Source organism: Netta rufina (genome assembly GCF_964035555.1).
Source record: "Netta rufina genome assembly, chromosome: 11".
Lineage (NCBI taxonomy): Eukaryota > Metazoa > Chordata > Aves > Anseriformes > Anatidae > Netta > Netta rufina.
Genome location: NC_140134.1, coordinates 16,429,624 through 16,571,687, shown reverse-complemented (window position 1 = coordinate 16,571,687; position 142,064 = coordinate 16,429,624). Strand labels below are relative to the sequence as shown.

General features: G+C 48.3%; 3 protein-coding genes across 8 annotated transcripts; 1 reads left to right on the top strand and 2 right to left on the bottom strand.

The window, feature by feature from the left end:
• The first annotated feature begins 34,101 nt into the window (after positions 1 to 34,101).
• Positions 34,102 to 58,603, top strand: RGMA (repulsive guidance molecule BMP co-receptor a). 3 transcript variants are annotated; one of them, XM_084293413.1, is made up of 4 exons: positions 34,102 to 34,226; positions 40,429 to 40,544; positions 52,447 to 52,958; positions 55,420 to 58,603. In XM_084293413.1, exons 1-4 carry the CDS (start codon positions 34,213 to 34,215, stop codon positions 56,128 to 56,130), a joined length of 1,353 nt encoding a protein of 450 aa, XP_084149539.1. In that variant the 5' UTR covers positions 34,102 to 34,212; the 3' UTR covers positions 56,131 to 58,603. The 3 variants fall into 3 exon arrangements, with proteins under 3 accessions (XP_084149539.1, XP_084149540.1, XP_084149541.1); XM_084293414.1 differs by lacking the exon at positions 34,102 to 34,226 and adding an exon at positions 40,196 to 40,213; XM_084293415.1 differs by lacking the exons at positions 34,102 to 34,226; positions 40,429 to 40,544 and adding an exon at positions 46,050 to 46,354.
• A 2,699-nt stretch (positions 58,604 to 61,302) lies between these two features.
• Positions 61,303 to 115,943, bottom strand: CHD2 (chromodomain helicase DNA binding protein 2). Of its 4 annotated transcripts, none has more exons than XM_084293460.1 (39): positions 115,426 to 115,943; positions 114,961 to 115,094; positions 101,559 to 101,790; positions 98,789 to 98,875; positions 93,292 to 93,353; positions 91,822 to 91,944; positions 91,384 to 91,533; positions 90,322 to 90,455; positions 89,431 to 89,656; positions 88,516 to 88,616; positions 87,844 to 87,888; positions 87,501 to 87,676; positions 86,668 to 86,792; positions 85,935 to 86,151; positions 85,262 to 85,351; positions 84,193 to 84,383; positions 82,969 to 83,157; positions 82,461 to 82,623; positions 81,923 to 82,075; positions 80,701 to 80,772; positions 79,478 to 79,627; positions 78,757 to 78,905; positions 78,127 to 78,223; positions 77,344 to 77,436; positions 76,695 to 76,868; positions 75,588 to 75,763; positions 74,116 to 74,157; positions 73,357 to 73,496; positions 72,520 to 72,658; positions 72,225 to 72,375; positions 70,818 to 70,940; positions 69,814 to 69,942; positions 68,922 to 69,062; positions 68,276 to 68,410; positions 66,696 to 66,874; positions 66,202 to 66,301; positions 65,756 to 65,972; positions 65,151 to 65,400; positions 61,303 to 65,011 (listed from the first exon to the last, which is right to left on the bottom strand). In XM_084293460.1, the coding sequence occupies exons 2-39, from the start codon at positions 115,020 to 115,022 to the stop codon at positions 64,678 to 64,680; spliced, it is 5,517 nt and encodes a 1,838-aa protein (XP_084149586.1). In that variant the 5' UTR covers positions 115,023 to 115,094; positions 115,426 to 115,943; the 3' UTR covers positions 61,303 to 64,677. The 4 variants fall into 4 exon arrangements, with proteins under 4 accessions (XP_084149586.1, XP_084149585.1, XP_084149587.1 ...); XM_084293459.1 differs by having other exon boundaries at positions 115,430 to 115,943; XM_084293461.1 differs by lacking the exons at positions 101,559 to 101,790; positions 115,426 to 115,943 and having other exon boundaries at positions 114,961 to 115,017.
• Positions 115,944 to 118,200: 2,257 nt separating this feature from the next.
• Positions 118,201 to 132,083, bottom strand: LOC311213640 (uncharacterized protein). The gene is made up of 5 exons (XM_084293770.1): positions 131,627 to 132,083; positions 128,965 to 129,036; positions 128,156 to 128,246; positions 124,124 to 124,176; positions 118,201 to 118,603 (listed from the first exon to the last, which is right to left on the bottom strand). The coding sequence occupies exons 1-2, from the start codon at positions 131,965 to 131,967 to the stop codon at positions 129,033 to 129,035; spliced, it is 345 nt and encodes a 114-aa protein (XP_084149896.1). The 5' UTR covers positions 131,968 to 132,083; the 3' UTR covers positions 118,201 to 118,603; positions 124,124 to 124,176; positions 128,156 to 128,246; positions 128,965 to 129,032.
• Positions 132,084 to 142,064: the final 9,981 nt, after the last annotated feature.

Sequence of the window (142,064 nt, the reverse complement as noted above, 5' to 3'; positions counted from 1 at the left end):
CATCCAGAGAACCCAGCCACTTTGTCATCCCTCTGGAGCTCTCTTGTACTCAGATCAAGCCTTCCACCCTGTTTTCCAAACCAAACTGGTCTCTTCCTGGCTTCTTCCAACAATAAGAAAAAATTTATTCAGCAGAAGTCCCAATATCCTAACATTTGAAATCAAATTTGCCTGCCTCAGAAGAGGACCCTCAGTCTCTGTAGACCTCATGCAAGATCTTTGCTGTCAAACCCCAAGAGAAGCTGAAGAATTCCTCATTTCAATAGACTGCCATTCTCAGGCATCACCTTTTCCTAGGACTAAGGGGGGAAATACGAAGCAAAACCACAGGCAGATTTTTGTCTCTGAGCTGCCAGATGTGAAAGGTTTAAAGGGAAGGATTTACACAACCACCTTGCCAGGCCAGGCTCAGGTAAGACACACGAAAGATCCCTGTACCTCAGTTTCCCTGCCTGCTTTAATTCACAGATGAAAGAGCTGTTGACTAATTAATCTCACCTGTAAATGAGCTGCACTCCCAGGATAAGGAGTCTCCGGAACTGAAGGTGGGGTATTAACCCAGAACAAAGGCAAACAGACAGTAAGTCAGATAAGACAGAGCTGACTCCATTGTTTCTCGTGGAGTCTCTTACTTGCAAAATAACCCTAATTCACTGCACGTGTTCAGCTTGGAGGGGCCACTTTCCTCCTAGATACAGTCATGCAACTGCCTTACGTCCTGCCCATAAACGAGTGGCAGTAGAGACAAATTTGAACTGGAATTTAATGAATCTGGCTAATTCATTATTTGAAAGACTCTTATAATGTTTTTCAGTTTTATTTCATCCTTTTTTTTTTTTTTTCCCTCCGAGCCAGGAGCACCAGATGGCCAATACCAGTCTCATTGCTAGGTACTAATCAGCCACTTCCATATGATATTTGCCATGAAGAATTAATACAATTAGGTCAGGATGTAAAGACATCATATTATTCATGGCAATAAGCCCAGATTTACTTTTTATTCCTCCTGCAACTGCCTGCAGCCTGAGTGAGGTCAGCATCCAGGTCCCTCTTCATTGCAGTGAGCTGAGCTGCTCCACATCTCATTGCACAGCATTTCTCTTTGCAGCCCTGATCCCTGTTCCCTTTCCAGAAATTCAGTCAATCTCAGCTTCAGAAAGAAACCTTCCTGAGAGCTCTCCAAGTGCACGCTTAACAAAAGGACAATACCTTTATATTATCTCTCACCTTTATATAGATATATACATAATATAGAGATATATTATTTTTTTAAGTTTCATTTTCCTTTCTTTTTCAGTCACTACAAAGGATGCAAGCAATGTGAATTGAGAGCTGGTGACAATGCTGGGCAGCCAGTACAGGAGGGAGGAGAACTACCACCATTTTCTTATACACCCCATCACAGTGCTGCTCCCTGACTGCTCACCCAGAAGGAATTAAACAGTGACTTCATTATTAAATCATTGTGGGGTCTTGCCTTCCTTTTATTTTTATCTAAGTCACTCATAAGCAATTCATGCCATGGCAGAGGCTAGCCTGATAGGATGTAAGTTTGCCTGGGAAGGACATTTCCTATCTGCTCCCTCCTCAGCACTTGCCCCCAGTTCTCACTCACACTGAATTTCATTTACTTTAGTCCTTTTTCCTCTCTAAGGCTGTGAGCATAGATGGGATTGTCCAGGAGCATATGGCAGATCAAGGCTTAATTCTTCTGTCCAATAAATACATGAGACTTGCTTTTGGCCAAGTTGATTTTTTTCCCCCATGCCACAGTCTCCCTGTCTATCAAAAACTCCAGCCAAAATCACAAACATTCACTGTGGCAGTGAATGGGGAGGCAACCACAGAGCAGAAAGCTCCCAGGCTGCAGGACAAAGCCAGCCTGGACAGCTGAGGCGCCGTGACAAGCGGCCAGTCCCAGGCAGGGATGCCTTGCCGTCCCCAGAGCTCCTTCCCAAGCCAGGCACCACTGCCCCATGCTGCAGCCAGCATCCCAATGGGGCTGCCCGCAAAGCAAAACCTCTCCTGCATCCTACACGATGGCTCAGCTCTGCTTCCTCTGGCTACTTAAAATTCAAGACATCTGTGTTTGCTCTGTGACCCCTAACGAAGGGTTGTTTTCCCTGGAAGGGTTCCATCACTGCCTCTCGCCTGGTGCCTACCATGTGTCCACTTATTTCCCCCTCTCAGGAAGATCTGCATGCTGCTATTTCCAGCACCCTCCCCATGTGCTAGAGGCATTTCATACTTTGGGACACATGGCAAGGGCTGCGGAAATATTTCCTGTTGTTGCAAGGAGAAGCTTCTCTCACTAACAAAAATCCATCACCGTGCTTCAAAGACCCGCACTGCAACGTGGCTGGATCTCCCCTTGCCTGGAAGAGGGAATTATTCTTTCCTTTAAAATCTTACCAACTGATATCATCTCTCCCAGCCTGAACCCCACTCTCAATTTTCTGGAATCATATTTGGGTAGAGAAGTAGGGTGCAGAGCCCACCTGAAATCCAGCAATAGGATAATGTGGGAATGGGAGATTACCCATGCACAGCACAGTGCACTAGGCAGAGAGCGATCAAAAGCAATTTTTTATTCCTTCGTTGATAACACAAAGTGAATAAACTACTGAGAGACAGAAAGCTTAGCACGTGGGTCACACCACCTATCGCAATACAATTTCTAAGGCAAAATATATTCTGTATTACTGCATTTTTGTTACACGAGGGAACATGACCCATCTCTGGGTGGAGCAGACTACCCTAAATTCTCTGGTCATGGACAAAACCCCCCAAACAGCTCAGCCAGCCTTCACAGCCAGTCCCATCTCCTACTATCACACAAGGTAGGGAAGGCACAGCCCCTCGTAGGACAGCCAGCCCTCACTCCTGCAGCTGAACACGCCTTCATTTTTCTCCTGTCTGACAGCAGGATGACCGAGTTGTCATCTCATCACCTCCTGGTGGCAGGACACCAAGGGACACTAACTCACTGACCGGGCCCAACCTCCTGAACTAACGTCCCTCACGTTCACATAAATCCTTTCTCACTCTTCCAGTCCACTTTGTGACCCCCAGGGGGGATTAAAAAACAAAAGGCCAAAGCGTTTCTTGTTGTTGATACTATTATGGTATGGCGGGGGAGATGGAAAGGGTAGGAACTGGGACTCAGTGGAGCAGGATGGGTGGGAGAAGAGTTTGCGGGGTCGAGCAGCTCAGGGAGGACAGGGACCAATGAACCAGGGGTGGGACTGAAGCCTGCCAACCCTCACAGCCTGGCAGGGGAGGTTTGTTCCCTTCCTCTCCCTTTGGCCCTGCACTGACATTCCTCACCGCTGACAGCGGGGAGGTACCGGGCTGGGGCTCCACACAGGGCCAGATCCCCAAAGCAGCACGTGTGTGTGGGGAGGGAGGGCTTTGTAGGACGACAGCCTCAGGTGCAAGCGCTGACTGCAGACATTCCTGCGGAGCAGGGGCAAGAGATTTGTTACCTGCAGAGGGCTGATGCCTGACGAGTGATGTCTTCATCGAGCTGTCCAAGTGGGGGTTGCTCTGCCTGCAGGCAGCTTCTGCTTCACCAGGGCCAGGAGCCCACACGCTCCTAAGAGGCTCTGTAAGGTCCTTAGGATGTCTGGGAAAGAGGAGGGGGAAGAATTTGGTAGGGAATGGGCGCCTTCCCTGTTCCCATGTCAGCTGGGTGCTGCTGGGGGGTCACAGCAGGCATTCAGCCTCCCGCCTGCTCGCACACTCCCAGCACGGGGCCTGCAGGAACGTGTTCCCCCTAACGAGCTCATGTCACTAATTTGGCAGCCTGCCCGCCTCAGGGGAGTGCCACGGCTCTGGAGAGCAGTGGGACACGTGGAGTTTTCAGTGCTCACCTGATTTCCAGACCTTTTTTTCCATGGAGCTGTGTTCTTTCACATGGAGAACACTTGGCTAACGACGATATGCCTTGTTTTCTGAGGAACTCCTCAAAGACAACTTACAAAAAAATCAGAGGGAGGTTTATTGGGAGAGAATATTTGGGTATGTTGTGGAAAGGAGCAGGAGACTGAAGCTCATCCCACCACCCGGGACAGCCAGGCTCCTACATTTCATACCACCTGTACTGTCAGATGGTCCTGTGACTTCTGAAAGTGAGCGTGTTACTCCGTGCTTCTCTCCTGTTATCTTCAAATTCAGAATTCAGGCTGGCTCATTACTACTGCATTTCAGAGTGAGCACACGAGGTTTAATTTATTAGAGCCCATAAAATCCTTCACATTGCAGGGAGGGAGTTTTCTGCAGCCCAGACCTCACTGCTCACTGCCTCCTGCTGCTGCCAGAGCACACGCATCACTTCTTAGTCTTCACCAGACCACAGCCATTGCCACCATGGGCCAAAGCAGGGCACTACGAGTGCAGGCTGAAGACTGGATAAGAATCAGATGAATAATATATATTACCTGACACTGGGAGGAACCAGAGAGGGCCTCACGCTCCTCAAATAGATTCCAGCTACAGGCTTGATCAAGTCCCATGTCTATTCCAGCAAATACATCTCTAGCTGATGCAATCCCCTCAGACACATGGAGGCTCAGGCAACCAGAGGACTCCCGGGACTCACGCAGCTCACCCCAGGCCATCCTGAGGGGTTAAAAGGCTTCACAGACAGCCCATTGCTCTTCCTTTTATCCCCATCATGCCCAGCAGGCAAAGGAGATCTGGAGGAGGTGGGGAGAGGGTTAAACTTGAGGGAGGCAGGAAAAGAGGCTGGCGGTGGCTTTTAGCACAGCCTGCCTCCGGGGACTATTAAGGGACTATGGTGACTTTCATCTCCAGGTCACCAGTTCAAATCTGGTCCAAGGCAGGGACAACAAAGGTATTATGTGAAATTAATTGCCAGTCTCAAGTCCAATTCCTAGTACATGTGTGACCATCTCAGTAAAACTTGCAGCAGCCAAAGGCCACTCGAGCACAGGAGCAGAGCAGCAGAGAGCGATGAAGCTCCTGCCTCATCCCCAGATGGAAACCTGCCTTTGGCAAAGGTCAGCATGAGCAAGCAGCACTTGTCCTGTTCTCTCCGTTTCCAGAGGCATTCTTCTCACACCACATACACTTTTGTACAGAAATAATTTCAAGATGTGTCTCAGATTCACATACCCGAGATCAATAATTCAGAGTAAGATGTAATCCCTAATGTGATGCTGGAATTCTGCTTTCCAGGAGAAAAATGGCTGAGATAACAGGATGGAGTTAGACAGGGAGATGTAGAGGACACGAGCAGTCTTTTGGTTCTGATTTTGCATAGCCAGCAGCATAGCAGCCCCTGACCCACGAGTGCAGACTGAAGAGCCCACTCACTGCTTTGAGCCATAACAGGGCAGCACTGCTTCAGGCTCTCATGGGGGAACATCAGTGCTCTCACTTCATTTTTCTCTCATTTCAATTTTCCATTGAATAAAAACACTTGAGATAAATCCAGGTGTTTAAAAAAAAATAAAATTAAATATCAACATATTTTTAAACTCATTTTCATGGAAAACCGCCTGAGCTGCTTTAACAGAGCTAGAAATTACTGGACACAAACAAGAGAGTCCACAGCAAACTGGAAAAAAAAAAATAGCAAACCTCACCCTTTGGGCACCAGATGGTACCTCTGTACCACCACATGGGTCTAGGAAAAAAGAAAAAAATAAAATAAAAAAATGAGCCTGCCTTAGTTGTTCCTGGGGCATCTTTAGGGCTGCCAGAAAGCAGTGGTTCTGATACAAAAGGACATTTTGTAGTCTTCCTGGACAGCATGCTCCCAGACAAGGGCCAAGCAACAACTTCAAGAGCTCACTGCTTTTATTTTCCACCTTTAAACTGGGCCACCCAGGACACTGGCCAGGATCGTTGCTGGTGTAAGCAGTGGAAGGACTGCTCTCCAGCCCAGAGGATAGACTCATCCCCCACCACGCTCACCCACAACGAGCACCAGCTCCCTCACGCTAACCAGAAGCATTACCTTGTTTAATTTCTCAGTCCAAAATGACAGCAGATGGTCTCAGCTGGGAAATGCTGCTTGCCCCTGGAGTTACAGCTGCATCTCTCCTCTCCCAATTAGAAGCAAATCTGCCTCCTGTCAGGCAGGGGTTCATTTTGCACATACAGCCCGCCCCATATTGGCTTCCATTTAAAAATAAAAGATTGCCTTTCCTGAGCTGCTTATTGCTGCTTGCACTGACAATAATTCTGTGGAAATTGGTCGTTGCCACTGCTGATGACCATTAGCATGCTGACCTGCTTTGACTTTGCCATCAGCTTTGAATATCAAATCAGTGATTAATGACCCCCAGAAATGACCCTGCCAGGAGGATCCCTGTGTTTCTCCAGCAAGGTACTCTCTGAACTGGATCATTACAGGAGCTTGTCATTTGTCAGCAATTTAAAAGCTGATAAGTCAGCAGCGCACGCTCTGGGATGAGACTCTGCTGGCTTCCTTGATGTTTCTGCTGTATTTTGCTTTTTTCACCAGCAGAGGCACATACAATTAACATGGTTATGGCCCATCTTGTTTGGTTAACAGCATCTGAGAGAATACTGTGAGGAGAATCACTTCTTGCTTGCCCCCTTCTTATCCTTTTTTTTTTCCCAGAGCATCTATTATTTATTGCCTAAGGCTGTGACTCAAAACATTTCTTGCCACAGTTATAGCTCAAAGACATGAAAAAAGCAGCATGGAGTCTAATAAAAGCTCATTTTTCCAGCTCCAAAAATGGTGACTAATTCTAATAATAAAGTGTCTGTGTTGCCTTGGACTTCCTAGGTACTGAAGAGTAAAACCAAGTTCTGTACACACCAATAGATGATCCAGTCAGACCTGTCACTGACTGGTCCAACACACAAAGCCAGCACGAACAATCATGGCACTACATCCTCAGAGGCAGGCTGCTGGGCAAAGCAGACCTTTGGTCTGCCCAGCTACCTTAGCTGCTCATAGAAAAATAAAGCCTTAACAGCACAACAAAGGCCAGGCCAGAAAAGAGCATCAGAGGCAATATATCCCCCTAACAAAAATATCCAGTCAGCCCTTTGATACTTTTACAAGGGCTTCCTAAAAAGCTCCCTGGAGTTGCATCAAGACCAAGCGCTACAGAGAGCAGGTGAGCCATGCTTGGAGGCTGCCTTCACATCTGCAAGTGCTTTATGGTCCTGGTGAGAAAAAGAGAAAGGAAGAGGGGGATCCTCTGTAATGAGGTTGTTTCCAGCGCCTGGCACCGCAGCAAGGCTGTATAATGCCTGCTGCATGCCTTCCTCCCACAGGAAAGGAAAACGCTGGGTGGGAAGGACTGAAAGGAACAACAAAGTCTCCACCAGCAGATGCACTTGCATGGCTGAAGACTTTATTTATCTGTCCAAGAAGAGGCTAAATTTACATTTGCTTGACTGTGCTTTGTTCATGACTTCTCCATGACTCAGTTTCCTTTTTACTTGCCTACGGTTGACTCTGACGGACTCAAGGACAAGCAGAAGACCAACCCTATTTTCTTTGGTTCCATCTATCCCTATAGTGAGCACAAAGTGAAACAACCAGGCCGCAAGATGAGGGAAGCCACCTCATTTTGAGCCAAACCTGCTACCCACACCAGCATCACCAGCGTGCTCAGAGCCCGCAGGAGGAAGCTGCTCTCCTGCTGACCCCATTTCTCCGTGTAACACCAACTCAGAGCCCTATACTTCACACAGCAGCAGCCCCAGAGCCATCCCAAGCTCAAGCAGGCATCCTCACCCTAACATACTAATTAACCATATCTACAACACCACCTTCCCCGCCTCCTGTGGTTTCCCCAGGCAGCACCGCTCGCTGTGTGAGCAGCACAGCAGAAGGGGAGGTGGATCTCCAGCTGCTCCTTGCCAGCAGCTGAACCACGCAGCACCTGCCAGCAAATACTGTCGAGACTCCTTCTCCTACCTGCACCAGACAGCTTCCCTCCATGCTGAAGATATTTATTCTAAGCAGTTTTGTGTGCTCCACTGCAGCCCCATTCCCCACCCCTCACAGAGCTATCTTTTGGTTTTTAATCCTTCCACTTGCTTTGCAGCATATTTCTAAATCGTAACAGGGAAAAAGAAAAAATCAATAACCGCAACCTTCCCCCCTTTTAAACAACAGCTATTTCCTTTCCCAGCCTCCTCAGTGAGGAGCCAGCACCCTCCAAGGACCCAACCAGAGCTTCTTCTCAATTAGGGTAATTGTCACCCAGCTGAGCCTGTCTCCCAATTGGGACCCATTAACACTCAATTAGGACAACCCCAGGCACTGCCATCCTCCCTGGCAGAGCTCTTCAGTCCACGTGCATGGGCCTGCACACAAAGCCCTCTCAAGGCAGTGCAGAATTGCCCTGTAGTTGTCCATCCATAGGATGTCTGGAAAGGCATGGATGATGGTAATGAGTATAATGAGCAGTTTGTGTTCTCAGCACATGGCTGCTCTCCTAGGGCCTGAGTGATGCAGTCAGCCTTGTCCCCATGTCCCCTCCCACCTTCTAAGGAAAAGGTAGAAATCTGAAAAGTGTCACCACACAGAGCTAGCTTGTTCTTGGTGACATCAGGCTGGGGAGCAGTCCCTGGTGCCTTCTGTTATCTGCTAAGTCCGATATATCACTGACTGAGATAACAGCACCTTGATTTCTCATGGCCCAAATCACCTTTTCAAGGGCTTTTTTTGTTGTGTGTAATAAAGGTCAGAAAGCAAACAATAGCAACCCAACACATGGGAAACAAAAGAGCTCGATAATATTCCTTAACCTTGGGCTTTCTTTAAGGTCTTGATACACTTCGGCTGGCTGTTTGAAGCTGATGTGTCGAAACACCTTCACACAGCCCGTCGAGGCAGGGAGCTGACCTGGTTGTCCTCTGTGTCCTTCCCTCCACTGCTTCCCGAGCAGTCTCCTCCATCCACGAGCACCTCCAAGGATGTAGCCCCTGTTCAGCCACATAACCTCAGGGAGAGGAGAAACCAGCCCTCTCCCCACTTGAAGCTGTCAGCATTTCGTTGCTCCCCCTCGAGCTACTCCCTAAACACGCCTTAAAAACCCTGTCAAATCCCCAGAAAAATTATGGATGGTCATTTTGCCCCTAGGGTTTAACCCACATCCACCTGCCTGCCTGTTCAGGCTGCGGGGCAGGAGCTGTGCCTTGCTCTGTTGTGTAGCCCCAAGCAAACCAAGGCTGCTAGGGAACAGCACACATGCCTTCCTTTCTCCCCTCTGTGATTTATTTTTGTGCCACACATCTCCAAACAGCACGTGAACTTTCAGTCTACTTTTAATATATACATTAAAATCTCCATGTCTGCATTTCCATGTGTGTATAAAAATGCAGGGGGACAGGGAAAGGGAAATTTGTCAGATGACCTAGCAGCTCCAAGCCAGGCAGAAGGCATTACTTCTCCCATGTTTCTGAAAATAGCTGATGCACAGTTGACTTCAAAGTAATAAACAGTACAGACATTTTCCAGCCATATTTATATCACTGTAGGAGGACTCAGCAGGAGGCTGGGTTACTGAACAAGTTTTTCTCTTTGCTGCTTGTGCTCTGGATGAAGCTGAAAGAGGATGTCCGGAGAAATCACCTGTTCTCAGGCACAAATCACTTTTTCTTCCCCCACTCTCCTCTGCTGCTCAGGGAGGTTCAGGGAATACACATCAGCACCAAGCAATAGTCCTGCCATGTCACTGCTGGGACCCAGCCCACAGGAGAGGGAGGGCCTGGCGATGCTCTGACAGCTGGGTTTTCTGGCTCTGCCTGGTGTGTGGATGCCATCTGTCCTAAGTGTCTGAAGTAATTTACTTCTAATTTTCGAGGTGTTTGAACTGATGATACTAATTTATGCCCAGGGTATTAGACACCTAGTGATTCTTGTTGGGACTGACCTTGTCATCACTCTGCTAGTTAAGCCTGAAAATATTCTGCTCACGTTTTGAGATCAACCAGGGTATGCCTGAAGCCTACCACAGCCTTTGTGAGCAGTCTCCCAACTGCCACTTTGTTCTGTGCTTCCAGATGCCAGACATCCCACCAGCATGGGCATCACACTGAGAATGATCAGGCCTTCCCTAAGCGATGGTGAACCAGAGAGCTCATTCACAGGGAACAGACACCCTCAGATAAAACCCCTCTCAGGAATTTTGCACCAAACTGTGTCTCTGAGAGTACTAACTCAGGCCTTGTACAACAGGCCTGTGATCATCCCTCATCTTCATGGGCTCTGCTTTGTCCATCCTATACAAAGAACAATAAAAGATGACTTTATGGATGACTATATGTTTGTGCTGGCCTGGAAATCAGCATCTCCTGAGATCTATAGCCATCCTCAACACTTACTCTTTCAGCAGTCTCAGGAAAGCCATTTAACCATCCTGCCCCTGGTTCCTCTGTTGTCACAGAGCCCATCTATCACACCAACAGCAGCAATCCAGGCTGTTCAGCAGGTGACTGAGGGATGCACCCTGCTTTGCCCTCTGCTGAGGCTGCCTGTATCAACTGCAGGGTGATAAGCATGGGAGGCTGAGCCCTCCTGGGTGGCACCGCTGAGTTTTAGCTTGTTTTTTAATGATGAAGCAGCAGCAGCTTCTAAAAGTCACGCCCTAAAAGCCAGCTGAATTATCAGCCAACCCAGCCACCAAAAAGGACAAGTTCTGCATAAGCTTTCCTCCCATATGTATTGCTGGGAGGAGGAATAATTCTGCCCCTCCTGCGTGAAGGTAGGAAATCATTTATAGTTTTTAATTAAAGACTTTTAAGTAGTTTTTCAAAAAGGAAAACCTTTAGCTGTTGCCGAATGGCAGCTATTTCTAGGGAGAACTTGGCCAAAGAGCCGGCTGAGGACGCATCGCGCTGCTCCTCCGCAGGGCAGAAACAGGTGGAGGGGCCATCGGTCACCACATCAAAGAGGGGCTGGCCCCTTTGTAGTGCCCGTGAATGAGACTTATTTTGTCCTCCTAACAAGAGGGCCCTGGGCGGAAGGTGGCCACATCTATTCCCCAGCCTCTACTTTTAACGGAGGCGGCAAAACCAATCAACTTGGTGTCATCCACGGCTTTTGAGAGGTTGGCCAAGGATCTCCGGAGGGCGCAGGGGACAATACAACCTGGAAAGTCCTCCTTCCTTTCAGCCTGCCCTGCACTTCCCCTCGCCTTGTTCTGCCTCTCCTCTTTATTAAGCTGCCTTTGTGGGCTTTCACCCATTCTCTCCGACAGTGAAAAAGTCCTAGCGAGCGAATCGCCTCCTCCTTTTTTTTCCTTTTTTATTTTTTTTCCTTTTTCTGGCATCCTTTTTCAAAGGGGTGCTTTCAGGGGATCGCAGGGCTTTCAGCGAGCCGGGTCCCCGCCACGCCGCTTTGTTGGCTGCCCCAGCATTGTGCTTCCCAGGGCAGTGCAGGTGCAGCGGGGTTTTGTCTGGGTGTTAAACGCGGGCTAATTAGCCAGAGGGAGGGGAAGGGAGATTGCAGCATTCCTTGCACAGAGGCATTCAGGTTGCACAGGCCCCGGGATTTGCCTGGTTAGCGCGATTTCTGTCCCCACTGCAAGAAGGGAGAGCTTTCGGGAGGCAGGAGCACACCCTGCGTGGGCTCACTCACTTCCTCTGTGCTCTGCTATCAGGGATGGGGAGAATAAATTGCAATCGGCTCTCTGCAACACTTCCACGCCCCAGGAATTGCGAAACAACACATCAGCTCAGGCAGCTGGGGAAAGGAAAGCGCAGAGCCAAAGCAACCCAAATAATCCCTGCGTGAAAACACTGCGTGCAGCCCTGGCAGTGGGGGTAACGAGTGAGGGTCTGCCCGGACTGCAACAGGTTTTCTTCACAGGCTATCACAGAAATAAATCTGTAATTTACACCACATGCATTCACTCTGGGTATTTGTTTTAAAAGACGAGCCCTACCTTGGCTTCATTCATCACTATAAAAGGAGAAAAATAAAGGGATTAAAGTAAGCAAAAATAGAAGCATTTCAACCCAGACCAAGAACACCAGCGGCAGCAATTTCACCAAATAACAAGCAGAATTTTCATCCCAGGTGCCAGCCTGTGCTAGCTCGGAGGCTCAAGGCAGCACGTGAGCTCTCACCAAGCAAAACTACAGGGACAGCCCGGGAGCCAGGGCACAAACCTCTGAGAGCTGGTAGAAAAAAAATGGGGAGCTGCTGGGATCAGCCATCCCCTTGGGCCCTCTAACCTCACATTTCCAGTGTGATGGTTTCTCTGTATTCACGTCTCCAGGTTGTGAGCCCAGCCAGGTCAGAGCAGATTCCATGTTGACTTAGCAGCATTTTATATTTATTTTGGACTCACTTGGTGCTGATGCGATTAACTGCGTCAGTATCAGAGAATCAGGGGAGCAAAGATGTGCAAAGATGTGCAAGTGAAGCAGAATAAACCGTACCAAATCTGTAAGGGAACAGCTCCAAAGAGTCAGTATTTTTGATCTACAGAAATCATGCATCGGCATCAAGTCTTGGTCTAGGTAAAAGTTGCCAGATAACTGCCATGGGTCAGGTCACAAATTAAAAATCTCCTATTAGGCTTCCCCCGTCAAACAAAGGACAAGTTTGCAGAGATCATGTTTGTGGGAGTTTTCCACAAAGGGTTTCAGGCAACATAAAATGTTCCTGGCAGCACTTTCAGCTGTGTGTCCCAGAGACACTTAACTCTGTACTTAATTCAGGTTTAATAGGCTGCGATTATGTTAAATAAATACCAGCTGAACTGATTATTTAATACCCATTATAGCTCCTTAACAGCCAAGCAATTGACTGTTACATCTCAATAAATGTACATTTTTCATCGATCACCTGGCATTTTATTTAACATCCCATAATTGGCCTCTGCAAGCCTCGGACCTTGGAAGCCCTGCTGGGGGTCACCCCAGTCTGCTGCATGCTCCCGCAGGTGGCAGCAGGAATGGACCCAATAACTTCCAAGCGACTCCTGGCAGGCAAATGTGCTTCCCCCTTCCTCTCCTGTGTGTTTTTTTGGGGGATGAAGGAGGTTTCTTCGCATCTCTCCCGACCTCATAGAGCTGCTCGGTGCCGGCAAAGCAGCTGTGTCCTTCCACCCCAGCGCTGGCCTCCCCTCAGGAAGTCGGAGATCATCCTGCTCTCAACAGGCTGTAAAGAGTTTAAAGCTTTGAGAGGCTCTAGAAATGGCTAATCCGGATTTTTATACTTTAAAATTCATAGTCCTGTGCCTGTTGGTGCTTTCAGTTCCCCGGCAGATATTTTTGTTTTCCCCTTCACTATCCTACAGCTCCTTTGAAGACGCTCACCCAGCTAGGAAGCATCTTTATTGCAGCGCTGTCAGGCATCTGAGATGATCAGAAGATGTCTAAATAAGAAGTTGCTTCTAAAACCTGCCTCCATTCGCTACCCAGCGAAGTGAATAACAAGCTGTTATTAAAAGCACATTTGCTGAGATCTGACAACTGCACAACAGATACACGCCGCTTCTGCTGCCGAGCTGTTTAACCCAACTAATCACTTCACAGCTCAAAAGGCAGTGTCAAAATACAAATGATATGTACCAGCATTTAATTACTTTCTGGTGTTGCTATGAACAAAACGGGGTTTTAAAGGATGCATTTTGCAGAGGCTTTTATCTGAGCATCCCCAGGAACTGTGAGCAGTGCCATTTCCAAACAGCAGAACCACCAAATTTCTGTGCTTTGTCAAAAATTCCAGGGCGCACAGTAAATAACAGGTTATTTGTCTGATTTGTGTGTGTCAGTGCAAGGTCAGGGAGCCTGAAAATATAGATGTCATTTGAAAAGTGAAAAAAAAAAATAAAGTGTTTTTGTTTTTTTTTTTCCCCCCCACTATTTAGTGCTGCCTACCCTTCCAGAATAACAAAGACAAACCTCTCCACATTGCTGGCTGGTGGGAGCTGCTCTTTCCTATTCAGACTGCAGCACTGAAGCTGGTAGTTATAAATGCTCAGGAGCTAATAAACACTTCTCAGGATTTAGCACTGGAGAACCACATGGTAAGGGATAGACAATTCGTTATCATCATCGTATGCAGCCCCCTTTCCTAAAATGCCCTGACATGACTTCTCAGGCAATAAATCAGCTTTCTTTTGCCAACATGCTAAAGCCCATCATAAAAGCATTTTTTTTTTCCATATTCCATCTCCGTGTGACAGCTCTATGTGCAAGCAGGCACATGTGCATGCAAGAAGAAAACACAGATCTTACATCTCTGATAAATCGTTCTTTTTGTGAGCTAATACTCCTTAGAGCAAGTGGAGAAGTCTTGTCCTCACCCAGACAGCATGGTCTTCATTTGCTCTATGTTTTCCTGACCCTGTCACAGCTCTGCACCATTCCATCATATGGTCGAGGTATTAATTCACTGTTTCCTGCATTATACAATCCCCACTTCCTTTCCAGTTTTCTCACTCTAATGATGCTATAATAAAAAACAGAGGTAATAATGAAATTGGAAAATAGTGTAATTTCTAGCTGGCAAAGGGAGTTGCTGGAATAGAGTGCGGCTCTGGAAGCTGCTTTGCTACTAGCTTATTAGATGAGGGGTTTGAACAGTGTTTGAATGAGTACTTGTGAACTGCCTCGATGACCTGCCAGAGCAGCATGCTGGATCCCCAAACCATCAGGTACAGAGCTGATTGCCAGCTAGAGCAAAGAAACAACAGGGCAGGTGGAGTTATATTCAACATGAACAGAGAAAACCCCTCAAATTGTTTCCTTTTTTTTTTTTTTTTTTTTTCCCCAAGGAGGTTAAGCTAAAAGTGTTGCGTGCTCCCAAATGAAGGGCTTCAAGATGCAGGGCACTGCTCTATCAGGCACAGGTTTTCTTCAGGGGAACCACTCTTGATTGCACTTGAATAAACAGGATCTGAATCAGGCCATTAAAATGAAGTTTTAATGAGCAATTTGGAGATAACATTTCAGCACACCCAGAGACACACCTTCCCCTTATGCTCTGCCCCTCAGCTGATTCTTAACACTTCATTCATGTGCCTGCAACAATCCCTTGTACGGATGCCTGTTCCCAAAAGGAGTCCTCATGATGCAGTGACAGATCCCTATCAGCTGTCTGGCTTCAACTTCTAGAACTCCTAACACCAGGCAAAATGACATTTCAAAAGCTGCGTGCTCTTGGGAAACACAGCAATATCCTTCAAACCTTATTTGTGGGCTGAGTTTGTCATTGGAGAACTTGTCCAGACAATGTGAAATGCAAGGGGCTTGTTTGAGCTCTGGACAGGGGGTGGCTGAAAGCTGCACAGATTGTTGCTGCAGTGTTATCAGCATGTCACAGAGAGCAAAGAATTTGCTGCTTTAAAGAAAAGCTGGACATTTCCCACACCAGTGGGCTCTCCTGCATGCCCTGAGAGCTCACATTGAGCATCCAGACTCATGTTGTGTCCCAGACAAGAAATCCTTGTTGGGAAGACAGAGGGAGAGCAAATGTCATCTGTCCCAGTGAAACAGGAGTCTGCAGCCAAGCCCTCGGTGAGCACCGCCTGGCTGAACCCCTGCTATCAGAGCACATTTGGGGGCAATAAACAGCACCCAGCCAGCTGCAGCACAGCCCCCAGCAGTCAGAGGTTGGGACCTGGAGGCTTTTAAAGTCCAGCAAGAGTCTACTTAACAGGAGCAGAATTTACACAGGTGATGGAGGGCTGCAGCTGGGCATGGAGGACGGGACAGCTGGGTGGGTGATGGAACAGAGGTGGGGACACCAGACCCCAGTGTCCATCTCTCTATGCCTACAGCATTCTCCAGCAGCATCAGGAAAGGACATCCCCTGCAAGGGGAAGCAGACCCCAAACCACAGCAGGTACTGGGCAGAGCAAACAGAAATATGCATTGCTTGTTTTTCCTCCAAAGGGAGTTTCACGGCATTGCTTCTGGTTTTTCACCCAATAGCTGTCACCTCAAAGTGCCAGAGTTTCCAAGCCAGTTACAGCCCCATTCAAGACCTGCCAAAATGCCCCATGGCTACAGGATCTGAGTGACCCGACCTTCCAACCCACTTCACCTCGGCTTTTCCATAGTCTGTGTTCAGATGTGGTGGTGGTTTCATTTGTTTGGGGTATGTGGGCAGATAGGTGTCTGTCAGCTGATGATATCAGGTTGCATAATTTGCTTTTAATTTATATCTGTCCTCGCAAAGAATATCTGGTGGGGGAATACAGAGATCTGAAGACAAAACAATGGCTGCAGGTGGGAGGGATGCATGGAATATGCAGTCCTCTCCCTGCAGCACAAATTGACCACTGCTAAATCCCTTAGCAGACAGCAACAGTTCCTGTGGGCTTCAGACCATCAGATAAGCTAGAAGAGGATGTCGGTAGCCTGAGTGGTTAGAGCCAAACTAGAACCGGTTTGAGAGGAGGTATCCAGAGACAGAGAAAGGCAGTTGTGCTAAAGCACAGGGCTGGGCTGCAGGGATGCTCAGGGGACAAGGACAAAGTGACAGGGGAGCAGCTGCAGCAAATGGCACATCACAAATGCATGAGTAACTGGTGGAGGTGCCCAATTATCTCTGCCAGCGATGGGGAAAGGCTAGTCCCAGTCCTGCCAGGCTGATCTGAAACTAGTTTGCCCAATAGTCTCCTCCAGACAGAGATTAATAAACAGTCTCCCCTCAGGATGCTTGTTAACTGCAGCTTGCTGTGTTTCATCTACAGCTCCTTCTACTCTGCAAACACAAGATCGGCCTGTGTTAATTAATCCCGAAATGCTATGAGTTTCCTCAGCCTCTGCACAGTCACACTTGACCACTGCATCCATGGAAAGACTGCCCCCTTTTTAATGTACTTACTACTAGATTTCATCCCAACCTGCCTGTGCAGGATGGGCCCTCTGGAAGCAGCACGAGTTGTTTCCTTCCTCTGAACTTCTCCCTGCACCCACACCAGCAGCTCCCCTTCCTCCACATGGGGGAAGGGTTCAGCCCTGCGCCTTTGTGTGTGCAGCCACCACTTTTCATGGACATACGAGTAATGTCAAATCCAATCACAACAAGCAATGATCCTGTGCTGCTGTCCTTCCAGCATCCCTGCCTGCTTACCAGAGCACTGGCTGCAAACAGATATCTGCATCTTCTCCATCCTGACGTCCAGTTACTCCAGTACATGAAGGGTCAGCTGGCTGTGTGCTTCCTCTATAGCTGCTTTTTAACAGCAGTGTTTCAATCTCAGCCACAAACTTTGTGTTCAGTTGTTGCTATGCACAAAACCCACTTACACCTGCAGTTTTGCCATGCAAGTCTTCGTTGGGCTTGAAATTCAGTTACAACTGGCAAGAGCACTGTACTGTTTTGGGTGGCAGCAATGTACCAGATTCTCATTCACATTTTGAATTAACTGCTCCGAATCCCAGTACAGACAGGGGAGCCAGCATGGGAAAAGCCCCAAGTAAAGCAAATGCTCCTCCAGACTGATTTCATTGCAACGCCTCCGTTCATATCAAGGCTTAGCTGGAATCTGCATGCTTATTGCCAGTGCAATAATTAGAGTAAATCTATCTCAAAGAGTCATGGTGAAGTATTCAAAGCCACCTGATAGCACCAGTGTTCCCTCCCAGCTCCATCCCCTGCAGCAGGAGGAGGACAAAGCCCTTTGCCTCGCTTGTCCCCACACAGTCTGGGGGCACAGCCAGGTCCTGCCAGCAAACCCTGTCCAGCAAGGAGAAAACCCATCACCGAACCTCGCCGTGCCTTCAGTAAGGGGTTTGACTCACCAGGTTATTGCCAAGGGCATGGAAGTCATAGCTGAAGGCGAGACGTGCAGAGAATTTGTGCTCCAGAAAGAAAAAGCTGCTTCAAAATGCTGTAAGTGTGTAGAGCACAGAACATCTTTCAGTCCTGAGAGCCAAGGCCTTGCCCTTGAGTACCAAGATCTCAATCTGATAAAGAAACAGAGAGATCCAGAGCAAGACCAGTTCCTGATGACCACCCATTGGGCTCTGCATCCCCGTTCAGCAGGCAGAGGCATCACATGGAGATGGGCTTTGCAAGAGGACGGGACACTTGGCCATAAAGAGCAAAACTGGGATGTAAGCAGGGACAGCTAGGAGATTGGACTGGATCATATAACCACGGTCCCTCCTGGTCTTGTGAGTGGTGAATACTGGATCCCAAGAGCAGGTCTCCCAAAGTGAAGGACCCCCACACCTTCAGATTTGTTTTTCCAACATGAGCAAGCCTCAGGAGAGATGGGGTGGGGGAAGCTGTTCCCTGTGTAAGGTGAGGTCAGTACTCAGCATTGCCATTCAGTTATTCAGATCCAGGAACAGTGGGAAACCTTTACAAACTTCTCCCTGGGGTGTCTCCACTAGTTACCTAGAAACCCAGAGTGAGTTTTATGAGCAGAAAATATGTTGGGAGGCATGTTTGCCTCATCTGCTTTAAAAAGGAGCTATTTTCCCCTTTTCCCCACCCAGCAATTTCATTAGCTGAGAACTATTTATGGGCTTTAACCCTCCCTCTCTTCTTTGCAGCCCACATTTCCAAGCCTCAAGAGCATCCTGGCCCCTTTTACTTCCAGGTTTATGGCCTCACTCAGAAGAAATCTCTACAAGCTCCTGTGGTATCTACAGGGCTTTCTGTGAATAAGAAGCCATTTAGAAGCCTAATACCTCTGCGGCTACCCGGAGCCCTCCAAAAAGCCAACCTGAGGGATGGACTTCGCCTGGGGCTGGATGGCTGTGGGGGTAGGGGAGCCCTACCAAACCTGCAGGAATTAAATTCCAGACCATAATTGAGCCCGGCGAGTTTTTCAGCCGATTGTCCCCTCCTTTTGTCCGCAACCTTGCTGAGTTTCTTTGCAGCGTGTTTGCTGAATATCGCAGAGCAAACAGCCCAGGAGCCAGCACATTGTCCCCACACGACAAGCTGGGCTTTCACGTTTCATTCATCATTTATGGCTTGCAGGAGCCATTCCCCAAAGTTTGCATGTTGCCTTAACAAAGCAAAGGGGGCTCAGTGGCATGCAGGGAGGCGAGTGCATTAGCCTTTCACCTTCCCAGGCCTTGGCTCAAATCCTGGCTCAGGTTACCAAAGAAAGTGAGTCTGATGGGCTCTGACCACCATCTGCAGGGCTGAGCAAGGGCTGCCTCCCTGAAAGCCAGGCAGCAGATGGGAGCATCACATCGCACCCAGCCCCACAGCAGGGATGGGGACAGGGCTCGTACCTTCGCAAACCACCCCCATCTCTTGGGAGCATTACACAGGCAAGCAGTGGTGGGAAGGTGAAGGCAGGATGGGGAAGGATTCCCCAATCTATCTGCCTCCGCTCAGGCTGTCTGGTCTTCTCCAGCCTAACTTGACCAGCTTAAAATTGATCCTTTTTCTCCTTGCCATTTTGCCTCTCTGTGTGACACATGATGCAGCTAGAAGTAGAGGAAAAAAAATAAAATGATAATTTAACTACACTGCAAAATAGCTAGGATCATCACTTTTCTTTGGGGGGGGCTCTGCTCCGCGTGGAGCTGAGCTGCGGAGGGATTTATTTCTTTAATTACACAAGGAGGAAGCAAAAAGAATTGATTCTGGAGAGAACCCAGGACCCAAAAAAATCATCTCAAGCGCTTCATACTGTTCCTGGAGATAAGGCTGAGCTTGGCACTCAGAGGTGTATTTTTAGAGAAGTTTTGACTATTCCTCCTTATATTTAACCATAACCACCAGCTGTGAGTTTCTGCAGCAGCCTTCCAGGAAGAGTATTGGGGACAAAAAACACAGCTTTAATGATGAAGGCATAGCAGTTTATGAAAGTTTAGGGTGTGCCTGCCAACAGGAGAGCAGAGTTTTTAAATTCATCTAAGATGTGGCCTATTTAGGGATCTGAAGTACGCTTAAATTACTCATGTTTACAAACCAGTAATGTTCTGCTTCAACTCAGGCAGAAACAAAGCTGAGATCCCCAGGAGCTCTCAAAGAGGACATCATCGAGGGCAAGCAGACTCAACAGCACTTCTGCAAGAACAGTGGTGTGCCCAGGCCTGGTGCACAACGAGGGCAAGCAGCCACACCAGTGAAGGATGAGGTTGGGCCAGCAGCTGGGTTTGTCTCCTCACCCATTCTCAAGGCCAGACTCAACCACCAGGCACAAAATCAGCTCCCGCACTTGTGTGTTAGAAGGAAACAGCCTCAGGTGGATCAAGAACCTGTACACCAGAGGCTTGGTCCCCCTCCAGCACATAGCTTCAGACCCTCAGCAGCTCCTCTCCCTTACTCACACCCCACTGTGGGCACCACCCAACAAACATTGGGTACAGACAACCCAGAGCCAAACGGCATGAACAGGACACCTCTGGTTGGGGGATCCAGGTTTCTGAGCCCATTTACCTTGACCATGAAGGCACCCCAGTGGGGCTGAGCACAGGATCATGTTTTCCCCACCCTCCTCACCTCGCTGCTGCATTTCCAGGAGGCAGAGACCACCACAGCTGCCGAGCAGACACGATCCACTGGTGCTATTTTCCCTTTAGGTATTTCTTTTCCCTTTGTGGGGTTAAAAAACAAATAGAAGGCCCTTTGCACCTGGTGAGGAACGGCTGTTTGTTTAGACAGCCAAATGAAGTCATCGCTGAGAAACGATGCCCTCGCACCCTTTTTAATGCTCACTTGCCAGAGACCATAATGGAGTGAAGTGACCCATTGCCACCCACAGCTGTCCATGCACCCCACAACGCTGCTGCTGCTTCCATCCCCTCCGACCAGACAAAAGCCGCATTGTCCTTATCACTGGCATTTCATAAAAAAAATAATGATCTCCCCTAGGATGAAAGGGAGGTGGAAATTACTGCCCAATTTCCCTTGCAGTTTGCCCTGAGAGCACCAGGACCACAGCCCCAGCAGCACACCAACCCTCAGCCCGAGCAAAGTCACCCTAAAGGAGCTCCGTGCTGTAACCCTGCTCTGCTCCTCGAGACAAACGGAGAATGAAGCATTTTTAATTTGCATTTTAAAACAAAGGCTTCTAATATCCAGACCATTAACTTGGCTACGAGGCTCTCACAGCAAAACTTGTTACACGCTATGCGTTCTGGTGTCATTAAGGTATATTAAATGCTATTAATTGCAATGCCTTGTAATTATGCTATTTGGAGACTCGCCACAAGCCCACTTCCACCTAAACCTGTATTATGCTGTGAACCTTGGAGGCATCTTACACATCTCGTACAAAATTCATGAATGTGAAAAGGAGCCTGCCTTCATTTCCAACAACTTGAGGGGCCAGGGAGCCTGCCCAAAACCCAGCTCAGTCCAGGGCTGATCCCCAGCACCAACAACATCTCAATCCAACCAGCCAAGCCCCCACTCGAGCCCAGATGATTACCATGCTTTATATGCACCTTCCTTCTAATGAATATAGGCTTACGGACACCTCATGCATTATTTACCAAGGTGTGCTTATTATGATTGCAATGATTTAAGGCAGTTTGTTACAGGCACAGCTCTGAGTGATTGCGATCGATGGAAGAAACAAGAAGAAGCCAATCTGCATGGAACAACAGTCCTGGTCCTCAGGGGCTGTGCTTCCCTGCTTAACCCTTCCCAAGCTGGCAGCAAGAGAGGAGAGCGCTCCTCTGACAGATGCACAAAGCTGGTGATCCTTCCTCTTGTCCTCCCTGCTGCAGTCTAGAGTGAAGATGCATCTGAATGGGTGATGCAGCTCCTCCAGCTGCTTTTTAGGAGGCAGGATCCCTCCTGCTGGCACAACATCCTACTGGTATTTAATGTGTACATTGGATGTGGCTATAATCTGCTCACTAGCACGTGTCCTGCCACCTCCAGACATTCAAAAGCCTTCATCTCTTCTTCAGGATGGAGTTTAGAAACAGAGCAGCTTCTGCTGCTTGCTGTGGGGATCCAGGTTCGGTCAGTGGGGATGAGCAAAGTAGCAGAGACAAGGCAGTTTGTGCAGACAAGTAGCTGGACACGCTGAAAGGAGGAGGGAACTTACTTCATAGAAACTAGGAGGAGGAAGGGAGAAGGATAGGGAGCAGCTCTGCTACCTCCCAGGTTTAAAGATAGAGCAACCCCAACTCTGTGCACCTGCTACCTCTTCACATACCTAACTCTTACGACAAATTACAGCTCAGCATTTGCTCTGTGTACCCCAGGAGCTGCACCAGATCCCTGAACAGGCCAGGATGACATGCTGATGTCGCTGTAATGTCCCTCCAAAGCAGTGTGAAGTCCCAAATGTCAGAAAGTTCATCCCCGTACCCTGAGGAGCTGACAGCTCTGCCCCCCTCCCCTCCTCAGGATGGGGCAGCCCAAGGAGGGTGCCTTAAGGGCAGCCAGAGAACACTGTTCTGGATTTATCCCACAACTCCTCACACGAGGCATGTCCAGAGATGCCTTTCCCCATCAAGGACACACTGATCCTAGCCTGATGCTTAGCTTTTGCACGGGAGCTTTGGACGGGACCCGGCGCACAGGAAACATATTCATTACTTCAAAGGGGAAGCAAACAGGATGTCTGGACAAAGCACCAAATAAAAGGCTAATGACACAAATGGATATTTAATACAATGACTTCCTCCGATTATCCTATAAGGAAACACTTCAAATGCTGCCCATTTTGTACATCCTGCAGCGCTGCAATACGCTCCAGAGTCTTGGGGGGAATTTTCCACACCGTGCCCTGGCGAGGTGGGGCTGTGCTCTTACCTGTCTGCAGACAGCAGGGCAAGGAGCACAGAGCCTGTGCAAACTGCTTCCAGACCTGGGATGCTCGGCTGTGAAGCAGGACCCTTCCTCATCATCATTCTCCCCCCTCCCCCTTACTCTGTCCCCATCACAGCCAGCAGAGCAGCAGGAGCTGGGGATGGAGCAGCATGGGGATGCCACCACTGGGGTGAAACCCCAACACTCAGCCTCTCCAGGACCATCCCACAGGCTAAACCATCCCCAGATCAGTTCTGTGCTGGGGGGCACTGCCCAGAGGTTAGCTGAAATCCCAGCTTAGCTTAAGCCAAGACAGGATTTCATTAGCACAGCGCTTGTTCCGCATGCTGCTGTTCATCTCTCTGGAGAGAAAGCCAACTGAAGCCTCTTGCTTTATGACAGGAGGGGAGGGGAAAAAGGACAAGAAAAATAGTTCAGTTTAAAAAAAAAAAAATTGTTTCCAGAGTCACCGTGACCTGATGATTGCTTTGGGTTAAAATAAATCCAACCCAGCATAATTGGCCAAGAGGCCAGCGAGAGCAATACATAGGAGAACTGAGATTAGGCTCTTTGTTGCTGGAGAGAGAGAAGCCTGAAAACTCTTAGAAAATGACTTGTCATTTCTCTTTGATTTTTTGATGCTAAAAAAATATATAATCAAGTGACAATTGAGATCTATACGGTTACTGAATAGCAAAATTACAATCCCATTAGGAACACAAAGCTGAATGATTGAGAAAAGTTCCTTTCTAGTTTAAACTCATAGGTTTTGCTAACAGATATTTCACTCCAGTGCCTAGCCAGCACTTTGTTTAAAGGAGGTCTTTGTTAATATTTTGATTAAGTTAATAAACATTATTAGGCAAACCTACCTCTTCCCCGCCAAGGAAGACCTCCTAGCAAAAATCAGAGAGAAAGTTTGACAGTCCTAGAAATTCTCCGATAAAGAAATAAGCAGAAGAAAAACAATGGAAATTCCTTCAACCTAAACAGTCTTTAACTACTTCAATGAAATTAAATACATAAATAAAATAAAGACTGATTAAACAACAAATTCCATTACGGGCTGTTTTCAAGACACTGTCCTTCCATTAAAGGAAAGCCATAGTCTGGGGAGGAAAAGAAATATTTCCTAATGCCTTTTGAAATCTGACTTTCTTCCAGCAATTTATACACTGCTTGTCAGGATGATTCCACCAGGAAAAAAAAAAAAAAAGAAAAAAAAAAACCCTCCTATTCTTCAATAAGAAATGTATCCCTGGAAGGAGGCTTCTTTTCCTGATGCAATAAAGATAGCTTTGACCAGTCCAGCCATCCCTGCTAGTCATTAAACTCTGGTATCTTTGAGCACGGTGTGAATTATTGTTATTTCTGTATCAGTGATGCAATAGCAGCTCTCTACCCATCTCAAGTTGTGCCTAAGCTCGAGGGAAAGGGGCTCATTCAATCCCATCTTTGCTGTACAGCTGCTTTAGGAAAGAAGCCAGTTAATGTTCCGTTCCTGGCCAAGAAAAATAATTTTTAGGGATGAGATAAGACAGAATCTGATCCTGTGTTTACAGCTCCCATCGCAACTGAGGCCAAGCTCACAGACCTGTGGGAAAACCTCGTTGTCTCCCAGAACATAGGTGTCACCACAAAGACAGCTTGTCCCACAGGGCTAACGCTGCTCCCCACCAACCGCCTTCCCTGGGGCAAGGCAGGGGATTAGCTGGTCTCATTATTTGACAGCTCACAGCTCCCCATTGATTCCCCTGTACCAATGAAACTCAAAAATTACAATTAGTTACAACCCATGTTCACAGTGGGATGAGACCCTGGCAGCATCCTTAGCAAGCAGAGGTGAAGCCTGGGGACCCATTACCTGCTCAGGAGCACCAATGGAGAAACCACGATGCAAAATCAAAGACCACCTTCACCGAGATTCAAGGTCACCTCCTCTCACAAGAGCCCTAGCCTCCACCACCTCCTCCAGCCGAATAAATAAGCTCTGCTCCCTTCGCTAACAATTCGGCAGGCTGATGCTCATCAGCCTCGTCAGCATCCACCTCCAGCTGCAAGCAGATCACCCAGCGGAGGAGGTTAAGTGTCACTGGAGCTCGGCAGCAAGATTGGACCTGCCCTTCTCCAGCTGCATCCGTTGTGCTCTTGGGGCCGGGCCAGGCTCAAGACAGAGGATCTGATGGGGTGGAAAAGGAAATTCTGTGCATTCCTCGTCCATAGCCTACATGCCAAGTGAAATGCAGCGATGAGCAGCCAGACCGGAGTGCTTGTCTGAGCCTTCGCTCGAGCTGTACGAATTGCAATGGGTTTGCAGCAAAGCTGTTGAGTTGGGTCCAGAGAAGCCAGGGCTGTGAAATCCCTGCCCTCCTGTGCTAGTGTAACAGGTGAAACATTAAGGAGATCGTAAATCCTGGGGTACACCCTCCCAGGACTGAGTTCTGGCTTAGGAAAAGCACCTGCCCTGAAATGTTCTGAACATGTGAATTTAATTTTCTTTGACCTTTTCATCTCTCCTTAGCCAAGCACAAAAATATCCTCCTCAGAGAAAAATTCCTGCCTGGAAATGATGGCCCTTTTTTTCCCAAGGCCTTTAAAAAAAAAAAAAAAAAAGTTGCTTGTCTTCCAGAAGGCTGCTGCAAGCAAGCGATGCACCAGCTGCCTATTCAAAAAAGAACAAGTTCTCTTTTTCTATCAGTGCTCCTCCATGTTCGTACTAGCTATGTCCTAAAAACACAACTGTAATGAAATTTAAACACAAAAAGAAAATCCAACATGATTTGATGATCAACATTTGAAAAAATCAGATACAGGTTCCCCTCTCCCTCCTGGTGGTGCATTATGCAGGGCTCACAGTCAGGGTTGTGCTCAGAGACTTCTGACAACTTCACCTCTGATTCGGCAACAGCATTAGGATCGGAGGCCTGGCATTTGAAAACTCCCCAGCTGAGCTAAAATCCCTCAGGAACATAATATGGCTGGGAGATGGTGCCAGCAGTGAATGTGAAACAAGCTGCTCAAAGGAGTCTTTCAGGAATTTGGTTGAGTTTTATTGGCATCACCCACACCGTGTTTTCTTCACCACAAAAACAATGTTTCTGCCACCGCTACCACTAATTTCACTCCACCGCTTGTAAGGCAGCTCCTGTCTTTGGAAATCTGTTTCCTGAAAGGGTTCAAACCCCTCCCGTTTGCACCGTTCGGTGTGGGACCTGCCTCAAGCCACAGGGCAGGTGAGGGACCCAGATGACTCCAGGTGATGCCTGGAAGGAAGGAGGATGAATTTGAGGGTGGAAAACCCAAGGGCAGCAATATGGGAGGCACCATTATAGGACTTCTCCAGGGGTTGGTGAACTCTAAGTAACAAAGTACCAGAGCATAAATTATCCCTGAGCAGAGGACCTAAGAACACTTCTGTGTCCTCAAGAGGAACAGTTTCAGGCCGAGATGTCTCTGAGCTCCAGCCAGTCGGGCATCAGTCCTGTTAGAGAAATGGGTCACAGATTGCACAGGAATCCCAATGAGCAGGAAACAGTTGGCAGAGATGTCAGACAGGGACATTTGTCCACTGAAGGGCCTAGTTAACATCTGGTGACAGTGGCCATGTGCTTCATATATTTGTGCAGCATAAATGGCTTTTGGTGTTTAAACATGCCTGCCCAACACTTTTTTCAGCTGGATATGATTCTTTCAGCATCCTTCCCAAACCATCCCTCAGTTCAGCCTGCTACACGCTGAAGTCGGTGTCCATTAGTGATTGTTTCTACTGAAACACTACTCAAATTCAAAGTCAGACTCTCCAGGCCTAAACAGACAATGTTAAACTCTGGGGTAAACAACACCAACAATTTTTTGCTCCTTGGGTAGAGCGGAAACTTCCCCGGGGAAGTTTCCAGCCCACAGGAGCAGGAGACATTGCTCTTGTTGGGTTGGTGCAGGGGCTGCTCTTCTGTTAGGGGACAAGTGGTCCCCAGACCCACAGCTTCTCTTCCACATTTCTTCCCAGAAAACATCTGTGGTCAGGAAGAGACTTGCAGCACATGTGCTGAGGGTAAAAAACTGCACTTCTTTTAAAGCAGTTTGCAAATGGGACTACAATAGCGTAGGCCGAACTCAATGTCCTAAAGGAGTTTTTTCCAGCCCTGTGTCCCCTGCTCCTGTTCCTTTGACCTTGCCTTTCTAACGTTAACACATACCACACATTTTTCAAAAAGCAACCAGCAGAATGGGACGTTTCGCTGCATTTGATCCTCCCAGGGAGAGAGGAGAACAGAAACTCCTAATGCATGCTAATCCCATCACCGGAGCGCTGCTGAAAGACGGGTGATACTTGGGATCAGAGCACCTGCAAGGGCAGGGAAACCTATGGACCCGTCCAGGCTCCCACATCCCACCCCAACAGTGGCTGCCTGTCAGCAGGTAGTGAAGAAACTCTCAAATGTAAGTTGTCCACCATACATAAGCCCATAGCAAGGCTTATTCGTGGCCACAAAGGAAGCAGCATCCAAGGGAACTTTATCAGCCTCTTGCTAAGGGAGAAGAAGCCCCCTAAAAAAAGGAACAGATCTTTTTTTTTAAGCCCAAACAGGTGACGTCTAGATGCGGGTGACACCTTTAACGGGAGGAAGAGAGAGTCAGGCAGCAATTTCCATCCTGGGGCTGGGGCAGGTGGCAGCAGCCGCCGCGGGGCTGTGTGCAGACTTGTCCTCATTTTTGTCCTTTGACCCGCTCCCCCCAGCTGCCCGGCCTCATTTACCAGCATTTGTCAGCCCATCTCCTGTTTCCATTAACCCTCGGAGGAGGTGAGGGGGAGATAGGAACGGGTTTGTTGCGTGGGCAGCGAGCTCCTCTGCCAGGATGTGTTGGTGGGGGCAGCACGAAGAAAGCCTCCTGGCATGGCCTCGATGCTCTGCCTGGTGCTGAGTCTCTGCAGCTCTTGCTAGCTGGGGTGGGACTGAAAAATAAATGCCCTTGAGCTCTGCACCCAAAGCAAAGCAAAACAGAGGGAGAAGAAGTGTTTGTCTGGGTGGAGAGATGAAAGCACATCGCTGAGCAAAGCCCCTTGGCATGGGAAGAGCGGTCAGTACAAGATCAGGGTAACTCCCCGCAGGTGGGGGCAAGCAGCCACAGTGCCTATGGGGTGCTCCCCAAAACCCTTTATCCCCCCCCTTCCCTCTCCAGCTGCTGTCCCTGGGCACCAGCCCTGCTCTGCCCCCGGGCTGTGTTTGTTCAGTGCAGACAGACATTTTCAGAATTCCTCCACCAAGTTGAACCTTCAGAAAAAAAAAAATAAAATAAAACCCAAGGGAGCTGCCCCCGCTGGAGACCTCGCTGCCCATGGACAACCACACCCCAGAGCTTAAATCCAAGAGTTCAACACGAAGCCAAAGGGAAAATATCCTCCTGCTGTCAGTCACTCCAACTAATCTGTGCCACTGCTGGCCAAAGAGAGCAGATGAATGAGACCTGCTGCAGGCAGGGGCACTTGCACTCTGCCCCTTCTGTCTCCCCCTGACAACCCTGAAGTCACCAGAGCTGTGGCTGGGACCTGGGCTATAGCACAGGGTTGTCTGTGCTGGGACAGCCCCAGAGCAGCCCAGCTACAGTCCAGGCCAGTGCTGCATCATGAACGCCCAAATAAATCCTGCTCTGGGGAGCAGAAGTCTAAGGGAAGCCCTCCCGAGTCTTCTTGTTTTCAGTCCCTAATGGGAAATGATCTCTATTTGCCCACAAGACAATCACGTTTTAGATACGTGGAGTATATGTTATTGAGTTTGAGTTTTATCTTCTTTTCTCATTTCTCTTTATGGAATTTACCACTGGCAACAAAGAGGAAACTTCCTCTTTGCAATACAGCCAACTGCAAGGCATCAGCCCTTGGCTTGGAGAAATCCCATCGCCCATTTACAAGATAAATGCTGACATTGAACCTATTGTCGAGTTGCTGCACGGCTGTTCAGGATGGATAGATGGACGGACTGTGCCTCCCTGCACGTTTCGGTGCAGCTGCAGCCAGCCAGCCAGGTATATTTGTCATTAAAGGCACCTGAATGGCAGCGAAGGGCACAGATTTATCACAATTCCTGCAAGCACAGGTTCATTCCCCACCTTGCGCCTGGGAATTACTGAATGCCACACAGGACAAATTGAGGATTAAAAGGACCCCATGGCCCCCGTAATGCCCTGCTTTGCTGCTAGCCTTGGGGACAGAGCTGTCCCCTTCTCTTTGTCTCTGATCAGGACTTGGGCAGGTGGCAAGCCCCTTGCTGGACCGGAGCACAGCCTCCCCTGCCTCCCTGCCAGCATCGAGCTATTAAATATCCATCTAATTGGAACCAGGGCTTCTCCAGGCCAGCCCTCCAACTGGAGAAATTAGCTGGTTTATTCCAATAAAGATGCTAATACGGGAGGCTTTGTGCAGGGCGAGAAACTCCCATTGTCATTCAGAAGCAATTTGTAGTGGATTTGAAGCCTTTGAAAAGGTGACGTGCTGGTGGCTGGGTTTGTATAATTCCCGTCCCGAAACTCACAGCTGAGCGTTCTCCCCCTCCATCTGGCTCGGTGCTGCCCCGTCTGTGTTCCCCTGGCGAGGAGGTGCCAATTTGCTGGAGCTCCTCCATGCAGCTCCTCTGGTTTTGGGAGCTGACGTCTCTCTTTGGTTGGGCCCCGTGTGCTGGTGTCTCGCACGATGCATGCAGTGGGGCTGAGTTATTCAGGGAGGGTTCGGATCTCCAACCCGCCTGGTACGTGATGTGTTTTGGGCCTTTTGTCAGTCAAGGAATGACAGCAGAAGGAACGACAGCCCGGGCTGCTCCCCAGAAGCCCAGAAGCACTCGATTCCTGTCCATCTCGCTGCCTATATGACCTTATGTGTGCACAGCCTGGCACCAAATTTAGCAGATCCCGTGGATAACATCGCTTCATTGGGTCCATGTAACTGCCAGGGGGTGCTCAATACTAAATGCTGCTCTGAGGGCCCCACTCAGCCTGATACTGCAACACGTCCCTAAATCTGAACACAGGTTGAACCCGAGGAACAACGCCCCTGCCTGCTGCAAATACCCAGAGGCCAGATGGCGAGGATGGCCCTCATAAGAGCTCATGGAGGAGGATTCCTTGCTGCAGTTGTAGCTGGTCTCGTTCGTATCGATATGAAGACCACCAGCCCTTTGCACAGCATCACCTCTAACAGCAGTCACCATGTGATGGCCAGGGAGGCTGGCAGAGGAGCTTCATGCCCACGGCAGTGAGCTCCTGGTGTGGCAGAATTATAAATTCAGTGCTGGACCACGGCCTGAATATTTTCTCTGGGAATACCTGGCAACAGAAATGACTTCTGGCATTCCTCAGTTGCCGTGCTGTGCATTTACTGCTGGGGCTGCAGTTGCACCGCTATCATTTTCTTCACGCTTAAAGCAAACATCAGATTAAAATAAGGGAAGAGTCTTAATAAATGGCCTCATAGGAAAAAAAGAAAAAATGAATTCTGGTCCGCAGCCAGGGCAGCTGATGCATCTGTGAGGTTTTGCTTGGCCGTGCAGCCTGTCCTGCTGCGGGTCTCCCGTGCGAGCGGCGCAGACGAGTGGTGGCCGGAGCGGGAGCAAGGCAGTGGGTGAGCTCTGAAATGAGCCCGGCTGAACCCTAAGCCCCCCGAGCAGGGATTACAGAACCTGTGAGTGATCACAAGTTGCTGCAGAACTGTAACTGTACGCTTCTTGTCTTATCGCACTTGTAATGTCGATCTGAATTTTAATGAAAATGAGGGGCGGGGGGAAATGTTCCTCGGACATTTTGGCCAGCTCCGCAGCAATGCTTTGCGTTATCTCCCCAGAAAGAATAGCTCTCTTAGCACAATAGCCTTTTTTTTTTTTTTTTTTTTAACCTCTTGGAAAAGCTGGAGTGAAGATGCCGTTGTATTTTCTCATTTCCAGTTGGCTTCGTTTCCGTCTTGGGGCTCAGAACTGGGGAGTTTTCCCTTGTCCCTGGCCTTTGGCTGGGACAGGGCCATGGCGCCTTCCTCCCAGGTGCAGCAGGAGAAGGAGCTGGGAGAAACCAACGTCACCACAATGTGACCACCAAACCTGCACCACTTCAGTGCTGGGCTCCATCCTGGAGATGTCCCTGGCCTCCCTGCAGTGAAGAAACCCCACAGAGAGCTCGAAGCACCCCACAAAACACAGGCTCCACTGCTCACCCGGTGTCAGGTCTCACCTCCTTGCATAGGGAACACAGCCTAGATGTTGTCAGCTTCATGGCACTTGGGGAATAAAAGTGTTTCTTTATTCCCCAGCCCTTTCTCTCCTTGGAGGTGAGACTCTCCACCATGCTCCTGGGCACCCCATTTGGGTGTAGGCCGTGATGCACCAAAGGGGCTGGAGGGAAAGACGTCCTTCCCCAGACAGACAGACGGTCCCCAGGGAGAGGTTCTCAGTGCCGCCTCTCGCTCACCTTCCTCCTGGTCTTTGTCCCAAATTTTTCATGCTCCAAAATGAAACAGGCATGGGGATGTTTCCACCCCAAGGAAACCCATCGGCACCGGTCACTTCTCTCCCCTTCCCCTCCTTCCCTTCCAGGGCCCCGAAGCTTTCCTCTGTGCTTCTTCCAGGATGAAAAGAAGCAACCATTGATTGTGTTAATAATTCAGAGCCCAACCTCACAGACGGGTTCACGGCCCAAGAGGTGGCAATCTTTCACCTCCAGATCGGGATCAGCCAGATCCTGCAGAGGTCAGGGAAGAGAGCTGCAGCACAGAAAACGCCTTCAAAATAACAGCTTGAGGTGAGTCCTGCAGAAATGGGAAAGAAAAGGAGAAATCTGTGTGTCCTGCAGCATCCGGCAGCCCTGCAGCTCACATCCTGTGATGCCCATGAACCCTTGAAGCTGATTTCCATTGATTTCACTGAGCTGTGAGCTGTAACACACCCCAACCCGCTAACGTGCCCCAGGTGGCCTGCACCTTCCCGCTGCTGGGGCCAACCACCTGCCTGCTGATGGTGGCTCCTGCCCCAGCATCCTGCTTCTCCCCCGACCAAGCTCCTCCTCTAACGGCCGCCCCGGCTGTGCCAGTGCAATTGGTTGTGGAAGGACAAAGTTTACTGGCACTGCTCGTTTGGTTTGGTTTGTGGCCAAGCAGGTCCTTGTGCGGGGAGAAGGGCAAATTCGTGTTCGGTGTGACCAGGTGAAACTGGTCACCGGCACTAAATTGGGGACGAGCAAAGGAAAAGGAGGGCTGAATCTCCCAGCTTTAATTTCCACCTGGCTGTACTTCACTCACCAGGAGCAAATTTACACCAGCACTATCGATACCAATACTCTCTTCCCACCGAGCCCTTCTCTTCTCCCACCATGTGCATCACCCAGGGTCCCACGATCCCATGACCTGCCCGGGGTGAAGCTCTCAGGGCCGGATCCTTTCCCCCCACACCTCGCTCAGCACCGCGCCGGCCGCTCGTGGCGCAGGAGGCAAGGTCGCAGGCACGCACCTTGCACTTGGAGCTGAAGGTGCCAGCTCCTGCTGCGATGCCAAAGATTAACGGCACGCTGATAAGGGCTGGGGGAAGTGGCCGGCAGGGACTTCTGAGAGCCCTCGCGAGTGAGGCTGTGCCTGGCTGGGAGCCTCTCGTGGTTCCCAGCCTGAATCGAGCTCAGCACCAGTTCCCTGCTGCTGGGATGCTCTGCCCCCGTCACCAAGGCTCTTCTACCACCCTGGGCATTAACATTTCTTGGTCTTGTGCTTTGTCTTCTCAGCAAAGCACTGCTGCAGGACAGCCGAGACATGGATTGGTGACAGCAAACCCCATGCTGTGGTAGCACCATGCCCAGGGGCTGCACCAGCAGCATTTCGTGGTGTGGGGCTCCAGCCTGACCCACTGCATGCACCCGCAGGAGGGCATGGGCTCGCGGCCACTTGTCCCCCATCCTCTTTGTGGCTCACTTGGGGTCCCCTGCAGAAGCTGTTTGCCTTCCCCGAGGTGGGATCTGTGCCTGATTCCCCTCCTGTGCCATGCCCCAGGCCCGGCAGGAGCAGCTCTGCTGTGCTGCAGCACCCACACACGGTATCCGGAACAGCAAACGGCTCCGGGCATCAGCGCTGCGGAAAGAAACGGCTCCTTCTGTGGCTGCTAACTCAGGTGGCACGCATCGGACTTTCCCCCAGCCTTTTCTCTGTCCTCGCTTTAACCATTCATCCTCACAGGCGCTGTTCCTTTGTCAGGACTACGCACCCATCGCACCCACACGGAGGGAAAAGACCTCTTGGACAGCAGGGTTACGGCAGCAGGGCTGGTTAGGTTCGTTGTGATTAAATCCCATCCATTTTCTCATTTGTACCTTACACACCCTCGGCTCCCTGCTCAAGCCTGAGCCATACGGGCACATTTTGCCTTCGCTGCTGACTTAATCAAGCAGCAGAGAGCTGCTGTGTGTGCTGCAATTGTTGTCTCTGGCACCGGGGAAAAAAAAAATAGAGAGAGAGAAAAGGGGAGAAAGAAACACTTTGCAAAGGGCTGCTATTATCCACGCACGACGGCGACAGCATATTTAGCACGTCTGTGGCGCTGGGGCTGCAGTAATTAATTGCACGTCTGACACTCTGGCTGGCACAGCCTTGCACCCAGAGCTTTCCCAGAAATGCAGGCACCCATGCGGGCCAAATCCAGCCCCCCCAGAGCTCCGTGGGAGCTGGGTGCCCACCCCAGGCTCACCCCGATGGCTGGAGGGGGCTGCAGGGGCTGGCTGGGTGCTGGTGCTGGCAGGGATGGGGGCTCCATGGGGGGCTGTCAGGGCAGCCCAGGGTCTCCAGCCCTTCCCTGGTGCCTGAAAGCTCTGTGCAGAGCATCCCCCTCCCTGCCCAGACCCCAGCCCTCCCCTCAACCCCCCATTAACAGAAAGATGCTCTCAGTCACCATCGAGGGGTATCCCCCCATGTCCCCCCCAGTCCCCTTTCCCCTCCACACCCCCCACTGCAGGTGGAGCATCCCCAAAGCTCCCAGGCTGGGGAAACCATACAAGCCCCCCTGTTCCTCCCCCAGCCCCTCTGCCTGCCAAGGAGGTGCCAGAGGGGGGGGGATTCAGTGGGGACCCCCCCATCTCCACCCTGGGGAGGGGGGGGCAGCTCCTGCCCTCCCTCCCCAGCCGCCTGCAGCCGAGATGCTGCTCCTAGTGCAGAGGGAAGGAGGGAGGAGGGAAGAAGGGAGGGAGGGAAAGAAGGAGGGAGGGAGGAGACCTCCCTATCTGGCTCTATCTCCTCTGCTGCCTCTCACATGCTCCGGGAAGGCGATGCGGCTCCCTGCGTCCCGCTGAGCGAGGCCCCGCTGCACCCCACCGGGGCTGCGCTGCCCAGGGCAGGGGGGGCCACCCCCCCCTCCCTTCCCCTTCCCCTGCCACTTCAGCTCTTTGGGCTTTTTTTTTTTTTTTAATTTTATTTATTTATTTTTATTTCATTCCCTCCCCCGTCTTCCTGGAGAAATACTAACTAATAATAAGAATTCATAATAAGAACAAGCCACCGCTCCCTGCGCCAACCCCGCGGCGGGCTGGAGAGGCTGATGCGGCCGCTAAGGTAAGGGGAGGGGATTTTGGGGGGGCTGTGCGGGGCCCCCCATGGCTGCATGCTGCCCCCAGCTCCCTGCATGGCCCTGGCTCCTGCTGTGGGACCCGGCGAGGCCGCCAGCCTCCAGCTGCCTCCTCCTGCTGCCTCCGCTTTTATCCCCAAACCCGGCTCTTCTCCCTCTTGCTCCGAGCCCGGCATTTATTCCCCGCTGGTGGTTGCCACCCAAACTGCTCCCTCCTGGGCTCAGCCCAGCGAATAACCCCTTGCTAATTGGAAATATTTCCCCTCCCCGCCAACCCTCCCCAAATATTTTCCCCTTCCCGTTATAACGGTGGCCGGTGGCCGGCAGCAGGACGGGAGTGCTTCATTTGCGGAGCTCTCCCCGAAGCCCTGGGGTCTCAAAGCTTCAGGGCGTGGGTTGGAGAGGGGTGACAGCTGCCCAGATGTGGCCACATCCCTTTGCAGGGGCAGCTGGAGCCCGGCTGGCCTTACTCCTGCTGAACCAGCCCCGTAAAAAGCCCCAAACCCCAGCTGGGAGCGGCGTAAAGCTGCAGGATGTAGCCCCGAGGCAGGACACTCCGGAGGCACCAGCCCGAGCGGCCCCTGTCGAGGCTTGCTTCCAGCCCGGGACCTGCACGCTGCTCTTCCTAACCATTATGTACGTTTCGGGCGAGCGGGCTGCTTTTGCAAGACAGGTGCTTTTTGTTGTGGTGGTGGTTGGGAGGCAGGAGATGAAAGTTTGGTGTTGTTTTGATGTGATCCTTGATTGCTGCCTGTTGGAGTAATTGCATCGCAATTGCTCAGAGGTAGAATCAATTTCCCCAAATTGAGATTTTAATGGGAGCTCGCGAGCTGCTGTTATGTCATGTGGTTTAAGGCGGCGTTGGGTTGCATTTATTTTATAAACTGGATACTTTTGCAGGCGGCGCAGGGCTAACAGCACCACCCAGTGGGGCCCCAGCCCCGGCCGCCCCCAGCTGCTCCCCCGCCACAAAAGCTGCTGCCCGGCCCAGCTTCATTTCTTCCAATACCTACAGAAGGGCTGGATTCTTTTTTTTTTTTTTCTTTTTCCCCATAAGGAGCATGTCTTTCCCAGATATTCAGGAAAATATTAAAAATCAGGCGGTGCCACTGACATTTAGCATCTCATAAACGAGAGGCATCCCATGGGGGCTGGATTGCTGGCCAGGAATCGCCAGAGAGGGACCTGGGCAAGGTGCTTGGGTTTCACCTGGGACCCTTCGAGCTCCCCTTTCTCAGCAGACTGAAGGTGCAGATTTGCAGATGCTCAATGCTGTGCCCCACCTTTAACGGGGAGCCCCAGGAGGTGTCCTTGGCTGACCTGTCAGGTAGAGGGGCGGAATTAGGGAGCTGTGTTTGCGCTTTCGCAAGACTCCAGTAGCTGTTAACAGCAACAGAGAAAGACAAGGCTGCCTCGCTGTCCTGTTCCACAGCCTGTTTCTGTCTCCGCTGATGAACACCCAGGTCTGGGTGCGAATCCTTCCCTGCTGTTTATTTTGGGGCGCCTGAGGTTCGCCAACCTTTCCTGCTGAGCTGACATGTGGCCATTTCAACTTGCTCTTGGGCACCTCCCAGCCCTTCTTTTTTGTTAGAGAAGAGCCTAGACGTGCAGGAGATACACTAGAGAGACAGTACTGGATATATTTACCCCAAAGTGGAGGCCAGGCCAGCAAGAGAACTAAATCCACGGGAGGTGAAGGCCAGGCAGTGCCCCAAACACCACTGAACACAGGAGGGCTGCCCCGCGGAGGAGTCCAACCCCACCAGGCTTTTGCAGTGGGAAGAAGCAAAGGAACGCCACCAGCCAAAAACAAATGGACGTGATGACCTCGATCACACTGAAAATATCCCTCTGTGTCCCACTTTCTGTCATGGTGAGACGAGAAGCTTTCCTCCAGCCCATCTTCCCCTCGCCTTGCGCAGCCTGGTGACTTCGAGGTGACTTTGTGGCACTTGGCGGAGCAAACCCGAAACAGGATAAGCCCCAGCGACTTCAATTAGGGCCGCTGTTAATTAGTCACTCTCAGCAGATGCGAAGTTGCAAGTCAACAGCGCGCTGTTTCTCCTTTATTTATTGGTGCTACAAAGCCATATTTAATTCCACCTTCGACCCGCCGGCCTCTCTTTGCATAGGCAGATCGGCGAGTCTAATGTTCACAGAGGCAGCTGCGGACCGGTGGATTATCTCAGCCGGGCAACTCTTTTCTGCACTTTGCCACACAGGAGCTGGCCAACCTGCAAAGCCCAGCCCATGCCACCTCCTTCGCCTGCCCCACGAGGTCCCTGGGTGCTGGGGCATGGATTTGGTGACACCTCGGGGGGACGCCGGGCTCCTGGCTGCTGCTGCAGGTGTCCCAGAGCAGGGGCAGGTCAGGAGGGCACTGGGTTTAGACACTTGGTTGGCAGCTTCGAGGTGCCCAGCTCAGGGAGAGCTTCCATTCTTTCTGTCAGCCAGGAAAACTATAAAATAATAAAAGAAATTGGAAAAATTAGTAAAGGGGAGGTCTTTGAAATGAGCTGCAGTGTTGGCCAGCATCACAAACACAAAAGACGTGGAAAGATGAAGGGTGGGTTTTTCATTATTCTTGTTCTGAGGTTTTTTGCTCTAATAAGGGAATCTTTCAGAGCACAGGTGTTTGCTTTTAATTCCACGAGCATTTTGGAATCGGTTCCCAAACCTCCCCAGATAATCATTTGGGGGTTTCCACTACAAACTTCCCTTCCTCCTTTAGGGAGTGATTAGCTTTTTGCTGCTTAACCCAAGCACGTATCAACACCGAACGCCTCAGGATTAGCTTCCTGCCCTGCTGATCACAGCTTACCCCAGCCAGGACACGAACAGCACCCGCTGGACACCTTGTCCCGAGGCAGAGAAGTCAAAGGCACACATGCTGCAGCTCTGTGGGGTTCATTGCATGAAGGGAAGTTCACGGGAGAGTCAGGAGCAGACCAGGAGTCCTCTAACTACTAGTTACACTCCTCAGAAATACCCATATTTACTATTTTAGCCATATAATTACAGGTGTTGAATAATTCCATTAGGAAGGCAGCAAGGGGAGGCATCGCCTATAAACCTTAGGGTTCAAATTAGGCACATTCCTCCAGCCCCGCTGAAGCCCACAGACATGCATGGTGTGGCACGGGGCAGAGCGCCCTGGGAAAGGGTCAGAAAAGCCAAGTTCAGACCAGCGGTGTAGGCTGAGGATCCCTTGGGAGCTGTGATCTCCCTGCAAATAGCCAGCAGGATGCTACGGGCTCACACTGGCCATGATTCTTCCGCACGTGGCACCTGGATGCTCAGAAGCTCGCACCCCTCTGTAACGAGGTTAAATGTGGGAACCGAGGTGTGGATGCCCACGGATGTGCCTTTGCCCCCGAGCAGAGCCTCAGAGGTGTTTGCAGTTCAGTGGCGGGTGGTTGCCCACATGCTGTGTGCAAGGAGCTCCGAGTCCAGGCTCCATGAAGGAAAGAAGTAGGGGAAAACGGGATCAGCGCTCCCCAGTTCTCCAATTCCAAGCTGAGACAGCCCCATCAGGCAAGGCAAAGATCCAAATTTCGCCCAGCCTGCATTTCAGTGGGTTCAGCCTGCATTTCAGATTTTCAGCCCAGGTCTTTGATCCAGCTATCAGAAAGGTGAAGGTTGTTTAAAAAATGTGGAACGGGGAGCGGGAGCTGCAGAAGCGCACCTTATTTGGGGCCTTTTCCTGCTCTGCAGCTACGGCTTGAACACATCTGTTGTTTTCTCCAGCGAAATCCACTGCTTTGATCGGTGCCAAAAACAGCAATCCCATTTGCAATGCGTGATGCAACTGAGCAAAATCAAGGAGCAATTGCTTTACGAACTGGAGCCAGGGGCACCGGCGCACGGCTGTGCAGCAGCGCGCTTCTCCCGAAGCCAAAGGCAGAAGCTCCAACAAGGATCTGATTTTAAAAACAACGCCTCAGACTGGGTCCCAGCTCATCATTTCAATGCCTCGGCTTGCCACAAGACAGCAATACCAAAGGGGGGCTGGAGGTCAAATCCAGCTGGAGGTGCTATTTAGCAGCTGGATTTGAAAAGTTGGCCATGCAGCCCGTTTGCACCTTAAAAACAAATAGATCACACTGTATGTCACCGGCCTGGGGAAGAGCAGGAAGGATATTTTCACAGATCGAACCAAAATCAAGGCTTGCATTGCAGGAGGGCAGGGTGAGAGCAAGGGGAAGGCATTTGGGGCCTACAGCCCCTTCCCCTGGCTTCCTCGCGGGCCCCCTCCAGCTCCAGCTGCCCACACATCCCCTCGGCAGGCATTTCTTCTTGGGTGGTAGCAGCAGCTGGCAGGGCTTGGACATATTTGCCCCTGTTTGACATCCCCCACAAAGAGGTGCTTGGGGTAGGCGTTCCTCCCACACTGCCTCTGCTACAGGTCTGGATGCGGCCTGCCAGCTTTCATCTCCTGCCCGGCTCTGGCAGCGGTCCCGCACACGCAGCTCCCCCCGACTCCGGTGGACATCACCCGAGCGCAGCTGTAGGAGGATCAGGACCAAGACAGATCTCCCGTCAGGCAGGCAAGGCCCCAGGAGTTTTGGATCCCATCTGGGTCCCAGATGGAAAAGCTTCAGCAGTTTTAATTCCGGACAAGGCCCCAGCGAAGCACCTCCTTCAGCTGCAGCACCGGGGCCAGACCTCCGTCTCCTCTTCCTCAGCTCCCTCTGCAGGGATACCTCTTGTGGCTGAATCACGGGGAGGAAAGAACAAACTCCTCTTGGAGCTGTGGAGCTGCTGTCACGCCACAAAGCGTCCTTGAGGCAGAGAAGGGGATTTCCAAGGACAGCTGGAAGCGAGTCAAGGAGCACCCCTGGCCCCTGACACCCGTGGGAGGAAGGCCCCTTGTCAGAGGGGTGGCGGAGAGCAGCCGGCATCCCTTCCTCCTTTGTATAACACCCCCGAGAGAAAGGAGATAAAACATTAGGACGGCGAGGGGGCACTCCATCAAAGGAGGGCTAATGATCTAAAACAAGGAAGTTAAAGCGCATTAATTAAAGCGTATTACACCCGTGGGCACTCTCATTCAGCACTGGAGTTTGTCTTAGCTCGCTGTGGCTAAAGCATCCTTCGAGGGGAATTTTAAGCAGACCCAAGTGGGCTGCTCGGGGGGTGCTTCCCTCCTGGCTTCGCCTTTTGCTGGGTGGAGCAGAGCCCGGGGACGGCTGCAGGTCCGACCTGCTCGCCTCGTCCTGCTGTGGCATCGCAGGGGGAGGAAAAGGGCAGGATTTTGGAGCCCAGGAGGCAAACACCCGTGTGCTCCCTGCTGCTGCTCCATCCCTGTGGCTGGGGAGCAGGGAGGGGGATCCCGGCACTGCCACCTGCCCCCTGCTGCCACAATGAGACCCCCGGGACCACCATATGGGTGCAGCCGGTGGGATTTGTCCCCCCAGAAGCAAAAGGACGGGCTGCACGCCCAGGGCACAGCTCTGCATGACCTTTTGCATCAGCCAGCGGCTGGCTGGTGGCTGGACGGGGGGGTCCCACCAGCTGTCCGCTCCCAGAGCTCCTAAATTTGCCGTTTCCGACCCATTTGGGGTTTTAAAACACCTGGAAGGGTGGCAAAAAGCTTGCACCCACCCCGCAGGGTGGCACGGAGCAGCTGCGTGTGCCACGGGCGAGGGCACGGCCTCACCTTCCCCAGCCCAGCCTGCCCCACGCCGCACCCCCAAGTCTCATTGTAGAGGGGCTGGAAAAAAAATAAAATACACATCCTCCCATAGCGGAGGCTCTCCCCAAAATGCGTGTACCCGGGGGGGTCTCTCCGTGCCCCCCTTGCCTCCCTCCCATGGCCGCGCTGCGGTGCCCGCCCCTTCCCCGCGGCCGGCGGCGCGCATTGGCAGGCGGCGGGGTGATGGAGGGGAGGGGAGGGGACGGCGGCTGCAGGAGGGGAGGGGAGGAGAGGAGGAGGAGGAGGAAAAAAGGAGGAGGAGGAGGAGGAACAGGCTGGGTAATCTCGCAGTGCAGAGGCCACCGGAGCTGGGGCCACCCGTCCCTGCATCGCTCCGCGGAGCCATGTGGGGCTTTTGATTTTTGTTTTTTCTTCCCCGTTCCTTCTTTCGATTGATTTATTCCCCTCCCCCTTTTTTTTTCCCTCTCTTCCCTTCTTTTTTTTTTTTTTTCTTCTTCTTTTTTTTTTTTTTTTTTTTTAAACTCTTCTTCCAGGGAGAGGATAGTGGTTAAAGCTCGAGCTGGATGGATGGGTATGGGGAGAGGGGCAGGATCCACAGCCCTGGGACTTTTCCAAATCCTCCCTGTCTTTCTCTGCATCTTCCCTTCAGGTAAGGAACGGCCTCGTTTTCAAGATTATTTCCCCGTGTTTCTCGCAGACCTCCGGCTCAGTTCCCCTGCCCGTGGGCCTCTTTTCTCCCTCCCTCTCTTTGCAGCAGTTTGCCACATGTTGAAAATAAGCCGGGAGAGAGGGGGGGGGGGGGCTCGGATTTTGGTGCTCCCCCTGCCTCCTCCCCAAGCCCTGGCGGAGGCTGCTGCTCCCTGCCCTCACCTTCTTTGTCTCCCCGCTGTCTCCTCCCGGGAAAGGAGACGGTCGGAAAAAGGAAAAAAAAAAAAAAAAAAAAAAAGGAAAGGGGAAAAAAAAAAAAGAAAATCAGAAAGAAAAAGGAAAAAAAGAAAAAGGAGGGGAAAAAAAAGGGGGGGGGGAGAGAAAAAAGGAAAAAAGAAAAAGGAAAAAAAAAGCCCCAGCCAAGGGGCTAGAGGTGACAGGGGCCAGGCAGGTTCCGCTGTGCCCATCCCGGGGGTGCGATGAAATTTGGGGGTTGGGGGGGGGCAGATGAACGCCCCCGGTGCCAGATCCGTGCCCGTGCGCGCCCCGCCGGGGGCTCGGAGCGGAGCCCCCCCGCTTTGCGCTCCGAAAGGGGCAAAGCAGAGAGGGCTCGGGGAGGAAAAGGGGGGCGCTGCTTTGGGGGTTTGGGGCAGGATCGGGCCCGGAGGAGGGGGGGGCACAGCCCTGAGACCCTCCCCGTGGGGCCGCGCTGCGCACCTGGGGCCGGGCGGCGAAGGATGCGCGGGGGGCGCGGAGCGCGGTGTGACCCCCCCCGGCTCCTTCCCCGGCCTCTCTCGGGTTGTGGAGGCTTCGCACCGTGTTTTGGCTGGGAAAAAAATAAAATTAAAAATCCCCCTTCCCTTGCCCTAGTCGAGGGGGGTGCAAGCAAATGGCTGGGGGGCACCCAAGGGCCCCCCCCCCGCCCGCGCCTTGCGCCTCTCGCTCGGCCCCCGGCCCGCATCCCCCGGTTGTTTGCATTGTGTCAGAAAAGGAGAGAATTTCAGAATTACAGCTGAAAACGCCATCTGTTTCCAATGAATCCCCCATAGTTTTTCACAATGTTTTTGGCAGATCTCTGCCTGCAAATTCCTTCAAGCCCTGAGTGCTTGTTTTTGTTGGGGGAGGGGAAGCCGAGTCCACAGAGGCGGATTTGTTCCTTCCCAAACTCTCCAGTTTCTTTACCTCCTTTTTTTTTTTTTTTTTTCTTTTTTTTTTTTTTTAACATTTGCAAAGAAGGGGGGAAAAAAAGACCCGAGCGAAAGCAGGAGGGAGAAAGAAAAACCCTGGCGCTTCACCCTCCCGGTTTGTTTATCTTCTCGTTTTAGCCAAACTTTCCCTTTTTACATTTTTAACTCGCCCCTGCCTTTCTTTTGCATAACCGTAGGTGCAGCAGTCTTGCACACACATGCAGCAAATAAATAAAGAGCTGCTCTACGCCCTTCCTCCCCCTTCTCCCTCCTAGCCCAGATGCAGGAAAGCAAACCCGGCCCGTGCTGCGCTTAGCACAGGGCTGCCCCCAGCCCCGACCCTGCTGAAACCACAATTTTTTTGGGGGAAAAAACCCTCTTGGTGCACCCATAATGCCCTTTCCCGAGCGGTTGGGGCTGGGAGATTTACGGTGCAAGAAAGAACTTGATAGGCGATCTGGCTGCCTGCTTTGTTTGATTCTCCCTTCAGCAGTCAAATAAGGTGCAAAGAACTGGCAAAACGGGGCGATCCGGAGCCAGCGGGAGCGGGGCGCAGACGGAGCCGGGGCTGCCCGTGCGCGCTGCTGGGGGGCTCGCTGCCAGTTTGGGGGCTGGGAAGATAGGGAAAGGGGGATGCTTCCCTGAAGCTTCCTTCACCCTTTTTGCTTTTTTTTGCCCCAACGGGGGAGTTTGCGGGCTTTCAGCAGCACCCCAAAGAGGCAGTGTGACCCCAGTGAAACTTCGTGGCCCCCCAAACCCAAGCTGACAGGGGCTGCTCGAGGCAGCCCACGCGGGGCCCGGCGTGTCGGATCAGTGCCTGGCCGAGTCCTGCCCTATTTATTTATTTGCTTAACCCCCCCCTACGCGCACAGCCTGGGCTGGATTCCTGCTTGTGCTGCTTTCACACCAACAGCTTCACCCCAGTCTTGGCGCCAAGCACCCTTGGGTGCTGCCCCCCTGGGGTCAGGGTGAGTGGTGGGCACCTGGGGGTGTCCCACAGTGGTCAGCTGTCCCCTACCAGTGCCTCCCAGCTGGGGCTGCACCGAGTTTTCTTGCAAATCCTTTTGTACCCAGCCAGCAAAACCCTTCTGAAAACCAGGCTTCAGGCTTTGCTCTCCCCCTCGTCCTCTGGCTCGCTTCGGCTTTCCCGGGCTGTGGCTCTCCTCGGCTGATTTGCCTGCAACACGCCGCTGCCTCCAAAAAACAAAATGGGATTTTCTGCCCTTGGTCCTTGCAGGCAAGGTGGCCGATTCCCAGTAAGGACCCAGCCCTACTGGAGGTGTGCAGATCGGTTATAAACGCCTTTTGTCTCAGCGGCAGGGAGGGATGGGATCACAGCGTTAAGCCAAAATCGAGGAAGGGGGCTCGGAGGAGGCTGCAAGCAGCTCCCCTCCAGCGGGGCCGGGAGGATGGCGCCTGTGCGGGACATTGTCAGGGCAGGGAAAGGAGGGAGGGATTCAAACGTAAACCTGGAAATATTTTGGCTTCCCTGTTTTGCTGCTTGCTGCTCTCGTACTTGGAACGGGGAGTCCTCTGCGACTGCCAGCCAGGCTCGGTGTGAGGCTGAGCGGAGGCACCGGGCTTTTAACGCAGATGGGGTGGACGCCTTGCTTTTTGTCCCCAGAAGTCGCTTTCCTGAGATCCCAGGCCCTTGCTTGCTGGGACCGGGGTGGTATCATGCATGACTTCAGGTTTACAATGGCAGCAGCCAAGGTTTCTCCTCCTGTGCGGCCTAAGCAGCTGCACCGAGACGGGTGTGTGCGTGAAAGTGTTCACAGAGCTGTGCAGCCCTAAAAACTTCCTGACCCCGGGCTTCGCTGGGGCTCTGCACCAACCTGCTGTCCCCAGAGAGCTGGGCCACAGTGACAACGAGCTCTGTGGGCTCCCCTCAGGCTCAGCCCATGAACCACCCATGGCTCTGGCAGGGCTGCGTGTCCCCCCCCCCAGCTCCCTGGGGGTGAGCAAAAAATAAGGAAATTGAAAATGAGGGTGTTTGGCCCGGTTGGATGGGTGTCCTGGGGTGCTGCTGGGTTTGGTTTGTTTTGCCTGTCGCAACAAACATGCCAAACATGGAATGAGGGGCAGCAATAGGGAGTGTGAGAACCCAGGACCCAAATTAAAATTGGGGTTCCGGGTAGTTTGAAGGGGGCTTGGTGGCCTCAGGGTGGATACAAACCCAGAGGAACGTGGGGACGGATGGAGGATGCTTGGAGATGCAGCTGTGATGGGGCAGGTGAGGAGACCCCATCCTTTTCCTGGCTGTCCTGGCAGATCCTGTCCCCATGCTGCATGTCAGGAGGGAGCTGTTGGGGCACAGCCCTGCGTGGCACCAGGAGCACGCTTCCAAAAGGAGAGCCTTTAAAAAGCTCTGCAACCTGCACTTGGCAACTGCTCGGATTAAAAGAGCTCCCGTCACCACCAAGACATTTATTCCCTTGTCCGTGAGCTCTCAAAATAACAGGGCGTTCGATTGCAGCCTGGAGATTGCTTTGCACTCAAGTGCAGCCGGGTTGAGTAAATCACTGCTTCACCAGCTGAAATTCCTGCAGCAAGGGGGAGAATTGAATTATGTCCAACTGCAAAACCAGATGCCATCCCCTTGATGAAGTCATAGGGCTCTCGCTGCGGAGAACAAGCTGGCTCCTACACACACGCACCCTCTCAGGCACAGACTGAGCAGCTCTGTGCAATGTCCCGGCCGTGGTGCATGGGGCCCAGAGGCCCTGGAGATACAAGGACAGCGAGGCCTTCAGGGTGCATTGCCAGCAGGGTGTTGAGGTCTCCTTTCCACTTCTTGAGCATCGAGGAGAGCTTGGCTGTTGAGTTCCCAGCAAGCAGAGCTCGCCCTGAGTATAAGGGGGGTTTTGTGGGACAGGCAGAGAGCAAGCTTCACGTGAGCCCAAAGTATTTTCTGCTCCCTGGGTTTTCTCTCCATCCCGGACAGCTGTTGATTTCGGTCCCCAAAGCTTTAACAGCAACCTGTGGCAGTTTGGTTTGCTGACCAGTTACCTTTTTTCTTGCTGTGTGATGCTTCTGAGGTGACAAGGACGTGTGGCAGGGACAGATCCTGGCGCTGGGCTTTGCAGCCCACAGGAGGCGAGAGCACATCTCCGGCCTCCCAGGGATGGGAAGATGAGGCTGGGCGGTGGGGAGCTGCAGGACAGGAAGGGATTAGGCCAAAAGTTACTCTAAGTTGCTTTTTCTCATAAAAGATCCACGCAGGCAGCTCGGTCCCTGTGCATCCCAAGCGTAGCCCCAGCATTTGTTTGGGTGCCCACCTGGGTTTTGGGTAGACTTGTGGGGCCGTCACAGCTGCCGTGCCACCCCACGCCCCGCGCGCAAATCAACGCCTCCGACGGAGATGCCGCAATTTTTTTGGCAGGCGTTTAATTGTATAAATTTGCCTCATCCAGATTTATGTGCTCCGGGCTTTTCTCCATCTCCTCATTTTGTGTCTCATTTACCTCTGCGTTTGAAGGGTTGAAATTTCACAAGAGCACGGCGGGGATGATTATTCCTAGAGGGAATCCACACCTGTAAGCATCAAGCGCTTCCCTGCCAGCCCTGCCGCGGCCCGGGCGAGGAGGAGGAGGGCGAGGGACCCGCTGCCACACCTGGGGGGCCCGCGGGCGCTGGTGGGTGGCAGCTGTGCCTTCAAACGCTTCTCAAAGGCACCCTGGGAAAACGGCTTCGGCGCAAGGTGCTGGAAACCCAAACCAGCCCCGTGGGAGCCGTGCTGGAGGGCTGCCCCACCGCGGGGCTGGTGGTCGGTGGAGGTGGCCACAGGCTCCTCGTGCAGCGTCTGGGTACCGATGTCCTTTTTCTGGAGGGCTGGGGACAGGTGGTGGTGGTGGAGGGGGCTGAGGGTGATGCTTTGTGAAGAGGATGAGAAAAATACCTTGCTCCCCACTGGGCTCGTCTTGAGTGAATCCTTGCATGGCCTCAGCGTCCTCACCTGTAAAATGGAGTGCTCCCGAGGAGGTTTACATGCTCCCAGGAATGGTTGGTGTTGGGAGAGCAGCTGGGTCCTCTCAGGGAAGGCCCAGGTGGGCAGTCCTGGCACAACAGAGCCCCGCTTCCCATCCTGTTGTGAGCCGTGGTGTTTGTTGGCATCCTTCTGCAGACGAAGACTCGAAGAAGGTCGCTTCTCTCCCTCCTCTTCCTCCATCCACCAGCTCTCAGTCTGCATCCGTGGAGCACAACCTCCCAACCCGCCACCGTGACCCCAGGCTGCTTCTTCAACAGCTGTGGCAAGGGCACTGCTGAAGCCTGAATCCCACCATGAAGCTGAAGAGCAAAACGAGCCAACCTATAACTCTGTTGCTGTAAATGCTTGTCCTTCCTTCCAGTCCATTGTGCCTCCCGAACTCATGAAGATTTGCTGATACCTCAGGGCAGCATCTTCAGCTTGCCACAGCCCCAGCTGTGAGCTCCAAGGCTGTGGTTGCTGCCCCCTCCAGTGGTGCCAGAGATCCCATCTCCCTGCGGGGGGATGCTGGGGTGGACCTGGAGGAGCGATGCTGGCCGGGCATCACTAACGTGGCCAGCAGGCCTGGGGGAGATGCACTTGCTCCTAAGCACGCCGTGTCTGCAGTAAGAGGATTCCAGGAGCCAAAAGAGCTGAGTAAGTGACAGGAGTGTCACGGGCTTCTTTGACAGCATCCATCGCTTTGTGCCGTGCCCGGTGAAGGCACTGACTGACTCTGCTGTTTTCCTGCACGTGCTTGCCCCGTGTTGCTGCGATGCCGGGAGAGGGGAGGTGGGGGACCACGAAGTCAGCACCGAGGACACGAGGGAGGTGCTGCAGTGACAGAGACCAGAAAACTCCTTCTGCGTCCTCCTTTTTGACAACCTGGTGAGGCCTTTCCACAGCATCCTCTTGAGCAAGATGAGGCCTGGGCTAAAAGAGAGACGCTGCAGATTCACCCAGAGCTCCGAGCACACCCTTCACCTGCCTTTAGCACATCCTCAGCCTTTGCCAGCGGGCGCACAGAGCCCAGGCCCTGGCATGGAAGGTGCCTGCACCGAGCCAACCTCCCCATGCCCAACGCCCTGCCAAATGGCAGCTCCAGCCCTTGGAGAGAAGCAGGTTTATTTTTCTCCTGCAGCTCTGTCCTCCTGGTCCTCCTCCCCCCGCTCCAGTGCAGCTGAAACCTGAGCTGATCCCTTTGCACATGGGTAATTTATTGGTCTATTGGGCTTTTCTTGATGGCAAATTGCATTGTCTTTCTTCCTGGGTTGAGGCTTTGGAGCAGTTTGCTGCATTCCTGCAGCTCTTTTCTCAGGGCTGATCTTTCACACCCCCTCTGAGCACAGTCAAATCAGTTTTATTGGGCCTCTTTGTTATGCAAACGAGGCAATAATAACCAGGCTATTATTCGGCAAGATTGGGTCTGATTAGCAGTTCAAAGGAGGTCGCTGGAAGAGCCCGGCATGGCCAGCAAGGCCGGGGACGGGTCGTGGGGCTGGATGCAAGGGTGAAGCACTCGTCCCCTTGGGTCTTACCTCAGGCTCTCAAAATCTTGAAGGAAGAGATCCCCTCAGCAGTGTTTTGAGGAGCAATCTGGATATTTTTTTTAAAAAAACTTTTTCCCCATCATTCTTTTGCGAGCGGTGGCCAGCCAGGAGCTGGAGCTGGTAGAAGTCGCTGGTATTTAGCACCTCCGAGAACCGTGCCTTTCCTATTGAGGTGTCAGCATAAATATGTTTATTTAGATTACTTAAATAAATATCTGTTTAGGAGCCTAAGTCTACGTGCTCAGATGTGAGGCCAAAGGTAATTACGTTTTACTGTGTTCTCCGAAAAAAAACCCTTTTACTGCATGTGTGAGGCTTGCACATCTACACCTCAATCCATGGATTTGGAAAAACGCAGGATGATGTATTTGCATCACATGTGGGTGATGAAATACTTTCCAGCCCGTTAGTAACCAGGAGGATATTAAACAACATCTCTTAGCAGTGAACGCTTTAAAATTAACAGGTCTGGTTAACATGCACCCAAGAGTCTTAAAAGGATTGGCTTTTGCTTACTGAAACTAATTTCCAGTAATTCTCATTGCTAGAGAAATTACAGGGGAAGAGACGAATTGTTGGTTTTGTGCTGGTTTTCTGAACGAGCATGATTTGGGTAAATGAAATCCCGGTAACCTGACACCAGCCGAAGGGAAAATAGGGGGCACTGATAATTAGAAGGCTGTTAAAGTTTGGCTGTTAAAGTTGGATGCGTGCGTGCAGTCGGTTTGAACGCTTAATTTAATAGCGTGCAGTCTAGCGGAGATGTGCTGTAGGGGAGCACAGCGTGGCTCTGGCCGGCACCTCCAGATGTGGCCACGTGCTGGGGCTGCCTGAAGGCTGATTTTTTGGAGCAGGGGAGCGAGCTTCATGCAATGCAGAAAAAGAAAACTGCGATTTTTTTGTGCCCAGGCAGGGGCGAGCGCACGGCCCACGTCCGCAGCACCCGTCGGGGCGGTGAATTTTGCAGAGAAACCTCCTGCCGTGGGGAAGGGAGGCAGCAGGCTGATTGTAGGGCTGGGCAAACACCTTCCAGTGGGAACTTAAAAGTGCAAACCGTTTAGCTTATCTGGAGAATTGACAAGTGACTTGATTGCAGTGTGTAAATATCTTTGCGGGGAAACACGCTGGGTACTAACGGACTTTTTACTGCTTTGGAGAAAATTGCTGGTTCTTTTTATGTCCTTACAATGAAGTCAGATAAAATCCACTTAGGACCAAGACCTACGTTTTGTAGAGGTGATAAACTCCTGAAACAGGGGCAGCTTTTCAGCCCGCAGCCACCTCGGGCTGCGGAAGTCCTCGGGGAGGTGCACTTGAACAAACACAGGCACCAGGCTACGTGCAGGCCGACTGTCGTGGGCTGGGTGATTTAATGTTTTTTTTTCCTGACTTTAAACCTTTCTAAATTGCCAGTCTCCAGGTACTGAAGGAAATGTCATGCCTTGTTTAAGTGGCACCGAGTCCCCAAAAGGAGAAGCGCTGAGGCTGGGGAGGTGGCTGGGCTACCAGGGGTTGAAGCCACACGTCGGAGGCACCGTTTGGTCCCTGGGACAAAGGTCCCTCTGCGGCAGACTGGGGTGGCAGTGTCACCCAGCCACGAGAGCGTCACGCAGGTCCTGCAGAGCCTCGCTGGGTTCCTGGTTGAGAGGGGTTCGTTTCCGTGCTAAGTCATCTGTGGTTGAAAAACAGATCCGTTGTGAGTAGATGGAAAATAGATTACGTGAAATTGAATAAACATCGCTCCTTGGCCCGGGTACAAATGAGCCTGCACGGCCGTGCCAAAGCTGCTGCCAGGGGACAAGGCACGGCGGGGAGCAGGGCACGTTTCCTTTCCTCTGAGGTGGCTTTTTGCTGCGTCCCCAGCACGGTGGCAGTGGTGGCAGCCACGTGGCTCAACCCGAGGCTGAGTCACGCAGGTGCCTGTGAGCCCGAGGTGCTGCACAATCGCCACATTGAGCAGGCGGGCACAGGAAGACCGAGGCTGTGCCAGCCGGTGACTGGGAGCAAAGCCACACCGAGCCCTGCCTGCAAACCCCCGGCCATCCGACCCCCAGTCCCCATTCCCACCCCGCCACAGGGAGATGAGGAAGCGATGCCCCTCGTGCAGCCCCCCAAGGCTTTGCCAAACCACCGGGGCGATGGGAGAAGTGTCCATGGGAAAGCACAGGCGTGCACGGCCCCGCTCGCACACCGCCCCTGCGCGCCGCCGCCAAGGCACCTGGCTTGGAAATCTGGCCTTATATGGGGCCATGAGCAAAACAGCAAGAAGGGGACCGGTGCCAAAACCCGAGCGATAACATCTTAAAGAAGAACGCTCCCCCTTCAGGCCCAGGGAGGAAAGAGAGAGGCTTCCTTGTCCTCCTGTTAGTTTTGTTTCTTTTAAATTGGGACCTTATAAAGTCAGGAGTGACCCTTGGTGGTGCGGCAGCGTGGGATGCTTGGCGCAGGGACGTGTTTGGCGCTGGGTATCGGGGGCAGTTCTGCAGCAGGGGCTGCTTAAGGGGTCACTGCCTGCTACAGTGCCATGGCCCCAGCTTCCTCTGTGGTGGTTTTACAGAGACACGTTGCTTGATGTCCCACCAGGAAGGTCATCATTGCTCAGAGACAGGAGGAAAACCTCTCTCCCCTGCAGCTCAGCCAGCCTGCTCTGTGCGTAGGCTGCCACAGGTCATGGCTGCATCTCCCGATCCAAGTAAATGAAGCGTGCCCTTCAAGAGCAACAGGCTGTGGCTTTATTCCTGCTACAAATCCCATCAGAAGGGCGGGAGCAGCCCACAGGCTGGGCTGCCCTGCATAGCTCATCCCAGTGCCTTGCTAAGAGTAGGGGCTGGTGGTCCTGCCCATCCAGGGATATGTCCTTCTGCTCCTCCTGGGGCCGTGCTGCTGCCACGTCTGTCTGCAGGGGTGGTGCATTGGGTTTTGTGCAGCCTCAGGGCACCCCCAAGCACTGCATTAGGTATAACTGCTGGGAGAGCAAGGCTCCTGGGGCCATAGGTAGCTGGAGTAGCCGGCAGTGGCATGGTTGCACTTCTCCATGTTCTTTTAGCTTGTACCTTCCACCTGGAGGATCTGCAAAGCCACGCTGCGAGTCTCTCAGCAGAGATGCAATTTCCTTATTTCACACCTCAGTAAACCAACATCCATCCTGCTTGCACTCCCCGTGCCAGCAAACTGACTTGTTCCCATCATTCTGATGGTTTTACCAAAACTGTGGCATGTGTGGGATTGCCTGTGTTAATGCCTCCGTTCCTCAGAGCGGCCGCCTCGAATACGCTCCTTTCCTTTTCCCTCTGTGTTCAGGCACTGTGTTAGCTATAGCATGCTGTAGCAGCCATATGCAGATGTATATCCTCCAGAGCCAAGATGCTCTGCATCGGGGATCCAGGCTTTTGTGTCTGTGGGTAACAAGCCGTTCCCAGCCATCTCTCATCCAGGAAAAACACCGAGCGAGGCACTGCACTGCGAGTCAGCTGGCAGCGATGGCCCACTGATAAGCAAAGTGTCCTTGGTGGAAATCCAAACGCTCAGGGCTGAGAAGGGAGGGAATGTGAATTTATGAATTCTTCTAAATCTGTCCCATAAATGCAGAAGGCTTAGCAGAAATGCCAACCCCTGTCCCAGACTTGTTATCAGGTCACCTCCGGCTGATGGCAAGTGAAAGCAGGACACAAAGGTCTCCATTCTCGCAGGTTTTAATTGGACACTGCCAAGATGAAACAGCTCCTGGGTTTTCAGAGCTGTTGCTAGCATCTGAATTTATTAAACATGTATTTTGAAACTGCAAGGAACCTGTCACCGTTTCCTATTTGCACTTCACTCTTCTTGGAAGGAGAGAGCAGACAGGCTTCCTTAAAGCTGGACTGCTGGGTACTTTATAGCCTTGGTGTGCCCTCCTGATTTTCCAGCACCAACTATGTTTAGGTTTCCAGCACTGCAGTGTTTGAAACTAAAACATACTGTTTTCCCTGCAACAATGCCGGGTTTTGTAACTTTCTCTTTAAACAAATCTGAAATTATTTTGGCACAGATACGTTGCCAGCCTCCTTCTAAACAAATGCCGAGACAGGAATATACGTGTATGCCTGCGCGAGGCACCGCAAAAGCATCTGGAAATGGTGGGGCTTTTTCTCTTGTTGCTCCGCTGCCTTTTGTGCCTGATCCCATCCAGTCTGCAAGCCTTCTGAAGGGGTTGATTAAGAGGAGAGGAAGGAAAACACCATGAATTTTAAGTGGTGTGAGCCCGGGTTCACCCAGCAGGGCTCCAAATTGGCACAGGCAGAGAGCAGTGTCTGTGCGACGTTCAATGGAGGCCATGTGCTTCTGCACAGCTGCTTTCAACTCTGCTCCAGGGAAGCCACACAGCCCTGGGGAATAGGCACTGGGGAGGGAAAAAAAGCAAAAAAATAAAAATTCAGGATCCAAATTTCCTTTGCTTTCCTCTGGCTTGCCAGCAAGTACTGAGCCCAGCGGAGCTCTGCTGCCTTCGGCTTCTCCATCTGGAGAAAGGCGGGCGGGCGAGCGGGGTGGCTGGCACCCTGCACCCTGCCGTGCCGGTTTTTCTCCTCTGCGTCAGCCTCTTGTTCTCTCCCCATGGGCCGTGGCAGGGAACAGGCCTCCCGCCTCGTCCCTGGGCTCCCCCAGCACCCGTGGGGCGCAGCGTGCAGTGTCATGGGGGATGCTGCAGGAGAGAGGCTCCCAGGGGTCTCCCCAAGCCAAAGAGGAGGAGTAGGAAGGCCTGCAGATTTTTGCTGTGGTGGAACTAAACACGCAGTAATTCACAGAGTTTTCAATGTCAAGCCCTAAAAAAGCATTAAAAAATGCCACTGCATCTCTCACCACATTAATAACCCCATTCTATATCCTACCACATTAATGCCCTGGCCTTATCTTGTTAGTGAATACATCCCATTGTTCCTCACCCTGGTTTTCCCCCCAAGGAGCATTCATCTAAAGGCTGGTTGCTCTTTCCCTTCTTGCCTTCAATTGGGGCAGATCCTGTTGGTTTCCTTGGCTTTGAGGAGCCTCCCATAAGAGCCAGGTCATGTGAGAGGGTCACATCTGGTGAGCGAGGTCGCATCACGCGCTGCGGCCAACATCAGGAGGTCGGGCTGTGGGAGGGGAGCACCAGCTTTTTGCCGGGAACGGAGTTGGTAACTCAAACGTTGACCATTTCATGTTTTCCTCCCACCCTCCACGCAGTGACGTCTCCATGCAAGATCCTCAAGTGCAACTCTGAGTTCTGGGCGGCCACGTCGGGCACCCACCACCTGGGCGCAGAGGAGGCCCCCGAGTTCTGCACAGCCCTGCGCGCCTACGCGCACTGCACCCGCCGCACCGCCCGCACCTGCAGGGGCGACCTGGCCTACCACTCGGCCGTGCATGGCATAGACGATCTCATGGTGCAGCACAACTGCTCCAAGGATGGCCCCACATCCCAACCCCGCCTCCGGACATTGCCCCCCGGGGACAGCCAGGAGCGCTCCGACAGCCCCGAAATCTGCCACTACGAGAAGAGCTTTCACAAACACTCGGCCACCCCCAACTATACTCACTGCGGGCTCTTCGGGGACCCTCACCTCAGGACTTTCACGGACACCTTCCAGACCTGCAAGGTGCAAGGGGCCTGGCCGCTCATAGACAATAACTACCTGAACGTCCAGGTCACCAACACGCCAGTGCTGCCTGGCTCCTCGGCCACCGCCACCAGCAAGGTGAGCCTCGGGCACAGCCTTGTGAGGAGGGGTGGAGGTACTTTTGCACACCCTTTCTTTCCATCATCATTCTCTTCCACCATCTGCACATCTCTCTAGGGAAGTATGAGAGTGGATAGGAGCACCTCATAAACACGAGCACATGACCATAAATGTCAGATGCCCATCCAGACTTTCTTCTTCTGTCCCCACTTGTATTTATATGCCCAAGGTTTCTTCCTGGGCGTGCCCAGCCCCATCATGGTTATCAGGCTCAGGTGCTGCAGTTCAGAAGGCAATCATGGCCAAAAGAGGGGGATGGCAAATTAAGAGGGCTCCCACCTGAGAGACTCCAGGTGCACAGACAGACCAGGAATGATGGCAGCACTTACGGAGGACACCTGAGATCCAAGTAGGGAGCTAGGCTCCTCCAGCTGCCTTCCTGCTGCCCAGGCTTGTAATTGTCTCTCTGGTTTGCAGCCAGATTGTGGCATTTTGCGGGGTACAGTCTGCTCTGGCAGTGCTGTGACAGCCTGAGTAAACATCGCAGAGGAACAGAGTGAGCGCTGAGAAAACCCAAGGGCAAACACGCAGTTGTGACACAGCAGGCCTTGTGTGACAGCCTCAGGTTCAGGAGAGACCAGCAGCTGACATGCTGTCACGTTGCCCTGTGGTGTGTGTGCTCTAAAGCTGAAACCACTTGTGCCAAGATATGGAAGGCTCAGGAGGAGACGTCTTGCTCCTGGAAGGTGTCCTGTCCCACAGTGCGTGGGAGACCTGCTGGGCCCTGAGCGAGGGGAGAGCTGAGTAGCATGAGCATGACAGGCAGTGCAGTTCCCAGAGCCACCGCTTCTCAGCTCTGCCCATGACCATTTCAGCCTGAGCTGGAGCTGGCATTTTGGTCTTGACATGTCCCTAATAAACTTCTTTAGAGATGACTGATGCTCTCAACTCCTTACCTACCCAAGTGCATTCAAAACCTGCTGATGCCTTGCAAATAAGTCTGGCTTGAGGGAAGTGGTCCCTTAAGGACAAGGGGACCTACGATTTCTAGGCAGGAACTCAAGATCACCACTTTAATTGAGCCCTTTTTCTGCCTCACGGGCTTGTGGTGAGGAGAAATTAGTCATGAGATCTGCAGCACGAGCTATGGGAAGCGTTACTGGGTCACTGCTAGAGGACCATGTGCTGCTGGAAAGGACGGGAGCCTCTTGGTCCAAGGGGCTCTTTGTGTTTCTGCTCGAGAGTCTCTGACCTTATCCTTACTCCTTCAGGCAGAGACAGGGCTGGACCTGGAGAAGGACTCTGGGAGGAGTAGTGCAGCCCGAAGACCAGGGCAAAGTGGTGCCTCAGGACATGGCTGAGGAGGGGACAGCAAGGCTGCCGTGGGGCTGGGAGTGTCTGTGTGCTGAGGGGAGGAGTGCTGGGAGAGAGGGATGTTGCCAGAGCTCTGTTCCTGCTGGGATCACAAGTTCTGGAGCCACCACTGTGCTCAGCCCGGGCCTTGGGGTGCCTCCATTTTCCCCTTTGTACCCTGTCCTTGGCCTATCTGCCACGTGGCTGCAGGAGCTGCCTCTCCTCCAGCCCTGCCCTGCTCCCCACACAGCAGCTGGGTCTCAGTCTGCTCCTTCATGGGGGGTGTCCCCCTTCCCATTCCTCCCTCAGGGAAAGAGGAGCCAACTCCCATTTTCCTCCTCCTTGTCAGGCCTTCCCCACAAAGCCAGGTTGGCAAGGGAGGAGGAAGGGCTGTGAGGTGAGTTATTCACCGAGGGACCCAGGTTTGAACTGGTTGATGGTGGGGAGGATGTTGGGCTCAGTCTGCACCTGCAGCCCTTCCAGGAGAGCCTGCCCACTTCAACACCCTGAATGCACGTGGGTCTGCGTGGTTGTGATGGAGCACAACATGGCCCCGGGGGGCAGGGGAGAAGACCCTGTTGGTTCACAAACAGCCAGGGAGGGGAGGAGGCTGGGCCTGTGGGATGTAAATACCATGGGAGCCAGAGAAGCTCCACCACCTACAGGAATCAGGGCTCGTCCCCCTCTGCTGGCTGCCAGGCCCTGGAGGCAAGACGGCGCTGCGTGCTCCGGCATGCCACCACAAGCCTGCGACTAGCGATACTCCAACCAGCCCCAGCTGCATGGGAGCCACCGTGTTGGGCCTGCTGATAACAGCACGGATCCAGGGGGGACATCACGTCCAGCCTCTGAGGCTTGCCTCCATGCATGGTGTCCTCAGCTCTGAAGCGGGATGACCGTGTCTGAGTGCCTAAAAGCTGGGGCAGCCACCTATGGGTGTATAAAATTTGGGGCAGCTTCTTAAGAGGAAGTGTTTACCCATGAGCTAGGCTGTGCTCCTGGCTGGGTTGAGCAGACAGCTCCTCCACCTCCCACACTGATCCTGGGGGTGGCTGTGTGCTCTTTGGGTGGTCAGCACTGGTTGTAACCCTCTGCCTTTTTTTTCCTCCTTTCCTCCCCCTGCCAGCTCACCATCATTTTCAAGAGCTTCCAGGAGTGCGTGGACCAGAAAGTGTACCAGGCGGAGATGGACGAGCTCCCCGCTGCCTTTGCTGACGGCTCCAAGAACGGTGGGGACAAGCACGGAGCCAACAGCCTGAAGATCACTGAGAAGGTGTCGGGGCAGCACATCGAGATCCAGGCAAAGTACATCGGCACCACCATCGTGGTGAGGCAGGTGGGCCGCTACCTCACCTTCGCCGTCCGTATGCCGGAGGAGGTGGTCAACGCCGTGGAGGACCGGGACAGTCAGGGCCTCTACCTGTGCCTCCGCGGTTGTCCACTCAACCAACAGATTGACTTCCAGACCTTCCGCTCGGCTCAGGCAGCTGAGGGTCGCACTCGCAGGAAGGGGCCCAGCCTGCAGGCTCCCCCCGAGGCTTTCACGTACGAATCGGCCACGGCCAAGTGCAGGGAAAAGCTGCCCGTCGAGGACCTCTACTTCCAGTCCTGCGTCTTCGACCTCCTGACCACGGGGGACGTCAACTTCATGCTGGCTGCTTATTACGCCTTTGAGGACGTGAAGATGCTTCACTCCAACAAAGACAAATTGCACCTCTATGAAAGGACACGGGACCTAGCCCCGGGCAACGCGGCTCCCTCGGGGCTCCCCCGGGCCCCTCCTGCCCTCTGGGTTGCACTGCTGTGTTTGAGTCAGTGTTGGCTGGGTTTGTTATAGAGGTTTGCTCCCTCGCACTGTGGGGAAAGGGGAGCAGGAGGGGATGAGGGACAAGACAGCAGCGCTGGACGAGGAGAGTTTGGATAGGGGATCCAGTGAGGAGTGAAAGGATCGTCCTCAGATCTCAGCCCCTCTCTCCAGCACCTGGTCCTCCCCAGTTCTTGTCCAGGAGGAACGTGATGCTCCCAGGACCAGTCGGGAGATTTTGCTGGACTGCACCTCGAGTAGTCCTTCCTCACCTCCCATCATCCTCATCCTCCTCCTCCCTGTAGTGAGGGTGCTGGGGAACCCCACCTCCTTGCACGGCACCCCTATGGTCCCGAGAATGCTCGTGGTGACTGTGATGTTGGAATGTGTGAACGTGGCTTTGTGTTAGGGAGCCGTGAGCATGACGGGGCTGGGCTCCGTTTTTTTGGGCTGTGCACATTCACACAGCCCCATCGCTGCAGGAGGCGATGCAAAAGCAGCAGGTAGGGGCTGAAACGGTGGGGCTAGCCACAGAGAAGAACAAGGCACCTTCTGGGTAGAAGGAGGACATGTTCCTCAAGCTTTGGCTTGTGTTCTCTGTGGTTCAAAGGGCATCTCCAATTTTAGCCACTTCTTTCAGCTGATTCACTCCATAGTTCTATTTCTGGCTCCCTTGTCTCTGCCCAGACCCACTGAGGACTCTTGATTGCGACAGGAGAAACCTGGCCAGTATTCAAGTGATTTCTTTAACTTCTGCCTGGCGACGGATGAGCTCCTTGCGCCATTTACTCCCCTAAAACTGGCAGTGGGGAGGCTGCTCAGTGGGAGACCCGCTCCGTGCCCCCTCAAGCCCCACAACCCCTTGCCTGCCCGCGGATCAGCCAGGTCGTGGAGCAGGAACGTCCCTCTCTTGTTTGTTTGCTGCTAGGTCTCTGCTCTGCTCCTCGTCCTGGGGCCGTGACTCACAACCCCATTGCAGACCCGTTGCACCTTAAGCCCTTCTGGGCTTGACTCTGGAATGGGGCAATGTTAGAAATCCAGCCAGGAGACAGGATGCAGCAGAGGACCCCCTACCCCAACAACCCCCAAATATCTGTTCCCTGCCTCAAAATCGTTGATAATCTCCCTTCCCCACCACGTTGTGCTGCCCAACCTCTTCCTCTCCATGTTCCTCTGTGGTTCACCTCATTGCTCACTGAACAAACAGCGAGACCACCTTTGGTCTGCATCTTGGAGACCTCTTTATGGATTTCCCCTCCTTTCCTCAAGGGGAATTTCCCAGAACTCAACCCCAAAATGTGTCACCCTTGGGGGAACCTCCTGCTCAAGGGAGGTCTCTGGGCATGACGAGACAAGCTAGCACCAAAAGAGGTGGGAATAGGCTACATTTGGCAGTCTGAACTGGTGCCAAGAGGCAGCCTGGTGTAAATACTCAATGTGACTATTCATTGTGTCCTAACAGCTCTAGAGCTCCATTTGTAAAGCAGCAGAGAAATGCAAAATTGTGTCAATGGATGTAATTTATATTGTCTCTTTAATATATAGAGCCCTGGCATTGATCTCGTGTGACTGTACAGATGAAGAGATGTAATTGGTTTTTAAGTGTTTAAGGAAAGAAAAGAAACAAACATACAAACAAAACAAAAACAAAAAAAAAAAAAGATGTGTTTACTACTTTGCTCCTTGCTTTGTTTGCTGGTGCCCCAGGTATTCTGTTTAGGCAGATTTTAAAATAAGGATATCACAGTTTGGCAGCACTGAGGAGACCAACCACTGGACCCCACGGCATGGGACAGTTCAGCTTCCTGAAGCACTAATTGCTCAGCCAGGCTGATTTGGACTTTTTGTTTCCCATATTAAAGAAAAATCCAAACATTTGTCTCTTGAAATTCAAAACCCAAGTTTTGAAAGCCTAAATTTCTCACTGGCTATGGGGAAACACTTGTTTCTTGCCATATTACCCCATAGATAACAGCTACTGTGCAAAGCATCCCCTCTGAAGACATGCTGCTTCGCAAACAGCATCTAAGCTGGCCAAGCCACAGCATGCCAATAAGGCCATCCTTCCCATAAAACCTCCCTTTCCTATAAAGCAATCACCCTCTTACACATTTGCTGTGGCTCGGGGGTAATTTAAAGCCAAGGAAATTATATTTGATTACCACATGGCTCAGTCCCACTGTCCAGGTGAGCGCTCCAGTGGTGGTCAGCTGTCGTAGGGTGGTTGGGGTATCCCTATTTTAGAAGCAAACAGTGAAGCACTTTATTTTGGTTGTGTTTGACCCAGTTCTGGTTAAAGGTGAAGTGTGGCCAAGAAAGACCCGATACTTGGAAACAAAAGAAATACCTAGGTAAAGGGGGGACATTATGAGAATGTCCCCCACCTCCTCCCTGCGTTCAGACCCACGGGAGTGTCACCACGTGTATATACTGTAAATTATTTATTGAGAGAAATGCAAGTAAAGTTTGAGGTTTTTTTGACAATAAATTAGTGGGTCTCGTTTTGTTCCCGGTGTGTTGTATGGTGCTGTTCACCACTCGCTGCAATTGCTATCCCATTTCTGCATTCCCTCTGAAGCAGCTTGCTTCAGTCCAAAGACACCTTGACAGCTCATCTCTGTCCAAAATCTCTCATAATTTTGCTCTGGGGTTTTATTTATTTACAGCCAAATGAGAAAAGGGGATGGTGCGGAACAACTATAGCTAATAAACCATCTGAGCCTGCCTCTCTGAGCAATGGAAGGAGCCAAGCCAAGCAGGGTGCCATGGCCCTGCTCCTCCCTCACACATCGCTCTTGGCTCCAGTCGGGTTTGTTAGTGCCCTCTGATGAGGGAAACCAAAACTGCACTTCTCTGGTTCATTTTCCTCTTTGAAAAGCTGACCTGCCGCCTGATCCAACAGCAGGAGCTGGGAGGCTGCGAAAACCGGGTGGGACATGGGCACGGGCTGAAGGTATGCACTATTTGGGTAAATTCACACAAAGACATCAAGCACCAGAGATCTGAGAGAAACACAACCTTGCTCTCTGTCAGAGCCCTGAGCAGCTGGCAGGGGTTGGAAAGGGCATGGGAGGCAAACCCACCCGCTCAGCCACCACTTGCAGCAGCTCCCAAGAGTTCAGCAGGTGGGACAAGGGGTCAGTGCCCCCCAAGTGGCCGGGATGCTCCCATCCTTGCTGCTCCTGTGTGGCGCTGAAGCTTCCCCATGAGAGGAGCAGCAGGAGGAGGCACAGGCCGTGCAGGGACACCACGCACAGGTGCAGCAGTGACCCTGCCAAGGGTTCCTACTGGCTCTGGGTGAAGCTTGCAGGCTGAAGCTCTGAAGTCAGGGAGGACACAGCCATAATCCCTGTGGGCAGCTCCTTGGAGCTCCAGATTGGGGCTGGGGCCATTCCTAGAGGAGGGTCGTGCCAGCTCAGCTCCAGGCCCGTCCCATCCTACTCTTCTCCCATCCAAAGCACAGCGTCTCATAAGGAAAAGCTGCTAAATTCCCACAGCCTGCTGTCTCAGGCATGGTGTCAAGCCCTGTTTTGGCTGTGCCTGCCCATCCCCAGGCGCCAGGCCGGGGTTTCGGCTGCTCCGAGCTTCACGTCCCGCTGCTGGGGGCAAGCAGCCCACCACGGCCACCCACGGGCCTGGCAGCCCTTCGCACGCAGGTGGCTGCGAGGAACCACAAGCACAAATATTGTTCAGCGAAATATGGCTTTTCTCTGGGAACCGGCTGCCCTCTAGAGGGTCCGCTCTGGCATGGCGTGAAGCAAAGCCGGGCCTTCCCGGCCTCCCTGCCGCCATGAGGCAGGGCTGGGGGTCCTGCTCCCACAGCGGCGCGATGGCTTTGCTGGCCACCCTGGGCAATGGGTCCCCTTGCCAAAAAAAGCCAAGCGAGCTGGCAGGAGGCTAAAAAACAAGTTTTAGCCTGCATCATGCAGACACAGCCCAGCCCCAGCCCTGTCCTGCCCAGCACCCTGGGATGGCCAAGGTCTGCGTCCTCAAGGAGGAGATGCTCCTGTGGGACCACCTGCAGGACTTTGTGACCTGTGTGGGTGTCCCTTCTAATTCGGGATATTCTGTTATCAGACCTGCCTGACTGGGAGATACAGGGAGTTGTATCACACCAAGGGATCATTTCTCCTTCAGCTTGCACAGGCACTCAGGGTTTAAGAGTTCACAGCACGGTGCTGATGTCCCCAGCATACAAGTGCCACAAGCATGCCCCCCATGCCCATATCCTTACCTGCCCCATTGCTCTGGCTTGCCAGGCCCATGCTTCTCCACCTTTCCCATGGGCACCCCTGCATAAGAGATAAGTCAACGCTGAATTAAAAAGATCCCTGTCTCAGGTGCACTCATACCGCTGTGCTCCAGGCAGGGACACCAGGACCAGCACCCCACACCAGGGCCTCCCCCCCACCGAGTCCCCTGTCGCTGCCACAGCTGACAGCCCTCACTCTTTCCATTTGGAAACCCATTTTTCAGGGGCACATAACTCAGCTGTGAAATTTCACTCCCGGCGAAAACTTGGCTCGGTTCAGCAGCAGAGAGGCTGGAGAGGGCTGGACGTCGTGGCTACAGGTGTGAAAAGCAAAAGCCCTTTTTACAATGAGCTCTTATAACTCGGGAGAAATGGCTTCAATCCCTGCACTGTGCCTTGCCAGGGGCCAGGTTATGTGTGGGCTCAGAATGAACGGGTGAAGGGGGGAAAATCAAATCCAGCAGCCTGCGGGATGCCATTGCAACCCACCTGGGGAGAGGTGCATCCTGCCCAGGAGGTGTGGGGAGGGAGCAGAGAGCTCCACCAATACACTAGGAACAGGGAAAAGGGAATTCTCCCAAGAAAGGGTCAAAAAGAAGCTCACACATCCAAAGAGATCTAGAAGAGTTGGAGGCTGGATGCACACCGCTACCATCCGGGGTGGAAATCAGTGAGGAAATGTTCAGTTTTTCCTGATCAGGTGGAAATTCCCATCCGAAGCAGGTTCCAAGTCTGGATCAGCCCTCTATCACCGCAGACTGCAAAATTATGTAAAACAGCTGAGAAGAACATGCTTATTCCTGCACAGTGAAAATACCCATCCTGGCATGCCCAGGGCTTGCAGGAAAGGGCCCCACGATCCTGTGACAACCCCGGTTTTCGGCACCCATCCCACCATAGGCAGGGGCTGCAGGACAATCCCCAGACACACCACACTGGCACGGTTCTGAAAATCTCAGGAACACTTTTTAATATACAAGAATCAAAAGTACAGCAGTTTTACAATGTAGGAAAATTTAATACATACTATATAAACAACATATTTACATCAGAAATCACTAGGACAGTGGCATTTTTTTTTCACAAATATAAATTAATATTAATTACTGTTTTTTTAGTCAACAGGTTTAAAAGTCCACATTTTTACAGTAAGAGTCCTTCTCTCCCCAGCGGGGAAGTGGAGGTCGGGAGGAAATGAGTGAAAGCAGAATAGTATTTGTGTGTGGATCACTTAAACTGTTCACGTAAGGGCTTCAGAGAGCTGTTAAGTACCCACCCTGCTTGGGCACTGCATCACCTGTCTGCAGCAGGTTTTGGTCTGCAGGATTTCCATCATCTGAATTCAAAAGGTTACACCATTTCCAAAGGGGTCAGGCTGAAAAATTCTTTTAAACAAAGAAAGAAACAAAAAACCCACAGCATTTTGCTACTTTCTCCTGCAAAGAGGCTAGAGGGAACCCCGCAGCTGGCTCAGAAGGAAGAGCTGTACCAGGTGCTGACACAGACACTGCAGTAACATTTTTGGCTGTGGACCTGTCCCCTCTGATCCCATTCATACCCAAGTGACTATGTCAGGTTATGGTCCCTATTTTGATGGGACATAAAATGTGCACGCGTACGTGTGCTTGGGGAGGACTTTCCCCCAAATCGAGTTCTCCAGCTTTATTAAAGTCCAACCCAGTGAAGAACCCCCCCGCCTTGTGAGCAAACCAATCTAGGTGACTGTTCAGTATCAGGCCAATGTGACAGTGGGGACCACTCTTTGCTGGATATAGACAAAGTTTTCACTGTTGCACTGGTTTCAAGAAGGAAACCCCAAACCACCTCACCCCTGTAACACAGGACGAGCAGAACACCTCACGTATGGACACAGAAAACGCCTCCCATTGGGGTTTGGCTTTCCTGCACCAACCATAACACTGGTCTGGCCAGTATTGCCTCTTGCTACGACTTGTATGGCACAAACTTTCCATCACGATAGCACCACGTTGTGAACGAAAAGAGCAATTTCTCTTCGCCCCTCTGAGGTTTCTTCCATTTTCACATTAAACGCTAATACCTCTGAAAAGAAAGGACCTCTTTGTTGAATACCACAGCAAGCGCGCCTGCAATCACAGCTCAGTGAAACACGCGGCGTTAACACGCTATCTCAACACCTCCTTCCCCCCGCCAGCCCCAGGGGCCCCGTGGAAGACTTGCCTTCACCACCTCCTGTGCAGATGAGCACAAGTGTAACACTTACTCGGGGCAGCGCAGCGCTGCCCATGCTGGTTCCCCCTCTACAGAAGCAAAACTGCTTCTGGGGAGTTTGGTGAAGTCTGGCAAAAGAAGAATAAAATACAGGCTCTGGTGTCCCAGAGCCATGACTTGATGTCTCTATATCCACGCTGAGCTTGGCCCCAAGAGGCCTGGTGCTTGCCCAGCACGGGGTTGTGGCTCCTGCTAAAGCATCACGGTGGTGCTGGGCGCTGTTCCGAAGGCGCAGTGGGACACAGCAGCGGGCTCCGAGCAGGGTGTGCACGCCGTGACTTCAAGGGACCCAACTCCTTCGGCTCCGGGCAGAGGGGAGAGGCAGGGGATTAGTGTCAATTTGTGTGCGCCTTCCAAAGCTGGTTGGAGCGGGGAAGCCAGCCCTCAACACCCCTCAGTCTTTCAGGAAAAGGACATCACAGCTTATTAGGGTCATATACTGGCATCTTAACAGGATCCCCAGCTTCTGCCCCCCACCAAGAAGAGCAGTTGGGAACGGCCTGATCTTTAATACTGAGCTCCAGGAGATGACGCATCCCCAGACACTGTGCTCTGGGCAGCCCGGCTGTTGGAAGAGCTTTGTAGTCTGCAGGGACGCGACTCTACTACCCAAGACCTCGAACCTAAAAAGAAATCACCCACTTGACTTCTGGCCAGCAACCTGTGCATAACCACTCACACCACACCACCAGCCGGGCACTGTTCTGCATCAGATGCAGTGACTCGAACACTTGGAGGAATGTTTGCTCTGAAGCCCACCGAGCTGGGCTGCAAACCCCTCTTCTCCCTCTGCTACGCTGGGCTTCTAAGACGTGCTCCAGGGATTTTTAAGTACCTAGTGCTGAATTCCTCATTTTCTCCCTGCTCACTTAAGTGCTAAGCTCCCGGGTACGTTTCCGATTCAGACAGACAGCAGTAGCAGTGCTGTTACTTTCAGCAATTCAGAGCTACTGCTGAACGGTGGCAGGAAGACGACAGGTGACAATTCCCCGGACAGAGACCAGTCTCTGGATTCCCATTTAACTCTGCTCTACCACCCCTTACCTTTCAGCTGTAGTACAGGTTTGTGATCACTGTTTTGTGAAGCACAGAGAGAAATGCCCAGAAACCAGAGAACTTCAGTGGCAGGGAGAGTAGGAGCTTCAAGGTCCCCAGATGCCCAGAGCCATCTTTTGTCCTGGTACCTTGCAGCTCCCAGCTAGCATCTGTGTTAATGCCTGGACATCCAAGCCGCCCATGTCAGAAGAGAAGAAGAGTTTTGTTATGAATTCCTGAGCCCTGTCCACTGGCAAATACTGCTCTCACCCCATTCTCTTTCCTAGTCATTAGAAGTGAACTTAGCTTTTGCTAAGGAAGTCTGTCTTTCTTCACATATCCCAAAGACTCCCAGAGTCAAGACTTGACAGTTCCAGCCCTGGATCCCCCACCCCTCGTCTGCTGCAGGGGACGCAATGGCAGTCAGAGCAGTTTCTTGAAATGGTTAAAGACATGAGAAATGACAATGTGGCCAGAAAAGTGATGGATTGTCACCAGCAAGGCTCCTACTCCTTTGGAGTCACTCTGAAGTGACACTGAGCCCCTCTTTCAACCAAGCCCTGTGACAGCGACAGCTTGGCTGCTGAGGGACCCTCCTGGAATATGTCCTCCCAGTGTCCTGTGCTGGTTACACACAAAGCCCAGCCCAACCAGTTTATCCCCAATCCCAAAGCAGCATCTGTCATGTAACATCAAGTCAGCGCAGGCACACAGCCTTCTGCACAATCCTAAGCAGCAGCAATCCGCCTTCTTGGTTTTGGGGAAACACTGGGGTTGGGGAAAACTCCCTTGCGCCCATCGGACTGGGGGAAACAAAACCAAAGCAAAGAATGAGGCAGTAAGTCTGGTTCCAACGTTCAGTGGGAGAAAGGGGAGAAAGGAAATGGGAATCCAGAACAGAACTGAGAGCGAGGGAGAGTCTTCCACCTGCTCCCCCAAAATCCTCCTTGACCCAGCAAAGATGATAGCAGCATGTTCCGAGCTTCTGGCTGTTGCATCAGACCAAGTATTTTCAAGACGAGAGCTTCCCCCCCTCGGTCACTTTATGTTTTCCGAATGTTCCAGTTATAATCTGGATTGTTTTTCTGTTCTAACGACCTATCCAGAGGTGACCTGTGATCGAGGGGCGACTTGGAGTCGTGAGGAGATTTCTGAGAGGGGGGCGAGCGAGGGTCCGACACCGTGGGGTGAGGTGGAGGGAGAGGCTGTTTGTAATCTCCCGATTTGTCTGTGTGGAAGGACCGGTAGTGGTCCGAAGGTCCTTGGCCATGGTATCCCATGGGTGGCCTGTGATCAGACATCCGTCGGAAATCCTGCTGGTGGTAATTCTGAGGCCTGAACTCATCGGATCGTCGGCGCTTGGAGTCGTGGTGGTGCCTGCCGAGAGAAAATGGACGGATATGAGGGAACGGATGGATTGGATGGACAGAGATCAGCTCCCCAAGCACCCTGTCCACCACCACTGGGTGTATCGATGTGAACTCCTCCCACCCTCCCCGAGAGGAACGAGAATTACCTGTCATAATAATCTCGGTGGCCTCTGTGGTCTCGGTCACTGTTGTACTGTTCATAGGGCCTCTTGCGGGAGAGGTTATTTGGTCTGTAGTTCCCAGAGCTGCGGTGGGGGTCTCCACGAGATCGCCGGTCCCCGTAGTGGTGGTCCTTGTACCAGTGCTGCTCGTATTGGTGGTGCCGCTCCCCTCCCCACACCTGGTTGCTGTTGCCGCCGTAGTTGAACTTTCGATCTCTCTGCCAGTCTCCCCTGTCTGCAACGAGGAAAGCATTAATTAAGTGTCATTTATACTTTAGATTAAGCACATTATTTCTGTGTTGAATTCTCAGAGAAATTATAACTATTACCATTGGAACTTTCTCCTCCCTAAGATACATGGACCTCATTTTATTCTTTTAATTCCTTTACCATTATTCTGTCTGTCCAATTCTTAAACTTTTGACCTCTCCATCATCACATTTTCTAGTCTAGCAATATACAGTGAAAAAATGTGTTCCACCTCCCCACCTTCAAGCCTGACCAGCCACAAATCCTGGAATTATTTGTGTCCAGCAGCAAACAGCCCGTAGGTTAAGCGGGATGCTTTCCTCTGGTTCCCCAGGGCTCACCTGTGTTGCTGAAATGCCTCTTGTTGGGATGGCCGTAGTTGTCACGGGGGTGCCCATGCATCTGCTGTGGGGTGTGGGAGGGGGGCAGGTGGAGCTTCTGGGAATGGGGATTGTGAGGCACGTGGGACTGGGACATCACAGAATCGCGGCTGGAGCCTGAAGGCTCGGGGCGGAACGGCTTCTTCATGCTGGACACGTCTTCCTTCTTCTTCTGCTCCTGCAAGGGGAAGAGAGGGTTACAGCTCAGCTGCTCTTCCACCAGAAGACTCAGACTAGGTGAGCAGTGGCCCAATCTGTCAGGCTCTGGGTTGGTCTGGAGATTCCCCACGTTGTGGGCCCCCTCCTCATCCTGAGGGCTTTGTCAATCAGCTGTGCCCAAGCGTGGGCAAGTGCAACAAATTTTAAAGAGAGCAACCAAACGAGAGGGAAGGCACTTGAGATCTCACCTCCTCTTCCTGCGATCTTTTCTTATGAGCCATCTTGTAGAGTTTGTGCAGTTTTCTGGCATCAAATTCTGTGAACTTTGACACAAATATCCATAGGTTCCTGGAAGGACATAAACTTTTCCTGTTAGTTGCTACATGAGCTGTTCAACTGCCATCTGCTTTCAAACCAACATTAAATCACTTCTACCCTCCCTGGAAAACAGTCTCATTCCAGCTCAGGACCGGGTGTTTCAGGAGAGTTGGAACCAAGCCCTTTGAAGAAAAATAAAGGATTTTGCACTGGTTTCTCTAAACTAACTCTTAAATGAAAGAGCACAACTTGCAGACAAAACCCTCGCCTGAGCCTGGCCAAGGACCGAGTGAGCTACAAAACATGAGATTTCTCTTTTAAAAGCATGTTAAATAAGAGGTGTCATTCACATAAAACACAGCAGCCTCCAACTGTCATTTTTAGATATCACAGATCAGCCAGACAAAACAGAAGGATCCCTCACCTCCTCCATAGCTTGATAAGATCCTGGTCAGTGTAGGCTTTAAGGCACTCAGAGATGCGGTCCCCGATTTTTAGGAGGCAGTTGCGTGTGTGCTCCAGCTGTTCTTGAACCGTCAGTCCCTTATCAGGCTTATCTAGTTGCTTCAGAGCTTTTTTCACCGGTCTCATCCTTTCCTTGCACTTGTAAAAGCAACAGAAAGCAGAAAGTGATTCACTTGGCACAGTGCTCTGCACTGCTCCCTTGTTAATCAGACAGAGCTGAAAGAAGTTTAATAGCATGAGATATTAGCTTTATCTGGCCATTAGGCAAGGAGGAATCAGCTATGAAAACAGCAATTTGTTAGACACGCTGCAGAAAATAATCGGGAAAAGATGAGTCTCTCCATCTCCGCTGTCCCCCAGCCTTTTAGAGGCAAAGGATTTGGTTTGCAAACAGTAAACGCACACAGGCTGCTCTTGCACTGAGTCTAGGGCAGGCAGGGAAGCAAAACCAAGCATCAATGTGCTGAACGAACAGCCCCAGCTGAATGAGTGCTCTCAGGAGCCTCCCTGCCCACCCCTGTGTGTGTTCACTTCCATCTATTGCTTTTACTGGGAGATGTAAGATGAAAGCACCTCCTTTTTCTGCTGCGTGCATCAGCACTTTGCACAGACAGTAAATCAGACAGGTTTCTACTGCCTGACTGGACCTTCTGTGCACCGTGGAGGGAAAATAAAATAAAACAAACAAATAAAGATAACACAGGACCTACAGGGGATACACACATTTGAAATTACAGAACTGTTTTTTTAAATATGATATTTCAGCATTACCCTATGCAATCACGCGAAGGAGCATCTGCCATGACAACTTTCACTAAAAGGCTATTTTTACAACAAGCCTTGCAGGCACGTTTGCTGCGAGAGCGTTTACACAGCTAGGGAAATGCTCACAGCTCAGACAACTCCGCACCAACTACACCATACAAGGTCACCCTCAAAACCCTCCTGTATTTTGCTGCGTAGAAGCTCCAGTGGCTCTTTGGCTCCTATGGCAGAGAGACTGCCACATAAGGCTGCAAGATCATCTGTAACCTGGGGCTGTCAAACGAGTAGTGGCAACTTGTCAGCTGAAGAAGAGAGCCCTTCTGCATGCTTTGTTGACGTGGTGCCCTCCTCTGCCCTGGCTGGCATCCCCTGGCAGAGACAGGGGACAAATGTGTGCGCAAACAGCAAGCTGAATGTTGAAGAGAGCTATCTGAACCCTTTAGCCATGCAATTGCATGGTGAGAATTGGGAGTTGAAGAGCTTTGAAATTTCTTCCAGCTGATGTGCTATGTACAGCAGCCAGCTGGTGGACAACTGGTCCAGCTGGTGGGCAGGTGGACAGCTCCAGGTCAGGGTTGTTCTGCCATGCTGTGCAACCAGCAAGACGAAATTGCTGTCGGACACTACAAAGAGGTTCTCTCCCTGCCAAAGGATCAGTGCTGTGCACACACCTTGACACCTAAAACACATCCTTGGATAAAGCACAAACAAACCCTTGCTGCTTTAGTGGGGGTCTCTGCCACTGCCATCCCATCTCCCAAGGAAAATACTCACTATGCTGAATGTTTCTTGGTCCAGATCGTCGTCCTCATCTTCTCCAATGGGGATTGGTTCACTCCCCGCTGTAATGTGGACAGGACCTTGTGATCTCTTCCCTTTACTTCCAGATTTGGCTTCACCACCTTTAGGCTTTACAAGGAGAAATTACACACATCACATGATGAGCCAGACTGACAGATCCCCAGTGATCCAACTAACAACCTCCACACTATTGATACTGGCAGTTATTAAACCCTGGGCACCGCTCCTACAACTTTCCTCCCAAGATCTCAAACTGTTTTGCTGTAATGCCTCTGTTTAGCTTTATGTCATCCCTGAGGGAGCAGAGGGAAGTCAGAGCCAACGTTTTGGACATGGTTATACTCATGGAGAGAAAAAACAGCACTGAAGACTTGGAAGAGAGGTTAAGCTAAAGAATATAAGCCCCTTGCAGAGGACAGAGCTCAGAGAAGTCTCATGTCTATGAAAACCTGCAACTTCATGAAATTCAGGAGGGCTGGAAAAGGAATAAGGCCTTGCCCCACAGTGCTTCGTTGAGATCTCTTTACACAGGCCCTTTAACGAATCATAGGACTTACAGCTTGCCCTTCTGCTCAGAGACTTTCCTATCTCTTGAACTGCTCCTGAAAATACTTCTTACCTTCTCTTTCTTGTCTTTTGTCTTCTTCTTCTCTTTATCACTTTCCTTTTCTTTCTTAGTGCTTGTCTGTTTTTCCTTGTTTTCTTTGTTCTCTTTCTTCTTCTGTTTCTTTTTCACTGGGCTCTTTTCCAAGCCATCCTCCTAGAAAATCAGTCACACCACAGTCAAAGCTGGAGTCCCTCAGCTCACATACATGCTCTTCCCCAAAACATGCATCCTTGAAAAGCAATCGTTTGTTGAGGCTCATCCAAATTTGCCCTCACACCTCTTTAACCAGACAGCAAGACTGGCACTGCAGTCCACCCAACTGAACAAAAGGGCATAAAACTTATACAAGCCCCAGTCTGTAACTAACTGGCAAACTGCAGATAAGCACCGCTTTCCTCTGCCAGTTGTGCTGGAGAACGCTCAGTCCATAAGGTAGATACTGATCAGAACATGAACAAAAAGCTTCAGACTACAAGCCAAACCACTCAGTGACAGGCGGCTTTCTAAGCAACAGCATGACCTTGGTAGACTCCAGCTTCACCACTGGCTGATGTACTGAAAAGGAGAGGGAAACAATTCTTCTTTCTCTCCTTTATAAGGGCAACGGGCTTTGTCCTGAGACAACCCTTCCTCCAAGTTAGCGTGTGGATGTGTGTGGCCGTTCTAGCATCCTCCCAAAACATTTACGGCACTAACCTAGAAGAGTGGGTGGGAAAGGTCCTTCCTTCACCCCCACAGGTGTATATATGTTTTTGTAAGTTTGCCAGTCTCCGGTGGGAACGCATTCTGTAGCTCCCCTTAACTCCACAGGGCATTCGCCAGCAGGGTGCTTCTCAAGTTGAGCCTCTGTAGTAGCAATATAGCTCAAGGAAACCTGGAAAAGGTGCTATCCACCTTGACTCACCTTGACTTCACCCTCTTCTGACTGGTTGTCTGAGTGCCGAGGAGAGGAGAGTTCGTTCCCATGCTCATCCTTGACTTTGGGAGCCTTGTTCTCTTTCTTTACTCGTGGTTTCCTCTTCTTTAGCTTGCCCTGGAGAAAAGACAGGACAAGTCAGAGCAAGCAAATCACTACAGCTGCTTGCTCGAGGCATCCCCCTTCTGAACATCTCGCAACCAGCTGCAGGTCCTGCAGGGTGCCAGGAAACCTGAAGAGCTGCAGGAAAGCCTGCTGGGCCCCATATGAAATTAGGTAATCAAATTGCAGCCAGCTAGAGGGATTGCCTGTGAGATTTGAGAGGTCAAGGGGGCATCTCAAGCATCTACAGACTGGTGCACACAGAACAATGACAATGAGGTGACAGGGCCAAAGCTCCCTGACTCCCCCTGTCACCACATATGTCATGGATATTTAACAGAGCACATCATGGCGCAACTCCCAGGTGGGAGAAAAGGAAGGCCAAATATATTTTAAGACAATTTATTCCAAGTTAATTTATGTCCTGTCTGAATAGCTTGAAGCACTTCTGGCTGGGAATTGAGGGAGTTTTCACCACCCAGTCTTGTCTATTCCATCTTTTTTTTTTTAAAAAAAAAAAAAAAAAAAAAAACTTTCCTAAATTGCAAGCAGCATCCACTTCTCAGAAACTGCTTAAAGAAAAGGGCACAATGTCCCCTGCTTTCCCTCAGTGGTTCGCACACTCAGCTTGCACAGCCTTTTTGTAAGTGACCAAGTTGAAAATTTAACATGGGAATAGAGTCATACTGAAGACCTTCAGCAAGTGTAATAATTAATAACTTGTCCCCCATCGATTATCATTTCAGTATCACAGTGCAATCAGACAACAGACAAGCCCACAATCTCTCATGTAGAAGACACTCAGTGACCTGGCATCACAGCCTGTCTCACCTCCCACCACCAACCAACCACTCGTCCTGAAAACCCCAGAATCAACAGCCTCATCTCACCTCTTCCCCATCTTTCATGTTTTCTTTCTTGTCCAGATCCTTCTTCAGCAGTTTCAGTAGATAATCAACTCGGGTCTGGAGCTGTTTTCCCTGAGGTTTCTTATCTGTCTCAACAGGTAGGATCTTTGATAAAGAAGAAAAAAAAATACACCCACATGCACCTATCAAACCTTGGTAAAAGAGATACACTATCAGCAGTCCCTCCAGATCCAGCAAATGCTTGGAGATGCTGCACCTCCAGGAAGGTTCTAGCATTTCTTCCAACCTGTGCACCCACACAGACTCTCCCTGCCTAGCCATAAGCAAAGATCCAAGCCAGAATCCCTCCCCCTTGGCCTTTTGCAGGTAAAAGGACCACAGCTCTCTAGATTCTCTACGAACTTTTTTAGATTAGGGGGAGGAGGGAAGGAGCAAAATATATTTGGGACCTTGCATTGCAACATTGAGTCCATTCTCCTCGATGCACCAGATTTGCTTGTGACAGCCTTGTCACAGCAGCCTTGTGCCCTCTGGTAGCTTGAGACATTGGTACAGCAATGGTAGAGAAGAATTTTTATTGGAAAACGAGGCTGCAAGGTACCACTTTGTGGAGGAAGCACAGCAGCTCGCCAGCTAAGGTTACCTTTTCATTTCATTGGAACTTGGGTGGCGTGTCTCAGGCAGTGAGAAAATTGCCTTTCTGAACTTCACGTAGGAGGGCTCCCAACCACAGTCTGATCTTTGCTAAAAGCACTCGGGGGGATGTCATGGGAATGCAGCATATTGGCAGCCAAGCAGATGTACAGTCCCAGTGTTCCTCAGCCTGATGCTGCAGTCCACCCTCCTTCCACTGTGCTGACACAATGGATAGCGGCTTATTTTTAACCTGGATCATTTCAGCATGGCCCCCATAAACAGCTCTTATGGGAATGACTGAGGAACAGAGGAACTAAATGGAGGCTTTCCAGCTGGCTTTGCTGCCAGAGCCAGTCGTGTAACCATACCCTCAAAGCTAACACAGACCGGTCTTGACATAAGCAGCGTCAAATCTGTGAAAAATTATTTCCACACAGAACTCAAGCTCAGCTTCTTGTGAGATGCTCAAGGAAATATCAAGTCACGATTATGCAATGCAGCCTCTATACCGTGCATGTAACCACATATGTCAGCATTACTGTTTTCTTCCTGCAGCACTTCAGTGTGGTGCATATGGTACCGTTCAGAGAAAATTTACTGCCAATCAAACAAGACAACTCTGCTTTCCATCAAGCATGCAGCATTCCGCAGAGGTCAGTGTTTTCCTCATTATTATTTATTATTATTTTTGGAGTGGTTACAAACATAAACATCTGTTTCTGGAGCAAATCAAACATGTTCTCTATGAAGACCATAATGGACCCAATGCAAGCAACATGCAAAGCAACCTACCTTATCAGATAACTTCAATTCCGGATCTGTTTTAATTAGTTCCCAGTTTCCATAACCATGCTCGTAAATTCCCACTAACAAGCGAGAATCCTCCTCCACTCCCCAGTCTACATCAAAATGGGCAGCTTTGACACGGCACGTCAGGCGGTACCTGAAGGCATTTCAAACATGAGCTACTTTTAATGCTGCGGGGAGGTAAAGCAAATCCACATATCTAGGCTAGTTTCTTTCGACCACAAAATCCAAATTCCCTGAGCCTCTTTCTGCCACTGCCTGCTTGACTATTCAAACTCACTTCTTTCTTTCCTCTGGGTCTGCGGGGATGGATTTGTGCAGCATTTCAAACTCCTCTTCATGCTGGATGATGGATTTCACGTTGACTTGGACACCAGAGATCTTGATAGTAGGACCTCTTCTTTTCCCAGGTCCTTTCCCTGCTCAATAATAAAACACAGCAGCTAAGAGAACTCTTACAGAAAGAATGTTTATGTAAAGAAAAAAAATGTGAGACATACAGAGATCAACACCTTGCTCCAGATTCCTAAGGCCATCTGCTGAGGTAGGCCCCCAAAATTAGTTAACTTTCACTAATTGACTTAGATCTGCAACCCAAACACCTCCCAGTATCATCATGATCTTAAAAATACATCTAAGTACACTGAAGCAGTTGCTTCAGTAGTTCTGTTCACCTAGAGCAGGCAGAAGTACCTGCTTCAAGTGTCAGTGGCACAGAACAGCCACACATCGAGTGTGACACCAGCTCCAGACCCGGCTCCACCATGGAACACACACCACACATTTGATTCCCACTCCCTGAAGCCGTTAAAATACGATCCTCCTGCATTGGGATCCAGCACTAAATAAGCTGATGACTTCAGCTTCTCCCCAGGAAAACTGACATTCAGCAGAAGCTAACAGACCCAAATGGCACTTGCCAGGTCAAGCAGAAGGTTCATGGATTTCTCTCTGCTGGTAAAAGCTGCCTGGCAGAGATGGGATGATTTCAGACCATGCTTATTTTTCTTGCCTTTGCAATGTGGCACACCACCGTCCAGCAAGGGAGTGCCTTGCTTTCATCAGCTCCACAAAGCACCACCAAAACCATTATAACAGCAGCAAACGACCCTCTTACCTTCACTTGGATTTTCTTTCAGCTGCTCCTCATATTCTTGCATTGCTGACACACAGCTGTTGTGGATGAGCTCCCCTAACCGCTTCAGGTCAGCTACAGACTTATCCACCAGCTCCGCATCCCGGGCGATGCACTCCAGCCTGGGAAAAGGCGAAAAAAAATTGTAAGTTTTGTATCTGATGCAGCATTTCTCCTCCTGGTCATTCTCTGAGCAATTGTTTCACAGCTTTCAATCGTCAACGAGCACTGTGTATGTGCAGAGCTGGTGCAGGAAACAGTTTTAGTCTTTTTTTAGGCCTGACAACTGCACCACAGTGCAGATGCAGTATAACTGGCCCAATCCTTTGGATTTTTTAGTCTTAAAAAGGTGAGAACTGTCTATCTTGGGCACACCTGACTCTCCAGCGTGCTTTATGCCCTCCCAGTGCTGTCTTAGCGACATTCAGTGCTCAGGAGCTGCCATCTGCTGTCCCTCTTGCCTGGCTGAGGTTCGTAACACTAAGGCCCATATACAAGCCTTGTGTTTCCCAACCAAAGAGTACAGCCAGCTGAAAAAGCAGTCATTTCTCAGACAACAGGGAGCTGAGGGACTGTGTGGCAGTGTTTGGGTTGCAGAGCACGTGACAGCAAACTTATCAGGACTGGTGCTGCGTGGGGAAGTTTTGTCAAACACTGACAGCAGCGGGTGCATGGCAGGGCTTACAAATACAACATTGCCCCCAGGATAACTCTCTGAAGCAAATCCAGGCTGAGACTTACCGTTCAAGAGGCAGTCCAAACTTCTTGTAAGCCTTGATAAACCTAAGCAAAAAAAAAGAAAAGAGGAACTAAAGTAACTGCCATAAAAACGGGTCCAATATCACACATACACTTGAATATATTAATTACAGCCTGCCGCATTATCAACTTCACATTCCACTCTGATTAGTTAAGCATCACTCAGGACTGGGAAGTTTCATCCATTAACCCTCACAAAGAGTTTTGTGACCTCAGCTGGAGAAGAACACGACGTTATTATGAATGTTGGATGTTTGACAGATGAGGGAAAAAAAAAAGAGGAGAAACATAACCGTAAAGAAAAATTAGAAGAAAGCATTGGCTCACACCATATTGGTAATTATTAACTTCATTTTCCAAGGAGAAAAGAGGCATTAAATCAATGTCATTAGTAATTTCAAGCTCAGGCTATAAGTAACAACCTGTCACATAAGAGCCAAATGTAGTGCAATGCGTCACAGAGCCTAGCAGACAAGGATTGTTATTTATTTTTATTTCTTATTTTTTATTGTGAAAATCTCTGCCATTACTAACACACAACTTCAAGGCAAGAGTCAGACATCACTGCTGCAACTGAACAGGGCTTTGTGCTGGAGTAGACCCAGTGGCTTCAACTGCAGAATATTTTTAAATGAGTTAATTTTTTCCCTTCTCTTTTTCATCGTGCACTCTTTCAGCCTCTTTCTGCTACAGAACTTTAACCTAAATGGCTGCTATATTCACATTGCAACACCTCCTTCCTTCTCTATGGTTTTGGGGCTGGATATGGGGCAGCTACCACAATGCACCAAGTTTGACCATTTCCTATTTAAAAATGCATTTCTCAGAGACTGAGGCAAGGAAAACTCACAAACCCTTTTCCATCTTTGGCTGAACCTCTGGGCAGAGCCTTAAGACAAAAGCCTGAGGGAAAGGCTCAAAAATGAGAAGAAAATACAAGAAGAAAAGAATACTTTGGAATTCAGCCCCCAGCTGACTTCTGGAACACAGTGCAGAGAGGATATACTACTGCTCTGATTGACTGGACCACTGCTTCTCATGGGGTTATTTTGCCTTTAACTTCAACTTGAATTGTCAGGACTACAGACAGAAAAAAGACGGGAATGCCAGAGTTCTGGGCTTCTCCAGCTCCATCTCATGGCACATAAAATCTTACGTCTAATACGGAATTAGCTCAATCCACTCAGCCCTGCTGATCAGTTGCAAGGATTAATTTTAGGAAGGTACCAGTTTCGCTGCAGATAAAGATAATCTAGCCTATTTTGGCCAGACGTGAATGTTAAAGTCAGCAGCAAACTGAATTATACAAAAGTGCAGAAGCTGTCCCGAAGAGACAGCTTCACCTAAACCACTGATGTGCTTATAGCTGAATATCTCCTGGATTAACTTGGGCTTTTCTACACCTGCATGGGGTTTCTGTATTTTTCTAAGCTGTCTCTTGTGCTCACACTGACCTCCGGATTTCAGCATCAGTAAATCCTTCCACGGTATCTTTTCTAACACTCCGAGGACGTCCCCTGCGCTTTGGTCTCTTCTCGTCATCGGTGTCATCAGTCTCACTTTCTGATCCAGACGATCTCTGAAGCCTTCTCTTAGTTTCTGCATCCGATTCGCTGTCATTCGTTTGTGCCTGCACACAGCAGAAAGACAGCACTACAGTTACCAACTGCTAATCTGCTAATCTTTTCCATCCCTCTCATGCACTGGCACTATTTCTTGTTGAGGCTGAAACACCTCGGCATCTCTTCCTGAAGGTGCAGAAGCCCATGTAATCAAACCAGACTGGGTACACACACTCGTGCAGTTTCTGGCTAGCTAAGGCTCCAGTGCTCATCCTCTCATTACAGTCTTTACAGTTTCACAACTGCATTTTGATTTACTGAAGTGTGACATGTTAAAACACATTGGTTTTCTGTGGTTTTGTGCCACAGTTCCTAAGGCTCCTTGATAGCTGTTTGTTTTTTTTTAAAGACAAGGAGACCTCAGAAATAATCTGCAATCATCAGATACAAATTATCCTTCTGTTTAATTTTCACTTAAAAATTCCCCCTCTTATCCCAGAGAACAGCTCATAACACTCAAAGTCCTAAATCCCAACAGAGTTTCCTTGCACAACCTGCTCCCTGTTGGATTTGGGTAGATCACATCACCTAAAAACAAACTTGGCGTGACAGTATCACTTTTTGTCTGCAAGAGCCACATTTAGGCAAGAATAGTGCAGGGAGCTCTGGAGCCCAAGGGAAAGCAGCAGCCTGAAAACGACATAAACCACTGAAGATCTGCATTATACAGCTGGTTATTTTTCCCTGGGCTCACTACAGGTTCTGTTTGCTAACACAGCATGAGTTGTACCAAACCCAGTATGGGCTTTCAGACTGCATTATGAACCATGGGCCCAGTGCATGATGCCAGCAAGAAACCAATGTGCTGTCTCTGTGGGTTACTCCTAACCAGCTCTGGAGAAGGGGAAGCAGCACTCAGATGGCAGGGAAGCTTCCCCTTGAGCGCTGCCTTTGCCAGCTCTGACCTCCAGCCTCTCGGCTCCTCGAGATGTGCTGTACCTTTTTGGTTGAGCTCCGGATGCGAGGCAGCATGTAGATTTCCTCCAATTCTTTCTGCCTTTCTTCCTCCTCCACCTTTTTCCTCTGCTCCTCTGGAATGATATCGTCCCAGTCCTTCTGGGACCGCTCGTCCAGCTCTGTCTCTTCCTCCTCCATGGTTGCAAAGTTGGCCACCTTTTATAAGCAAAGGAACGCTTTTAGAAATTCCCACCCCTGGCAGGAATACCCCAGAGCTGTCTGCTAAGCCTCAGCTTCTTCTCCATAGGAATTTTGCCAACATTTCCATGATTACTATATAATTGATCCCTATGTCACTACATTCCTGGGTCTTTGCCATGTCTTTGGGCTAACAGCTCTTGAGGAAGTACGTGCAGCTTAAAAAGTACTGCTGAGCCTTGCTAAGTTATCGGGTTTGTTTCCAAATTTGGTAAGTTCTACATTTTATTCACAGCCTTCATGGCCACTTAAAAGGAAAGGAATACCTACATATCTGCCCAGCTGCCAAACCCAGACAGCCCCTCAGAAAACTGATCTGTACAGGTCACTTCTCACCGGGCCTGACGTGTTCTGTCCACCACTGACCTCAACACTGTGGCAAGACATGGGGACAGAGGTTTTGGCACCCCGCTGCAGAGCCCAGAGTCTGTACCTTGAACTGTGAGAGGAGCTCGTCGGTGGCACTGGTGGACACTTCGTTCTCTCGTGTTTCAGCCAAACGCAAAATCTCGTCGATGTCCATCTCCTACCAGTCAGAAAGAAAGAGCGATAAAGCGGAGGGGCCGAGTGCGGGCAGAACCGAGAGGCTTTGAGAATAGACTCGTGGGGTTCGAGAGCTAAATAGGGATTGTGCTGATACGAGCTAAATAAAGTGCAAATATCTGCAGGGTGTCATCACCCAGGGCAGGGATGAACTATCTCAAGTGGTACGAGAGAGTATAAATACAGGTGATAGCATAAAAGCAGCAAGGGAAATTTCCAGGCAGTGAGGTGTATCAGCTGTTTCCTTCAGGGGAAGCTCTGCTACTTGGGCTGTTAAGGGAAGTGGTCAGAGCACTCAATAAGAAACCGCCAAGCAACGCTGTGCTGAGAAGGGAGGGAACAACCTATTTGACTTTATTACTGACTCCGGCATCTCTGTGAGAACAACCCAAACGAAGCAGGCTGGAGAGATGCTCAGAGGAGCGAGCCCTCGTTAGGCCGTGCTATAGCCAGCTCGTGAATCCCAGGGAGCTAAGGGGCTCTCTTGGTGACCTTCACCCCAGCAAGGAGGCTCTGCTCAGCCCTGATCCCCACCCCAGAGCTCTCTTCCTTCAGCTGCCTGGGACTCACACCCTCCCTATTCACCAACCTGCTCTCATGCACAGGGAAAGTACAAAGAGGGAGCAGACACAGAGGGATTACCAACAGCGATGTTATTTCAGTTTCAAACTACCTGAGGCTCTGACTCTTCCCCTTCAAGCTCCTTGAAGAGATCTTCAGCTCCAAACTTCAGAATAGCCGTCAGCTCCTCTTTGTTGAACGGATTTGAACTGCAAGCAGAAAAGAATGCAGCAGGGTTTGGAGCTGTTAACTCAGCTTTGTCACAGCACAAAACCATACCAAAGTTTCTCCTAATTAAAGCAAGAAGCAAGCTTTCTCCCCAGCACTAAAAAGAAGCCTTTTTATTCATCTTTCCTGCTCTGGCATGGACATCTACTGCCAGAGGAGAAACCTGTATCTATTGAGGAGAATTGGGAAGAGTCTGAGGTCACTGCAGCTGTTCCCTGATACCACCAACAGCTTTTCTTAGACCAGGATGATCTCTGGGAGAAAAACTGAAGGAAAAACAGGCAATGCCTTTCAATCTCTGATCATCTTTATCCTACGTGTCCAAATTAATGACTGCATGAGCCAAATTACTGGAAGGTGCCTTTATTTATTAGTGGAAGCTCCCTTTACTTATTAGTGGAAGCTCTCTTCTCCCCCATACCCTATCAAATAAATATTGGGAGGTATCAGAAGGGGAAGCTGGTTACGCCACATGCTGTATCAGAACTCTCTGCCTCCGAACACAATTGCTTACTTGGATCGCCCAGAGTTGTTGTCCAGAACAGTCCGGCCAGTGGTGTCCATACGCTGGATCACCAAATGATCCAGCACCATTTTCTTCTTGGCCCTCTCAATGATCTCCTCCTCTACCGTACCCTTTGTGACCAGCCGGTAAATATTCACCTGAAGGGTGAGAGAAGAACAAAGCTGTTTCCAGGAGCTGAACACGCTGTGCTGACACAGTAATGCCTCCCTGAGTTGTTTCAGAGGAGACTCCCCTGCTGACATGGTCCTTTCGTGTACAGATGTGTCTTTTTAGAATAAAAATAAGCACATTCTTCTGTATCTCAGGGGGACCATGTAATATCAGACTGGTTAACACAGAGCTTGTAGTGTATGTAAGATAAAAATATTCTGGAAAAAATCACTCTAAATCCAAATTAGCATCAAACTTTTCATGTATCTAATAAAACCCTAAAAAAGAAGGATATCCTACTTTCTAGGGCAGAGTGAGGCAAAGAAGTGTGATGCCCCCAGCTGGGTTCTTGGTTTTGAACTATACAAGAACCAAAAGCCAACAGTTTGGGCCAATTTTTGGTTTCCTTGGCTTTAAATGAGTTTCTCTTGGGTTGATGGTGCTGGGGTGAGGTTTGGGGGCAAAAAGGCCATGTTTTCAGCAGCTCTGGCGAGGGGGGAGCCCATTTACATGTACTTGCTGAAGCCACAGAGCAAATGAGCCAAGTAACTCTCCTGACCTGCTTCTTTTGTCCGATGCGGTGAGCCCGAGCCTGGGCCTGAAGATCATTTTGGGGGTTCCAGTCCGAGTCAAAGATAACGACAGTGTCAGCAGAGGCCAAGTTAATTCCTAGTCCTCCAGCTCGTGTTGACAACAAGAAACAGAAGTCCTAGGGGGGAAAAACAACACACAAGTCAGCCAGCCCGTAACTGTGGACATAAAACAGTAACTGTGACTACAGAGCTGTGCAAGGAAATGGATGGAGGCTGTGGTGTGCTTGTACTTCTCTACAAAGCAGGAAAAGGCTCAAAGCCAAGGCAGAAGGGAGAGGTGTGCTGCTCCAGGAGGGGCCAGCATGCATCCTTGTGGGAGGGCAACGCAAACAGCTCAGGGCAAGGGCAACTTGGAGTCACCTCCGAAGGTCAGACCATGCCCACCAGCCCCCTGCGAAGGCAGCAGGCAGACACGTGCTTTTTGTTGTCTGAAGCCCGCTGGGGGTGAGATCAGCTCCGAACACGAACTGTTTGAGTCACTGCCAAGGGGACAGGCTGCCAGGACAGAGCCGGGATGTCTGAGCCCTGGTGGATACCCCCGGCAGAGGGGAAAGGGCAGCTTTTACGGGCATTCCTGCTCCGTGCTCTCCCGCCGCCACTGCTGCTTCCTCCTGGCTTTTATTTGTTACCTTCCCCAGCACCACGAAGCACCTTCTGCATCGCCTGTCAGCCCTCAGTCCAGGCTCCTGGAGTGAGGCTGGACACTTCTCGTGGCTGGGAGATGGCCGAAAGCGAGCGCCCTGCACCCTCCCTGTGAGTCAGCACGCCCCACGAGAGGCTCGGGATGCCCTCTCCTATTACACCGGAGACTCACCTCCGACACCAGACCCCACTGCCTGCCCACACTTCAAACTTCCCCTTCGCCATTTCATATTCCAAACCAGCTGCAGACTGGAGGATTTATTTAGCAGCCATCTCATTCCCCAGACCTTAGGGAGAGAATTGCTAAGTTCGGGCTCTTCCCAGCCTCTTTGGGACTATGTGGAGCTGTGCCTTGCAGCCCTGTTATTTGGGTGTGGGAGGTTTAAAACAAGCAATACGGATGGGTGCAAAAGAAGCTGTAGCTACGTCTTTAAAAGTGACAGGGGTCCTGTAAAAAGAAACAAACTGAACTTAATCCCCTCCTGGCAGCTGGGACCTGCAGCCCACCCTGACCCCTCGGGAGGCCGGAACATCCCCCCTGCCCTACCTCAGAGCCATCGGCGTTGAAGTGGTCCAGCGCCTGCTTTCGGATCTCCCCTTTGATCGAGCCGTCCAAGCGCTGGAAAAATCGACAATAATGATAAAAGAAAGAAGGTAAAGGAGCCCTGAGGAACCGTGGCACCCAAGTTCTGGGAGGCTGACAGCCCCCTCCCCTGCCCGTAGCATTTAGTCCTTAAAAATAGCCGCCAATTAAAAGGAACTGGGCTGCCTTAACCTGCTGCGTGCGAGGGCAGGAGGGGGGCATGCTCAGGCAGCAGTCACGCAGCGGGTGACACTGCAGCTCCCGTTACAGGCTTCCAGCCAGGATCTCTGTGTTTGCTATCCTCTCCTCGGGGTTTATCACGGGACGAAGGCCAAAGCAGGGGCCTGGCAGAGGAGGTGTTTTGCAGAGATGGGGCTTAATTTATTGAGGTCTCGTATGCTGGGAACGTGTCCCTCGCAGCAACCTTCAGGAAGTAGTACAAGTCCAGAAAAACAGCAAAAGGGCTGGCTAGCCAGCATCAGTCAGACAGAAACAAACTGCCCAGGACCCATTAGCCACCTCAGGTTGAAAAAATACAGATATCAACATCCCTAAATAGCTTCAGAGAGCCAGCAAGGGAAGCAAGCTCCAGGGCTGAGAGCCCTCTGCACAAAACCACCTGCTGGTAGATGTAGGGACACCTGCACACAAGGGCTTTTAACATGAGCACATCAGTTATCTCAGCTAGAGAAATGGATCACGGAGTACAAGGGGTTTCTGTTAGGCAGGGTGTGCAATCCACAAGCTGGTTTAGTGATTAACACCCACCAACAAGTGTTTGAATCCATTGTACAGGATTCTCCCCATCATTTAGACTCTTACTTTATGAACAGCAGTACCAAGCCATTATAAGAGCAGTCCTTGTCTATAGCTCTCAAAGGATACATCATTATGCCCACTTACAGCAGGCAAAACATCCACAAAAAAGGAAGTGCCACATCCAAGGGGCAGCATCAGACAGTGAGCGAGGCGTCCCACGCTCTCAGCTGGTTTCTGCCTCTCCATATGTTCCCTTCCTGGAGTGCCACACTGAAATGAAGGGACCTCCCAGTTCCCTCCAGTGTATTTCAGTGCCACCTGTAATCCCAGTCAGCCCAGCCTCCAGGAACCTGAGTGCCTCTCATTGCCCAGGCTCCCTCCTTATTTTCAGGTGAACCCCACTGTTTTCCATGCTGGTGTTTCTCACCTGAAAAGGGTAGTGTTTGATAGTCAGGTACTCCGCCAGGATGTCCAGCATCCTCACCATCTGGGAGAAGATCAGCACTCGGTTGCCTCTGTCTCGCAGCCTGGTCAGCAGCTTGTCCAAGAGAATGAGCTTTCCACTGCTCCTGATCAGAGACTGAAGAAGTAACCGTCAGTCCAGCTGATGCTTTCCAACCTTACCCTTGTGTATACCACACAGAGACACGCAGAGACCTGCTTCTTTGGGAGCCACACTTCTCCCACACCTCTGTAATCAAATCACCTGGGTTCACACAGTGGAAGGCACACACACAGTAAATTATCCAAGATAAGTCTCATACTGCACACACCTCCTGCACAAGATCCCACAATATGTTGCCTATGGTGGAAGGGGAGGGCAGGAGATCCTGCGCCTCAGCTGTGAGGACTATTTCCCATGGACAGGGGCAGCTGAAGCTAAAGCCTCACCTGGTTTTATCTTGGTGAGAGGATGGGAGGAAGGGGAAAGTTAAGAAAAAGCCATAACCAAGAGCGCTGCCCACCTGCAGGGTCTCAATGCCATTCTCTTTCTCGTTTTCCTCGGGAGGTTTGATAAGGTAGCAGTGGTTGCAGCACTTTTTCAACTCCATCACAATGTTCAGGAAACCAGATGTGCTCCCTCTTGTTCCCTTTGAAAGAGCCTTGTAGTTTCTTGTCAAAATCCACCTACAGGCAGGAAAATAAACAGGCCAAATCACTTCACAGTGCAAAGAAGGCATGCTGGAGCCTGAGAGGAGCAAAACCCTCAGGGACATCCTAGTTCAGGCATCAGTCTGCTCTCTTCCCTCCATCTCTCCTCACTTCCTCCAGAGGATTCTGCTTTTTCCTCCTCACTAGAAACCCTGATCTTACTTTCCTCTTGATGGTATTACAGTTAAATATTAAACAGCACCACAATTCTGTAAGGAGCTGTACTGCCCCAAAATGTATTCCACGAAACATGTTCCCAAGTCACACAGAAAGCTGCTCCCATTTCTGCCGGTACTCCCAGTAACTTAATAAGCGACTCACTTGTAATACTGCTTCTGCAGAGCAGACATTTCCACCCGGAGGATCTGCTCCACTTTGGCTGGCAAAGATTTCTCCACATCCTTCTTCACTCTGCGCAGGAGAAAGGGCTCCAGGACTTTGTGAAGGCTCTGGTAGCCGTTCTCTCTACCTTTCCCATGATCTTCTTCAAAATCCTCCCAGAACTCAAACCTAGCAACAGAAATCAGTAGTAGAAAGGGGTCAGAATATATTCTCATGGTATCAAAGAGCTCACACTGCATGACGAGACAAGAGACCACCAGTTTGATGGAGACACAGTGGAGGATAAAAGGTTCGCTCTACTCTGGTTAACTGAACAGGCTGGTGGCACAGCTAGAAGCTCTCTGGGTTTAGGGACCTTCCAAATATTTTATCTTTGAGCTCCATAGCTCCTCATTGACTCCCAGTTCCAAAAATCCCAGGCTTTCCAATATTCTCCTCCAATGTCTCCTGGTAGCATTTACCAAGTAGCAGTTTCTGAAAGTCCCACATCAATCACCCCTTAGGCAGGGCTCTGACAACCAAATTCTGTTTTACACTGCTCTGATGGCTTTTTTGGACTGCTGCTTCCTCTAACAGCTCCTTTGAAATTTGGAGAACTGCTCTTCTCTGTTCATGAGACCTTAAATCTCTGCTTTCAATCTTCCTGTGTTCCAACAAAAAGAATTTTGGGTATAGCTCTTTGTACAGTCAAACATCATTTGGGTGAGTCTGGGGGCATGCTCGTCCTAGCCTTAGCATTGCACACAGCCCATTTCGTTTTAAGAAAACAAAACATTTGTTATAATGTGGGCATGCAAACAATCAGCTAGACACCACTGTCCTCGAGCAATACTCCCAGGGACCGCCATAAAAATGTTTGGCGAGGATGGCTGAACCGCATTGTACCGGAAACCTCAAAAATGGTTGAGATGATTGCTTAAAACAAGTTTAGCTTTTTAGAGATGGCACTAAGACAGCAAACAGATTTGAAAGACATGTATTAGGTTTCCCCATTCAATTTGGTGCCAGAAATACTCTTTGTGTTAGCCATTTAACCTCTCGTTTCCCCTACAAGTGTTTGTTCCCTTTTCACTGGTCTAATTCCACTGAGTTTAATTTAGGGTTTCTGTCTTTCTGCTCTCCCTCCGTCTATTTGATGGACAAGAAAAGACACACAAAGGTATTTTCTGAAGCAAAAAAGTCTTTCTCCAAAAGGAGACTTACTTCTCTGGCATGATGAAATGAAGCAGGGACCAGAGCTCTTTGAGTGAATTTTGAAGTGGGGTGCCGGTGATTAGCAGCCTGTGGTTGGACTTGAAGTCAATCAACGTTTTGTACAGCAAAGAGTCGTCATTTTTCAACCGATGGGCTTCATCCACGCCTAGAAAGGCCCAGTTAATACTTCCCAAAACAGCCTGAAGGAAAAGAATTTAAATACATATATATATATGCTGGGTCAGATGAGTCCCACCACACTGCTCATGCCTCTCTCTCCATGGCCACAAAGCGCTGTCGTGTCTCCTTTTCCAGGGAGTCCTGCCCCAGCCCCTGTGCAGAACCCAGCAAAGGAGTTGGGCTCACAGGAGTTTCTTAAAAATAAAATTTGGGGACCAGGGTGCCCACACCATAGTTGATTTGCTGTAACGGTGAAAAACAGCCACACTGCCTAGCACTCCTGCCACGTCTGAATGGCATTCCTGCAAGTACATCTATTTTGATCCACCTTTTCTTTACCCAGAGAATGCAGTCCTCTCCCAGGCACCAGTTCCTCTCTTTCTCCATGGCCATGGGGCCCTGTTATGGCACTGGCCTCACTGACATGATCAGAGCAGTAGCATATAACACTTTTACATATAGCTATATATAAAACTCTGTAAGTTATGGCAACCTGAGAGTTTTGATTGTTATTTTTCACTAGTGTTAAGCTTCTTGTTTTCTCCTAGGACCTGATGATGCACTGACAGAGTTGATGCCTATTTCCTAAGCAGACAGATTTTGCCTAAGTGTGAAAATCCAGATATTGGAAGCCCTGTGCCAGCAGTTCACTGTAATGTTTTGCCCTCTTAACTAGTCTAAATTAAACCAGGTAAAATCCCACTACAGCTCTGCTTGGTGTCTTATAAAAATTAATACAACTGCCACAGTACCAGGGTGAATATGCAGCGAGTGTCCAACAAACCCTCTGCCCACTACCCACACACCCTCTACCCTCTGTCCAACCCACTCAGAGGGTGGCTTCCTCAGTTACAAGCAAGAGGTGACCTAAATAAAACACCCTTGGCCCATTACTCACCTTGTCTTTGAGGAGGATCTCGTATGTTGTGATAAGTGCATTGAACTTCAACCTTTTAGACTGAGAGTGGATCCACTCATATTCACGTATCTGCGAGAGGAGACAACCAACATTACTGAAGGGAAGGAGTTAACAGGTGTTATTTGAGTGTAGCTATAGCTGGAGACTCCAACCGAGTCCAAGCCCTGTTGCTGAACGTGACATTTGACTAGCAAAGGGTGTCCAAGGAGCAGCTTGTTTTACTGCACGCATGGCTCTTACACAAGCACCAAAATAAGGTCAAACAACTTGCTGTTGTGACATTCCCCCACCATGTCACTACTGCCACCACTAGACTCACAACATTTGTGTGCCGCCTTGTCTGAATAATTCAGAGCAGATGGACAAGGTTGGCAGTTGTGCCCTGCAGCACATTTCAGCCTAGTGGTCTCCAGATCCTCTAGGGGAGGCCAGTACTCCTGTGCTCACTCTAAGGGGGAAAAATAAGGTAGCAAAGTCCCTACAGCAGGGAATTCCACCCAAGTGCTCAGCTACAACCAGCTCTAACTGCCCACAGGACTGTCGGTACTCTCCAGCAGATGGCATGTCACACACATACATGCTACACAGAAGCTGCTGCATTGCACCCAGCATTTCCATCCAACCCCACGCCCTCCGCTTTCTGATTACCCACCATGTTCCTGCTCATGAGGTCTCCGATGTAAACTACCACGTTTATCTCAGGCGCCCACACTTCAAACTCTCTCTGCCATGAGGTGAGAGTTGACAGAGGTACCACCACCAGGAAAGGGCCATACAGCTGGTGCTGGTGGAAGAGGTACGACAGGAATGATATTGTCTGAATCGTCTTCCCCAGGCCCATTTCATCAGCCAGGATCACGCTGTTGTTCCTGTGCAGGAAGAGAACACACACAAATACTGTTTGACTATGTGTTTGTGCCACTGCTAACATACTGTGCGCTAGCACAAATAGCAACCCACAACAGACAGAAAGAGAGCAGTGCAAAAACATTTGTATGAACACTTATGAGTGGATCCCAGAGATATCCAGACAGCAGATTGCAAAAAGGAGCAGATTACAACCACTTCAAACTGGCACGGAAGGATGAAGGCACAGGGAGAAGGGAACCAGTGGCCTAATTTTAGAAGGACATTTCTCAAAGACTTCAACAAGTGTGCAAGCATGCTGAGGCAGAAACCAATTATTTTCTGCTTTCCTTGTTCCACCTACAACGTAACTGGGTGTGAAAAAACTTGAAATACTTCAAGCTGCAGCAGTAGGCTCGGTAAAGACCTCACTTGAGAACAAGAGGGCCAAATCCTACTGGGATAAAAATCAGGAGACCCAAAACAAGTGTGGCTCGTTTGCAGTGCTGACCAGAGCTTCAGACAGCATCCGTACGTACTTGCACCAGGAGTGAGCGAGCCAGTTGAGGCCCTCCAGCTGGTAGTCTCGCAGCTCCAGGTTCTCACCACCAATGTAAGAAGGCTGTTTCTTCAAGGCAACAAACCTTGGTCTCTGCTTCAGTACCTGAAAAAGATGACACCATAAGCCCACTGGAGAAAAAGACCAGGTAAGGCTGAAAATTCAGCAATGAAATCTGTGGGTTTGGTGAGGAATGTAGATTGGCTCATCAGCTAATGTTCATTTTTGTTTTCCTAGCCACTTCTTGTGTCTGCAGTTCAGACACCACTCAGCAGTGTTCTGTTTTCCTGCCTTCCTCCAGTTCTGATGATCAGAGCTGCAAGTCCTCCCAAGAGTGCAATTAGCTGTACATAATGTACACTGGATGGAACAAGTTCCACTTTCCTTTTCGGCCTTTTCTGGTTTTTGTTTTTTTTTTTTTTTTCTCCCACTGTCTCCATCCCTCTCCTCCACTGTATCAGTGTCTTGCAGACTTCCTCTTTCCCCAACTGTGCTGTTTTTCCGTTCAACTGATATTAAAACTTTGCCTGGCTACAGCAGCTCCTCCTGAGGAGGAAGCACTTTGCAAGGATTAATTAAGCCTCTCACTCCGCAGGGGGACATAACATGCTCACTGTGCAGAGCAAATGAAACCAAAAGGGGTTCACATCTCTGTCTAAAGTACAAGAACAGCAGACAGCGATTCAAATGATGGTGGGAAGATGGGGACATGTTCTCTGACATTTATCCTGACAAAACTTTATGTTCCTATTGTTTGTGTCATCACCCAGCCTGGAGAAACAGAGCAAGAGGAGAGAAGAGAAACAAGCAAACCTTGCAGTCCCGGGTAGGAATTGTTTTGGAGTTGTTACGGTTGTTGAAGCTGTCAATGCAGTGCTGAAATTTCTTGCTTATCAGAGCCTCATCTTCCCAGCTGCATTCCGCGTAGGGCAGCCCCATCCACTTGCACAGGTATTCAGGGTCATTTGAGGATGTTTTGCGACTGTTTGCTACAAAATATGCACACACCAAAAAAAAAGCCCAAACATCAGCAACTGCGGTTCTGTGGCTGAACCACAAGCATGGTTCACAAGGGCAGTCTGAACCACCCCTACAACCACAAGACAGGTCTTGGCTAATAGGAAAAGTGTAGAGAGGCCAAAGAGTGCTCCTTTACCTGGGAAGTCAGCATGCCCCGTTGCAGACTTGCTGGTCTTCACGGCTGTGGTTGGAGACAAAAGGGAAGCAAGGGTTTATGTGCTGGCAGCCAGCAGGGGGAGCAGGACAGACAGAGGACCACATGCATTTTTGAGAGGAATTGGGTGGAAATAGGTTAAACAACTCTCCAGGCCAATTCCCAAAGCAACTGGATGCCGGCACCTCTGACTGATATTACTGTAATAATAGTGAAGTGCTAAGCCCCGTTTTTATTTTTAATAAGTAAGTAATCATGAAAATCTAACCCCTGAGCTGCCTTGCAGCCTAACCACATCCTTAACCACAATGTCACGGAAAGTAGTCCTGACAGCACCAGGCCTGTGCTTCTGCAAACACCTTGACAGAAGTCAAAGGACTTCACCAGCAGCAGCAACTTCAGCAAGCCCCTGGAAGCTGGGTGTATCATCCCATACTTCAAAGCAAGAAAAGGGCAAGTGACCAGCATTGCTTGTAGATAGATAATTGTAAACCTGCAGAGCTACTGTTCAGTCCCTAAATCTCACACACTAATTCTCCAGTGATATGGGAATAAAAGGAGAAAAAGGGAGCCTTATGCTCATTTTGCTGTCAGTAGAAATTAAAGTTCCCAAGTCTTACTTCACCCCTTTACAAGAGCGTTGGGTTCACTTACCAATTACTCTCTCCACTATTTGATACTGTTTGTTCAGCTCTGAAGCCAGCTCCTGTTGGCAGTTGAAATATTCCACATCTTCAGGGGATACCTTGGCCAGCCTATATGCAAAAAGAAAAATAAAAAGAGATTATAATGCTTCTGTAACGTCATAATGCTCATTGAGGCAATGTATAGAAATTTTATTTTCGTATATGGTTATGGAATTAAGTCACTGAAGCAGACTACTGCTTATTTGATATCTATATTTCTTAAAGTTTCCTATAATTATAAAATATTACTGGGAAGCGAATGTCATAGAGGCTCATATTGTCTCCCTGGTAAATGACTCCTTATCCTGCTGCAAGAATCAGCCACAAAAATCTGAATCAAACAATCAGGGATGGAAGCTGCTACTCCAGCTTTATCGCTTTAGAAACACACAGTAGCCTCCTTTATTTTTCTTGGGGAGGTCAGACAAAAACGTACATATAGACGAGCCCATAATTAACAAGGCTGCCTTGAAGCAGCCTGCAAAGCAAAATTCAACAGCCTGCCCTGTGATGAGCCCTGTTTTCCAGCACAGCTGCTTGGTTTAGCACGCAAGGTCTCACTGCTATCCATGAGCCCTTATGCCACCTCCTGGGCCAGGCACACCTTTTATTTGTTGTCAGCTACCCAACTTATAAGCCTGGGAATTGGCAATATGTGAAGTTCTGTCTCCTCTCTCTTTTAATACCATGGCCACAGGCATCATTTCTATGATGGGGATGTTGATCAACAAGCAAAGAGACACGAGTGTTGCACACTGAAAACAGTTGCTTTGGATGGAATATGCTTTGCAAGAAAAAATCAAATGTTTTCAGCCCTGATGGTGTAAAACCTCCGGCTAAAAGATTCTCCCAAGGCAAAATCACCGGTCAAAGTAAAGCATACCATTGCTTGATCTCCTCCTCTTTTTTCTTGAAGTTCTCTAGCTTTTTCAGGCCCTTGACTTTCTGCTGCTGCAGGGACTCTTCACTCTCCCATGTGCTATGGATGTATGACCAGCCTTTCCATTTGATCAGGTACTGAACTTCTCCCTCATCCTTTTCAGGGTCAAAGTCAGCACTTGGGTTGCCATTGGCTTCAGTTGCATACACTGTGGTGGAAGCACCAGTGGCTGCAAAAGAAATCAGGCTGCAGTTGGTACCTTTGTTAAAAAGCACTGGACATGAACTGCATTAGAGGAGGAAGTTATTTTTTCTAATGCATCCTTTGTGACAGCACAAAGAATATTCTACGGATTCTTCCACCCAATGAGACAGGCATACAAAAGTTTTCCACACAACAGGATCTTTTTAAATCTCTCTATCATAAATGCCTTTTCTTTAAATATAATTCAAAGGTCTCTTGAAAATACCCAAGACCGTTCAGTTTTACAAAAACACTTTTGTGAGGCTATGAGAACAAAACATCAGCTTTATTTCCATTGTGGCTTTGTCAATGCAGCTATGAAAACTGACTCTACTGGAAGAGCTATTTTATCTTTTAAGGAAGAGAAAAGCAAGAACTTGCAGAACAATGACTGCATCTTTAAAATGCGTGCACGCTAAAAGAAAGCTGCCAAGCACATAAACTTGACATTTTAGGTTTTTCAATGGTAGATTTTTACAAAAGCTGCTAGAAGGAAGAAATAAGAGGCACAGGCGAAAGCGTGAAGAGCACTGAAATAACCCTGAGCCCCACTGGAAGGCTTCAAAGTCGCAAAAGCATTGGACCAGTTGACGAGAAACAGAGAGTGCATGACTGAAATCAGAAATAAAGTCTTTTTCCAGAGCTACGCACCTCCTTTTTTTCCAAGCCTGATGTCCAAGACTTTCTCAATAGTTTCACTGTTGTCTTGCTGTTCATCAGCTCCTTCCCCAGTCATCTCTATCAGGTCATCAGAATCCGTCTCAAAATCATCATCTTCTTTGTAACTGAACAAGATCAAAACCAAACTGATAAAAAAGCCTTTGACTCTTCCCAGTCCAGAAACACACAGAGTGGCATGGAGCGGAGCAAGCCTTTTCCAGCATTTATCCTGGGGCTCAGTGCATGTTCAGCACACGCATCTCTTAAATCAGCCATTCAGTATTTTTCCCCGAGACACACAGATAGCAGCTACGCTTTATCAGAGCAATAGTGCATCATGTCCATGTAATGTTTCTGATCATGGCCAACACCAGATGCTTCATGAGGAAGTGAAGCAATCCCTGCAGCAGAAGCAACGTAAGACCACCAACAAAGCCTCTTCTATCCAGTGACAGATTATTTTACATTTAATAACACAGGTTGCAGAGCACTGAAAGGCTGCTCAGGTGCTACGCTGCCCTAGGAACTACACATCTCATCTTTGATGAACAGTGAACAACCCAAAAATATTCTTCTGCTGGCTCTTTGCAAGTCCCTTTTGAGGTGACTGCCAGAAGGCAAGAAGGTGTATTGGAGAATGGATAATGCTTTGCCTCCACCATGTCTCAATGCTCTGTCCTAAGGAATTACTTATCAGCCATCTCAGACAATTGCCCCAGTCTAACACAGCTGCTCCCTCCTACTCATTTTAACCTATTATGTGCAATTCTTAATCTCATTTGAGAGTGTTTTAGAAACATTAAGCAAACCTCCTTGTGCCTCCCTAACAGAAACTGGCAAATATTTCCTGCCTTACAGCTGGCAAACCAAGACAAAGAGAAGTCAGATGCTCGCAACGTGAACCTGTTGAAAGCCCCATCTCAGGCAACAGATATCTACAGGGTCTCTCTGCGGGGTCACACAGGTTGTCAGTGCCTGGGGCAGGGAATTTGGGGTGCCCTCTTCCCCAGCCCACCAGCTCTCATCAGCAAGCCACCTCACACTCCTCGTTACCTGACATTTTTGGCTGCTCTTCGTCGAGTTTGTCTCTTGGGGGTCTCATCGTCTTCATCGTCGTCGTCATCTTCAGATGAGTCCGGTTTCTTTCTCTTCTTCCCACGCTGGGGTTTGTGAGGCTTTTTAACGTTGGTTTTGGCCACTGTTCTAAAATAAGTATTAGCAGAAAGCTATAATACAGTGGGTTTTACATAAACATCCATGTTGGTAAGCCTTTAAAAAAGCACAAATTTCAAATATGAGACTCCTAGAGACTTAGCCTGCTCTAAGTACCATGGCAACCACTGCATCGCTCACACAATAACTAGGTCCACAGGCTCATAATCGAGGGTAATATTGAAGAAAACATTCTTTAGCAACAAATAGAAACTGCCTCTCTCCCCCAGCACAGGCAGGAAAGACATGCAGATACAGACTGAACCAACCACTCCTTACCTCCTCTGGGCAGGTCTTCTTGCTTTAACTTTCTTCGGTTCAGGCTCACTCTCTGCACTGGTGCCCTGCTCCCCTCCATCTTCATCCTCTTCTTCACCAGAGACCTCTCTTTTCCATTTATTTCTGTGGTCAGAAATGTAGGTCATCAAGGGCCACCATATTTCAACACAAATGCTTGGCTAAGAAGGCATCCGAGCCATCTAGGTTAATACCAGCAGGCCATAATTATGAGAAAAAAAATACTGTGATGCACGGGGGAACTGATGCTGCAATCTTCTGTTTTTAGGAATAGGTCTCGTCACCTACATCTTAGCTACACAGTGGCAATATGCCGTGAACATGAATGGCTCTCACCACGTGCTACAGCACTGCATGTGGCAGGGCTATGCTTCAAACAGCGGGGTGGTGAAGCACTTCAATTTATTTATTTTTCATTTCCACACATGCATTTCTGAAACGAGGTGGAAAAACCTTCAAGGTGGTTTCAAACAGACAGATATTTCTCAGAAGTGCTCGCTTTCACTTACAGTTTATGAGCCACAAGGTGCACAGATACACTTTCCCCTCGTAGCCCAGCAAACAGGGCAGGAAGTCTCATGCCAGTTAGCTTTAAGTAAGTAAAGTTTCCAAGGCTGAAGCCAAATCCCACTGGTGCTACTTGTGAAAGTAAGCAGGTTCTTCACCAGCAACTTGGAGCAAGATTCAGCTCTGAGCTGCCCTCCTCTCTCCATGGGGTACATGGGGAGTCCACAGGGATTATTCCCCTTGTCCCTGCCCCTTATTCCCCTTCATCTTGTTCTGCACTGCTGTATGCAGCTGAATGAGAAATTAAAAGACAAGAAAGGAGAAAGAGAGCAGGGACCAAGGGGCATCCTGCTATGTTTAGGTTTTCTCCAGCAGGGAGCTTGGTAGCTCTCTTCAGTACACTCGCTGTTTAGAAAAACTCAAAGGTGCTCATTAGATGGAAACAGCAGCAAAACATAATTAAGTGAACTTGGATATTTTGATGGGACATCCAAAATGTCCTTTCTGGAAGGTTTTGCATCTTATCAGAGGGTAATAAAAGATAAAAAAAGATAGTGATTTGGCATTTTATTCTCCATTCATTAAAAATGGGGGAGGAGCGAGGATTAAACTATTTGAAGTTCCCCTGAATGAGAAAAAGTAACACAATGAAGTGAAAGACTGACAACAAAAAATGAACCTGACTTGTTCTGGTTCCCTGGCATAGGCAAAGTGGGAAAACAATAGAGAAGTTGGGAAATTGCAGCCATCCAAAGGTTCACATTCATACTTCATTTTAATCATCCAAAGTGTTATTACTGAAATTATTAATTAATTTTACAAGCTTTCCAAGTTGACAGTGCCTGTCAAACAATTACTACTATTCTGAAAAATAAAATAAAACAATAGAACAGAAGAAAAGAAAACAAAGTGCCACTACTCAAAACCCCTTTCCCAGAAACTCACATTTTTTTCATTTGCTTCTGGCCTCTTCGTTTGGGGCTCTCATTTTCAGATTCGCTACTTGCCTTCAATTGAAAAGAGAGAAAATCAGGTTGTAGGCTTCGCCCCGGACCGTCTCCTCAAGGACACAACTGAAAGGCATGCACGTGGCCTGACCTCGGATGCAGCCCCAGTGCTTTCACGGCGGCATTAGGGGATGTTTTGATGGGATGGGGCTGCAGAAGAGCCACCAGCAGCCCCGCACTGGTCCCCCCACACTGCCTCGGCTGCAAGGTTGGAGCCCCTGCTCTCAGCACAGAGCAGGAAAAGGCTGAGAGCCCCAATGCAATATCAACAGCAGGGTCACTGGGGCTGGGATGTGCACGGCCACCCCCCCAAAGTCCACCTCCAGCACCTGGCGGTGCCAGTGGGCAGCAGCCCTGCATCGTGCGGTACCGCGGGGGTCACACAGCCACGGACAAGTTTGAACCTCCAAACCTTGCCCTGCTCGGGTCCTGGGGACAAAGCCACAGAGAGAGGGCTGCTCAGCTAGGACACAAAGTGAGCATCAGGTCTGCTCTGTGCCCTGTGATGTTTGGGAGGGAGGGCTTTCCGTGCTTGCACTCACACTAACGCCTTACGACCCCTGCTTTCATTACAGAAACTTCCTATAAGGAAGGAAGTTCTCCTTAAAAATACACTGTTCTTATCACAAGTGTCCTCCTTACTCTCCTGGGTTTTTCTCCCATAGCAAAAGCAGCCGAGGAAGCGGCTGGGTCAGACCCTGCCCTGCTGTTTTCCTTCCTGCTCATCCCCCCCCAGCCTCCCCCAGTGAAGTCTTTCTGGCTAAATATATCTCGAGATATTCTACCTCCTCGCTGAACTATTTTAAATGTGGGTGTCATCAACTCCTACGGGCTGAGATAGCTAAAAATCTTCGTTGTGCACAGCCCTATTTTTGTAAAAACTGGTCAACCGTAAAAACAGATCCCCACACAATTAACACCCCGAAACGAGCAGATGACTTTGCCCGAGCTACCTGCCACGGAACACACAAAGCACTGGGGAGAAAACCGAAGAAGCCAACGGGAGATTTTTCAAAGGGTATTAAAACGATAGAAAAAGCCTCAAAGACTGCTCGCTCCATGCATCTTGCGCCTTTGAAATCTTCTGTTTAACACTGTTTTTTTTGCTGTGGTATTGAAGAAGTGACCAGAGAGACCCCAGCCTCAGCCCTGGGTGAGCTCTGGCTGTGTCTGTCCCTCTCGTGCACCTGCCGTGTTCCTGGGACAGCAGCAAGGCTCCGAGCCCAGAGGTGCTCGGACAAGGATCACCTGAAATGGCCTGAGCTGCAGTGTTAAGAAGTCAAGGCAGGGAAAAGTCATGCCCTACACTTCTGCTATCTTTCTGCAGCCTTTATTTCCACTTTCCAGCTTCCCTTTCACCAGCAGAAACTGCCCTTTGGCTTGTGCCTGTGTTTCCATTTAATGATCGGGAGTGCTAGTTGCCACATCAGACCAGGAGCTGAATCTCCCAGTGGTTTTGTGCCGGATTTAGGTGACACACCAACACCTCCAGCACGGTGTCCCAACACAAACACGTTCACCACCCGTTGCACTGCACAGGATCCCTGTCTCATAGTCCAAGCATCCAGGAAGCGAGTGGCCGGCTAGCAGCACGGGCAGCCCTGCCCTTGCATCGCACAAACCCTCCCACAGCCTGCAGCTTCAGCACAGCACAGTTCTAAAGTCCTCGCTTTTCTTTTTTAATCTTTTTCCTCCTTTAATCTCTCTTCTCCTCCCTGACATGTGCTGCTTTGCCATTCCGGCTGTGGTGTATTTCTCAGTAACCGTCCCTCGATGCATGTTTACTTTCTGCTGTCTCTTGGCAAACCCTGAGCAGAGAGCAGTTGATTTTTCTCCCGCTCTGCGTCAGAGAAGACCAGATTTGGAGAAAACCAAACACGACCTTTGCCGCTCTCTGAAACTAACTCCACTCATTTGCCAAAATCCCACGTTTCAAGATTTTTGCCTTCACTTTCCTAACGCCTCTGCTCTCCTGCTCTGCCGCTGTTTCCGCGTAGCTGACGCTCATCTCGAGAACTCATCTTTCCCTCTTCGCCTTGAAAAATCTAACTTGTGGCTCCAGCTCGGCTGCATATCACAAAGTCCCCGCTGTCTCCTCCGGAGCTGTCTCTGCTGCAGCCTGGCCCCAGCCTGAGTCATCACAGCCTGCCCGGTGCTCCCACCCCGCGTGCCCGTGACTCAGCCTCTCCTCGCCCACCACATCACTTCTCTCTCCTCACCCGGCTCCATCTCCCTTCCCAACCCCGAGCTGCCCGGCTCCAGTTGTGGCTGAAAGCTGCCTCCTACCAATTCATATAAAAACATTTTTTATTTTTTTAAATAGCAATATCTTAATTCTGAAATCCCCATTTTGAGACCCGGCTGCAAAACCCGACGCTGACTCGCTGAGACCAGCCCACGGGGGAGGTCAGCACCTTCGCAGCACAGCCAGAGCCGGTGCTGTTGGCAGCCCACGGGCTCTGGGCAGTGACCTGCGGGGTGAAGGGAGGCAGGGCGACAGCCACGGAGCTGGGAGCACCTCCCAGAGGTCTCATCTGTCTGCAGCCACCCTCAGGAGGAAGCAGACGGGTTGGGAAATCGCTTGCAACTCGTATGTTGATAACGTCGCAACCCCAAGTGGCATGAGATGAGCTGACAACGTCCGCCCCCGGTCACCACTGGGGTTTTTGGCAGCTCGGCAGGAGATGCCAGGTGTGCACTGCTTGCTCTTGGAGCCTGTAGTGCCAGCACTGCCTGAATGCTGTGGCACGGAGCAGGGCTTAGCCTGCCCCTCCTGCAGTGGCCAAGGAGGAAGGAGATTTGCACAAAGACCAGCCTGCCCGAGCTCCCCTTCCCTACCAAACGCTGCAAATGTGCCCAAACTGTTCCAATGCCACTCTTCCAACTCAACTAGAGACTGGCCTCTTCCTACCTGCACTCCTCACCTCCAGCCGAAGGGATCAGCCCTCCCTCTCCATGCCTCGCCAACTCCTTCTGTCTTATTCCTTCTTCTCTCCTAGCTCTGACAGTGCACACAGCTTTACTAGATTATCTGTGCTGTATTTCACCATGGAGGAGTGCCAAACAAGACATAATGATGCTGCGTACGTTGCACCAAGACAGCAGCAGCTTTAAAGATCTGATCCTGCAGATTTTCCAAGGGTGTCCTCCCCACCAGCCCCTCGGCATGGCCCAGGGGGGCTCTGGAGCTCACCCTGCCTGCTAGGAGACACGAAGGCCCCAGACCGTATCTCACACTGAAGTCAAAGCAAGGATTTGGCTCATTTCAGGCTTAACACAGCCCAAGTTCTGCGGAAAAGCTGGAGCCTCTCAGCTCGCCAGCTCAGTTTTCTGATGCATGCTGAACTTCTCTTTCCTGGCGATACCGGTAACGTCTGAACTTTCAGCAAAGATGCGAGGCAGAGCATTAATCACAATGCAAATGAGCAGGGCATTTTCTGTTTTCAACAGTAAAAAATGAAGTATTTGGGGAATGGCTGGGCCCCTCTTTCACACATCAGATGCACCATGCCATTTACTACGAATTCTAATTACAAACCGTCCTTCTTATAGCCAAAAATGTGTGTCTGTTTTGGGCATATTTCTTTCTTGATGGCCCCAGCACACTCTGCAAGGCACCTGCACTGCACGTCTCGCTTCCCCTTGCTGAAACATGAGGCTGATTTATTAACTGCAAAGAAACCATACGGGCAAGTACAGTTTTTACTGAAAACTCACGTGTGTTCTTATTCCTGGAGACAGCCCTAGTGCCCCGAGCAGCTCCGTGCCCTATGCAAAGCAGCACTTTCGCTTCCTGCTCTTTCGCAGCCCACGCCCGGCTATTGATCAGAAGTTGCCACCACCTCTGACTACATCTCAGAGACCTCCACGAGGTGCCTGATGCCTTCAGCCCAAACGGGGGGGCTCAGCAGAGACAAGCGGTGAGCAGTGTGGGGAAGCTTTAAGGAAGAAGGCGATTAAGAGGTGCCAAGCGCCTCGGGCTCCTGCCAGCTGCTGCAGCACTCAGCACCAGGCAGGATCGAGCTATGCTACCTCCTCCCTCGTGGCGTTTGGGTCTTCCAGCATCAAGGCTTTCCACCTCCTGCTCTCTGCGAGGCCCCAGCACTGTGCTCCTGACACGTCACACCCGCCACCAGACTGCTGCAGACAGGAGTTGCCCTACAGGGACCAGTCAGCACTGCTTTGGGGAAAGAGGGGTGAATGGGGTGGTCCAATTTTGTTAATTCTGGCTTTCCTTTTCACAAAGATGGCAGTGGGCTCGTTGGGAGGATTTTTTTTTTTGTTTTTTACAATATTTTGTGGTATAGCAAAGTTTTTGCATCTCGGATTTTATTTTATTTTTTTTTAACTTTATCGTACCTTGAGTAGTAAGAAATAAAGATATCGAAAAAGAAAACAACATTTGCAAAACCACGTAATATTGTAAAACAAAAAAAGACGGGACTTACCTGAGCCCCTACAGGGCACTGGGGGCTGCAGCCGAGGTCTGTGGCGGGTGTGACATCGCCGGCACAGTGCGTGCCGCCGGGGCATCGCACAGAGAGGCGGCCGGCGAGCCTGGGCTTTGCCGAACTTGAAAAGGAAAACAAAAGCTAAGTCAATGACGTGCCGCAAGCCCCTTCCTAACCTGCTGCCGTGCGGGATGTCCAGCACTGGAGGCGGGCGGCGGCGGCGACCTGCGTCACGCTCGCACCTCTCGGGCGTGCGAATGCGAACTGCGGTGCTGGAGCACAAAGAGCCTGGTCTGCACGCTTTAGGAGCAAACTCTACACCCTGAGCTTTCATTTCGGTCTCTCTCTGGTTTTCTTTCCCTTCCTCTATAACCACTCAATCTTCCCGAAGGTCTGCGGATGAGAAGTTCTGCACGCAAGGTCTGTTAGATGTAAACGAAGGCAGCTAATCCTCAGGGAAAAGGAAGCTCTGAGAAAGCACCAACTGGAAGGTCTGTCTGCCAGGCTCTACCGACTGTCACCTTCAAGTGAAGCATAAAACGCTTCCAATATTCAACCAAAGAAAAGAGATGGGTCACAAAGCTGAACACACACAAACGCATCTATCAGCGCGATCCGTCCCAGGATGGGCAGCAACGCCTGCTTTATCGCTGTGAGTTGTTTCAGGCCACTCTCCTTTATTCCTGGTTGGAAGCACGTTGTGGTTTTGTGTTTTCCAGGACGTTTCTACAGCAGAGCATGACTCGCGTTACGCCCCATACCGGCACCCAGAGCAGTGCCTGCAGAGCTCAGCCCAGCAGTGCCCCACTGATTTCGGAGCCCTGGGGCCACACATATCCACGTGCAGGACCAGGACCTCAGCTGTGCACTCCAAATCCACAAACCAGGCTAGGACTCAGTGTTTACAAGGCGATGCAGATGCGGTTTGGTTGTTTTTAAGCGTTCGATAGTCCCTCACCTTTTCTTTTTTTTTTTTTTTCTTACCTCATCTTTTATATTAAATCGCGATGGTTCTTGTCTGCTTCGGTTTGACCTCCTAACCCCATAAACATCAGGATATTCTTCCCACATCTGCAAAATAAACAGACCATCAGAAGGCCTGCTTCACCCCAGGTATTTCTGACATTTTAGAGAGGTTTGATGGTCAAGGTTAAAAAAAAAATCAACATAAAACCATTAGGGAGTTTTGCCAGCAGCAACCAGTAGAAGGACACTTGAAAAACCTGACTGAAACAGATCGTGATTATTATGGGCTATTTAGTAAGACTTTAAAGGACGTGATTTATCTCAGCATTGTCTGTATAGTGGTCCTTCTTCCCCACAAGATAAAAAACACTTTCCAATACGTTTAGGCTGAAGGACAGAGCACTGACAGCCAGGACAGCCAGGCTCTGCAAGCAACAGGAGGCAACTCCTTGCAGGTGGAATGAACCTACCCACACAGAGGATGAGTCACTCACAAACAGCCCTCCTGATTCCTTCCCGTAGAGAAAACCTCACCAGCTGCCTGAAGGACCCAGTGGCAAGAAGCCCCCAGCAGCAACTTCACACATGAAGCCTGTGACCCATCCCAGGTGGCAAAGGGACCAGACCACCCTGTTCTTCTCCTGAAGGCACCGATGCAAACGCCGTTTGGCAGCGCAGGACACATGGGTTACTGGGAATGGTTGTGCTCTATTTGCTGTAATCAGGCCCTGTAGCAGTGTAATAAGCTATGTACAAAAGCATGTGTTTGTTCTCTCTGGATAGACAGGAGGAGAAGGGGGAGAGCAGAACTGATGGGCTGACGGATTTAAATGTGCCTGTGTTGGTGGCAGAGAGTATCAGAAGCTTTACAGGGCAGATACAAATCCCTGCCATGCCTCCCAGACACCTACAACAGTCCCTCTGCCTTGTCCCTCAGCACAGTTTATCCTTTTATAGTTTGCTAAGCCTATTTACTGTCCTTCTGCTTCTCCTCCCTCCAGTCCTCAAGCATCTCTGCAAGCCACTGGCAGGAAAATGAAATCAAAATGGGCTGCCAGATGCAGCAGTGACTTGGGACTGATGAATGCGAGACTGTAGTCTGGCACTTTCTCTGCTTCTCTTGAAGGAGTGATGGGCTGACATTGCAATGGCCAGATAGCTAAGGTGTTTATCTGTCAGGCATGAAAGGAGAGAGAGAGAGAGAAATTCAGAGGTGTTTTACTACCCCACATCAAAGAAAAATTCCAAATACTCCCCCAAACATTTGAAGAATCTGCCTTTTCATCTTTTAAATGGCACAGGTTTTGGACGGAGGACAGACTCCCATGACAAATCGGAATAGCACCTAACACAAATGAACCTCGCCTTCATGGGCGTATCTAGACAGCAACACAATATAAACAATGATATAATTAATTGCATTGGTTATTCAAGGGGAACAGGCACCAACCCGCCTAGGTTAGCCCCAGCTGAGGAAAACGCCCATTAGCATCAGAACTAAGGGAGGGAGAGGCCTTCATTAGAGGGTGCCCTGACCTTTCCGTGTTCCATCCACACCAATTATCCTCTTGCGTATGGATGCGCTCCCTCGTGGGGTAATTTTAATGTTTATTGTCAGGGCCGTGCTCTTAGCAGCCCGCAGAAGAAAAGGCAGCTTCCTTCAGTCCCCACTTACCAACAGCAAAACAGAAAGGTGAAGGTTGTGTTACCACAGCTGCCTTACAAAGGCGTGCTGCCTCGCCAGTATGAACACGGGAGGTTTACCACAACCTTAGCAGTCAGCCCAGAGAGTGGCGAGAGGGAGGAGTGGGAGCACTGCAACCAAATCCCTCACCTCTGCCTCGCAGGTACGTGGGGAACAGGCTGAGAGCACTGCCCTTCCTGCTCTTTACCTACCTAGCAATTTTCTCCATTAAATCCCTCTCGTGAACGAGCAGCACAAGGTGCAAGCCACAGCTATGAAGAACAGGACAGTCACAGACCACAACACGAAGTATCACTGACCTAACCTGACTTTCCTCCCTCCAACAAACTCAGTTCACCCAGTCCCTATCTCCAAAGGGGCATTTGGGCTTTTTTTCTCGCCCCACACCCCAGTCCATTACTCAGGTGCCCCTTGGGTAACGCAGGCAGCCAAGGCACAGCTCCTGCTCTGGGGAGGTGCAGCACAAACCAGGGGCAAACTGCACACATCAGACACCTGTAAACCCTTTTCCTCCTGTGAACCAGAAGGCAAACCTGCTTATGCAGGGCAGGGATTGCTAGGGGAGCTGTGGAAAAAACACAGCTGTCCTAGACAGAACAAAGTTATTATTTTATTTTTGTCCTCTTTTTCCTTCCCCTTTTTTTCCCAAACAGGCGGGCAGTGATGGAAACGAACCAAAGTGGCCCCAATCCTATATATTCTCCTGGCTGTGTCCCATGGGGAAGCTTTACTGCTTCTTAAAGGGAGAAGAGACAGAAGAGAAGAGTGGAAGGATGGAGGGATAGGATGAAACGAGAGGGTTACTTATTGAGGACAGGTGTTTGCCCCTCGTTTGCTACCTGTCTAGTGCCCAAAGGGTTGTCACAGCAAGTGCACAAGCTCCTGCTCACCAGGATGACACGGGGCCATGCACACACACCAAACAGCCATCAAGGGGCTTGGGGACACCAGAGGGGGGAGGCTGCTGGGGCAATGTGCAACTGAGGCTGGCCCAAGTGTCAGGGAAGGCAAAGAGCTTGGTTAACATCCTGCTGGTGGTGGGTACAGGGGTAACACGGCTCTGCAGAGCACCAGGGGCAATACCTTTTTAACATCTGCTATCCTTTCCTTCTTAGAGGCCGGTTTTTCTTTGGTTTCAGGAGGGGTCTGCTGGGATTTCGAACCCGTTGATTCACTTTCGGATTCAGACTGACTCTCAGAGGACTCCGAGCTGCTGTTTGACTCGCTGCCCTGCTCGCTGCCCTGCTCGCTGCCCTGCTCGCTCTCAGACTGGCTTGCAGAGTCAGAGCCAGAGGCTTCTTCGGATGCCGAGTGACTGATGGTAGAGAGAGAAGAGATTACATTTTAACTGTACTGTCACAGCTTCAAAATATGCAGCGAGCAAGCCTGAGCCCCATCCAAGCTACAACGGTAGGCTTGGAATAGCCTAAACACGAGTGTGAACTGCATGGCCAGCTGTTGGATGCCCAGGTGACATTACGACTGCCAAACCAGTGACAAACCACTGCCCTGATCAAAATCACCGGTTCTCCGGGGACGATCTGGTTTGCTCAGAACAAATAAGAACAAATTCAGAGGCCACCTGGTAGCACTGCAGATGAGCAGTAGCGCTGGCGTGGCTCTCCTCCAAAGCCTGGTAAGCCCAGGGGGTCAAAAATCCAACATCCAATTTCTGAGAGGCCAGCACCAAACATGTATGCATTATGTTGTGTATTGGTAAACATCACATTCCTTCAAAAGAGTAAATTTAGCAGAAAAGAAGCGGAAAGGAGCTTTTACAGCATGTGGCTGGGAGAGCTCTGTTTACAGGATTACACCAATGCTGTGGAGACTGCATTGCTCAGAGCACCCAGTAAGAGGAGAGCAGAACATTAAGTAAGTGCCTTTTTCCTTTTGGTTTACATCAAAATGGGTTAATACACAGAACATCCACTTAAATGCAGGCTCCTTAACAAAACAAACAAACAAACAGCGGCCAAGCTTTTTCAGGTGGCCGTGAAACAATTTCTCAAACACCTTTGTCTAATCTCTCCCAAATCCCTTTTTTTTTTTTTTTTTTAATTTAAAATCCAATTTAAGAAAACAGAAAATTCTTACAATTATATAACACACTTGCTGGTAAGGCAGTGTTACAGAAGCTAGAAGGCAGTGCGACAATAATAAGACTACAAACTTCTCAAACAAGGAGCATCTCTTTCCATCTCTTTCCAGCCCTTCTCTGCAGCTAAATGCTTTCATTACATTGAAGAGTTCGTTGCAAATATAACATCATGAAAAAAGAGGCAGAAAAACTTTGCAGAGGGAAAGCGGGTTTTTAATGTGTCTCCTTTTGTACAACTACAGAAGTAATGAGATACACTGAAAGCTCTGCTTGGATTTCATGATTTAAAAATCAAAATACATCAAGGACAAAAAAATATATAGCATGTAGCACAGATATCATTCAATAAAGACGAACCAGGCAGAAATCAATGTGTGCTTTAGAGGCATCACTACACACAGCCAGTGAGTGTCCATACACATCCATACACACATCCATGTGCAAACAGGACTCGTTCCCAGTGCGGAAAGAAGCTCCCTGCTGTCGGAGGGGAATGCTGAGAGCTGCTGGGAGATGCAGAGGCCTCCCTGCCGCCCCAGCAGAGCTGCGGCTGCTTTCTCCGATGGAGCGGGCAGAGGGCAGCAGCCGAGCGCAGCGGGAGCCTCCTGCAGGAATCCCTCCAGCGCAGGGCACGCGGCCAAGCTCCCGGCCGCCATTTCACGGCCACCCCTCTTCCACCATCTTAGGGTTTCATCGCTCCGCTGGCTGTTTGCTCTGGTTCAGCTCGCGTGGCCTGGAGTGGAAGAGCTCAGTGTTTGCAGAAAGGGGAGGGGAAGGAAAATAAAAGGAGCTGTGGGCAAAAACGTCCAAAGGGAGAGAGAAACGGAGACTTTCCAGCAGAGACGAGGATGAATTGTCACTGATGATCGCCGGTTTCGTTGTCCCGGTTCGGTTTTGACAGGGATGTGGGTGTCACATCGCTCCCTTCCAGCAGGACGGGACCATTGAGCAGGTCCGCAAGCAGCCACCACAGCCCCGTGACACTCAGCTCCCATCCTTCCCTCAACATTTGCCTCGCCATTTGCCCCTGCCCACTGCCAGGGCCTCACAGCTCCCCGCCTGCCCTCCCACAGCTTGCCCTGGCCCCCACAAACGCAGTCACAAATCTCCCAACATCTGCTCAGCCGCAGCCCTGGAACGCGGTCCGCTTCCAAGAAGTGTTGAAACCTCTTCACTGGAAATTTTTTTAAGATCCAGTGTCGTTGTTTTTTTCAAGAAAAGCGAGGGATTTTTGTTAGGAAACATCACCATAGCATTCAAGGAAACAATACGCTAGGGACAGGCGGTTTCCATGGGCAGGGCTCAGTAGGACACGTCCCACAGAGCCCTGACCTCCTGAGAGGGTGCCTAGAGGCGGCCAAACCTCCAATGCCACGGCACTGAGAGGCAACATCAGGCTCGGGACAAATTAAGTTGGCATCCCATGTCCCATGGGGACACGGGAAAGAGGAAAATACTTTTCTTCAGTCGCATTTATGGGCAAGAGCTGGAAGGAATTACAACAGGGTCTCGGCAGTACTTGTGTGAAGGCAGAGCAATGAGCGCCGGCCTCTGGAGCAACTTCTTTCTCAAGGCCCTAAGCTCTATGACAAAGATACAGGGACAGCCGTTGTACACATGCCTAGCCATTGTTCCTGCGTGCTAGCCACGTTATCTGGACACTATCATTTTTCTCTCGATGTGAACAGAGCTGTCTGCCAAGAGGAAGGCGCAGATGAGGTACACAGCTGGTGCCCAGGTATGCACGTGCCTGCCCTAGTGCAGATGAGAAACGCCATTTCCTGTTCAAGGCTGTTGCAAATAATTTTTAAAAAGACTTTGAAATCCCTTTATCAAGGCAAAAGGATACTTAAAAGCCAATTCCGTAAAACAATCCTTTCTAAATACCACCAACACAATCAGGAGGTGCTTCCACCTGCCAGTAAGGTGTAAGGGCTTAGCAACGCGACGTGTCAAAGCAGGCCTTGCCGCTGTGCATAGCTGGTGATTTATACCTCTTTTCACACACTAGTTTTGGGATATGCCCTGCTTTAACATCCCTGAGTTAACATCCAAAAGAGGCCTACTCACAATTAAACTGTAACTGGGGGATAAGCTATAATTAATTGTGTCAAAATCCCTCGTCAGGCAGCCCAACACCCTTCCAATTCAGTAGAGAAAAACACCCATGAACATCAAAACTACAGCTGGATCGTTGGGAACTCCCTTAAACCGAGAAACTCCCATAAAAACTGCGATCTGCTAATGCTCAGCAAAACATGCTCCCATGGCTTCCAGGAACTACTTTAGGCTATAATTCTGTTTTAATTAAGAATCTGCTCCTGATTTGATGGAGGAAAAAAAAAAAAAAAAAGTCATCCCTTACCAAGGACACATTTCTTCTGAGAAATAAGTAGCTGAACGGCAATGATAAGACCTTTTACAATCAGGCATCTAAGTTTACAAGGCAATTACAGCACGTCTCAAGCCTCCCATGTTAGCGTTTAATATTTCACATCTGAGCACCATGACTTCATTTTACAGGGGATCATCTTTGCTAACAGCAACAAGACATTTTATAAGCTCTCAAGGAGGACAAACAGGGGATGCTTTCAGATGGTGCAAGGCAAGCTGACGTCCCTCAGCAGTGACCCAGCACGTTTCTGGAGACAAAAGCTGCCACGGGAAGGGCTCTCACTGGCACCATTCTGCCCTGACTTCAAAATTGAGCTCTCGACGGACAGAGCTTGAATTCAGCCAGGGGCAGAAAGTAGGATTAATGGCTGCAGATCCTCCCACAAGGCGAGCCCCTCCTAACTTTAAGAATTGGTACGGCCGCGCCACTTCACCAGTTTGATTCTAAACAAGTTTGAATCCAAACAGCAAAGTTCTGCTGGGCTTTGCTCTGCGAGCTGAGCAGGACCTCAGCACAGGCCAAATAACCCCAGCGCAGGCTCAAAATGGTCTTTGGCACGGGCTCCCAGAGCCGGATAACATCAGAAGCAAAGTTTATCGCTCCTTGCAGGCAAACACACGCTTAACCCTGGGGCTGAGCGAAGCTTCACATGCCCAAAAAACAGCGGAGGCCCAGCTCCATGTCAGCTCGCTGCCACCAGCGCAGGGACCCGGGGGTACCCATTCCCCTCTCCCACCCCACACACTATAGCCCACATCCCCACTCACCTTGTGCCTGGGCGAGCACAAGCCAGGGCGCTGGGCGCCTCCATGAGCCACCTGAACTTAGCAGCACACAAGAGGACGAGCCCAGAAAACAATAAACGCAGTCTGTGTTGGCTTGGCGAGTAAAGGCAGAACCAAGCCCTTACAGACCAGTGGCACTACACCGTGCTTGGTAGCACCAAGGCGAAAGGGGCCAGCGAGACCCCGGTTTTGGGCAGCAATGAGCCAGATGCGCGGTTTGGCTACGCCTGGCTCCTCACCACCTGCGTCCAGCAGAGCCGAGCGGTGCTGCCGGTGGCGTTTCAGCTCCGTGGCAACCCCTGCTGCCAACACAGCCGTTGGGGTCGCGTTCTGGAACCCCGGGTCAGCCCACCTCTGCGGGTGAGCCCACCGGCCCTGCTGCTGCATGACCTAGTGGTGGAGCTGGCCCCAAAGCCTGCAGGATGTCTTCTGCAGAGCAGGTGCATCCATCAGGTCCAGTGCTACCACTAGGAGAGGTTTCTCACCCCCTGTAGGTCTTCAGCGAGGGCTGCCAGTATCGCCTGCCTGCCAGTGGTACCCGGTAATGGAAGTGACCCTGGATTTACTCCAAAGCACACAGCAGCAAAGACCATGCATGCCACCAATTCAAAACTGTTTGAACAGGTGTGTAGGTCACTTTTGGAAGACACACAAGCGGTTCTGAGGGCAAAGAGACATGACAAGTCAGAGAGGATGCACTGACTGAACTGGATGCCATGTTGCTGCGTTCTTTTTAACGCTTCCCCTGAACATTTGACCTATAAATATGATGTTCCCTATTATATACAAACATATACACTACGCCTACAGACCCTGAAAATAAAAACAAGCATCATCAGTTAACGCTGACGTGTGCATCCAAGACACACAGTAGCTGTAAAAAAATACATATATCGAACCGTGTCGATCTCACCTCTAGCCCTGGAGAGCAACACAAGACTGACTGTGGCTGCAAGTCACTTGATGAAAGTGATAAAGGATAATGGATAAAGCATGCACCACAGGAACGAGATGATCTCCTTGGGATCCATCCCTTGTCTTGGGGAAGAAAAAAAAACAGAAACATGAGCAAATGCTCCAGTAAGCACAGCTATTGACATGGAGGCAGTGCATGGAGCTTGCAGGAGAGCTAAGTGAATGACACTGGACCTGTGGCACTTCAGAAAAAGGACCTTTTGAGCTCCCTTTAGATTCTGAAAGTCTACTAAAGAGTGATGGGTGCTTGCCTGCCTCCTAAGGCACAGATTTCCTTGGTGGTAAGAGTTGAGATGGGTTAGTCAATGAGGAGTTTTTCCTAACTCTGGTTAGTCAACGTTGAGCTTTTCTTAACTCATTTCCTGCAGGCAAAAATAGAAATGGGGGAAGGGAGAGAAGAAAAAAATTCCCCTGACTCTGTTACCAGCATCATTTCCAGCTCCACGAATGATCTTGCTTCAAGGCAGGAATTTAAACTAGAATATAGCAAACACAGAGAGGCTCTTCGCACAGTTTAGAAGTCTCGAACACCTTTGAATATTCACAGTATATTTCAGCAAAATCTGGACAGGCTTTTGTGGGGCACAACAACCAGCCCCAGGGCTATACATACAGGGTTGCCCCTGCCAGATGACCAGCGAGTCTTTCAAAAGATGGATGAAAAGGGAAGGACTTGGGGGTAGAAAAATATTTCCTCAACCTTTCAGTGACGAGCAACTTTTGTTCTGAAATAGGCAAGTGAAAAGAGTTACCATGGAAAACACACACATTTCCCACACATGACTGCAAACCCTGCTTGCAGAAGGTGGGTGTTAATTACATTTACGCAGCACCGGGCACAATAGGCCAGGGAGCTACAGTAACAAGCAGGGGATTATGCACCCAGCAGGTATCCTATCTAAATAACCATCTGAATTGGGCCCTGCCCCTTGCCAGCCTGGCTCAAAGGACAGGAAGGGGAGGAGGCAGAGGCACTCGCTCCCTTTCTGGCCACCGCTATTTGCTCCGGCACAAGACTCCCAAATGCCAAAGGCAAAGCAATCCTGAGCGCACAGCGAGCTAAATATATCCATCCCGGCTCTGGTGCGGCTCCCTGTAAAGCACATGGGGCTATCTTGAATGACAACTATTTTCCAAAAGTTTTTTTTTTTTTTCTTCCCCACACTACAAAGACACCACATTATGCTTGCATAATAAAGCAAAAGCAGCAGTTCATTCATGAGCCGGAGAGCAGGCTCTCTCGCTCTCTGATCTTTGAGCCAGAGGCTGAAAATGCCTGGGATGTGTAGTGGGAAAAGAAAAAAAAAACAGCACAGCGACAAAAGGAGTCAAAACCTGTCTGCTTGATTAAGGAGGGCCATTGAGAAGCTCCAAAGGCAGCACCCTTCCCCTTCCCAGCACCGAAAGGGAAGTACAATTGCGGTTCTCAGGGTTTTGAAAAGGAGGACTCCCCCTCCTCAGGAAGGCAGAGGGGCACCGTAATGCTCCGAGCTGCCTCCAAACCGCACCGAGCACCTCTGTGCTCCAGGGCCAAGGCATTTTTGGCACCCACATTTTTTGGTAAGGCTGAGCTAAGGAGCAGGGGTGAACTCACCAAGCCCCTCTGCCACTCCAGCTTCTGCTTTGTCACACCAGGGCACAGCTGGGCTAGCACAAAGGCAACTATGCACACAGCCAGATGTAAAAAAACATCTAGAGACACTGCAGGAAGGCTGCAGCACACACATAAGTTAGGTTTAAATTAGTACAGTCAGGGTTTTGCATTGTTTTTTCTTGTCTCCTCCTCCCCCATCGATCACAAATTTAATTTGAGAAACAACAGATTAAAGAAATGCAATAATACGGAAAATTGGAACCCCAAAATCAGTAACAAAGAGAGGCACAAAATCCTTTTTGATTCCAGATGAAAGGAACTCGACCCAGCCTGAGAGCTGCATTCCCAGTGCCTGTTACAAGCTGCCTTTAACCACCAGATGTAAGGCTCGGCATTAAGCCTCCCTTCCACAGAGAGCAGGCACATGGCATTCAAAGCTCTCCTATCAGCGGCAACTCCAGTTAAGAGCAGAGGCTCCTCGCCATGAAAGAGCCATCAATGACCCCTGTAATTAATATATTAGGGATTACACAATCATCTACACCTAGGAACAAAACTTGCAAGGAACAGCAATAGTTACAACATAACTTTTTTCTATGGACCCAGGTGGCCTGGAGTCGGGATTCTTGACATTGCAACACACTCGTTCAGAGCTGGGGTAGAGGTTCACGGGCAACGAAGCGTGGAGCAGCGCTGCAAGCTGCAAAGCTCCCAGAGCTTGGCAAACACGCTCCTCAGGAGCCCTGCCAAGGCGAAACGCCATGTGAGCAGTTACCAGCACAATACCAGGCGAGAAGCTGAGACAGACTGTTTCAAACATTTTATTTTTTTAACCTTCGGAGCCAAGGTCAGACAAATACATACACCGCAGCAAAAATGATTCTAAGCCCACATGTAAATATAAAGCAAACCATATATTGAAAGTTATAATTTTGTAGCAGCGTGGCACAAGCAGTGATGTAATAAAAGCTACTGCACATTTGGAAAGACTCAACATTTTGCTTCTTATTATACCCAAAATACGCTCCCTGCTCCAAGAAAAGGAGGCATTAGCAGCGCGACAGACTTACAGAAGCTTCACTGCAAGCTACTAGACATGAATTTTTCATCTAGGCGTTTTTGCTTTCCTTTCAAGGATCCTTTGCAGGATATAAAGGCAGTCTTTACAAGTACTCCAGCGCCTGTTGGAAGAGGCTCTTCAAGTGGCATTTCAGCACACATCTTTTCATAAAAATACACCCGAAGAATTTATGTAAGACACCATGTCAGTAGGGCAGTACATCCTTTGCTAGAAGGCTGCTTATATCTAATTACTGTAATCCAGGCTATCCCCTCCCCCAGTGCTGCGCTGCTTGTATTTATTTTCCTTGAAGGAGAGGGGAGATAATGCAGAACAGAACCTTTCTCCATCCATTATCTCCTTCCTGAACTGAATTTTAGCTACAGGCAACAAGAGATTGAGGAGTGTTTCTCAGTCTTCAGAACTCAGCCTAATGTAGCAGTGTAATTCCCACTGGAACCGATGCCTGCGACACAGAACAAGGTACAGTGGACATACATGACCTGGAGGTGTGTATCAGATGCAATTTCAGCCTAAGATGCCAAAGCCAGCCAGAGAGGGCTTACTGTCAACGTCTGGAGTTCAAAAGCAGCAAGACCATGGCATCAGAAGTGTCAGTTCAGGGTCTACATGCCCACTCACTGTGCCAAGTACATAATTGGAACTCACTTCAACATTCAAACATTTGTGCTCTGAATTTGATGTAAAATCCAAGTGTGGCTATTCTAGGCGAAATGCCGAAAGCCACACTGCTCACATGGCACACAGGGGAGACACCCCATTGTCCTCGTGCCACCCCTCCACGTGCTCCGGGCATGACCCCGTGACGCTGCAACGTGAAATTGTTCCTTGCCGAGCCGTGGGAGAACTCAGGGTCAGCCCACGTAGGAAATGGGGGAAGGTGCAGATGAGCAACTGCTGCCCTCAGGGTGCAGCAGGTGAAACATCAACCCAACAGAGAGCAGAGCACCGATCCATGATCTCAGCCCAGCCATGGAGGTTCTGGAGGTGCAGGCACGGGGCAGTGCAGGTGGGAGGACGCTTGCCTGCATGTGTGCCCCAGCACAGCAGCGCTCTGGCAGAAGCTGCGTGCTACAGGAGCGTTTTTGCAGGGCTGTGCAATTACCCAGGTGAATTCTTTAATCCTGGCTTTCCGCTTTTATTCAGCAAAGTAGTCACACATTCAGAGAACACATAAAATTTGATTAATTAGCTTCGGATGTTTAAGTGAAGGACACAACGCAGAAGAGCTGAGAACCCAGCTTGCAGTTGCCGAGCATTTTTTACAGCACTGCACACAGAGTCCATCGCTGGCAGCAGTCACAGAACAGGAAACAGAGAAGTTTTAAGCCTGGGAATGGTGCGTTTGTAATTGGATGAGCCATTTCCTTTGAGAGGGTAATGTGAAGCAGAAGTCACAAAGCAAAGCAAGAAGAACAATCTCCTTTATGCGCCACCCGGCTGGGCTGACACCACGGCGGGATGAATGCCTCGCACATGCTCCTTTTGTCCCCGCCACTGATCCAGCGTTTTCCCTTTTTTCAAAAAAGCCTCCTGACAGCTTCGTAAAGGGTTAAAGCTCGACCAGGAGATGGAGGGGGGAGGGGAAAAAAAAAAAAAAAAAAAAAAAAACACTCATTAAAGAATAGAGCAGGGCAAGTGAAACCGAAAGGCAGGGTGCAGCAGGGCGGCCACGCAGCTACCCGGAGACTAAGCAGAGGAGGAGCTGAAAGCCCAGTTTGGAGATATTTTAATAAACATGGTTAACGTTTCCACTCAGCTTCCATAAAACCAGTTGCAAAACGTGTTCTGAAAGAAGAGTTTTAGTGAATTAAGGACGCTGAAAGCCATCGTGGTATTAAAGAGGGCCAGATGTTTCAGGAATGTTGTGTTCTGTAATTACTTTCAAGTTAGAAAGAAAAAAAAAAAAAAGCGGCACCAAAAATAGCCCAGCTCGTTTTCAAGTCACCCACTCGCTTCCGAAAATAGCCGTTAGTCTATTAAAAAAATATATAAAAAAAAAATAGAAAAGGGGAAAAAAATCTAAAAGCCCGCCAGACGGAGAGAAGCAAGGGAATCCGGCAGCCGCGCACCCCCTCACACAGACAACGCACTCAGCGTACGCCACGCAGTTTGCGCAGCCGCCGCCCGGCGGGCTGAGCGCTGCCAGCGCACTCGGCGTACCCAGCATGCGCAGCGCGGGGCGCAGCCTCCACACGGGGCCGGCGGCGTTGGCTGAGCGCGCAGCCAATGGCGGCGGTGGCGGCGCAGCAGCCGCCCTTTGAACTCCCCCCCCCCCCCTTTCCCTTCCCTTCCCTCCCCTCCCCTCAGCAGCTTCCTGCTGGCGGCGGAGCGCGCGGAGCGCCGCAGTGTGCCTGCCTGTCAGCGCTGCGGCACAAAGAACAGCCATTTTGTGACTCGCCTGGCCCCGCACCAAAGTGCTGCCGAGCCCCGAGCCCCCCGCTCCGTCCAGGCGGCGGGGACGGTCCCGAAGGGGCAGTGCCCAGCTCCTCCCGTCCCCCTCCCGGGCAGCGGGGAGCCGAGGGGGGTGGGTGGCCGGTGGTGTTGCCGCTCGCAGCCCGCTCGGCGCGGTGTGGCCGCCTCAGCCATAAAATGGCTGCCGCGCGCGCGGGGAGAAGCCTGAGGCGCTCGCTGAGGAGCGCCCGAGCCCCGGCGGCCGAAGGGACGCCCCTTCGGCTCGACGCCTGGCCCTCTGTGGGATGATTTTGTTCGTTTTCTGCCCCAAAACGGTTAGAGAAGCCCGAGTGCGGCCCCAAGCCTCGTGGCGACCCCAACAAGGGTAGGCGGAGGGGGAGCAGCACGCCGGGCTGCTGCTGCCTGCTGTGCCCCTCAGGGCTCACGCCCGGCCGGCTTCACGGGCCCCCTGCCCGCCTTCTGCTTCTGCAGCTCCCCTCAGGGCTGTGCTGGGAGCGTGTCCTCGCCAAGAGCCTGTCATTTAGGAACAGCAGTGCAGAAGATGCTAGAAAACACACCAGGGTTGTGTTTGGTGCTGTCTCACGCACATCCCAGACACACGGGCGGTGGGCACTGAAGTGCTGCATCCCAACTTTTAGCCTAGGTGGAGAAAGTCCCGTGAGATGAAGCACTTCCCCCTGGGGCAGAGCAGCGCTGTGGGCAGTGCCTGAACACAAAGGGCAGGTGCTGCTGCTCCCCCTGAGAGGCACCAGAAAGCTCACACCCCTCAGTTTACAGGCTGAGGAGTTAACACCAGCTGTCCCCCAGGAACAATCACCTGCTCCAGGACAATTCTCAGAGGCATTCTGATTTATTCAGCACATCCTTTCACTTTCTTACAACTGGCAACACAGGAGTCAATTTCAAACACGCTCCCCAGGCAGCGTACCAAGAGTACAGGTATGTTTTCTTCTCCCTGAATGCCTTCTCCTAGTCCTGTATTTCGGCATCTCCAGCTCAGGTAAGTGGCACACCAGTTACATCTACCTTTTCCACCCGTTGCCACCACTCAGGCCTCCAACCGAGGATTATGTAACAAGAATTCACAAATTTACACGCAGAATCTGAGCTAGTCTCACAATTGAGGAGAAAACTGGCTGGCAGCGTGTGAAGTGCAGACATCAATGCATTTCAGGGCTACAGTAAAGCAAACTGGTGGCTTTACTTCCTAGAAATCATTTCCCCTGCAACTTAAAAGTCAACCTCAGGAAGTAAAGCACATTTTACGACATTCAGCTGACTCACAGCTCAGAAGCAAGCTCGACAGGGCTCACTCACAAATATCCTGTGTTCAATTGTTCCCACACTTCAGGTGAGTAGATGATACCCACAGCAAGTTTATTTTGAGGAAAAAAATTGTAAGAGGGAGGGCAACCTCACACAACAGGTGTTACACATAAATCGAGATAAACAACCTTTCAAAGAAAACAGCAAAATCACACATGTGAGACTATGCAAATATAATAACCCTAAGGACAAAAAACACAAAGGTCTTTTTGCTGTGGAGCTACTGCTGGATGTCTCCGATTTCATCTCATACTCAGCATACTTCTAACACCAATGAACTACCTTAATTCAGATTTCCTGCACAAATTACATCTATTATTGCTTTGCTAATAATCCACATTTTAAAAAATGCATGAAGACTTAAAGAAGGTGAATACCACTGAACTTCTTTTTAAATTTGACTTTTTAAGCAATATTTGAAGTTTTTCTAATAATAAGGATAGCCAGGTTTGAAAATCTGCTGTGTTCTTAAACTGCGTTGTAGAAGCACTGTATAGGTGCTATATGCAATGCTTCAACAGTCCCTGAGGCTAATTTGATTAATACTAGTTTCAAATTAAACAAACTTACCTACATCCATTTTAGGATTTAAAATCTGACTGCAGACTGAATACATCCAGAATACCATAAAAATTTACGTTAGGTTACAGTAATTCAATAATGTATACATTCCCACAGTATTTCAAGTTTGTGTTTGAGGAAGGTTAAATACTAAGTATCAAAAATACTATTCAAACACCTGCAAACATCACACAGAGCACATGTGATACAACAAACAGTTCAGAATTTTTTTATTAATGTTACTTAAAAATTACTTAACACCAGAGGGGAAAAAAAATAAACAGGCCACAATTCAATCAAAATTAACAAAATGCAAAACTGTATTTACAAACTAGAGAACAAAAATGCATATAGTTTAATTTCCAATATTCGAAAAAGCCGACTCATTAAATACAAAATGAGCAACCCACTAATTGTATTTCAGCATTCCTAGCAAAGAAACATTTTCAATATTCCATACTTCTCCCACATCGAGGTTAAGTTTATGAAAATCTGTGAAGAATCCCATTACTTGACAAAAGTAAATAAAAACACCGAGCAAAAATACCTTAAACAAACAGGCAAAGCATTTGCACAGCCTCTTGTTAACAGTCCCGGTTTATATTTTATAATACAAAATGCTACAACCAGCAGGGGAAAGTCTGGTTTAAATTGTATCAAAATATTCGAAAATATCGAAACAATATCAAAGTTCCACAAGCTCAAATAAAATTTGAAGTAAGAAGTATCAGACAGAAAGGCACTTTCCAGTTTTTATTTTAAAATGAGCTTTTTTTCATTCATGTAACTTTTTCTTGTGCCTATTTACTATAATTTACTACTACACCAGGCTTCTGTATGGCCCTCAGTTAAAGTTTAGACTTCTCAGATTCTTCAAAGAAAAATTTGCCTTGTATGTAAAATGGTGCAATGCAGCAATGGCTAAACCGACAAGGTCATTTTTCACAGCACAAAAAACCTAAAAACTGAAATTCAAAAGGTGGAAAAACATAATACAGAGAAAAGGGCTCCCCTGAATAAAGGTACAGTACCTTTTGACTATGACATGGGCCCTTAAGTCACAACACAACTTTCAGAAATCGCTACCAAAAAAATTAGGGTGTGGCACGCTAACAATCTCAAGGTCATTCCTTAAAAAGGAAACAAAATCAGTAAAATGTTTTGTATTAAGCACTGACAGTAACCTAAGGCTGTCAAAGTAAACAGGGTATTCACAGGTTTAACAAAAAAAAAGAAAGTTGATAGATCATACCTCGATGCATTGCTGTGGACTGAACCCTCCTCTCCTTGGCTTTTGTCCTTATTTCTCATCATCTTTTTATTCTTAAATACTAAGAGGGGGCCAGGGGTGTCTGTTTGCTTTGAAGTCCTGTGCCCAGGTATTTACTGTCAAAAGTTGAAAGAAAGGTAAGGTCCCAGTTTGTTTCACTGGCTTTCATTATCAGGAACAAAGTCCTGACGCTGCAATGATATTGTTATAACAATACACAACACTGATCAACACGGCAAAACGGAGATTTAAAACAAATAATCGTTTTTAGAAGAAAAATCGGAGAATAAACACAGTAGAGGAGCATCCTGCAAACTTTCCCAAAGTAACACTGGATGCAAATAATCTCTGAATCTTATTGCGTCATCCCAATACAGCTCAAATCGGTCGAAAATCAAAGTACTCAAAACGGCAGAAATCTAAAAATTATTATTATTAATTGCTCACCTACCTGATCCATGCACCGCCGCCAGGACCAAGTCGATATTAGTTTCGGGTCGTGGAAAAACATTAGATCCAAAATATTTAGAGTTCAAATAATAAAATACGAATTTCAAAAAATGAAAAAAAATATATATTCTAATTCCAAAAATATGCTGCCGATAAAGCAAAAGAAGCGATAATTAGTACAAAAATGTCCGGGGGAAAAAGCTCATTAGGAGAGCGCACAAAAATGGAGGTACGCCATGGCTTCTAAGCTGGAAAAACAACGACCTGGGCTCTCTCCACGGCTTCTTCTTTCCAGCAAGGCACGAAAAGGGAGCCCTCAAAAGCTGCTTTTCTGCCCGAAAAAGGTCCGCTCAGCCCCCAATTAGTGCCTAGGAGAGGCAAGGGGCTGTGGGGGCCCCCTGAGGCTGCCCGAAAGTTAGGGAAAGTTGCGTAAAGTGTTGGGGAAGGCACGGAGCTGAGCGCGCTCTCTCTAAGGCACAGCCGCCATCTAGAGCTCCTTCCCAGCTCTGAGCTCTGCCTTTGATTGACACTCTCTACATTTACCCCACAACTCAGGTGATGTACCATAGACCCACCCCTTCATTTCTACCAAAAAAAGAGATAGCCTCCACCTAAAGGGTGCCTGCTACCCCCCACAGCCCTGGCTTCTTCCAACTACCCCAGCTGAAGGGGCACCTTAACCCCATGTGGCTCAGGCACCCTTTTGAAACCAGAAAGGAATGTAATTTGTGCCTTTTGTTTTAAAGATTTGCTAAATATTTCACTGCTTGGGCTAAAATTACTTCCTCCCTGGACAGGAAGTGGTGCTGTTACAAGCCATTTTGAAAGAATGGAAGTGGAGCTCACAGCCATGCAGGCAGCAACAGCCCACCTTGGGGGTCACCCCACCCAAGGGGCAGCTTTTTTTAAATTAAGTAATAGTACCCCCAGACAACAGCTCCTCCTTTTGGCACCCAACACTTGCACGCAGAGCTTGGGACAGAAGCCTCACACGCTCCTAAGGAAGCCCCACAGCACTAACAACCCCTTCCAGCTCGACAGCGCCTCCCTAGTGGTCCTGCCCAACACCAAAAATCCAACAGTTACACCATTTTCATCAGATGCGCGAAGGCACTGCTGTAAAATAAGTCCGGCACCATTGGAAGGGTTATTTCCAACTCCCATTCTTAACCCATTAATGGTCATTAAGGGATTTTTTAACAAGACAAACGATTTTTCAAACCACGGAATAGCCAAGATGGAGACGTAGAAATCCAAGCCATATCCCATGTTCACCATCCCAGAACTGAGAGGAGCTCTCACGGAGGAGATGGATGAGATCCAAGCACCCCCACCACCAGTTGTGTTCCTTCAAGCAACCAACTGCCTAACGCACAAGGAAATCCTGCGTAATCGTGGGCATCACACCACGACAGAGAAATCAGCCACTGGGGGACTGCTGGGGGGAAGAGGGTCATGGGCTAGCTGAGACCTCTATGAGGTCCATCCACCACACAGCATCCCAACAGCTTGGCACCATTGGCTTCTACCAGCTCAACCAAGATCCTTTCAACTCCACTACACGCTTGCCATCCACGTCTCCCAACAACCTATCACGTCTCCATCCCAAGGGGTTTGAGAAGGCACGCTCTGTCGTCACACTCCATTTTGCACCATCTCAGTTTAGCGGTTATTTACAGAAAGACCCCTTGCACCTAAACTGCAAGAACTAACAAAATACAACATCAAATTCCAAGCAATTTTGGCTACCACTAAAGAAATGCATTCCTCTGAACATGGCTCCTTTTAGGTTGGTCCCAGTATCCAACACCACCACAGAACACATGGCAAAGAAACTTCAGCAGGCAATCATCAAAATAGCTGGATTAAACAAGTACGAGCAATTCATTATGGTTGAGGTCAGTTATTTACAAAGAGGACTGAGGAAACCAAAGAGCTAAACACACAGCATTTGGATATTTTTTAGCCTTTTTTAAAAAAAAAAAAAAAAAAAAAAAAACAGAAACAACATTGCCTAGGTTCTCAGCACCACCATAGTCTTTTGCTAGAAAACCAAAATGACAAAGACCACGTAAAGTTCAGGTAAAATGTACTTAGGAAGGCAGCTACATTTCAACTATTTCATCCATGAGAAAGTTAGAAATATCCATTTTTAAACATAAGAACCATTTTAAAATTTGTTTGTAAAGGTGATCATCATCAGTACCAGTAAGAAAATTAACTCAGTTTTTCTCATCAAATACATGCTATGGTACCAGGCAGCTAAGCCTACATTAAATAGCGGTGAAGGAGATTACACACTTGTACAGAACAAATTTAAGACAGAACAGACTGCTGAGGAAGTATGTTGCCCAGAAAATCTGGTGAAAGTTTCTGTTCATACACATGGCTGAATCAGCATACCTAAAAAACTGACACAAAATATTTAAGTACTCCTTTATTATATCATATTTGCTATGCCTTCAAATAATATTGATTCCACCTTAAAATAACTTCACCAAGTTTAGCACAAGTACCCTGACAACACAGCAAGTACTGAAAAACGCCTAACATTAAGCACCTGAATGAACAAACCAGAAAATTCATTAGAAGTCACGGCAAAGTGAAGATAATTTGTAAATGAAAACCACATTTTAAAAGAAAATCAAGAATATAAAAAGGAAATTACCTTGCCTTTAGTGCTTGGCAGCTTTCATACCAACCAAAAATGTAAGACATTTAAATATCAACACAATAAAAAAAGATTCAGCCAGAAAGGACAAACACGAAGCATGAAAGAAACCAAAGCCTTTTATTAAATCACTTTAAAAAAAAAAAATACATTTTCTCCAAAGGGGTAGCAGCAGATCTTTTACCACATTCATTTCCCTTTTACGCATACATAACCTGGGAATAAATTTTTGCCACCCGATCCTCAAACAGATCCATCATTGGATTGTCACTGATACAGTCCCCTGATTAATTCAAGTGCAAAGTCCATTTTGATCGGATGATCACAACCCAGATCTTCTCTGGTTTAATAACACGGGAGTCCATGTTTTAACGTCCTTTTCTTGGACAGATATATCACAGCACTCATGCATTAGTCCATTTCCTCAACCTCTCAATCAACAGTGGAAATGCCATCTTGGTCTCATTCGCAGACTCCTTTTGACACTCTTCATCTGACTGGATTCTTTATGGAAAATTAAAAGAAAAATGCTGTTGGAATACAGATCATCTCATCTTTAAACTAGAGACATTCAACTACTGTACCTTAAAATAATTTAAGCATAAATGCTGCTGCTTTCATTCCGTATTATGCATCCGAGAACATCTACTTTTATCGTGAACTAACGAGGTCAATTCAGCAGTTCAAGAGTCAAAAATACATCCTTTAACCCAAACTATAAGGAAGCATGGGACAATTGATTAGAAGCTCAAGAGCCTTTTCAGGCTCCATAAACTCCATTTAATTTTTATTCCCCATACCGAAGAAATCATCAGGGGGAAAATACGAGATTTGCTTTGGCAGCCATCTTTATTGGACTGACCCTTTGACTAAGGCTTACACTGCTGTGAGGAAAGCCAAATTTATTTTAATTGAGCCAAAGCTTTTAACTGCTGTCCATTCTCCTTTCTTCAAACACAGACATCCATCAAAACCAACGCAGAGGCATGAAGACTGGTTTCTTGTATAAAGATGGTGACTGAAGACAAGACATTACTAAAATTCCACCATCTTAACCCAGTTTTCCAGCTCATGGAAGACATACAAGGCAACAAAAAAGACGCGTACAAAAGGAACAGAATGGCTGATCTAGTTACTGGTGGGAAAGGACATGTCAGAAGGCAGATGAAAATGGTCACGAGTTACACTAGTTGCTTCAAGTAAGGCCACCATACTACTCCTGAGCCATATTCCAACTTTACTCTTCATGTAACAACAATCAAACCCACAGGTGAGTGACAGAAACCAAACTGATCAAATGACTTCCACGTGGATGAAAACAAACCACACATTCCCAGCTTTACAGTTTCTTTCAAGAAAAAATAAGCTGATGTACTTCAAGAAAACTACTCATCCTCCTAACATGCAAAAATCAAGTACAGGAAATTCCAAAATGGTAAAAACATTATTTTAAAACAAATGATGACTGTAGGAGATGAGTGATACACAAGAAAGACTTTAAAATGTCTTCATGATTTTTGAGTATCTGCACTCTAGCATTACTTTCTTCTTTTGACCATGTACATCTTTAACCTCATTTTTAGTCTGAAAGCCAACTCCACCATTATGTGTTTCCCATGATAATTTTGTTCACATTCTCACAAGTGACACAGAAATTACCCAGAGTACAGCAAAAAACAGTGGAGCCATCTAGTGGTCTCTTCACCATTCAAGTTTCTCCATTCTCATCTCAAAATAACCAGTAACAGCAAAGCAAACAGCAATGGAACCAGTGCAACAAGCCTTCCTTCATCTGACTTTCACATCTGCCCATGTGTCTTAGACTTAATACTCCTCCATATGCAGCGTTCTTCCTTGCTTTAAGCACAGTGGAAAAGCAGCACAATGCACAGAAGTGAATGCAAGATCTCGTAATTCACTTTGCTTTACATTGTGCAACAGGTACAGTACTAATAATTAGTCAGCCCATGAAATCTTTACATTTTCAAAAGCAAAAATCAAACATTTTGGTTTGCTGTATTCTGTTTCTAGCATTCAACTCATCCTCAATTAAGGCATAAATTAAATATTTGGAAGAGTTTCTTTTCCATGCTAACCTAAAGAAACAGCTTGGGGTTTTGGTTGGTTGTTTTTAATGTTTGTTTTTGCATTCTTACTGATGCACTACTCTTAATTTCAAGCTTGGAGGTTTGAAGATAATATTTTGGATATTTTTTACACTGATGTTTTGACTGAAGTACCAAAACATTAAAATTATACCACCACAACATTGTCTGTTATTGTTACAATGAGATATTCAGAGGTACTAAGAGGAGTGCAGTGTAAACTCTATAATGTATTTAAAATAATTCAGTTATTTAAAAAAAATAAGTGAATTTAATTACTGATACGAGCCTTCCCTGCCTCTCAAAGATGTGATTCAGTTACACATTACTCAACCTTGTAAGACCCTTTACAGTTGGGTTAGTCTTCTGCCTTGGACACTAATGAGATCTGCCAAAAGCAATTTAAGGGCAGGTTTCTCTACTAGGCTTACCTACATTTGGTTGTAGCAAAAACTTTGTGAGTAACCCTGTCACATTCACTTTATACTCTTCTTTTGACCTTGTAAAATAATTAGTAGTAAACAGAACTGGTAATAAAATTAAGAACATGCTACAACAACCCTTGGTCTAAAAGCTGTTCATGTATTGAAGACACCACAGTAATGACCAAGTTTCTTCATGTGAAATCTACACTTGCATTAAAAGATTTCACAGGAGTTGTTTACTCACGTTGTCTTTAAGGCACACTTTGCTAAAAAAATTCAATGATGTTGCTAAAATATACTCCTCCTCCACTAAGGCATATGCAGTGATCCTACATTTAATGTAAGCCACTGAATAGCCTTTTTTCCCCAAATGACATTGAATATTTCATTCCTTCCCTAGCATCAGTTGGGCAACATTCAATTTTTCAAACTTGTATTATCTACTGTTTACTGTATTTGTTTCCAAACCCAGCACTTTGGCCATGATTAATGAAGGGCCTTGGTAGTCCATACAATTCTGTGAGTTTCCCTCAGATCCCTGGTAACAATTTGACAAGTCTGTAGTAACAGAGAGAAACCATTCACTACCACTCCTCAAGGTATATGGCAACAGTTTTTGAAACATCTAAGTTAAAAAGTTTTGCTTTAGGTTTCTGTAATTATTTTTGTGTAACTCTACCTAGTCAGGGCTCAAAGCAATAGAAGACATCCCTCATGGCCTTATGCCAGGGCCTCAATCCTTGTGTCTGCTTAAACTCCCTATTTCTGAAGTACAACATCAAAGGCCAGTAACAAATGTAAAACAATCATGGGGCAATGCAAGTGCATAAGACACCAGCACAGTTACCGAATGTTCATATTGAAGTCTCTCATGCTGGAAAGTTTGTACAATGAGATGACAAATTACTAGTAAAGGGAATTCACTCCAACAGAGGGAGCTGAATGGACAGAATGAGGTTCCGACAAAGAAAACCTCAAGTCCTACACTCCAAAGTTCATTAAAGATTTTACTCCTTGCAGACACCTCTCTGGTAACTTGCATTCTAGAGGGAAAGGCAGGTATGCCCTTTATTGACATCTAGAGCCTACAATGAGTAAGTAACTAAGTACGTATTCTGGGCAGTCCTAAGTCCTCTTCTACCTCATTACATGTGCAATAAGCACAGCACTGAGAGCACACCTCCTCCTGTAGGATCAGGTGGTTTTAGTTGAGCAAGGCTGTCTTCCAGTTTTCTCAGATTTAGAAATTAATTTCCAGTAAGATGTGAGCAAAGACTTGATGCACTCTTTAGAGGTTTTATTTTTAAAACCAAGCAACCACATTTTTTTTTTTAAAAAACAGCAAGTATCATTAAGATTTGGGCCTAAATTAAGATAAACCACGTAAATGTTGTTGTATAAGCAAAGTGTGCCAATTTCAATAAAGCTCATGGTGTCTTCAAGTATTCTCCCCTTTCTAATTCAAAGAAAACTGTATTTAAACATTAGCGTTTCAACTAAGCATAATTATGTTGGCAAACAGAGAAGGGAATACTGCGCTCTTTCAAGATCCATACATTTCTATGTTCTTTTACAAATGCATTTTGAAGCAACTCATTCTGAGGACAACTATTCCTGTAGTTCAGTTTCACATCCATCCCCTCCTCTAGGTAAAGATTGCAAAACAGAAAGATGGAATAATTACTCAGTGTGTAACTTTGAAGCCAAATTCCTACACAAAACACCAAATCTGACACAGCCTATTTACAATTCAATGAGAGAAAACAGAAATGCACACAGAAAGATGCAGGAAACAGAGATAAGGATTTAATATTGAGATGGAACATAATAATGACTCACATATTTAAAGATTATAGCAGGTGACCTGGAAAGAAAGGTAACAGTGGACAGCACAGCAAGAGTTTCAAGGAATAGTTGGAAGGAGCAACATTTACTTGCAACATAGTAAGAACTATGCCTTTATACATGTATCTGCACTGTGAGACATAGCTTAAAACTTTGTAAAAAGCAACATAATAAAATTGACAAAGCAGTAGAAGAGATGAGGCACTAAGCAAAGATCACCAGAACAGGCACACACAATAGGAACCAAATTCCTCAAGGTTCATCTGTTTCTATTGTTTTGCTTCAGGATTGCAGATTGCGTGATAAATTGGCTCAAAATGAAGCGTAACAAAAAGCAGCACAAGGCCACAATAACACGTTCAGGAGCGGTATGCTCCTTATCCCCACACACTCCTTTTTTCCTTCAGAAGAGCTCTACATTAGTCTTCACATCACGTGAGCAGATCAGAAGAAAGCAAGGGACTTTGGAGTACAAGCAGGGAGCGGCTGCTTTTCTGGCACCTAAGGCAGCATAGATGGCAGCTTGTACCAGTTCGGAATGGTTGCTGGAGGTCTCTGCTAACATACGTAACCATTGGACAGTTAAAAATTACCAGCTACCATCTAGCCACTGAAATGAGAGTATTTGCATCTTGGAACATTTTTTTTCAAGCCATCTGTAGTCTAAGGCAGGCATTACTCAATCAGGTACCCTTGCAAAGGGAAAGAACTGCCTCCAAGAAACTGTCTCTTTTAAAGAGACATTCTGAAGCGCAGTTCTACAGGAATGCAGAGCCTCCCACTAAAAAGTCACTTCATGTACGCAAAATCCAATGGACGTCCTAATTAAAAGTGTGGAAGAGCTGTCTCATGCTAGAGACAGCAAAAGGTTATCAAGACCAAATTTCTTTTAGTAAAGGGAACTGGAGGCAAGCCTACCCCCACATATACATCCCGTACAGAACTGAATGAATTTTTCTATTCAAGCCTGCCAGTTCTTCATTTGACTGTATGGGGAATGATTCTGAAATGAAATGTATCAGCTGGCAGTTTAATATAGCCAACTGTATCAACATTATATATGGTTTTCTCTGCAAAGCTGAAACACTGACAAACAGAAAGAGAACAATCACAAAAGAAGTACCTCTGGAAACAATTACTATTTGCTCCAAGACCCTCAGGTGATGCTGAGGAGCACAGAAATACAACATGAGGTGTGTAAGGCAAATTAATCCTACTATGATACTTTCCCCACAATTTGTTACCTCCATTGTAAGGCATGTAGGATTTCTCTATGGTGACAGACATGGGCATATCAAACCCTTCTGAACAAGCAGATCTATGATTTAAGAGTTCTCCAAGAAATACGGAGTTAACTTTGAAGCAGAAGGCCCAAGTACCACAATTACGTATGAAAGCTGTTCTCCAGCAAGACAGGTTGAGAGTGCCACCCAAGCATAGCTTTCATTCCTGAGCAGCCCAGAAAGAATGCTGCTGTGCCCTTCTCAGCGAGCCTTTCAGAAACACTCACACAAGCACACTTTAAGGAACTTCAGGATGTATTCATCCAAAAACTTCAGCAAGTTAAACATTATGGCCATGTGTGTTTTTTTTGCATATTTTTTGTTATTAAAGCTAAAAAGTGAATGTTATTAGGAATAACAACTTACCAGTGCTTCAACCAAGAGCAGTTATTTTGCTTACAGTAAATTCCTCAACACATCTGTAGGGAAAACAATATGTTAAATGCTAAAATTTAAGACAAAGATCTAGAAAACCTGAACATTAGCCTAAGTCTATTACAGTAGTCCTATCCCTCAATTAAAACACTTCCAGCAGACCACAGCATATGGCACAGTAGACATTTTTATCAAGAAGTTGAACACGAGGTATGACTAGGCAACCTGCTATCAGAGAACCTCTGCAATCCCCCCAAAAAATCAGACCTAAACCTGCACACAAATCCCCTGGAGGAAGAACTAAGTATAAATATGCTGAAACTAATCTGTCCTCCACAGATAAATGATTAGAATACTAATTTTTCTAAAAGGCAGTATCAGTTAGGTGTAGAAGAATTGTTTAACCCACTGATATGGAATAAGTTATCTGATCTATATCCTATGAAGTTATTCATTATGTTCAAGTCCCAAATTTGAAAATTCCACTTGGAAAATGCTTACTGGCAGTCCACATTAAACATCTAACATCTAACTTCTATCACTTTACAGAGAGGTAACAGGATTAAAATAAAACCTGAAACCTATCAACTCACCTAAACCCCCTTTTTCAACTGTGAATTTCATTTGTATTAAGTAACCCGCTACCATAAGCTATACAAGTTATCCTCCTAACATGAAAAAACAAACTGCTTCTCTTGTGAACTCTCTCAATCTACTTAGAACATAGCTTCCAATAATGTAAAAAAAAAAATAACCTATTTGGTGACACCATACTGTGCTTCATTTTCTACAATGTTCTGATTTCCAACTTCCAACTGATGGCTACTCAGATGTGTTGGAAGAAACAAACAGATCAACAGAACAAATTTATTTGTTGATAATAAATTACTTGAAAGAATTAATATGGAAAAAGATCCCTTCAAGGAAGGAAAAATAAAAATCCAGAGTCCTAAACTGCCACTATCATGTAGGGTATCAAAGTGGGTATGAAATTTGCATGTTTAAAACATGCCTTTAAAATGTGATCCAACTGCAGTTAACAAATGGAAGCACGAAGCTGAGGTAATTGTAAAATGGTGGATGAGCACTTCGTAGAACAAACACAACATGGTTACTGGACTCTGATCCTCCAAACGGCATCTATCAGTCATTTACTCAGAGAACATTTACAAAGCTTAAGACGTGAACTAGGCAAAGAGGCTTACTTACACCCTTTAAGCCTCCTTTTCTCCTGTTATCAAATGCTTCACTCAATAAAACACTTAGAAGATGATTTCATACGTGAAGACAAGGTAAAGCTGACGGTTGAAAGATCTTCAACTTACAACCCTCAGTCACTTCTAGTAATTTATAGCACAGCTAAAGAGAAATTGTCTACATTTAAGTTAATTTATATTTTCTTTAAATCTGGTGTTAGCATCTAGTTATAGTAATTCCTCAGAAACTTTATTAAGCATAAAGAATCTGCCTTTGTGTCGGCACAGAGGAACAGCTTCCTCTACTAGAACAGTAAAGTTCAGACTTAACCAGAGAGCATTCTTCTCAGCTCAGAAAAAAATTGGAAAACTAATTTAAGATTTTTCAGAGTAGTATCACTAACAACTATTAGAACTTCTCTACTTTAAAATGAGTATTTGAACCAAGCAATGAGTTCTATAAATCAGCACAAAGATATACATTAATGCATATAAATGAGTGATCACTTTCCCACCATTTTCAAATATACCATTGCAATCTGAGTTTTGAAACCTTAATTCCCCAAACACATTCACTACCGAACTATAAAATGCATAACAAAAGCTGAAGGCTTATGCCAAGGACAAACTAGTGTGATACTAAAAAAATATTTTTTTCAGCTGAAGCTTAAATTTAACACCTGGATTTTCTATTTAGCACTCTTATGAATGTTAATTTGAAAATCTTTTAAACAGAGCAGTCACATAACTGCTCTAGTCCCTGCATGATTAAGAAAGCTATCCCAGTTTTAAAAATAAACACAGACTTTTTAGGTAGTCCTACAGTTGTCTTGTATTTTATTTCTGAATTACAGAAGAGATGCCATAGGTACAGCACAGCCTACTCCAGAGAAAACTCCTTGCATCACAGGTCCGTTCCCCAAGAGACCAGCACTACTAGCTCTATGTATCAGGCAAGCACATCTCCTGTTCGTAAGAGGAGGTGAGGCCAGCTGATCTAAAGCTATTGACTTGGCACCACTTTCTTTCTTGGGATACATTAAGTATTTTTTGCAAGGAAGATGCAACACATCACCATACCAGTGACTTTCCACATAAGCTGTCAGTCCTATAAATGTTATGCCTCATTAATATGCCGTAGGGTGGTCATGAACTTAAACCTTTCCTTGAATCCCCAGTAACATGCATCTAGCCTACTGAAGACTACTTACCTAAAGAGCAAACTGCCACTTACTAGACGAAAACATGTTGTTCATGTAAGAAAAGAAGGCTCCAAAGAGCTCACAAAAGCACCAAGAGACATTTAAAGCTGTTTGTATTATAGTATCTATTCAGCACAAACAGCACCATGATGATATAGGAAATATGTAAGACAATTAAGATCGAAGTGCTCCATTTCAAATGTTATAAAATGCTCAGGTCACTCAAGATGACTCAACTCATGGACACTACTCCTTCTTTCCTTAAGAGCAAGTTAATTAAAAGTGCTAACTTCAGAAGTTTAAGAATGTAACATTAGGAATACAAATCTTGAGTTTGACAAGTCCGTTGACAAGACCCATTATTACGCTGCGGGTTTGAGCATATGCTTTTATTTGAATCACAGTCCAGTCTTGGCTTTATTGTAATGGACTGTGAAACGTGTCTGGCAATTCTGACCCTCTAAATTAAAGAGCCACAGAGGATTTCAAGTATGTTCTGCTGGTCCTCTCAAGGTGTCAGATCATTTCTATCCAGGCTTCTGTTCACAAACTTCTCGTCAGACAATTACACAATGAAGGTCCAGAACGTAGCTAACGACCTTGCTCGTTTCTTACTATTTTGTGTCTAGTGTATATCTAATACATACAAACATAATTCATTTGTATCTTGCATATTAGCAGTAACTCACTGCACGTAAAAGTTTAATTCAATCAGACAGTTTTAAAAAGCTTAATCAAAATTGGTATACAACTCCTCTTATACGAGGCAGGCTGAAGCCTTCATCCAAGTCAAAGAGAATAGCTGCGCTCAAGTAGGAGCTCATACAATCAGTATTCTTAAGTTATATTGATAAATTGTGTATTTTTAAAAAGCAAATTATCAGGAGTATTTCTGAGAGTTCTGATACATGTCTCCACGAAGATGCCTTAAGCTTTGAGGTCCTGAATTTACACAGAACTACATTAGCATGGTAAGCTGTGAAAAGGAACCAGTTAAGACAGACAAACAAGATTTCCAACTTCTAATTACACAGTGGTGAGAGCATGGCCCAAGTATAACATGTTACTCTGTCACTAAATGTAGAACCCTGAAGTAAGCGTAAAATATTAAAAAAATATTAGAAAGCTGACTGCTTTCTACTGCAATAAGGACAGACCTTTTAATTCAGACTTAGTGTGGGTTTAGGCTTTTAAGAGTCAATTTAAGTTGAAAAGAGAATTTCTAAGTTTATTGTATAAAATCAAAAGTTTAACAAGCGTTAGTTGCAAACAAATCAGTAGCTTGAACTTAAGTAATCAAACTCCAGAAATAAACTGGATGTCATTAGTAGCAATGGCAACCCTCGCAAGCAAAGCTTCATTCTACAGTGTGTTATGGCCATTTCAGAATCTTAAAAAAAAAAAAAAAAAAAAGTCTTATACCTGACCATAAAAATCTTAGGAAATGTGTGAAGAGACGTTAATGTTACGTTATTTAGTACGTAGTGCACTTGAAAACTGTTAAGACTTGAAAGGAAATTCAAGATGGTCTTAGCTAAAGCATGTAATGTCTATTTTGCTCACCAAAATTTACTTTTATTATTTAAAAAAACAAAACAAACAAAAAACAACACAGTGTAACATACCTGGTGTGCACAGTACTGAATTTTGATCAAGGTCTTTTAACTTGAACAGCCATCTGAATCTTTGGAAGTAACAAAAATATCCAGTACTACCCTTTAAAGAAAAAAGCAACAAAAGAAACAGGTTTGTCTGAAAACAAATATACATACAGATTTTTACCTACAGTTCTAATGTTCTTAACCAATGCAAACTTTTGGAAAATACAGAGCGAGTCTTTCAATTGATAAAAATTGTACCTAGAGTTCTACAATGCAGTATTCTACCTTTATTTGCCAAGCGTTAACATTAAGGTCTCCAAATAGGAGAAAGAGGCCTCAAAATATTCTTCTGCACAAATACCTGAAAGTCTAGAGTTATTTGGCATTTACAGATTTTACAATGTGCCCAAGCATTAATGCTACAAACTCATTAAGTAAAAAATGTGTGTTTTTTGTAAAGCTGAACACATGTTTTCACGGGTGAAAAAGGGCAAATGGAATATTTGGGTTGATATGAACATATCGTCCTTTCCCACCAAATACAACGCTTATGTGTGCGTGTTTGTATATACATATGATCTCCTTTTTAAAAAGCCTTAGAAAAACTAAAAACAACACAGAAGCAACATATACATCATTAATTTTATTTTTAATAAGTCTACCATACATGTAGAAAGAAGGCTTTTTATAAGTCCAGTTAATTTATAAAATGTACTCTTTACCATTTAAAAATAAGATTTTTTCCCTCCCATCCGCACATTAGTGAAAAAGCAAAAACCAAAATAGAAAAATAAGTAAATGAACATACAAACAGAAGTTGTAGCCACTCTTACCTAAGAAAATAAGGTACGAACGATTCTTCTGGAAGCCACTCAGGAACTAAGGTATTGTTCATGGAATTCTACCTAAGAGAAAAAAGAAAGTATGCGAATTTTCAGCATTTTGCTTCAGAAAAGGAGAACAAGTAAAATGCTTGAAATGTATCGATCTTTACATAATTAAGTTAGAAAAAAAACTTACGATAGCAGTAATGGTATCTTTAGAACTCTAAAAATAAAAGTATGGGTGGCTGTACATACTTGGCTAAGAAAAACATTGGAGATGAAGAGTGACTGACATACAACATGCATGATTCTGTGTTTTTGCATGAATAGCTCTGATCTGCTCTCCTGTCTCCCATTACTTTGGGTACATGATTAAATGCCTAGCCTATTTAATTTTTCCTTAGAAGTAATTTATTGCACATTGCCTCTCAGTCCCTCTACTTCTTTCACATTAAAGTCTCAAGAAGCAGACTATGCAAAATTAAATGAAATTATTTTGCTATTGCTAGAGGTTTTAAAATGGCTTCTGTCATCAGCTTCTGTGAATTTTAAGTCACAAGTTACTTGATCTCCCCAAATAAGGTATCTTTTTTGCCCTTTCCAATAGTTTAAAACCTTCAGGTCCTTTGACCTTTAATGAGATCCCGAGCTATGCTCTTGAAGACAAGGAACACCGTATTTGCATTACCTTTAGTCAACTTTTCTCGCTTTTGTGAGAAGGCTTAATCTTGAATTTTGCAGCGGTTACATTTACCACCATTACTTCATACTCAAGAGTAAGTTCAAAAATCATTCTGTTAATATGCAGGTAAATGTAATACTATGTCAATGTTACAGGATAAAATACCTAAATTACAACTCCAGCATCCTATATATACAAAAATGCACAATCACTAAATATACGAAAAATAAAAACAATTTCTTTCCAAAGACAACTGCCATCTTGATTCCTGTAGCTAAAAAACAACTCAAAACTACCTTGAAAACCCCCCTAATACATTGAAAAATAAGAAATAAAAATACAGGAGACCCCCACCTAAAGCTAGAACTTTCTTTTCAGCAAAGTGTGTATGTCAGAACCTGTTCTACACTACAGAACTGTTACTGGGGTTATAAAACCACTATAATCCGAATCTAAGATAAAGATACCAAACACCTCGCATAAAGGTGATAGAACTCCAATGGCTGCTCAAACTTGTATTTCTACCTCAAAAAAAAGAGAATTTAATTGTTGAAATGATAGATTCGTATTTTCAGTTAAGGACTGAAAATGTATATTTCCCTCAAACCGCAGTATTTAAAACCTGCACGGACTTTTATAACCTTGTACACAACAATACAAGAAATAAATTCTTTAAATACGGCTATACACAATCCCCAATTAAAATCGGAGTTCCCTACTTAATATTTACCTCCTGCTTTACTGGAGTGACTTTCTATACATTTGGAATTACAATTTTGCCCCTAAATTGGTAATTGTTGAATGCGAGCCAATGTAAAACAAAACATTCCATTTAAACTCGCGTTTTTAGAAAGTCTTGCAATAGGTGTTGTACAACTTCTAAATTATTAACCGACAAAACAACGATAAAAACGCTATATAAACAGAAACGACTGCAAGATCCCTGAAAAACGCATAAACTGAATACTAAAAACAAAACTGTCACCCAAGAAACGCTTTTTAAAAGCTTTCACTGTCAGACAAACCCCTATCGTGTAATTCATACTTAAGCAACTACCTTTTCTTCTCCTGCTGCAGTCTAAATCACAACTGTAGTATTTTGCCAACTTTAAACTGTAGACTTGGCATGACTTTTGTTTTTTTCCTTATGCTTCTAAGTTTCTGCATTGCCACTTTAACTGCGAAATTATATTGGATTCGATTCTTAGGAGTCTTCTTTAAAGTTTAGCACCTGAACTACTGTTTTTCAAGTAGAGCAAATTTCTATCTATTGTTTCAGTAAGTAATAAGCTGTCTCATCCGCAGCCTGCTTTTTTTTCTTACTGGCTTACAAGGAGTTAAAAGCCAACACCCCACAAAAAAAAAAAAAAAAAAAAAAAAAAACACCAAGTTTTATTTTTAAGAGAAAACGACATGGCGTCTTTGTTCCCACAAACTCCGCCGACAGAGCCCGGTCCGTGCAGCACCGGGCACCGACCGCTCTTTAAAGACCTACGGGGCTCAACATTTCCCCGGTGATGCAGTCCAACCCTCGCCCCCCCCCCACCTCCCTTCGCCGCTGCTGCAGCGGAGTTGGAAGCTGCCGTGCAGCTGCCCCCGAGGGGCTCGGGTCCGCAGCCCCCCCTCCCGTGTCCCCGTCCCCGTCCCCTCGGGGCGCACCCGCAGCCGCCCCCAGCCCCTCGCCGCACCGGGCTGCGCGGAGTCCCTCGGTGCTACATGGGGGGGGGGGGGGGGGGCTCGGGGAGCGCCCCGCGGAGCTGGAGCCCCTCGGCGGCGGGGGGCATCGGAGCGGGGCTCCCCTCGCGGCACCCCGACCCCAACCCCCTCCAGAGCCCCTCAGGGGGGCGGCGGAGCCGAGCGAGGGCCCCCGGGAGAGCGGTGGCGGCGGCGGCGCGGCGGCGGCCCCCTCCCCCCGCGGGCTCCAAGGACATTTTGTTTTTCCTCTCAAGGACAAAGGACAATGAGGAGCGAGGGGACCCGCGCACTTACCGGCTCCGCGCTGCCCGCTGCCTGCCCGCGGGGGGCCCGTGGCGCCGCTGCCCTCCTCGCCCTGCCCGCGGCGGGGCCCCGGCTCGGCGCTCAGCCGCCCGCCCGGCCGCTCGGGGCGAGGCGCGGGCAGAGCGAGGCGGCCCCGCCGCCATGGCGCCGCGCTCCGCTCCCGGCAGCCGCCCGCCCGAGCTCCGTCTCCCCTCCAAGCCCCGCAGCGCCGGGCCCGGAGCGAAGCCCGGAGAGCGGCGGCGGAGGCCGGCGGCCGGCCGGGAGCGGCCGGGAGCGGGCGGGGGGGAAGCGGCCGGGAGCCGGGCGGCGGCGGCGGCTGCTCCCCCGGCCATCTTGTGCCGTGTGTGCGAGCGGCTCTCGCCCGTCTCCTCTCAGCGCCTCGCTCCCCTCCCCCCGCACAACATGGCGGCCCGCTCGCTACTCACTGCGGCGAGGAAGGGGCGGGACCGGGCCCCTGCCCCCTACCCGCGCCGCGCGGCGGCTCCCCCCTCCCCTCCCTTCTCCTCGCGCCCCCCCCTCCCTCAGCTCCTTCGCGCCCCGCCCTCGGCTGCGCGCGCGCCGCTCGCCGCTCCCCATTGGCCGCGCCGCGCCCTCCCCGCCAGGCCCGAGGGCGCGCAGCGCTCCCATTGGCCGCGCCGCGCCCTCCTCAGCCCCCCGCCTCCCCGCACACACACACACAGCCCGGGGCCCCCCTCGCGCGCGCGGCGGTCGCCGCCTCCTATTGGCTGCCCGCCCCGCCTCTCAGTGACCGCCGACGAATCCGAGCGAGCCGCGAGCGGCGCAGGCCGCTCCCCATTGGCTCCCGCCCGCCTCCCCGCTCCCGCCCAGGCCGCGCCTCAGGGGGCGGCGGGAGCAGGCTCCGAGCTGGCTCCGAGCGCCCGCCCCGGGCCCCACCTGGCCGGGGCATCCCCAGCCCCGCCCCGCGCAGCCCCGCGCCTCAGGGGCCCGGCCCTCACAGAGCCCCCTCCGCGCTCTCAGCCCCCACAGGGCGTTACACGAGCTGTACACACACACAGATGCGTGTTACACACATGTATGCACATATACATGCATGTTATACACAGATACACACTTATATACACGGATATATGCACATCTATGCACTATATTGAATATATGACGTGACACACACGCGATGTGACACACGCACCTGGCACCAGCCAGGCCCTGCCCCATCACCTCAGACACCAGGCACGGCGCGGTTATCGCGCTTTTTTTTAGCCAACGCCATAGAAACTGGCTGCGGTGCCAACCTCGCCAGGACACGCTCTGCTATTTTGACTACTGCCATGGAAACCAGATCGCTGCGCCATGGGGGCATTCCCCGCGTTCTGGGCCAGTGATGCCAGTGATGCCCATCCACAGTTGGCCTGTGAGGGTGTTCCTGTGCTAGAGGCACACCCAGCTACCACGACTGGATGACATAATTAATATTTACGTGCTTCAGCAGTCACTTGGAGTGATAAGCATGCCTTTCTCCTCTCATTTGCACAGCTTACTCCATTAAAAGCAGAGAGAAAGATGGCCCCATTCTCCCTTTTTTATCTAATAATGCGGGTTGGTACGGCAGCAATTCAATCAACAATCTTTAAAAAGATTGGGCAAAGTCTCAGGAGCTTGCCTGGCACTTGAAATCGTGCAACTGGACTTCAGCAGCAATCTCCTGAACCAGGGTCCTGGAAAAGCCAGAAGTATCTGGTCAGCTGGAAAGTATCATTTAGCAATGTTCCTTGAGGATGAATGACTTTGAGCTGAGATGTATTTCTCTGCAAAATACAGAGAAAAGCAGACCTCTCAGTGTAGGATAGCTGGGGACACTTTGTATGGTAGAAATGCACAAATGTGATGGCTTACCGAGGTGGCACAGTGGTTGCAGTCTTCAAAAAGTGGTATTGGTGGCCTGCATGATACGGGTACCACAGCATGGGAGCCTCCAGCCACGGAAGTAATGGTGGGCAAACCAGCAGATACACCTCTCGCTGGAAGAGAGCAAAACGCCTTTGACATTTTTTTCCACAGCAAGAAGAACTGAAGTTCTGGTCTATGAAGAACACAAAGTGCAGGGAGCCTGTTCTGCAACTTATCTCTATTCAGACTCTTGCAAACTAGAAGCTGATCCTCTTGCTCTCTGTGGAACTGCCCATGTGTAACTGTATGCAAAGGTGTTGGCACGCACCAAACACAGGTGCTGCTTGTGCTCCTTAGAAAAATGCTAACAATGAAGAGAGGGGAAGGGCAACCAAGATGAGGCCAGATAAAAGTAGGGCACAGCAAAAGCACTGCTACTTACGCAGGCATTTTCACCCAACATTGAGGGTATGACTTCACAGCAAAGATAAGGATTTGAAATTCAATGCACTACTCTCAGTCTTTCTGTTGTTTCTTCCCCAGAATACATGTCTAGAAAAACATAAAGTATGATCACTCGCAATAGGCACATGAAAGGGATAAAAGAGATCAAACATTCAAGACATAATTGCGCTTTGTAAGAATGGCGTGGTTCTAGCCAGATGAGTTTAAGGTTATAACTGAACAAGACCTAACCTGTAGGCTCAAACCCTTATCTGATCTTCTCTAACGCCACCAGACTAATAGATCATTCCTATTTATATTTCATGTACCTTTACAGAGAGGAATGTTTTTCACGTGACTTACTGCATTGCTATTACATATAACAAAAAAACTTACTGGAAGTCTAATATCCTAATTAAATATAGTCCGTGCTGCTCTTTTGCTTCCTGGCCACCGAGGCCTAAGTTTCTGAAGAGCTTTCAAAAGAACTATCCATCACCTCTTCTATTTCTTGGCTTCAAGTGAGTTACACGTACGTGAATGTAAGTACGGTCGCTCTCAGCAGTCACAACACTCCTCAGACAAATTTTCTGTTCACACACCAGTGACAGTCTATCTGTTTGCATTCTTTTTTCCCAATGAAATAGAAGCACAGTGCTAGTCTCCTTTTTCGCACTTTTATCTCCCATGGTCAGCTATGTATAAACACCGAATTCTTGCTCCTACGGCCTTTGTGGTTACACCAGTTCTTTTTCCTCCAAGTCCAGAATTTCTGTCCAACTGCAATTTCCTTCATACAGAGTATTCTTTCTGTTTTAAATACTTTTTTTTCTTGCTTTGTGTACCGTTAAGCCTAAATACTTCAGTCATGTTTTATGAACCACTTGTCTGATAATGAGACAACGTAATGTTTCCATTACTAATTCGGGAAATGTTTTCTGAGACTGCATCAGGACTGCTAGAATTCCCAATATAGGCACACAACTTCACTTTCTAGTACCCACCCAAACTGTTTTCTTCTACAACCTTTCTTCCTCCTCCCCTGCTTCCACGAGGACTGTTATTATCCCCTTGGGACAATATGCAAATGCATACTGTAATTTCTCAGGGCATTGTCCCTGCCTGCCCCAACGTGCCCTCTGAACCAGAGGATACCAAGAGGTCGGTGAGAAAGCTGCTTCTTTGAGAGATGTCACGTGTTCTTTGGAGCCACAAACATAATGGAAAGGCCAGAGATCTGACAGCAATATTCAACTACAAGATTAAGCGTTGTATCTGCCTTCTGAAGTGGAGAACAGGAGTTTGAACAAGACTGCGAGATGCGCTGTTTCACAAAACTTTCCTTCAACCAAAATCAACGTTTTCCAGGAGAAATCATTAACAATTTTCTAGGCCCCAAACCAAACAGAATAGTTTGGATTATTTTAACAGAGAATATGCAAACAGGATAACAAATGTCCTTTGAATACAGCAAGATGTTTTGTGGTAGGCATTTCCATTCCTCCAGGCAGGGTGTTCACAGAAATTGTCGCTTTGTCCCAAATTAAGTCTATCGCTGTGTATTATTGTTGTATTTTTGTACGTAACATGAAATACGTACTAAAGCAAAAAAATAAACAATCTGCTTTTTTTTTTTTTTTTTCCTTCTGTTTCCTTCCTCAATAATTCGCTATTAAAATCACAGTAATTGTCCAGGCAGATACAAATTACCCTCTATCACACTTCTGAAAACCTGTGATTTCGGAGCAGCGTGCACAAAGAGGCTGTGCAACTATAGCTATGCCCCTGCTGCTTTCTTTTGTGGACTTCCCATAGCGGCTAATATTGATTTGACTAAACTTTGACACAGAGTGATGTCAACACACAGAAATGTAAATAAAGACAAAGTTCTTCCAGGCATGGAACTAACTTCTCTATGTGACTGTAAAGATTATTATGTTGTATTGATCCTAGCTAAAGATTTTTGCTCCTGTCACGAGGCAATCAGTAACAACAGCACCAACGATACCAACAATTCCAGAAATCAGCTCGTGCTATTCATTTTCTCTGGGTCTGGAACTGGAATTCAAGCCCAGACTTTTGTTCCAGCCTGTAATGAATAATTGCAAACACATCCCCACACAGAGAACTTTTGCCTACGCCCTTTTTGTTTCTATGATTTAACACTGAAAACCAAGATTATGTTAATATGGCCATTCTGCCAGCACTTTTATGGTGCTCATATTTAGAATGATGAACCTTGTGAGCAGCAAGAAAAAGACTTATTACCAGGAATAATTAGAAACAAATTCTCATCAGTGTCATAAGCATATGGTAAAGAAAAAAATCTTTCAGTCTGCTAAGCCAAACTCCAGTGCTTTTGCAGTTTATCCAAAATACAAGCTACTTTAACCAAGATCCAGCTTTTCTTACTCATGTTTTCAAAGAAAAGTTATCAATAAAAGTATATTGTGGTAAGGGAAGTAAGAAATGGAACCAATATATTTTGAGGGATTTAGTCTTCTTTCCTAAGCAAATTTTTAACTTGTTGGTCATAATGCATCAAACAAATGGTATTGTTTCTGCACACATGATCTTGTGGCCTGGGCTCAGATCTTAGTCCAAGACCTCCTGAACAACCTGCCCAGCTCATTACTTCAGTTTTGCATCAATTCGTGTATACAATAAGGGGAAAAAAAAAAAAAAGAAAAAAAAAAGTAACTCTTGCCTAGTGAGAGGACTCATTATTGTGCTTCATATTAACAAATACATATACGTATATTTTTCTTGAGTAATCAAGACTACTTTTTTAAGGAGCTCTGAAATTTCAATTTTTTTGCTTTTTTGCAGATTATCTTCAGGTTAGCCCCTATTGCCATCTTAACTGTAAGAAATAGTAACTGTATCAGTCAAGGCACTTTTGCTGTATTTTGTCAACATTTAACAACTGCTTTAAATGGCAGTTGTAGAGGTGTAAGAAAAGTGTGAATGACACATCAGCCCTTATTTTGATTTTGATATTTTAAACCTCTAGACTGATTAAAACAGAGAATTTGGGTAACTGTTTAGTGTGTTTAACTGCCTCCTAAAATAAAGACACAGGAGCTTGGAAGAACAAATCTGTGTCTTTACACCTTTTTTAACCTTGGCTACCTATATAGAATGATTTAGTTTGTCAAGTTCAGTTCTTAGGGTAACTATTAAACTATTCTTCTTGGCTTTTAAAATTTTTATAAGAGGACTGGGACATATCAGAAAAAAGTAAAACTGATTGGCCATTTTGCCTGCACCTAGTCAGACACTAGAATTTATAGAAGTGCTAACAGTAACCTTTCCATGAAAAAAATGATGCAACTTTGCTTATTAGTGACATCAGCTTTGAAAGCAAACAAGAAAACAACATGGACCTTCCTAGGAACTTTAATACCAATAGCTACCACAAGGAAGGCAAGTTGTATAAGTTGAGTTACATACTTTAACTTCTCTGTACTAATGCAGTTCGTGGGTTTGGAAACTTGCAGGACTGGAAACATGCCAAGATTAGACATATTGATAGGGTTTGAAATATGTTTAAAAGTTAGAAACTACAAGCAGTGTTCTTTTTCTTACCATTCTGGCTGTATATGTGGTCTGTGGAGTCATAGAAGTGTTCTGCTGAGCTGGGAAATGGTCATCATTTTATCTAGAGCCTGAAAAAAAAACATTGTCAAGGTTAAGAGAGCCATGCCCAACCTCATGCTTCAAATTAAAGTTATCATTCTCTATTTTTCAAGATACTATACAAATTATATGAGAAGAAAACATTTTATAGTTTGTAAGTGAACTCTTCAGAAAATTTGGAACTTAAATGTTGCTGGGAGAAATACATTTCAGAAATTCTAGACAGTAAAAGTAGAAATATATTTTAAAACTCAACAAATTTGAAACTCAAGGATGATTCATTCCCTGTGCAGATTTAAAGCTCGCTTTCCAAAATTATTCATCTGTCCGTCCTTCAAATTTATTTTCTTCAAATGTGAGCCAGTAATGCGTGATTGCTTAAGTGTTTAAGAAATATGATGAGAAAAGGGAAAACAGACTTAGCACGAATATGTGTTTACACATCAAAGTCAAGGGAAAAAAAAAAAAAAAAAACAATTATAGGCTGTAATTTTTATTTACCATTAAATCTCAATTTGGATTCTAGTGAAGCGAGACTTTGGAAAGTCTAGATGACAAACATAACGAAGAGCAAGCATTCTTTCTTAGTAAATCTCTTTGGAGCTTTGGAGGCATTGGGGCTTCATGCTAGCCTTGCAAACGTGATAAATTTCACTCAAATTGAACAAGAGGAATTACAACTACGCTAGAATGAAGAGAGAAACAACCCAGGCCTCTGAAAATGAAATACAGAACTGGAATTTTTATTTCAGGCAAGTTGAACAATTTAGTAATGGCCTGTTTCCATAACAATCCTCATTCTCTTCTCTTGTGTACAGGTAGCTCCATAGGGCACTTTATTGATTGCTGTATAATAGTTGACAAAATGATGCATTATTCAGCAAATTGCCACATGCAGTGAAAAAGAACTGTGCTTTTCACTGAAATCTTACAACAAGCATATATTTTTTTAATTTTATAGACAGCCAGCGTGACAAAGTACTGAATCACCCTGCTGTAATGTACTGTATACATAGAAGAGAAGACCTCTTATATTTGTAGCACCAAACAAACTTCTTTATATCTGTCAACGCTTGTTAGATGTGGAATCAAATCAATTTTTGATGTAGCGATACTATAGCAGAGACATGCTTGGATTAGAATGTCACCTTCCCAGAAATAGCTTTTATGTCAGACTGATGTTACCAGTGAGGTTTATTTTCTTCCTAAAGTCGATTCACTATACACTGGCTGCTGCCAGCGCTTTACCCAGCCAGAAGCACTCATCAGGCTGGGGATTTGAGAAGTTTTTTGCATGTCAGGCATGTCATCCATTGAGAATTAGCAGCTTTAATTATTGCAGGCAACAGATTTGCATGCTGAAACAAATACTCTCTCTGACCGAGCCATCAATGGTGATAATCTTGTCTCAGCTTAAACCATTCACAGCGTTGTCGTTTTTCTTTTTTTTTTTTAATATTTATTCAAAGATGAGTATGAGAAGGCTAATTGGTGATAGAGCATGATCAGCCCAAGAAAACACCGTCAGTACAATACTGCTGCAGAATGGGGCCAATGGCTTTTTGCATAATTAGGGCACAAGCATGAACGCAAATATCTTGGGTCAGATATCCACAGTGTTTGGTCAGTCTGAAAAACCTGATCACAACTTTCATTGTGATTTCACTCAGCGGAAGACCTGGATCAGGCTCTACATGCCCAGAAGATCACTTTTTTTCTTCAAGATTTAATTGTAGATTCAACAAGAAGTTATTAAGTCACTCTAGAAGCCATGTCTCATTTTAGAAACACTTAATTTAATAATAAAAGCTAAGATACTCCAAACGTGCAGGCCTTGAGTTATGCATCTGTGCCTTTAATTCAGCTCTGAGTCATTAAGGTCAGTAAAATCACTCCAGGTTTTTCTTGGTGTGTCTAAATGGAATGTTGTCCTAAGGATCTGGAAGCATATGAAGTGGATTTAGGAATGAAATCTGAATTTTGAGTAAGAGTGAGTCTGTCCTTTCGCACATGTCCATATAACTGCATCATTATTCTTTGTGTTCTCCTCAGCGTTTATTTTTCTTACCTATTTTTATTAATAATGGAAAAAGGAATACTAAAAACTAAATTATGCTAGCTGTTTCACCTTTTATTCAGCTCCTCTAACATACCTCTAAAACCTTCTCGTGAAACCGAATATTGATTATCCAGAGACCAAATGTCAGCCTGTTAAGTAGAAGCGAATTGGTCCAAATAAAATGCATTTAATTAGGAAACTATCTACAGTTTTCTTGTAACACAAGCCTCTCACGTTACTGGTATTAAACAGTACATTTGAACACTCTGACCTAGTACATAAGATAAACAAGACTCCACAACACTTTGGGGAGAAAATGTATGGGGAACATGAGTTCATTCATACGTGTAGGAAATAAAGTCAAATGCTTGAATAATTCAGAATCGTAACACAAGCAAAACTGAAATATTAAGTTTAATAACTAACTTTTTTCTTAAACTCCAAGTATTAAAATATTGCGCTGCTGGCTAGCATATCAGGTGCTGATAAAGAATATTCAGGGACGGTACTTTTGCTGCATGAATGAAATCTGTTCTGTGTAAAAGATTAATAAAGGATTATCTTTATTTTTATATATATACACAAAGATAATGAGAATTGGAACCAAAAATGAAGTTGAAGATCAATTATTTAAAAGCAGAAAGTCTACTCAATTGATGTTAAAATGTAATTAAGCTCAGGAAAAAATGCAACCTAACTGAGAGGTTCAGAAAGGCATATTACTATGTGCTGGAAAAGTAATTTTTACAGATGAATACTATTTTATGCTTTATATTATTATTAAAATGCAGAGTCTTACAAAAACAAACCAAAGATGTACATGAACTTTGTACTAGAGCTCCATACTGTATTCATTGCTGGCAATCGGTGCACACTGCATTCAGGGTATGCTTGACCTGTGGATTTAATGTATACCCAGTAGAGTATAAAAGGGTAATCAAGAAAATAATGACCTTGAGGTGGCAAAAAGGCCTCTTTCCATTGTTTTTTCTCACATGAAGGAACCACTGCCTCAGAGAATTCTTCACGGATGACTGGCTTGAAAGGAGACACTCCTTCAGAGCCAGAGAGGGGATCGGGCACCTTGAAAAACTGAACTGCAGTTAACACGCAGAAATCTGTCAGAATCCTGGTCTTCTTTGTGACTAATGCTTTCTGAAATCCTGGCACTGTATTTGGGTCCTTTCCCCTCCATGGCAGCCCCAGCTCTCCACCCCATCTCCTGAGCAGGTCTGGGTGAATGTGGCATGGGCTGAGGTATTTCTGGGCTATGCATCACTGACCTGACAACCGGCACATCGATGCTGACAGCCTGGTCAGCAAGAACAGCACAGGAGTGAAACTTTGCACTCATTTTGTACTTCTTCAACGGAAGCACTCGTTTGTCTCTATAACCCACAGCTTCCCCCAAACTGAACTGAAATTTGTTGGAAACCGAGCATCGGATCAAAAGCTGAAGGCCTCCAACAGCAGTTTCATAAGCCCTGCCTCCTTAGGAAGCCAAGATAAAAATACAGCTGCATGAAAAATAAATGAGCAGCTTTTCCTGACTCTGAAACCAGAAAACAATGACACAAAACCAAAAATCAAATGCAACAATCTCTCTTGTATTCCCAAATGCCAGCATTAATGCTCCCTCTCCCAGAGCCTCATTAAACAAACAAGCCATATAATGCGCTTTGAAAGGGAAAGATCCAGGACTGGAGAAAGTAAACTCCAACACTGAGGACTCGTGACAGAAATGCTGTTTTTGCTCTAAGGATTGTATACTGAAAGATTCAGTCTGGCTGCATTCCTCACAAAATCAGTATATTTATTCTCTTGATCAAATGAGCAGTTCTGCAGCACTAGAGCTAGTCTTTTAGATCAAAACTTAATACCTGGAAGCCATGACAAAAACCACCAGTATTTTGTATGCATCAGCTATCCTCTCCTACCACAGCCCAATACTCTGCTTAAAAATACACCTCAGCTTCAACTAAAATACCTCATTTTCCCTGGATACGTCTGCTATGGCCCCACCATACTGGGTGCACAGATGCCGCGTCACTCTGGCTGTTGTAACTATGAACTTGGTGACATTTTCAGAACATTACAGTTTTTGCAGCCTCCTGGAGAGGCTCAGTTTCAGTTGCACACGGATTCCCCCCGGGGAGTATTCTGCACTCTAACCGCTTTTTTTTTTTTTTTTCATTTTCATTATCTGAAGTTTAAAACTGAAAGCCTCTGGACTGAAGGAGGGTGAAGGAGGAGTGAATCTCTTGTTTAAAAGCAAGACGAGGACCAGCTCCCACAGCCACAACATGGCTCCTCCTGCTGCACCACTGCCGCTTCACAAAATGGCGGCGGCTCTGCCGACAGACGCCTGGAAAGGCACTCGGCATCCCCTCAGGAAGCCAGAAACCCTTTTTTTTTTTTTTTTTTTTTTTCTTTCTCCTT

Coding starts and splice junctions, on each gene's coding strand:
- RGMA (XM_084293413.1), top strand. Junction 40,545..52,446: donor TCTCTGCATCTTCCCTTCAG/GTAAGGAACGGC, acceptor CCCTCCACGCAG/TGACGTCTCCATGCAAGATC. Junction 52,959..55,419: donor CGGCCACCGCCACCAGCAAG/GTGAGCCTCGGG, acceptor TCCCCCTGCCAG/CTCACCATCATTTTCAAGAG.
- CHD2 (XM_084293460.1), bottom strand. CDS start 115,022: ATGATGAGAAATAAGGACAAAAGCCAAGGAGAGGAGGGTTCAGTCCAC. Junction 101,791..114,960: donor GTCCACAGCAATGCATCGAG/GTATGATCTATC, acceptor CTCTACCATCAG/TCACTCGGCATCCGAAGAAG. Junction 86,152..86,667: donor CTCGCTCACTCCTGGTGCAA/GTACGTACGGAT, acceptor CTTCCTGCACAG/GAACAACAGCGTGATCCTGG.
- LOC311213640 (XM_084293770.1), bottom strand. CDS start 131,967: ATGGCCGGGGGAGCAGCCGCCGCCGCCGCCCGGCTCCCGGCCGCTTCC.